At 37.3% G+C, this 108,162-nt stretch overlaps 3 protein-coding genes and 1 long non-coding RNA gene across 8 annotated transcripts; 2 read left to right on the top strand and 2 right to left on the bottom strand.

Annotated features, from left to right (window-relative positions):
* The first annotated feature begins 1,830 nt into the window (after window positions 1–1,830).
* LOC139142013 (transmembrane protein 50A-like) lies at window positions 1,831–10,503 on the top strand. Its single transcript, XM_070711794.1, has 6 exons — window positions 1,831–2,243; window positions 4,571–4,683; window positions 5,657–5,724; window positions 7,047–7,139; window positions 7,514–7,580; window positions 8,444–10,503. Exons 1-6 carry the CDS (start codon window positions 2,142–2,144, stop codon window positions 8,487–8,489), a joined length of 489 nt encoding a protein of 162 aa, XP_070567895.1. The 5' UTR covers window positions 1,831–2,141; the 3' UTR covers window positions 8,490–10,503.
* A 2,553-nt stretch (window positions 10,504–13,056) lies between these two features.
* Window positions 13,057–28,780, bottom strand: LOC139142011 (uncharacterized). Its single transcript, XM_070711793.1, has 12 exons — window positions 25,491–28,780; window positions 23,193–23,363; window positions 22,677–22,931; window positions 22,117–22,267; window positions 21,252–21,552; window positions 19,810–19,924; window positions 19,302–19,441; window positions 18,764–18,925; window positions 17,799–17,951; window positions 15,085–15,255; window positions 14,039–14,216; window positions 13,057–13,551 (listed from the first exon to the last, which is right to left on the bottom strand). Exons 1-12 carry the CDS (start codon window positions 25,585–25,587, stop codon window positions 13,406–13,408), a joined length of 2,040 nt encoding a protein of 679 aa, XP_070567894.1. The 5' UTR covers window positions 25,588–28,780; the 3' UTR covers window positions 13,057–13,405.
* A 10,238-nt stretch (window positions 28,781–39,018) lies between these two features.
* LOC139142009 (KH domain-containing RNA-binding protein QKI-like) lies at window positions 39,019–102,819 on the top strand. 4 transcript variants are annotated; one of them, XM_070711791.1, is made up of 8 exons: window positions 39,019–39,332; window positions 58,646–58,770; window positions 74,049–74,165; window positions 77,696–77,839; window positions 91,634–91,733; window positions 92,515–92,775; window positions 94,918–94,983; window positions 97,882–102,819. In XM_070711791.1, the coding sequence occupies exons 1-8, from the start codon at window positions 39,185–39,187 to the stop codon at window positions 97,896–97,898; spliced, it is 978 nt and encodes a 325-aa protein (XP_070567892.1). In that variant the 5' UTR covers window positions 39,019–39,184; the 3' UTR covers window positions 97,899–102,819. The 4 variants fall into 4 exon arrangements, with proteins under 4 accessions (XP_070567892.1, XP_070567893.1, XP_070567891.1 ...); XM_070711792.1 differs by having other exon boundaries at window positions 39,035–39,332; window positions 91,634–91,718; XM_070711790.1 differs by having other exon boundaries at window positions 39,045–39,332; window positions 91,634–91,718; window positions 92,455–92,775.
* Window positions 47,900–54,845, bottom strand: LOC139142010 (uncharacterized). 2 transcript variants are annotated; one of them, XR_011554279.1, is made up of 3 exons: window positions 54,342–54,845; window positions 49,640–49,728; window positions 47,900–48,390 (listed from the first exon to the last, which is right to left on the bottom strand). It is a non-coding gene; the product is annotated as an uncharacterized lncRNA (long non-coding RNA). The 2 variants fall into 2 exon arrangements; XR_011554280.1 differs by lacking the exon at window positions 54,342–54,845 and adding an exon at window positions 51,096–51,395.
* Window positions 102,820–108,162: the final 5,343 nt, after the last annotated feature.

Raw genomic sequence — 108,162 nt, 5'->3', positions numbered from 1 at the left:
AAAAACATAAAGAATACAGCTGGGTCAGCATTTTCTTATAAACAATAAATAATTTTTTTAATTTGTAGTTTAAATTCTAGCATCATGGCACTACATTTAAGCACCTTTTTATCGATATGGCTTTTTATACCGAGCGAATCTAATGTGAAGGTTTCAAGAAAATGGCAAATTAACAATAACATTTTCCTGCATTTAGTTTCTACATGCAAGTCACTCAACTGTTCACTGTAGTCATATACCAAACGTCATGAAATGTGTGCTCGTACTTCCGGGAGTGGGAGCACACATTTCGTGACGTAAACATGATGCCGTTACCACACACTATTTCTTGGCTGTACCACGTGACACTTTTCACCATCGAAAAAAACCCAGCCCTGTCTTGATCATGTTTGTCTTAACATAAACCCCATTTAAGATATGAGAACACATAAATATTAATATTAAGGGAGCAAAGAAATTTCAACACTAAACTTCAAATTCACGAATTGGGCTTGATAGCACAGGGTTCATAAACGGGAATGGGGATGGAGACAGACACAGACACAGAGAGACACGGAATGTTTATTGTCAACTATTACGTTCAAGTATATTCTAAAAAGTGGTTGACAATTCTACTAGGTCAACTGAAATTCTTTATCTCTATAACTCCGTAAACTTATAGCGAGAAATCTTTAGACATTAATACTGTTCTGCATTGCGGATTGAAGCAGAAATATAACACAATTTGAACATCGGCATGATTTTCTTATCAAATCTGTCGACTTTCTGTGCCACCAGCGACCTTTTTTCTCGCGTATCACTTTTGGTGGCGCTCTAACTGCAGGTTTTATATGATTTGAGAACTCGACCAGCACAACTTTGTTGAAGTATACGTAGGACTTCACCAAATTGCTATCACCTTCAGCTGCGTGGACGAAGACCTAAGTTTCGGGATTGCACGTGAAATGAGACGCGTATAGCTATACCTATTAGGCCTATACATCTTGAGAAAGTCAAAATTGAAAAATATTCTCTACAGCAAAGTGTGAAAACAGTGCGCCGGGACACAGCAGCTTTCGCACAAATGTAATATTCGCATTATGAACACTGAAATATTGTGAAATTCGGGGGAGGAGTTGGTGATCGGAATTTCTATGGTGTGAAATCTATGGGCTGGAGGAAATGCCAAATCTTGAAAATATGAATATTTTTTACCACATGTCACCTCAGGTTTACCATGAAAATTTAGCCTAGCAACAAGGGGGCTACAAATCAAAAGAATAAATATGATAAAGTGCCGACATTTCCAATTTTCCTATTCGTTATGTGCTATCATGCGCGAGCAAATTGGAGAGGGACCTTAATTTTGAAAATTATTGAAGTTGAGAGGGACTGCACTTCCCGGGGCTGCACTCGTATCACTTTTTGAAAGGAAAGTTAAATATATCAACGATTACATGTAATACTTCGACAGTATATTTGTCTCCCATGATCAACATGAAGCGTTATGCTGATGTTATCGTCCTGTACCACTCGTACTTTGTTTTTTGGGTTTTTTGGTGATGTTGTATTCCCCGCCGCGCCGAGGAATTTTTTTTTAAAAATATAAATTTATGGGCAACAAAGTGGAAAATAAAGCAAATTTACATAACCGAGAATGTGTCAAGCGATTGAACAAAATTACAAAGCAACTTGTCTGAAAAAGAAATCAGTCATTCAACTAAAAGGAAGAGAAAGACAATTAAAAAAATACACCAGATCATCATATGCGTTCAGAACGCGTACTCGTACTCACCAACCATATGAACAGTGCCATCACACGACAAGTAATGGCAAAGTCAAAATGACCTCGAGTAACCTATGACCTCGATGCAGGAAGCAAGAAGCCATTTTCCGAAGAGATTTCGCCGTAACAGTCTGTGTATTGATTCCAAACAGGCATTTTGCTGTGTTATCAGTGATTATATTAGTATTTTTGCAAACTTCGTCAACTCAACACTATCTATGACTTGTGACAAAACATATTAATAGGAAGGCAACAATTGTTGTAAGACGGCAATTATTTTTTTCGTCCGCGAGTACATGGTGCTTCGCGTCATCAATCGAAAAAGGTAAACTGTATACAATTTCGGGCCACACCTCATACCGAGCCAGAAGTCAAAATGTCGGGTTGGCTTGATAATATTGAGTGTCCGAGGTGTGAGTGCCTAGAGACAGTGGGAGAGAAGAGAAATGTCATTGCGTCCGTGGCAGCAGGTATATTGGTAAGTGATGTCTGTGTGATTATTGATCAACAGTGACACAAGGCAGTGAGTCATATAAGGTGAAAAGCAATACAGTAGGATCCCGCACATAATAGAGCCATGGGGCTACCAAAAGTGGTCTCATCGCAATCGGCTCCCTACTTTTAGCAGTCCTTGTCCAAGAGAACAGCTAAAACCTAATCCTATGAAAAAAGTGGAAAACCACAAGCCTGTTTATGTCTGCCAGGCTTGCAAATCTAAACCAGACATGTAGCCTTTTATTATATTGTTCTGTGCGCTGTCTGCTTCGTGTGATTGGGTTAGACCATGGAGATACCATTGGTAGCTACCATTGGTAGCTCCATGGTTAGACAGGGATGCGGCAGAGCGGTCTACACAGACCTTCAGTTTGTTCAAGTAACAAGACAAGTAAAAACAAAAAAGATTTTTGTTCGGTGTCATTCCCGATATTCATTCCCAGATACGGTGTCATAGTGATAATGATAATGACTGTGTAATAATTCATACTCGTTTTTGAGGGAATCCGACTGTACAATTATTATTATTATCATTAATTAATTTCGATTAGATATTCAAACTCCCAAACTTTTACAATGTTGTTTTGTCTACAACTTTTGAGGGTTCATTTTAAACCTCATGGAGTATAAATAAAGTTTTCAAGTGCTCATATGAGTGGAAATCTAAAATTTTATTTTCCTGTTTCGTTATGGAAAGTTTAAGCACAAGTTAAGACTTTCAATTTGCAGGCGTACTACCTTAAATATACCGTACTAAACTAAAACATGATAGACTATTTGGCCAATGTTATATCTAAGAGATGTGAGAATATTCTGTCAAGTTATTGTCTTCCCATATGTATATAAGTCAAGAGTGCATGTCAATTCTTGTCTTCTTTTTCTTATGCAAAAACTGTTCACTGAATCATATAACAATACATTTTAGATAGCAGAAGAAAGGTTGCAGTTTACGAGTTTACAATTTGGGATTTTAATGGAGTTGACAGCTTTTATTTCAAACAGGAATGTGTGGTTATTAGTATTTTCAATTTCACCCTTTTGAATAGCCAGCCATTTAATGCTGGGGTTTTGAGCAGTTATATCTGGTTTCCTGGGGAGGCAGGGAAGCACATCACCTGGAAGCCTGTTAAAGTCTGTAAAAAGTGGCATTTCCCCAAATTAAACCTATTTTCATACACTTTGCATGTATTGTATTATCCTCACTGTTTGAGCCACTAAAATCTTGGCCTAAAATTCACCTCATTCTTGGTGTATATATCAATGAACGTGGCTAGCTGTTACAGATATTACTGAATGTCACTGACTCAGCAGGATAATGACATCAGAATGGTTGTAGCTTCTTTTCACACTGAAATTAAATACAATTTCAACTTACTTTCCAGGATTCAGGTTATCACAGACTTACAAAAAGATTCTTAACCATTTGAGTGCCAAAGTCAATATTTGTCACCTTTGCAAAATATACCCCTGTCAATTTTTTCAGATTTTTGCCAAAATTTTGATAAAAAACTGTAGCCAATGATATATGATGTCCATTTTGTCCAAAATTATAAAAAAAAATTACTGGAAAATGCATAAAAAAACTGTAAAATGTTGCACTAAAATTTTGGTGGGAAAAAATACAGCACTCAAAGGGTAAAAATATTTCCATTAACAATGCAACAGTGTCCCTTAGCTGTAGCAAAAAATGCTGATTGATGAACCAGTACAGGAGCTGGAATTAAACAATTTTATCAGAGCCGAGAAACTGTTGGTAAACATACAAATGTCAAGTGTTTGATTTTGCCAGTTAAATAAACATACCTGAATTCAAAATATATGGACATTTTGGGAGATTAATCCAGTTCTTGTGTGTCCCACTGCAAATGTCCATCTTGTAAACCACAGTGAAATGTCCTTTAGAAATGCAGTAGGAAAACCATAAGACAATTTAATATGATCATGGTCATTATCTTTGTGCCAGAGTAACTTCAATAGATATATCAAATGACACATAGATTCAAATAGCTATTTAAACAAAGATGTGGGTTTTTTACCCAGGCTATGTTATAAGCTACTATTAGACTCAGGTTTTTGCTTCACACATTCCTAGTTTACTTCAGATACACGGTTGACAACCTCATCAAGGTCTCAATCATCCTTTTCATCACATATAAATCATTTAACTCACTGTTGATAAAAGGGAAAACTTTGGTGACAAGGTGTGCCTGTTTTACAGGTATACTCACCATAATTCACACCCTGCCTTTTTGATTTCTGTTTAATCTCATCACAAATATGCCTCATCAATTAATTATGCTTGTATTCCAGTTTTTTACAGGTTGGTGGTTAATCATAGATGCAGCAGCCACAGTGCCTGACAATGAGGACTTCAACCATGCCTATCATACCTGTGGTGTGGTCTCAACAGTAGCGTTTGTTATGTAAGTACACAGTTACAAATTATCATGAGTGTAAATTTTAGCTCCACTGTCAGAAATGCTGACCTTGTAATATGGGTTGGTTGTCTACCGACATATGTTTTCCGTCATCATTGTCTCCCGTCAACCCCGCCGTCAACTTTGCACTTCTTCATCAAAATCACAGCCTAAAATATGTTTGCATTTTGGTGTACAATTCACTCAGGATGACCGAACTTGGGCTTACTCAAATGGTGTTGAAATTTGCATGCAATTTTTTTTTTAGTTTTCTCAATTTTTGGCAAAGCGTTGTTTACTCTGATACCACTGGGCTTACACCTCTGAAACTCAATATGTAACTTTTAGAGATACCCTTGTTAACCCTTTGAGCACTGTAATTTTTCCCTAAAAAATATCAGGGCAACATTTCACCAATTATTATGAATTTTTCTGTAAGTTTTTCAAGATTTTGGACCAAATGGACATAAATTCTCATGGGCTACACTTTTTGACCAAAATTTTGGTAAAAATTAGATAAAGTTGTCTAGATCTGAAAGAAATTGTTGGCTTTTTATTGTATAAAGGTAATAAAAATCATAGTGGGTGTTAGATTTACATGCTACAGAATGAACAGAACCTTCCGCAGGGCAGAGGCAATGTAATATACATTCCCATTGGATAAGGTAACTCCTAGTACAGCATAAGACACAGGATAATGTAAGAGATACTGTCATTGGTTTATGGAACTCATAGGACTAGAACAGGATTTCCTGCTGTAGTTTGTCAGGGATAGAGAGGTGAGGGCAGTAGATGCAGAATGATACAGGATGGTGAAGAGTGACACAGGGTGGCCAGAACAATGGTCTAGGAATAAAAGCTTTAGACCCTAATAGTAATACCAATTCATCAAAATCTGTGTTACAGATCTTTGGTCGGCCACGACAGCCATGGAAAGAAAGATTGAATACAATATTTAGAGATGTTTTTGTCATTGCAGGATAAACGCCATATCCAATGCACAGGTGCGCGGAGATACAATCGGCAACGGGTGTATGGGTCAAACAGGTAAGAGTTATTTCCATCAACGTTCATTCATTTGTGATATTATCAATGTTTCTGGTATTTCTCAATTTTCAGTAATGTAAATTACTTTGCAAATGGTATCCTGACTCACCAACAATTCAACATTTGTCTGGCCAAGTTCATCTGTCACTTGAAGGTCAAGTATAATCCAGTGAAGTAAAACGAGTCCCATTTGACATATTTTCACAAAATTGACCATTTGAAGACCTTTTAAGGTAGAACGCACCACGGGGACAGATATTCGGACTCTCAAACTTTCACAATTCTTTTCTGATATACCACTTGTGGGGGTTCATTTTAAAGCTCTTGGTGTAGAAAACTTCACTGGCTTAGTTTTTCAAAATTCAATTTTCCTCCATAGAGTTAACACAGGGATGGTGGCCATGTTGAATTTTAAATATCGGTAAATCTTGGGTTATTTGTTTCCCTAGTCCCAAAATTTGCACAGTGACCCCAATTTTTATTCTTGATTTTGAAAGAGAATGGTTGAAGGATTCCTTCAGGAAAGTTTGAGCAAAAGTTTAAGTCTTTCACTTTCGAGGTGCATACCACCTTAAAACATACATATACTCAATTTTGATTGATTTTTGTTGCAAATATATAAACTTTGTGATTTTTATTAAGTTGGCATCATAGTGATAGTATACATCACACTGGTTCTCTAGCACTTTGGTGTTGTTGACACACTGACTTTAATTCCAATTTTGAATTTTGGTTACAGATTACTAAAAAAATTTCAACTTGCAACTTGTTCTGCACTCCCATGAAAAACAGACGGGCAGCAAATTTAAATAATGACATGTAATGTGCATATTGTTTGTTGTGAAAAATTTATCCATTTGTACAGTTGTCAATGTATAAATAGATTACTCAAAAAACAGAGATGGCTCACCCCTGAAAATCCCCTGCAGAACCCTGATTTGATTCCATTAACGTATTTCAGTGTGTGCCTTTGCAACAAAAGGTATCTTTCTAATCATGTATGCTTTTGAAAAGATTGGATGGTATATGTCACTTTTTGTAATTTTCACACACAGCTAGCAGCAGTGTCTACATACACAAAACATTTGTCAAATGTTCTTAAATGCCTGTGTTGGTACCAGATTGTCTGATCAGAAAATTTAACCACCAGAGTACAATTTCAATGGAAAACAAAAGGCTATCACTCCTCCATAATCCTCTTACAGACTAGAACAAAAGTGATCCCAGGGATCATGAACAGTGCCTTTAAGATGTATTGCCCTGACAGGTTCCTGCCCTGTACTCATGTATTTGTTTTTAACTTCCATTCAATCTTTTGACAGGTGCCCGTGTGTGGCTGTTCATTGGTTTCTTCCTGGCGTTTGGAGCACTGATTGCGTCTTGCTGGATTCTCTTTGGACCCTATGTAGTTGACAGTGAGTCCTGTTTTCATGTCTTAATATCAGAAGGGCAACGTCGTCCTAACTGATACATCAACCACAGAGTAGGCACAGGTGTAACAAACAAATGCATTCAAACCAATGACATGAATTTCATGGTAACTTGAACCTAGCAATTGAAGGTTTAAACTTTAGCATAAACTTTCATAACTCAAATTAGAGTCCAAATATCTGTCCCTGAGGTGCATTCTACCTTAACTTTACCAATATGTGAAATTCAAAATGGTTCTGTGTTAATCATAAGAGAAGTCAACACATGCTGTTATCAGCAAGATCTGTTTGCTTGAAAAGATTCTCCAACACTTTGTTAATTGTTTCTTCTATCACGTCTCTGTGTTTGTTAATTACAGATTGCTGTCCTGATAATTTATGGCCGGGTATCGCTGTCTTCTTACAGAATGCCTTCATATTCTTTGCGTAAGTTACTCTTATGAAATTATTTCACAAAAGATAATAGTATGGTAATATTGATACCTCCATTGTTGTTAAAGACATGTGTGATCAAGGAAATACATTTCAAAGGTGCATTTTGACCGTATGTCATTGGTGTGTGACCTTGAGAGTTGACCTAGGGTCATGAGGTTACTTGGAAGTTCCTTTGTCTTTAGGTCAATAGGTGACCTTCTAATCACAAATTGAGAATATGAGTGAGTGATACATCTGAGGAACCTGTAACATTTACACATTAAAGGTAAACTATCACCTGTTCCAATTTTGACACAGTTACCATGGAGAGAGAAAATCTAACCAATCACAGATTTTAACCTGGTGGCCGCTTTTTAAAAACAGCGCCTTCACATGGGCATTTTGAACACCAAGGAACGCCCCTTTGACTATATTTGGGCATATTTAGATTACAGGTGACTGTATACCTTTTAAAAAGTCAAGTGTGGTCCATATCACCTGAATAGTGCTGTTCATAGTTACAGGTCTGTTACTAAATATAGCTGCACGCATGCGACATCTGACACGGCTTCTTGAAATGCGGACAAATTTTGTCAGTGTTCATGGCTGTTGTTGCAGCTTGTAGTCTCAGAAGTTCATGTGCCTTTTAGTATTCATTGAAACATTAGCAGTCGCCTACTAAGTATTTTGTAATTCCTAAATGGGTAAAGTGTAGACAAAAATGCAGACAAATATTTATTTTTTGCATATTAATGAGAGAACAATGACTTCATTTGTGAACAATCCTTCATACCGTCAATCTGAAGTTTGATCTGTATTTCAATAAGTTATATTTTTTTACATTTTTACTGATTTGTGATTTTTGTTTTTTACAGAGGAATCGTTTTCAAGTTTGGAAGAACAGAGGAGTTATGGGAGTAAAGCAAGATCAAGAAAAAGACATCACCCAAAATTTGTAAAGTTTATATGATATAATCGATGGTCTGTGTTTATTCCAATTCACAGTATTATTTATTTTGGCCAGTTCTGTCTCTCTCAGATCCCTGGCTAGAATCGAATGTCTTTGATTTCCAGTTGTCAGGTTGACAAACACTTCAAGAAAATTGACTGACTAGATAAACACTTGAAGCAAATCACAGAGGTTTTCATTTATTTACACGTTTAGACAAGAATTGGGACACATAGTTATAATGTGTGCTACTCACTGTTTATCAACAAAGCAGCCGTTTTCAGTCAGAGAAAAACTTCAGTGATATTATCTGTATTTCAAACGTCAAAATATAAGGACAAAAAGTAAAACCTTTGATTGATTTCAATTTCAAGATCACGTTTGCTCAATCATCATTTAGACCTCTCAGTAGTATTTTCAACATTAGAAAGTGTGAACGATATTGAAAGTAATGCCTACACTGTTACGGCCATATTTTTTTCTGTATATGTGAATTGTAAGCCAGCATTAATGTTGAGAAATTTGTCCTTCTCTCAAGAAGTGGAATTCATGTCAAAAACTCTCAAAATCATTTTGTGATATTTTGTTTCTGAACTTAATTTAATGGTGGGAAACTAAGTCCATAGAAGACTAAAACTTGGCGATTTTTTTGCATAAGTTGGAATTTTGTTTTTGTTGTTGGTCCAGTATGCACTAGAATCAGATTCATGGCAATTTGAATTCAGAGAAATGATATTATTTTGACAAACAAGCAAGAATAAGAATCAGAATCTGTTTACAATTCACAATCTCTGTATTACTAGCCAGTGATCTCCATATATGTTTTATTTTCTTTGACACAAAAGTCCTTTATTTACTAAACATGTGTATGAAATGCTCAAAGCTTAATACACTATACAGTTTCTTGTTTATTTGAGAAAACATTCATCGGCAATTGTCCATACGTTTTGAAATCCAATCGTAGTTTTTTGCATAGACCGAGCAAATTACATCAAGAATGAATTTCCTTTAGTTTGTAATTCAGCAAAATGTCATCCCAGCTGATCTAGTGTAAGGGCAATGACTGTCAACATAAAAGTTAGTTTTGTGTAGTACCCTGTTCATCCACATTCCTGTTATGTCTTTTCACCCAACCCATACAAAGTTGGATGATCGAAACAATCCTATCAAAAACCATCAGTAGAAACACAGTTCTTCCATCCATGTGGATAGAGGGACTGTAGGACTGTGGTAGAAACCAAAGCTTGACAGTGAAAGAAGTTTAAGATTATATCGTCATAACAACATACAGACTTTGCTCAGATCGAAAAAACATACTTTTAATATCAAAAAACTTGTGCACATTAGTTGAAATAAGGCATAAAAAGACTTGAGAAGACATTGATTGCCTGAGAATTAAGTTTTCATTTATTTGTGAAGACAAAATCTCACAGGATATTGAATCAATTTGCAAAAACGAACTTTGTAACTTAAACCTTAAAAATTTAATTTTAATTTTCCTGTCCGTATTAGTCTGTATTTTTACAAATGTTGAAAATGTTAGATTTGTTTCTTCTGTACATACTCATTCATTCCTGGTAATCGTGTTCAGTGTATGAACAAAACTGTAACACACAGTTTAAAGTATGAGCCACACAAAGTGGTTTTGCCTGTAAGTTTTAAACCAGTGACCAGTGTAAACATTGTGTCTTTAACTGTGATTAAACTCCATGTACTTTGGTGATCATACTTTTTTTGTGCAATTGAACTCTAGAGGGTACTCCTGTGCATTCAGAATCATTACAAAATCATAACCCTTTCACCATCACAGTGTGGTCAAATCCTATTGTTTTACATGGTAGATTTGGACTTCTACACAGGGACATGGGGGTGAAGGGGTTAGACATATAAAAATTACTTGTATTGGATTTTATCATTGCAATGTGCATCCTCAACTCTCTGTCTACTGTTTTTTATTATGTCAATAAAAATATCACAGTATACTCATTCAAGGGGCATGTTGTGTCTTGGTTTTGAAAGAACTGCAAGCCAGTAAAATTATTTCCCAGTCAGTTCCCTGCTACACCAAAGTTTCTGTAAGGAGCCAACAGAAATGAACAGTGCAGTTTCCCATTGACTATCAAGGTTACCCAACCTCGGCACTGATATTAATCTTCAACAAGCCACTGATATGTAAACAGATTTCCCTTTAGGCAGTGGTTCCAAAAGGAAAGTTTTGCAGGTACAATAGAAATTTCAGAGGCACTCTTTTACATGCTATATGGTCTGCCATAGTCCCATGATGTTATTTCTGCTTTTTGTCTGTACTGGCTGCACTGAGCTTTTCTGAGCAAAGTGCAGCAAACATTGGAGCCAGTGATAACATCCTTGTAGTGGTACAGGTATTAACCCTTTGTACCCTGACCCCCTGGTGACCTATGACATCATGCGGACATTTTTGTCTGAGCCGGGTTCAAAGGGTTAACGATTTTGACTGCCATTGGAGTTCAATGTCGTAGGTCATCTTGGGCTTGGGGTCAGGGTTCAAAGGGTTAAATGGCAACCACATTGTTACTCCTTAAACTTCTCTTGTGAATTTCATATTTGTTGGAAGAATAAATGATCTGTTGCGTAAATTCTACCCGCATTAGTAGAATGGTTGTAACTCTGTCAATATGCCAAACTGTGTTTTTGATTGAAAGAAATTTGATTAAAATCAGATGAACAGATGCAACGTTTTCACTTTCATTGTATGCATCTGCTAGTAAGCCGACTATCAGCTAATGAGAACAACCAAGAATAAGCAGAGATTGAAACGTCACCATCTGTATATACGATTTCAATGAGATTGGTTTGAAATGAAGTTCAAAGACCTTCCGTTGGTATTTGATATCTAGTCTATCCCATACCTAAAAGCACAGTCTGCATGTTTTCATGACATGAAGGAAAATACCTGTGTTCATAACCTGGCTGTAATGATCATCAAAGTGCAAAACACATTGCTGCAAGCATGCAACATCATGCAACACATGTAACTATAGATGAAACCCAGACTGTAATATTGTTACATTTAATTTAAAGACTTTGCGGTAATATAGTCGAGCATATGTGACAGCTGGCGAACTGTTCTGTAAAAATCTGGTTCCGATAAAAATATGTCTGTGCTACAATTTCAACTACCGGGTATTATAAACAGCAAGAGGTTTTTCAAGCTGACAGGTATTGCATTGATAGCACAGGATGTAGTTGGATGGGAAAATGACCTTACTAAACTTTTACAGTGTTGGTTGAACAGATTCAGACAGTGTGACTTTGTTCTCCCAGAGAGCACTGCAGGTGTTTCTGAGCTGCCCTCAGGGTATCTATTGCATCAACTGACAAATGGTAGAATCACAAAGCAGGTGATTACACATATAAAACACACCCTCACAAAGAAGACACTGATTTGCTGCCAACTTTTGTTTTATTGGTGTAGCATCTGTATCTAATTCATGCAGGGAAGCATTTGGACCCACAGTGCTTGTTGGATTCTTCCATTCTTTATCTTCTTGTACTTGGTTGATCATATTCAAAAAGTGTTCTACAGTGATGTCTGACACATCAATTTCAATATGCATAAGAACTGCAGGCATCACTGGTTTCCATTGCCAAATTGTTACACAAGACCATTATTCTGTATCTCTGGCCATTCTGTGTCACTGTAGGTATGCATGTAAACCTGAAGTTGTCTTACAGGGAGACAGACATTCATTGCACACACTATAGAGATATGTTCCTTGCATGTAGGCCATGAATTAATCCATACCACAGGAAGGGGCTGGACTGATTTGATTTCACACCTTACAAAGAGCATTTCAGCAAAAGCCTCCCAATCATATTAATTTGAATTTTGATTCTATAACTCCTTCATTTAATCCCTGACATGAGCACTCTGTCCATTTGTAAACTTATTCTTCTATGATTCTGTGGTTTTAAATATTTGGTCATACTCAGATATCATATAAAACTGAGCTTGGTTGAAGAGTTCATAAAATACTTCCATCCCATCTACTCATTGATACATAGTCATGTTGTTGTGCACCCAACCAGTCCACTGTACCAACAGAAAACAGTGGGGACATACCAACGCGTGATGGTAGTTGGTTGAATCATGGCAAGCTTATAGGTCTTTAAACTCATTCACGACCATGGTTTGGCCCAAGCCCATGGTTATCAATGATGACTGTGAACCTGTTTACATGGAACTGGGTTAAAATACAATGAGGTTGTATGTTAATTTAGCTACATATTTCGCTACAAACCATATGCAACCAGGGTTCTCAAGCTATCTTACCAATGTTGCCAAATCTTACCAAAACACCAAGCACCAATACATGCATACATGCATTACGATTTCAGCAAGTCTGTGTGTGACAAATTCCTGTAAGCATCTGATGACACCTTTACTTCCTACGACTGTTGTCCAAGCTAAAACCATAAAACAGAATAAGTATTCTACCAACATATATGATGAGAAGAGAGCTGTACAGGTGAGGCAGTAAAACACCACGATAACGACAATTCATTTTATTCAAAGCTGTTTATTATCACCTTAGAATACAAGGAGATTGATCATATGGACAAACAGAGATTGTGGTCAAAATTTTCTTGGTCTTTGGCAGTTTTCCAGTCTACATTTTACCTAGTGTGTCTTGACCATGGGAGTTAAAGAACTCTGTGATATTTATTCCACATATGAAGAATTCAACAATTATCAACAGTTCTAATTTGATGTTTCATATTGGATGTAGAGATGGATGACTTTCACAAAATTGTTCTGTCTTCATTTAAAATATGACTGTACATCAGTCACTTTCTAAAAGTCACTTGTCTTTAAACTGACACAGTCTCTCTGATATCACTGCCATTGTTATCTCGTGAACTTCCTTTTCCCTTGCTTCTCAACTGGTCTGTAAATTTTTGTCTTAAAAGCTGCTTTCTTCTGTGATGGTGTCCCCGGTGGTGGTGCTCCCCGCCTTTGTGCTCCTTTGTGTTGTCTTTTACTGGAATGAACACCTGTAAGAACACCTGGGTTAAGGTCAATCAACTAAGGCAACTTCATTTAGTTAACTAAATTGTCTGCTAAGCAAATTCCAGCTTGTGACAGGTCTCTCTGATAGAACTAAAAATTTGTGTTGGATTTCAAATCAGTCAATGATCACAGCAAAGTTGAAAGTTTAGTTCAGGCAGAATCAGAAACTGTGGCTGAACTTGCCATTCTTTCTTTCAACAACAAAAAACAAAGCATACTTTATTAGCCATTCTCTGATGCACTCATACACGTATTCATAGTCGTATATCACTTCATAGAGAAATGTAAATATATGTACATATTTGAATATGCAGACTCTCGTGTGCACAGACATAACACATTCATTAACTAGACAAATTCTTTTCTAAAATCTATGCTCACACACTACTAGAAACATATCTTTCATTATACAATTCAACTGACATGAGAAAATTCCCGAAAACAAACAAACCAGTCAAGGTCAAAGGATACTGAGGTCAACACTAGGCGGCACTTGAAATCCAAACGACAACGCAACTTTCTGTAGATCTAACGTATTGACATCAAATATATGCTTCAGGCTGTGAGAATCGTATGCCCTGACGTATGACTTGTAAGCTTCCTGCGATGATTTGTGAAGGAAGTAATTCTTGGAGATCAACTTTTCAAGCTGCAAAAAGAGAAACATAAACTTATACTACCTGTGAACCACATATAGATTAAAATGGGTATGCCAATGGCTGCAAGTTCCTCAGGAACTGGCTATTTAAAAGAGTATTCCCAGAGTGCAATTCTGCTAAACATCGGAGACTGCAAAGGGTTTGCACAATTACTTTTTTCATTTCCAAAGGTACTGTAGGTCCACTCATTCTTCCTATATGCAATGTATAATGCTTGAAGTGTGATATAATAGTATTCACTTATGCAAAGCGTATTTATGAGTACTGATTAAGTAAGCAAGAAATAAATTATAAATAAATTATAATAATAATAATAATAATAATAATAATAATGATAATAATAATAAATCCATTTATAAGTACTGATTATGTATGCAAATTCATTCATAGTACTGATTATGTATGCAAAGCAATTCATGAGTGCTGATAATGTATGCAAATTCATTCATGGTACTAATAATGTAAGCAAATCCATTTATGGTACTGATTATGTATGCAAATCCATTTATGGTACCGATTATGTATGCAAATCCATTTATGATGACACATTAAAGGTATACAGTCACCTATAATCTAAATATGCCCATATATGGTCAAAGGGGCGTTCCTTGTATTCAAAATGCCAGTGTGAGGGCGCTGTTTTTAAAAAGCGGCCACCCGCTTAAAATCTGTGATTGGTTAGATTTTCTCTTTCCATGGTAACTGTGGCAAAATTGGAACAGGTGACAGTATACCTTTAATAATGGTAAATATCCTTAAATTCTGCATCATGTAGTCTATCATCTAAACACCGGTATCATTTCATAAGTACACTATCCTGGACAGTTTCCAGGATGCAAAGAATGACTTTTCACTCACCTGTGATTGGATATTTGCAATTTTGCTCCATGAGAATTCAAACTCATTAAGGGGAACCTTGGCATGTTTCAGATACCTCAAGAATCCCAACTCTTCAGGTCTGAGGATCAGTAGAGCGTGACCTTTGCCATCTAACCCTCTCGCTGTACGACCAACTCTGTGAATGTATTCCTGTCACAGAAGAAAACAAGCTTAACGCACTGATGTTGCTACACACATGAATATTGATACATGATCACAAAATGTAAAGTTGAATGCAAAAAGTATATACAGTGCTATGAAGATGGCCATAGTAATTTAAACTGTGAATACAGGACTCATTTTGTTCTTGTTTGAGGCAATACAAGGATGACAGTATTAGAGTTGTTGTGGTAAGGTACATAGTCTCAGAGTCTATAATGAGCATGGTTTTTCACTCACGGTGGAAGTATGCGTGGTGCATGATCTCAATCATCACTGACCATGACCTTGACAATGACACAAAGTACAGTGTACGGGCTTTCCTGGACTTTTTTAAATGAGTTCTTTTAGCCTTTCACCACGGTTTGGCCAAAACCCATTGTTATCAATGATGAGTGTGGGTCTGTTTGCATGGAATTGCAGGTAAATAGGTTATATGATATATATATATATACTGTTAAAGGCACATGAGCTGCAACTTTTGACATTATTTTCATGATTTTATATTTAGATTATAATTAGTTCATAGAAATGTTCTTACTCAGAGATGCTAAGTCAAGTATAACTATCCACTGAGTGGGACTGCATGGGGAGGTTTCAGAGTAAGACAAATAATAAACGGGTGCCGCACCCAAATATGGCTGCCACCATACAACTAACATGATAAACAGCGTAAATGGTACATGTACACATTTGAATCTTTACAAATACAACATGGTGCAACCCACTGAAGGATGGGAAAGGAATTCACTCCACTTTGACAAAAAAATTCTCAATTTTTTTACACTATAACTTGGCAAGATTTTGAAAATGACGGGAAATTTAAAATGAACACAACTCTGTTCAATTTCTTGCCTATTCTGCCATAAGCAAACGTTGAGGCATAGTTAATGATTTTATTGTTCAATTTGCAGATTACTATAGGTAAGCAGATGAGTAGGAGGCGGTTTACAGAATTTAACGGTACAGTTTGCCTGTAAAACTCCGAGGCCCGCAGGGCCGAGGAGTTTTATGGCAAACTGTACCGTTAAATTCTGTAAACCGCCGACTACGAGTTCGCTGACCGTGTTATACCACGAATTTGCTGAGTTTTAGAGCCTTGTTTGCACGCTGAAAGTTTTTATTTGTAATTTTAGTGCAGTGCAAGTTGAAACTTTGGCAGGAAAACATTAACGTGTTTTGACACCTTGTTGAACGAAAGTATAAAAAAATAACCCATGATTGGATAAAACAAAGTTGACATGTGTTGCTATTGTAGTGCGATGACGTGGTTGAGCACCTGGTTTGATTTGAATTGTATGAACTGTGTTTGGATTGATTGGTTGGTTGAATGAAGTGAAAAGGTGTATGCAGATCGACGTAAGAGTCACGCTTTGCTCATTTGGGTCGAAAACTTTGAGCAGCATACACGCAATTGCCAAGTCGCTCTACGTATATCGATATGGCGGATGAAGTACAAATGAAAGCTGTATCCGGTGCACTTCAACTACCAAAGCCAAAGATGGAAAAGAAAAGTCCCCCTGTCACGCCAGTGCTAACGGCCACAATCGGAAGACCAAGCTACACTGCAACGTCAGAGAAAGGCGCAACAGAAACTGCAAGTACAAAAAAAATACGTGTAGATCCACAATGACTGTGGTACTGCGTGTGTGTTTGCCTGTAGCTAGATTTAACTTTACCATGGGCGACTGAAACCTCTACATTCAGTGTTGATAACTGACTTTGAGGTCTTAAATTTCAGCTTCGAATGATCGTGATAACAATAACCTTAACACAGAAGTGATATTTGCAATCAATACCATTATTTCACGGTGACCTGCCTGTAATTGATTTTGAGATGTACAGTCGTGCAAAATTAATTCAGTCCGGTGATTCTTTTAGTGTATTTACTCTGTACTTAATGGTGTAATAAATTTCTTCTGGTATATTATGTCTCGCAATTGTTTTTTTTGCTCGTCGCCACGTGACTTTATTTTGTTTAAAATGTGTCCAAGTTCTTTTGTTTAAAAGTGACCGATTTACTAGTAAACCGGACAGTTTTTAACAAAAGAACTGTCCGATTTACTAGTAAATCCGACACTTTTAAACAAAAGAACTTGTAAATCGGACACTTTTTAAACAAAAGAAAGCCAGGTGGTATATAATAAAATATTCGGTTATGGAAATTAGAGAGCATGGTTAGAACAATGGGCACGAGGCGGAGAGTGGTATAACTATGAATATCTGAGGAAATTGGAGATACCTTGAGGGTGGAGAAATTTCCCAGAGTTGCAGCTCATGAGCCTTTAAGAATCTGATTGTTATCACTGGTAGTGCCAGGGTAATTCGATTTACTGACACAGCAATTAGACATTTGCAATAGGCTGAAGGTATAAAAATATTAATACGAACTCTAAGCTACATTGTTCTTGGGTAAAGCTGCACTTGTTCCAAAACGATCTTTGAATTTATAAAGTTGATGAAATTATCTTTCTAAAGTGACACATAAGGATTTTACAGATGCAATATCCAATGAAATGGATTCATTATATTACCTTGGGATCATCTGGAGGGTCATACTGTACGATCCAATCAACTTCAGGGATATCTAAACCCCTAGCAGCAACATCTGTACATAGCAGGATGCCTTTCTTTGCATTGCAGAACTGAAAGAATGTCTGTGTTCTCTTAGTCTGCTTCTGTCTGCCCTTTAACAAACAGCACATCAATGGTGAAGAGTGAGTGGAATGAAATGTGGCAGAAAATCTTGAGGCTTTCACTCCAACCTCCCTGTACAAAAGTCTAACTTTGTCACAGAAAGTTATGGGGGATGTATCAAATCTATGCAACTATAGCTATGAACCTAAAACTGTGAATACAGGACTTATTTTGTTCTTGTTTGAGGCAATACAAGGATGGCAGTATTAGAGTTGTTGTGGTAAGGTACATGGTCTCAGAGTCTATAATGAGCATGGTTTTTCACTCACGGTGGAAGTATGCGTGGTGCATGATCTCAATCATCACTGACCATGACCTTGACAATGATACAAGCACAGAGTGCGGGCTTTCCTAGACTTTTTTTAAGGATGTTCTTCTAGCCTTTCACTACGGTGTGGCCCAAACCCATTGTTATCAATGATGAGTGTGGGCCTGTTTGCATGGAATAACTGACTTTGGCGCCCAGAGGGTTAAGGAGAGTCAACCCCTGACATTCACACCCAGGATATATTCACCAACCTTAGCCCTAACCCTAAGCCTGAACTGGTGGTGGAGAAAGTCCCGACGGTAAATGTCCAGAGGGTGACAATCCTGATACTATGCTGTCATTCTCCAAATCCACTCCAGTATAAGTAGACAGCTATACAGAAGAAGAGCAGGCTCTCCTGAATTTGTTCTAGAGTTTCTTGTTGCCATGCTACTACGCTTTGAAAAGAATGGTAGTCCACTCAGGGATCCAAATGAAAAATAGAATTGTAAAACATTGTACACTCCACATGACACAGATATTAGTAATACTTACATGGATGGCCATGACTGGAAGGTCAATATAATTTAGAAGTTCACAGTGATATTTCACTGACATACAGGAGGAGAAAAACACCATGACTTTCTTGTCCCGATTCTTCTTTAGAAACGTAAACAATAGAAGGAACCGCCTATCTGAAGAACAGACAACATAGCCCTGGCAAAGAGAGACAACAAAAGTTGATTAATAGGAACATTGTACTGAAATAATCATATCTTCAATTCCTGGATCTCACCAAGTTCAAAGTTCAAGCATACATTATCTGTACAATATTCTAACATACAACAGATTTTGATGAGAATTGATTGAATTCAGCTCACAATTTCATTTTCACATCACTTGTTAACATGACTGAACTCAATAGGGGATACACAAACTTAGTAACTCCAAAAACTACACACGTACAGTATACTTTTTTCCTCAAAATCATTATGATGCTCATTCCTTCCCCAGTTCTGGAAGCTAGTGTTGAAAACAACAAACTTTTGCAAACTATCATGCAGTTCAATTAATTTTTTTAAGAACCACTTACTTGTTCTAAGCCTTCTACAGTAGCCATGTCTTTGTCGTCATCAACTCCGACATAGATAGGTTGTTTTTTCAGTGAAATTCTGGCTAAGTCTTCTGTCTTCCTGGTTTGAGTTGCAGAAAATAACATTGTCTGCCGCCTTTCTGTGATATGAAACATTCAATACGACATTACAACATCATGCAAATTTTGTAGATGATATTTGCATGGATGGATTCCTCTAGCTACATTGAAATATGAATAGATTCTACACATTGGCGATTCAAAGATATCCCCTGCAATGGACGCAACCAAGAATACGAATGGACCACGGTACAAACAAAACTGCGAGCACAAATGCACATAGAAATATGTGTATTTCCATACTTGTTTATACGCATGGGTTTGTTTGTACCTCATGTGACCTCTTGGACGTACAAGTCTGTAAAACAACCCACGTGATTTTCATACCCGAGTAGAACCATTTGATTTTCATGCACAAACAAGTAGATATAATAATCAAGTGACTTACTTGGCAATAACTTAATAATCTGTTTCATTTCCTCTTCAAATCCTACTTCTAAAATTCTGTCAGCTTCATCAATAATCAGACATTGGAGATTTTTGTACATGAACTGAGGTGTGTTCTGTGGCAGTAAACAAGGAAAAAGCCCACAGTAAATTTAACTGGCACACAATCAGCACACCACTGATTGTATAAATTGACAAAAATCTTCACATTTACACTTGACCTCAGTAGGAATACTTTTTCACCTGGTGTCTTTTTCATAATTTTGATCTCATTGTTGATGTCACGTCATTTTGTCGATGAATGACATGTCCAATGCCTACTATAGTATGGATATCAATAAAAGATGATACTTAGAATTACTATTATGACAAAATAGAAATATGTTCACTGAGGTATTTTGATTCACTGGGGCTTTCTATCCTGGGAGGGTGCTGATGTCACTTCTTTGCAAAACTCCAAAATCAGAAATTTATCCAAATCACAAGAAGCATGTACTATCGAGAGGTTCATCTTTAGTTGCCACAATTTTCATAGAATATTTCATAGATTGTCACATGAAACACAAGAAATACCCTGCCCTGATTGTTTTTCAAGAATGGCCTCACATAACTGCTGCAAATAATAACATTATGGACATAGATCATTGATTGGTCATTGAATTACTACTGACCAAAAATTGTGCAGTGTGTATGGAAGCAATACAATATTAAAGTTCAAGCTGTCAAGGGGTGGTATATGGTCTCAGAGTTTATAATGAGCATGGTTTCTCACTCACGATGGAAGTATGCGTGGTGCATGATCTCAATCATCACTGACCATGACCTTGACAATGATAAATAGTGTCACAGCTTTCGTAGCGTTTGCAATTCAATAATTTTGCTGAGCTTTGCATGGTCCCAAATATACTAAGATTGCTATAGGTGACTTTCATGGCAGTCACAATGTCACATCGCATATGGAAGTTCCAACAAATTTATCCGAGTAGTTTGATGTGTTGTAATAGTCCTCAAAACTTATTATCAGCTGTTTTCCCATATATACTGTAACTTAGGAGTACAATCTGCTATCATGTTGGTTGCAAATACAATGGAAAATAATTTGTTCCAGCTCAAGGAAATTACTTTATTTCAGACTGTCATGGCTGTGATAACTCTTACATATTCAAACTTTATCAATGTAGAATACAGTTCACACTTTTTAATATCACAAGAACACTCGGCTATGATAATTCTATAAAACAATGTAAATATAAGCCAACCATTGCTGAACAGGTGATTCTCACTTGTATAGTTTAACGAGCAAGTGCATCTAGTTCAAAAATGACAAAACATTATAACTTTTCTGATACGAGATAGCAGTAGTTCACCATTTTATGTTCATCTGAAAAGTAGATTTGTATTTCTTCATTAGCCAGCTGTAAATCAATACCATCTGATTCATACCTGCATGTGATCTAACAGTCTTCCAGGTGTGGCAACCAGGATATTAACGCCCTTTCCAAGCTTCTTAGCTTCCTCCTGTCTGTTAGCACCACCCATCACCAAACCAAATGTGTGGTGATGATGCTGTAAGACTTCCCGCAGCACACCGTACGTCTGCATGGACAGTTCTCTAGTTGGTGACAGGATGATCACCCCAGTGCCGTTCCTGGGCATGAACTTCAGTTTGTACATGAGCTCAATCGCTGGAATGAGAAAAGCTAGAGTCTTTCCACTTCCTGTCTTAGCAGCTGCCAGGAGATCTCTGAAAAGAGTCAGACAGAAAAATACAGCACATAAAAGATGGAACTCTGACATAGTCGATATAACTTCTAATTTTTCTACGTCAAACATTATTATTCTACAGTATATATCACTGAATGCGGTTCAAATTTTTCTTTCTTAAAGTTCACACTACTCTGAGGAAGGATTCTTATATCTCCTGAATGAAGATATGGAGGTGAATTGGGGAATTGTAGGAAGTAGGGATTGCGGTGTAAGAAGTACTAGAGCTGCAGATTTTCACAGTCACTGGCTTACAAATGATAGGATAGCTACGTAGAAAAGACTTGCTAAAGGTAGTGACACTGAAACTGAGGTGGATGTCTGACAAAAAAATCTTGTCTTTGACAAAAGTAAGGCAAATGAAAATATCACTTTATAACTTTATGGGATGAACAGATACAGTGGTAATACCTGATCACAGAAACCTAGAGTAATTCTTTAGGTTTATGCTACAAATACATATGGCTTGTGTTTGACACAGATTTGATAATATATAACTGACAGTTATGTGCAGCTTGGTACATACAGTGTCCCAGTTACATACCTTCCTTCAAGTAGAGGTGGTATGGACTTTGCTTGAATCTCTGTCATGTGTGTAAATCCCATTTCTTCAACGCCTTTCAGAGTCATTTCACAAACTCTGTCTTCCAGTGAGCTGAACTTTGTGTCAGTCAATATAGATGACACGCCATTTGCTGCAATCAAGAACATGACGAATATTAACCCTTTCATCCCTAGTTCCCTGTATACAGGTCCAACTTTACCATAGAAAACAATGGATTTGGGACAAACCATGGTGGTGAAAGGGTGAAAATGAACTGCTGTCCAGATGGCAGAACTGGAGAACACTGGACCCATGCTAAGATGCAGTTCACTTCAACACTATTCATTCATCTCAAAAGGCACCCTTCATGGGACACCGACCTATATGAAAATAATGATTGACCGAGCGTTCTTCAAGTGTATCACACAAAGGATTACAATGAGCACACAAATGATCAACTAATATCAGGTCCAAATTCAAATTATAAAGGCTTGTGAGCAGTGACATTGAACTTGAAAGGTGTAAACTGTAATGTTGTAACAGAATGAGGCTTAACTCACCTCTTCTACTGGGCAGTTCAGATTCACTTTGACTTGGAGTGTTCTGTGATGTATTATCTGCTGTCTCAATCTCCTCTTCCTCATCCTCATCATCTTCTTGGTCTTCATCCCTGTCCTCAACTTCATCTTGCAAATCTGTTTCAGTCACATAGTCAGTAAAACTTCCCTCATCACCAGTAGACTTTGTTCTTCCTTCTTCTTCTTCAGTGCTGTGAACATCTCCGTCATCTGAGGTTTTTGTCACTTTGGGGGAACCTGACAAGTAGGAAAAAGCACAACGTGGTCTCTAGGTTGAAACTTTCAGTCTCACTCTGAGACATAAGATTCAGCCAACTCATGTCTGTCCCTTTTTCAAAATATTACACCAGCCTTTTATCTAACACTATCATAGACTATTTACTTGTATGTCAAAAATGGTCAAGACTGTGTTTTTCAAAAAACTTTAAATAAAACACTTGAATCAGGGTCTCAAATACTGGACTAAGGCTGATAGATACAAGCAACATCCCTTCCTACCTGCACCATCAACTGTCTCTTCACTTTTTCGTTTCAGTTTCTTCTTCCGCTTCCTCAGCTTCTCTTCATCCAGCTTGGCTTCTTTCAGTTTCTGTAGTTTCATCTTCTTCTTCTTCATTTTGCGCAGTTTCTCCAGGCCCTCCGCAGAGCTAACCTCAGATAAAGTACTAACTGGTCAATGAAAGGAAATAAGTGGGATCAGTACCAGATCTATGGCGTTTTTACATTATTACATGTCAAATAGAGAGCACTAACTGTTCTCAAGTTGCTGCAATACTACATGACAGTGACCTGCTAACATCTCACTCTCAACTAAGCTCAATTCTCAGTTGTGTAGTTGATCCTACATATTTCTCATTTTTTTTAAAGATACTTTCTAGATTACTAGTATCATATTTGTTCAATACATGATTGTAATTGAAGTATGTAGTATTGTACAGTAAGAGATCAACTTTACACAGCGTATTAAAATCTGACAGGGCAATCGGGTATATGCAAGTCCGAGTAAGCAGTGAAACGCTGAGAGGGGTCCTTCTAAAAACTGCCCGGCACTGCCCGGCGACACACAGGGCACTGCCCGGCATGAAATAAGCCCGTCAGTTATCACAAGAAGTTGATACCTACATACCACAGACCACTAACTCTTATTAAGAACCTAAAAAACGATAGTTCAAGCCCCCAAAACGTCGATTTACTGGTCTATAGTTACGGCGTTCGTAACCTTACGCTGGGCCGCTGGGTCTGATCTCAAACTAATTTGCCGCCCGAGCCTCGGGCACACAGGCTGCTACCCCTTCTCTCAGTAAATAGTATGGTCCTGTGTAAACAAGATGGCGGAGGGCTGGCCCAGCGTAAGGTTACGAACGCCGTAACTATAGACGAGTAAATCAACGTTTTGGGGACTTGAACTATTGTTTCTTAGGTTTTTAATGAGAGTTAGCGGTCTGTGGTATGTAGATATTGACTTCTTGTGATAACTGACGCGCTTATTTCGTGCCAGGCAGTGCCCTGTGTGTCGCCGGCCAGTGCCGGGCATTGCTGCAGTTTAGTAACCCTACCAATCCCTTTGCTGGTTGTGTTGGGGGAGTGGGGAGGCTACGGAACCGCAGCAATGCCGGGCAGTGCTTAGTAGGACCGTCTGGGAGTGGGAGTACACACTTGGACATACTCTAGCTGCAAAATTGTAGCTCTACGGTGAGGCGGTCGGTGAGTTTTGGTTTTTGCGACCTCGCTCACCAATAGAGCTACAATGCCGAAGGCCCTGTAGCATACAAAATAAGCGCGCCACACATGGTGCGGCATTTTCATGTAAAATCCCACATATTTACTGCATTTGGTCGTACCGATTTATCACTACTGAAGACTAAACACTATACTACACTAACCTTGTCGTTTATGGGGTTTGGTATTAGCACAGACACGTCGATCGCGTTCCATAAACATTGAGCGTGTTTCTGGGAGCCGCCATTACCGGAAGTTGGTAGTGGTGGCTCCAAGAAATGTTTTTGGAAGGCGATCGACGTATTTGAACAAATACCAAACCCCATACACGACAAGGTTAGTGTAGTACAGTGTTTATTTTTCAGAAGTGATAAATCAGTATGACCAAATGCAGTAAATATATGGGATTTTACATCAAAATGCCATGCCATGTGCAGCGTGCTTATTTGGTATGCTTCAGGACCTTCGGCATTGTAGCTCTACTGGTGAGCGAGGTCGCAAAACCAAAACTCACCGACCGCCTCACCGTAGAGCTACATTTTGCAGCTAGGACCTACTCTTACAATAATACATATTCAAATGCTGATTTTGAGGCCAAAACGTCATTTTCTTTTATCCTACGCGTACCCTTACTATTACCAAACGTTCTTTGCATAAATACACTGAGTATGGAACTTTCCTCAGGTATGTCTGTGTACGGTATGGTACCAAGCTATATTGTCTGTGCGTATTATCTCCGTACCGTTCGAGTCCATGTGCGTTACACGTCATGATGAGCGTTACACAGACTCCAGTCTCCATTCCACCCGGCGTCTAGTATGAAATCTTTACCTATAATGCAGAGACTACACGAAGAATACCACTCTACCCCTGCATGGATAAGGTAAACACCAATGCGCTGGTGCTAAAAACTTCATTATAATCACGTTTGCTGTTACCCGTATACGATACACACGTGGTTTCAGCTGGTAATGTTTTACCCGGCAGTTGAAATAGTACATCGATTCTTGACTTTTCCCGCGGCATCTTGCGGGTTTGCTCAGTATTATATTTGCCCCTTTCACAAAAGTTACTAACCGTCGTTGTTTTTATCCTTCTTCGTCTTCTTTGAACGTTTCTTTTCCGACTTTTTGGTTAAGTCCACCGCTTCGATCACCTCCACGACTGTCGCCATTTTTACCAATGCATTATGGGTGATATCAGTATGCGCCTGGTGACCGTAGGTGGCGTTGTACTAACGCTTGAAGCAGTACAGTGATTGCAGAGGTGAGCGATTCAATAGCGACTATGAACCTGACAAGATGCATTACGGCACGGTCCCTCCACAAAATTTTGTGGAGGGACCGTGATTACGGAACTAAATTGTGTTTCCTCTAGCGGCAGAGATGGTCTTCGAAATAGGATAGATATTAGTTCAGCGACGAAGAGACAACGCAACTAGTCAAATGTCAAAAAGTACAGGACAAAAAATGTCATCGGAAGTAATGAAAAGTTCAGTGAAACACTTCGAATTAGTTGCATGCTTTTTGGCGTTATTTGATTTTCATTGCAATCAACGGATTTTAATCTAGCTGAAAAGACATCCTGACCATGGTAAATATAGGGAAAAGTGAAATTAGCGGCACCTTAATTTAGCGAACTGTCAGACTTAGCTAAATTCGCTAAAAAGGATGCTAGCTAAAGGACATGTTTTGCAGTAGATGTAGATATTGCTGTTGTTGTTTTTGTGTGTATTATGATTATGGTTGTCGTTGTAGTTGATTTACGTTGTGTTGATACTGCCGCCGCCGTTGTTGCTGTGATTGTTGCAGTTGTGGTAGATGATGATGACGATGATGATAATGATGATGATGATGGTGGTGGTGGTGACGATGACGATGATGATGATGATGATGATGATGATGATGATGATGATGATGATGATGATGATGATGATGATGATGATGATGATGATGGAGGTGGTGATGATGATGATGATGATGATGATGATGATGATGACGACGACGACGACGACGACGACGGTGGTGGTTGTGGTGGTTGTTCAGGTGGTGGTTATGATGATAATGCTGATGGCCGTAATTCCTTAAAATTTGAGAGTCGTATTATGTCCCCTTAGCGCATTCTACCTTAAAACACCGCGAGTTCATCGTGATTTCACATTTGCTCGGATTTGCTTTTACTGGTTGAAATCGATCGTAACACGTGAGAGAAGGCAAACTGAAGTATGTATTATTTTATTTTGCTGGTGGCAAAATGGTCCTGACGTAATGACTTTGGTGGACAGTAAGGTTTAGACTTGTAAGTGAATGAAACGGATAGAATCGCTTGCAGCTTTTCGTGTATCTGTTTCACTCAGTCAGAATATATTAAGTTCAATGAACGAACACGTATCGCCTTTGCTCACTCCATATTTTAGAGTCTGGGCATTAGACATCCATACATTTATGAGTCTTGGTGATAGGCTGAACGCTTTTACCAGAATTCACCGACGTGTTGACATGGCAATTAGCACAAAGTGCAATATTTTTCAAAAATGAGGGGAGATGTTTATATCTTTTGGCGAGGTACCACTCACCAATATGAATGGAACTATTTTATGGTCAAGAATTTTGAGCTCTTTCCACCAACCTACTGTGCAAAGCGTTTTAGGCCTATTTTGCAGTCAAAATCTATGCAACCTCCCGGAACATTCTCAATTATTATTGGCGTTGGTCTCATCACAGCGCCCTCACGGGTGGAACGCTCAAATTTTAGCTTTCATGCAACAGCAAAATGAGAAGAGGCCATGTAAATTCCTTACTATGGTAACAAGACGACGTTGACGATGTTACTTAGGGAAGCAAATAGGAAAAAATTAGATACAGGGAAAGGGGGAAGATGTTTAAAATTTGCTGATTTTGAAAAAAAAAACATTGCACGTAAAATCACTATAAATTAAGTCTATGGCTACACAAGGGTTTTGTCATCGTCGTAGTGACCCAAGGGCTATAAATGTGTTTATTTTCCCCGAGGGAAATTTCATTTAAGGCCAAAGTTAGAAATTAGTATTTGTTGTACTATCTCCATTTAATCTAGTCCTGTCACCTATAAAAGTGAATTTACACCTTTGCGCTTTCCGCGTAAGGGCAAAGTACAAATGGAAGACTACTTTATGTGGCAGCAGCTGGGGAGTAAAAGAAAGCAAGACGCATGCATTTCTTCAATATGAATTTAATAATTACACATTAAATGTGGCAACCATGACAACTCGTGTCATTCAAAACTACTAGTATATGTATGGGGAAAATGAAAAGTAACGTTTAGTGCGGCAATAGCTGTAACTTTTGGTAATATTTCATTTTCTAAAACATTTATGTTTCTTGTTTTTCTATCTATAAAATTATATTGAAATACTGGGTATTGGCCTGGCTAACACAATGCGTCGTGTACAATGTGACGTGATTGTTGATGTATGAATTCAACAACAAGATTGTACATAACACACAGGCAGGCTGTGCTGACACCGTGAAGACACATTGGAGTACATCAAGAAACTGTATTAATAAAATGATAGAAGACATGAGAGTGTATAGAAATGTTAAGCTATGCTGAATCTTGAAGTGCCCGAAATCATGTTCGACAATCGACGTCACAACTATTGAGGGGATACATCATACATTCATTTCACTAACCAGTGGACCATATCCAGCATGTTTTTCCCCCTTCGAAGTGGTGTCCTGGATGACCGAGTTGATAAATCCACTCCTAAAGTGATGAAACGGGCGCACAGCCAACATCAACACTTTGACACGTACACGTACAGATGGTCAACACATTGACTCGGCTATTATGAAGCACAGGCTCAAACCGCCCCATGTCACGAATGATCGCCTATACAACTTTGAATATTCAACTGGTTGAAGAGTTCGGGAATTCTGTTATAAGCCTTGTAGCCACCCATGTATTCATTTCCACTAGTCTTTGCTCTTTTATTCGCTTCTTGCTTTAATCTTTTTCATCCAGACAAACTTCCAAGCATCTATCTCACGCGTTTTATCTATCATCCCTGACCGTGCATACATACACCATAATCTGTGAATATCTAAGATTCCGCTTAACTCGTCAATCTTATCAGCTATCTAATCATCCAAACCTAATTGATTACACATCTCTTAATTATTTAACCATCCCCCTTGTCCTTCTGTTCGTCCCTCCCCTTCGAATCCACTCCATGTCCCTTGCAGACAGTCAGCTCATCTCGTACATCAGACATGTATGTACTTTTTTGTAGGGCATCGCGGTACAGCTTCACAAACCCGGCAGCCATTCCCGCCGTCACAAATCCTCGTCCAACCGAATCGCACGGGGTCAGAATCGAAGTACCCTATACTCCAATCGATCATTTGTTCAAAGAGAGACAACTTTATTCATATGGAAAAAACCGCATCACTCCTTCTCAGGAGAGTTTTAAATGTTTACCTTGCAAGCCAACTGGGTCACAATTAAACTGTATTGAATACACGGTTTCTTGTTTTTTTTCAACATTTCGTTTCGGCGAGTCGAAAAATGTTTTCAGTCCATTGAGCGGTGGAAGTAGGGCGGACCCAGGGATAGTTTGTTTTAAATTTATGACAAGGCCCTATGGCCTACTCTGTCACTGGGGATAATTTTTTTCCGCGGCTCTTCATTCCAAATTTAGTCATGTGTAACCTAAGCATTGTGGTGTTAGCATTTGCTTTGAAAAGAATGTTGGCTGCATTCTACAAAAAAAAGAGCCACCATGGCCACTTGCCGCGATAAATTAAAAATCCAAATATACAATTTGTCATTTGGGGACAACAGTCGTTTGAAACTGAGTTAATTTTGGCACAGTGACACAAAGTGTGATGTATTGTTCCTGCGGAACGTTTATTGCGAAGTAAATGAACAACTTCAGCATGACAAACTGAAGTGAAAAGACTTTCGTCGTGTACATTATCGTGCATTTTGACAGGTTCGAGGGCTGACAATTCAAAACCCTCTATGTCTTCCTGTTTTTAACATCTTCGCATGACTAGGAATGATTTGCCTTGTTTTTGACATCAATATTCTCTAATATGATCTGTTTTATAATTGTTGCCATGGAAACAACCAGGCCTGTACCTGAAATACGTTTTATCGGTGTGACAAGCGTGGCATACTGACTGCATCTTCTTCACTATCCTTGATACAACTGTTTCTGACTGACTTATGTGAACTGAACGAATGAACGAATATGAATTCATACGAAATTGTTCACATATACTAGAAGATGGAAGGGTGAATGGATGGATGGATGGATGGATGGATGGAATGCATGCAATGGCTCACATTTATTTATTATTAGCTACTATTACTATAATGTAATACTTTATCTTTATTGAAGAAAATTTGAACTTATTTTTGTATCACACTTTTATTGCCACAAATGTGATGTAAGTCTTATATTTACAAGCAAGCAATAAAAATATTATTATTATTACATACATATATACATACATACATACATACATACATACATACATACATATAAACACACACATAATGAATAATTTGCTGATCTGTATGGAAAATGTGTCAGACGATTCATATCTAGCGACTCAATCAAGAGTGGGAGGACTGTGCTCAAACACGTGCAATGGACATTGTGCAGGCTGGTTGCTCCCCCAATTTTCCGTCCATTTTTCGGTTCCATATACTACGCGCCATTGGGCTACTGATATGGGCACTGGTTTCAGAAAAGAAATGTCACATTAACTTTTTCCCCCTCGGGGGAAACCGAACCCTGCACGCCGACCGACCTGTGTCACAAAACTAGAATGACCCGACCGGAAAAGGGGAGCGGTCAACTTTTACATCTCTTTGATGGGGAGCGGTAACTCAGGGGAATGGACCCTGAAAAATTACAATATATATATATATATATATATATATATATATATATATATATATATATATATATATATATATATATATATATTTTTTTTTTTTTTTTTTTTTTTTTTTTTTTATTTATTTTTTTTAATACTGAGTGACTATGAGGGTGACTGGTACGATGGAGTGCGAGTGACACGCATATATAGCGTATGGAAAATTGAAAGAACTTTATTCAAGTACAGTTACTATAGTAATTTGCCGGGTAGGAAAAAGAACGTTCACAGGAAGTTCGCGGTGACCAAAATTCAAAACGTCGATTTACATTTACAAAAGAAGAAAGATTAGTCATTCGGTTAATTGGAAGATCAGCGACTCACATTCCTGTTAGTTAAGACCTTCATCCTGAAGTAAGGATGCAACATATCACCATACGTAATTACTGACAGGTCGTGCTTAATTACAATTTTACCAATATTTTTGGGTGATAGCATGTAGCAAATAGTTTTATTTCGGTTGTCTAAACTCTTTATACCACAGGAAAGCCAATAAATAATATAATATAATACAATGTAATATAATATAATATAATATGATATGATATTATATGATACGATACGATACGATATGATATGATATGGTATGATAGATATAATATGATATAATACGATACGATATGATATGATATGAGAGATATGATATGATAGGATATGATACGATACGGTATGATGTGATATGATATGATAGATATGATATAATATGATACGATACGATATCATATCATATCATATCATATCATATCATATCAAATAATATAATGTGATGTGATATGATATGATATGATATGATATGATATGATAGATATGATGTGATATGATATGATAATTAACACAAATTACTTCAAGTACACTGTAATCATATCTATTACTTAAGTGTCATGCATCCTACACTGTGCAATTATCTCAAAGTAGTTTCAATTATTTACCGTGCAGTCATCACAGAATGTGGTTGAATTACTGTATTGGTTAAAATGTAATAATGAACTTGTTCTGATATTTCCTTTCTTCATGTGCTTTGTCTGTTTATACGTGTTAATTATTAGTTTGTTTCATGAGTTACCTTTCAAGAGATACAGTCGTCGGAACTGCGCTCAAAGGTCGCTTTGGACCCATACAACGGATGTAAACACTGTATCCAAGGTACGATGGTGATTGATGAAAGTTAAAACATGTCTGTCATCATCTACATCATATAATTTAAACGTTGCAGCTATGATGATGAGGTTCCCCTGTAATATGCATGTGTCCTGTGACATGCAGACCCTGGTAAAATGAAGAAAATAGGTCACAACACAAAACAAAGAAAAAATCACAGAGCGCGAGAATTGATCATTCAAATTGACAGGAATGGACGAGGAAAGAAGACTGTAATAATAAAAACATTTTCGACACAAATTATTTGAAAAGCGTTTGTAGCATTAATTTTCGGATGCTTTGAAATTCGTAGTAGCAACAGCTTTGATTTTCAACCAAATCGACAAGGTTTTTTCACATTTTGGTGTGACATGGGAAAATAGCTGATGATATCATATACGACTGAGAGACATACGGAAAGGCAGGGAGCCAGAGAGAGAGGGAGCCAGAGAGAGAGAGAGAGAGAGAGAGAGAGAGAGAGAGAGAGAGAGAGACAGACAGACAGACAGACAGAGAGAGAGAGAGACAGACAGACAGACAGACAGACAGACAGAGACGGGAAATAGACGGGAGAGGAATGAAGAGAGGGGAGACATACAGATAGCCAATCACGGTGGATTTATCATATACAAATTATGATGCACATACAGCTGCTGTACATGTGTTGTAACAGTGAGTTTTTTATAAAAGCTCACGGGACAGCTTCTTTAACTTTTGATGTATTTTCGAGTAGCTCTATTCTGTTGGCAAAGTTCTGTTTCTTTTTAGCTTCTTCAACATGTGTCAACACAATCTGTATGTGTATAAATCTAATGTTATTATTATTTATTATTGACAACTAAATCATAGTCCGGACTAGAATTCATTTGTCAACAACTACATGACATACCGTCGCAATGGATTGTGTTCACTGTGTACTTCAGGTTTTAAGAGGGTTTCTCCCTTTACCCCTAGAAACAAAACAATGCAAGAATTGTCAAAAGTTAGAGCAAAAAGTTACTGATGTATACTCCTCTGGAGACAGCAAACTGAGAGACAAAACAGTGTCAGAAACAGTAAGGCGTGGATTGACATGAAGGATAAATGAGATTGAGAGACTGAGGAGAATGGACGTCACACAAAGGAGAGATTTTTTATATGAAACGTGAGGTCTATTTGACATCGAGTACTTTTGGAAATAAACTTAAAAACCTATTTTTTATACAAGTGTCTGCTAAAAATCTTCAGTTCACACTTCGGATTTTCCCCAATTCCACTTGGCCCTTCTTTGTATCTTAAGCGTCTCAGGGCTCTGTTTCCCGCCTTGCGAATTATAGTTTGGGTTTGTCCATAAGAATTAAGTGTTAATTTCTCCCGCCAAAGTTTCTTCCAATTGTCCGAGACATCAAGGGGTTCATCCCTATAGGTGAACCTGAAGAGAAAGCGGGTTTCTTATAACTTTGGTTTCTTTCTGTAAATAGGCTATTAAGTTCGTAAATTACTATTCAAAACGTTGTAAAGTGCACATTTTATCAAGTGAAGCATTGTTCAATAGTTGCTGCCTTTCGGCCTTATAATAAATCACTGACAAAAATTGCCTGATTTATCGGTATTCCAGACACTTTGAAATCTTGCTTGAGGCATGTCTAATGAAGGATGACAATCGTTGGATCTTCTTGTCTTAACACTGAAAACAAAATCTGCACAAGTTAACAGCTAAAAAGTCTCAAGCATTTTAAGAACCCGTATGTATGTATGTATGTATGTATGTATGTATGTATGTATGTATGTATGTATGTATGTATACGTATGTATGTATGTATGTATGTATGTATACGTATGTATACGTATGTATACGTATGTATGTATGTATGTATGTATGTATGTATGTATGTATGTATGTATGTTTGAGCCTCTGGTGGGGTCTGGTTTCAGTAACACTGTCAATCGTCACTTTATCCGGTTATGGTTTTGTCTGTGTTTCAGGTGAAATGGTAAAACCTATAGTATTGTCCTAGGGGAAATTTAGGGCGTGTCGGTGTTTGTCGTAGGGATGGGCAAAAAGATATCGCCCCTCCTGAACTAAATATAAGCCTCTCTCTCTCTCTCTCTCTCTCTCTCTCTCTCTCTCTCTGTACTCAACAGTCCTTTCTATCAGCTAAAATTAGTCGCCTCGATGTCGTGTCCGATTCAAACAACCTTAGGCAGCAAATAGAGAGAGGCAATTCAATAATTTTTTATTCATGAGTTTATTTGCAGCAAACACCAACCTTCAGTATTAACGTCACATTTTTACTTCGTGACCAAATTACATTTTATTAAAATTGGCGCTAAATGAATGTAAATGTGTACGCTTACCGCAAAACGATTACAAAAGAAAAAATCGAAGATCTGTGCAACTGAAAAAAAAATGCGCGTAGACTTTTCAACTGTGATGTTTTTCCTAAAAATATGTAAACTGATAGTTTTGGTATCGCATAACATAAAATAGGAAGGTATGATAACGCTGTCGTTTCAGACAGTAGTGAGCGGGGAATATCATAGACATCCACAATGCCTTTGACTGGTATTTTGATCAAAGGTGACTGCAGTGAACTTTGTGTATAATTACCGGCATGCATTGCAGTTACTATTGTAAACACGCCACGTTTTATGGTGCAATAAATAAAACGCCGACATTGTCGAAGTTTCGATATCATACATCAACCCTGAGTACACTTAATGTCTCTTTCAAAATGTGTTTCTCGTAACCATGGAAACTACTTTACCTTAGCAGATAATAGTTGAATGGTTGTCGAAACAAAATAAATCCATTGAGAATAACAAAGGAAGACAAGAAAATCGAGGACAAAGGTCGTGACCTTAGCCCAAGACACCTGCAGCAGTGCTTGGGGAGTTTGTGTTCGCTTGGTCTTGGCACAATGTATATGTATGGACATTAAAACTGTCAGCCACGGTCGATTTTGTACAAAATACCGCACTTTTAGTTGGTAACAGGTGCAGTGAAGACAGTGTCTCGCGTCCTATTTCAGTTATTTTGAAAATGCACGCAGTACAGCAAATGTAGCTACAGCCACGCCATGAAGTCATTTTTTCTGCTTGAAAGCTGCCACAAGTGCTGTGAAATTGAATCCCTCGGCGAGATGTGCCTCATTTGTTTAAACGGAGATGAACATGCGCGCCTTGCAACTCGTCACCCCAACAGTCACGTGACTGACCGGCCCAGTAAAACAAAGTCAATGATCAACGAAATACATATGTCTCGCTATAAATCATAGCAACTGACAGACAAAAGCCGACAAAGTAATTGGTTGACTTCTTCTGACCTGACCCGAGGTCACAAAGGTCGACTCAACCATAAAACAGTACACGCAAACCCGAAGTGGTGGACATGGACGAAGCCAGCTAAATTCCTTGAAACTTTTGAAGTATGAACACACTATGTCAAAACTGTGTCAAACTTTCATAACTTTCCAACAGATGCATGCAGGCCTACTAAACAAACTGTGAAGACACTCATATTTATTGACATCCAACATCCCAAATCAAAAAGTTAAAGAAAGGTGACAATTATTTTGATATTGGCATCGTTAAACGGGACAGTGAGGATTGACTGTCGAAGATCCTGCTGTTTGTTTGACTTATTTTCTTGACTTTCATGGCATCATCAAATCATTATTTTGTAATTTATCCTGTGTGTCATACTTTTTAATCATTAATTGCAGTCCGACAACAGGTGCGGTATATCTACCGTACCTATCTATCACATGTGTGGTAAATCTATCTATCTATCTATCTATCTATCTATCTATCTATCTATCTACTATCTATCTATCTATCTATCTATTAACAGTCTATCTCTCTGAAGATATCAGTTACTTCAGAGCATATATTTTACACACACACACACACACACACACACACACACACACACACACACACATATATATATATATATATATATATATATATATATATATATATATCAAATTACTTCCAAGTACAAAGTAATTGTTCATCTCACAATCATCAGACAGTCAGACAGAACACATGAAACTTTAAGATACTATTAATTTGTACTTGAAGTAGTTTGTGTTATTATTTGCTCTGTTTTTAGCATCGGGCATTAAAGTTTTGTATATATATATATATATATATATATATATATATATATATATATATATATATATATATATATATATATATAATATATATATATATTATGGTGTGTGTGTGTGTGTGAGAGAGGAGAAGAGGAGAGAGAGAGAGAGAGAGAGAGAGAGAGAGAGAGAGAGAGAAGATCGTCCGAAGAAAATGGAACCATTTCAAAATTTAATACATTGCTTAGAGTATGGTGTTGGCGTCAACAAATAGTTACGCATGCAGTAGGTCTATATATTTAATATACGTTTTATAATTATACAGAATTCCTCGTGGGAAATTACAGTGCTCGATCGATGCTAAAACTTTACAAGTACTTAAGTCCTGTTTTTAATTAATGTTCCAAAAAGTGTTGATAAATGTATCTATACTATCACCTGGCAATCAATCATGATTCAGAAGTTAGAACTGCCATCAGCACAGTTAGTCATAAGAATTATTGGGAAATAGCATGAGCTCTTCCGCTAACCTTGTTCCTGTAATTTAATAGTGAGGACATTACCAACTTTGTTGTTAGAGCCAGGCGACATCATATTTTCAATGTTTTTTTTATCTGTATGGCCTTCGCTGATACGTGCCACCGTGAACTTTTCTGTGTAAGTCATCAAATGGATAATCGTTTCAGACACTGGCCATCTTTTATCCTTTCCAAAATGCCAGAGAAATTTATTAAATTCCTTGGATGTGGGTCTTCTGGATTGATGATTGACTTAGAATATGAGAGAGAGAGAGAGAGAGAGAGAGAGAGAGAGAGAGAGAGAGAGAGAGAGAGAGAGAGAGGGGGGGAGGTTCATATATTCAGTGAACTTTTTTGGAATATAAGCAATATTTAATGGTTCATTGATATTACAGTTCACAGTACAGTCCCATGAAAAAATGCAATACTGTACGATAAACGAGAGGCACTCGATGGATGAAATTGTTATCAAGATGGAAGTTAAACGCGTTCCCTGCACCATTGCATTTTGATCGGGACACAAAATTAAAAAAAAATGATGAAGTTATCAATTGTTTATGATAACCACGAATTCATACTGTGGCAATTTTGCTACAGGCGCGATTCTGACTGTCTTCAGGAGAATTACTGTAGGCACAATTGATTACCGGGACCCCTAAAAGTGGGTCATTTTCATTATATAATACACATTATAAACACAATATAGATTGCTTCATATCACGTTTATTTCGGGGTATGATCAATGGGTACTGGAGAGTGGAAAGACACGACTACGCGTTTACGATAATGACTTACGATGTATCCAGCAAATAGATATTGTCGAGACACGATTGAAAGTCTATGAACCGCATTTTAGTTTTGAAATCATGTAGGCTAGTAAAATGATTGAGCTCTAAACACGGCGAAATACCTTAATCGTCCATTTAAAGAAGTATGAGCCTTCAAAGTAAAAGACTTAACCTTCGCTCAAATTTTCCTTAAGGAATCTTTCAACCATTCACTTTCAAAATCAAGAATAAAAATCGGGGGTCACAGTGCAAATTTTTGTACTGGAGAACCAAATTGCCCAAGATTACTGTCCCGATATTTGAAATTCAAAATGGCCGCCATCCCTGTGTTAACTCCATGGAAACAAAATATTTTTTTTTATTTTCAAAAAGCTAAGACGGTGAAAGTTTTTCTTACTTAAAGGGCTTCAAAATGAACTCCCACATGTGGTATATCAGAAAAGAATTTAAAAAGTTTGAGAGTCCAAATATCTGTCCCGAAACGCGTTCTGCCTTAAAGGAAACTTTTTTAGCACTAGTAGTAAAGTGTTTCCGATAACTTACAAAAACAAAATAGCGAACAACAGTCAAACAAAGTAGCAAACACGAGTCAAAACACGGTATTTTTTTTTGGGGGGGGGGTGGCTTGCGAGATCCGCGAAGGCACTACAAACCAATGGAATGGAAGGCATAGCAACGAGACAATTGTTGTCAGGAAGGTTTCCCGGGCTGTTATTAATAGTCGATTAATCAGCTTGGTCGTTGACCTATGGGCCCGTGTCAAAAAAAGTTAACGATGGCAGTTTTTGCACTTTTTGTTAAAAATGACACAAATGAAGAGCGATCGGTTGGTAGGGATTCAGAGAAAGCATTTTCATCGCCTTCTGTCACACACCGACACGTTTCTTCTTTGTTCAACTCCAGCCGCGGGCCAGAAATAAAGTTCGCCAATTCCGGCTAGCAGTGTGGGGTTTTAAAGTAGCTTAATTGTGTACCCTATTGTAGCAAATCGGATAATCGTCGGTTGCCAACGAGCCCCAACTAGCGACTTGACTCAGCGTGGTAGTAGTGAAAGCAGAGATACTAATTACGACAACTTTTACCCTGTATTGTTCAGTTTTGGTCGGAAATGTAAAAGAGTGAGAAAACAATAGCGTTTGTTATGTTTTGCTTTGTTTTGTGAGGTTTTCCTTTCCGTTTGGGGTTTTCAATGGTTGTCGATTACTGTCGCTTATCACCTCACAGTAGTTTTTACCCTCTATGAATGAAAATGGTAATCAGTAAAATCGAGCTACTGTGTGGTAACTTGGCCAGTAACAAAATGCAAATGTGTGGGTGCCACGCCCTACTCCTCTCCAGCGGATGGCAGCGCATCGCTCACTTAGATCACAACTTTTTGAGGGCAAGTCGACGCGATAGATGCACGGGGGAAATCAAATTGTATATTGCAGAGATGCGCCGACTGGAAAATTTGTCGAAATGACAAGTGTTATTCTTTCAAGTAAACATCCCTCATACAGAGATTCATTGTCCGCTGGCGAATTACCATAGTATTGAGCTGATGTCTTGTTTATGCCCACCCATTACGACAAAGTTAATGAGAAAAATTTTGGAAAATTCGCGTCAATAGCAATTGTATTTTTCAATCCAATTTGAAGCAAGCAAACATATCATTATATGAAACTGCTGGAGTGCTGATCAAAATGTGCTTTCAGAGTTTTAGATTATTCGAAACGCCCAGTTCGCACAGTCGCCACTTATTACGCCACCGTCTACTGTTTTAAGATTTGCGTTTAAATAGGCACATTTGACCGTCCCTTCTTTCGGTGAAGAAAAATCTCATTTACACCATTGTCAAGTGAAATTCCAGACCTCGATTCTATTGAAACCCTGTTTCAATGAGAAAGAATCTGAATTGGGCGAGGCCACTTTTGTTACAGGTAGGGTTTTTCTAACTTGCTCTGTGTGTGACAACTGTATACGCCGTTTTACAACCGAACTATGATTTATTAGTGTAATAAATTTACATACAATATCAATAAATATGGCGTTTTGTGCAAATAATAGGGCGGAGTGAATCGTGTCAACATTTCATACAACGTTATAGAAACATTCTTGACCCCTCTACCTCCAGACTACCCTAATTCCTGAAATTCTTATATTTGCGCATGCGTTCTTATCGCACGTGTCAATAAACAAATTTCACTGTCTTCGAGTGTAGTGTTCAGTAGAGGAAAGCGTTGGAGTGATCAGTAGTTCGTCACTAACTTTACCAGTTCTAATGCTCAGCTAGACCTTACACGTTTAACTCAGGGTGATTTACTTAAGCCTTACACAGCAAACATGAGTACTATCGGGTTAGAGAAAGAGAAGGAGTCGCCAATGTCGGCTGGCAGCACACCAGAATACTTAGCTCAACTTTTGAAAGACAAGAAAGCCCTTGCAACTTTGCCGAATCTGTTTGCTCATGTAGAGAGGCTTCTCGAAGAAGGTGAGTAACAATACGAGTAGTTTTGGGTGTGGGTATACCACTGGCGTGCGATCGGTCAATATGTTTGATAACTAGGCCAAATCGGGCATTGTCTCGCAATATAGGAAGTGAATCTGGGCGCAGTAGGGTGAAGAAATCAAAAGGGAGCCCCGCAGAACGTGCCTGCAATGTTTGGAACACGTTCGGCAATGTTTGAAAGTTCACCATAACTTGCGATCGATGTCGTCTGTCACTGTAAACATACATATTGTACCGATAAGTTCGTGAGTTTCTGGAGTAGCACGACTGGCGTGACTTATTTGGTGCTGGTTTTAGGGGATTTTGATGACTGGCGGCCAAGAAATTGTAACATTCCATCACATCTGATAGTGCCGAGTCGGGCAAATAGGTTTCACTGTAAACTCAAGGCCGCCCAGCGGTACTTCCTACTTCGATGTTTTATATCACGCGTTGTTTGACAGCCGAAACTACGCCACACAGACGTTTTAATCTGCCGATTCTACGCATTATATGAAATATCAAGAAGGTTACGTTTTCATATAGAACATTATCTGCTATGGGGACCAAAGTTTAGGGGTCGAAAGCGACCGGAGTCTGACTAAGTTCCCACACTCGTAGACGTCATGTCCTTCGTTTCATGGCGGCCAGTCGTAAAACTGTGTTGTTTGAAGTTCGATTTTTTATCACACGCTTTGTTAGCCGTGTGTCGTTTTTATTGCGCCAGGGCAAGCTCAGACACTTGATATTCCTGCAAAACCCCTCGATATTCGTCGTTGCTTTCAAGAGCCAAAAAACGTCGCTTGGTAAACTGACCCGATGCGAGCGGCGGTCTCGAGCTCGCGTCTGACAGTTCATAGTACAGTCGATGAATAACAGCTGTATCTCCATTCGCGTATACACGCAGATATGAGCTGTCGAAAGACTTCCTGCACAAAAATAGCGCCCTACAACAGGCCTCTCTCCTTCCTTGGCAAGCCCCTTGCAGTGCCAAATTTGGACTTGCGCCACGAAGCAGATCGTTGCGATGCCATGATGAAACCAGATAATTAATGCCAATCTGGCTGTGAACCGTCAGCGGACTTTCTAGGGCTTCGTTCACGAGCATAATTTGGTACATGCGCGGGTGTGTATCTTGCTGGCTCTTTACAAATTTGTATACCGTATTAAGACCATTTAAATGGGGCTTATAAATTAATCTATTTCATATATATATCCACCATCAAGAAATTGCAGTGTGATGAACAACACTAGCCGAGAATCTGAATTGTGCAGAATGTACAGTGTGAGTTGCCATTTATACCCGTACGAAAATACTTCTTGCCAACAACTTTTAATTTGAAGAAAATCATCGACCATGGTTTGTTAAAAAGAGAGATGCATTCTGTATCTCTTCGTGAAGAGATTGGAATTCATCAAATCAACTCCCCTCCTCCTGAAGATTGATCGGTTGAATGTTGGCTACTGAGCCAAGTCTGTGGCCGATGTTGTTTTTGATACAGCCCGTTTCTAAAGGGGCTATCATCAACCGGGTAACAATTCTATTATTTTGCTCAACTTCAATAACTTTTAAGTATTCAGTTGCATGGTTATGCATGGCTGCCCATCCAAGTCCCCATTGTTTTCAACTAGTTACTTTGCATGCTATGAAAACCCTGAATACATTTACAGCCTAGGGCAAGTGTCATCGTATTCAGAACCAGCCCAGGCCTCCACAATACATATTCTCTTCCTTGCATCAGAATTCCTGAACTGATAATGTGATCGCTGGTCTGGCCAACTGACCAAATCACAGAGTGGTCAAGCTTGCCTCCAGCCTGTGTTACACAAAGTAAAGGGGGGTGGGGGACTCAAAGAGTACTGTTTGTTAAGATACTTGTTCTGTGTTTTTTCCACTGGCAGTGTAAACTCCATTTTGCTTATGGTCAGTTTGTTTGACACTTTTCATTGTGTATGATCACGCCTGGCACAATACCTACACAGTTTCATTCAAGAAGAGTAGCCTTCCGCACTGCCAACAATGACATGAATGATATTATTATTGGCAGGAATGAAATTCCCAAACAGGGATGGACAGAAATTCATAAATCAAATTTTTGTTTAAAGACGACTGATGGATAATGTGTTTCTAACCATCGTGCAAGTGTGGGGCCAACTCGCTTCAAAAAAAAATCTTTACAGTGGTCAGGGTTCTCATTTGTAAGTGAAATTTACATCTTGCCAATGCAGCGAAGTCCAAACAACCAAGTTGTCAGATTTAAATGGGCATTAGGCCTCTTTGTGGCCGTCAACATTATCTGTAACATCTAATCAGTCACTCCTTTAGATATGATTATATAAGATAAAATTCTGAGAATTTATATCCTGATCTATGTCCTGCCTAATGTTACAATGATTTTGCTCTGTGTATATTTTTCAAATTGTTTTGATTCAGCAAATGTCATTTAATTCAGAAATACAGTAAAAAAATGGGTCACTAATTATGCCAAATTGTATATGTGCTATTGGAGTGGGTGGTAGGGGCATTATTATCCCTTTTCCTGCCAAGTCCATATTTCACCACCAGGTCAAGATGGTTAAAATTAATGAAACACAACGTATTCCACATGATGTATTTTAACATAATACCGTACATTTGAAGGCTGTTGAAAACATAATACTGTAAAGTTGATTTTTTTGGGACAAAAGATGCTCTAACATACCAAGCCAAGTGGGTGAAAATACGTTATGGTTTGGCTCAATACCGCTTTTTACTGACTTGGCTAATGGGGAAGTGATGCAGTTATTACTGTCTGGCAGGAAAAGGGTTATATGATTAAAAGTTGATGGTAGGTCTTTTATGTGAGAAATTTGTTTTATATATGTGTTTTCCATTATAAGAATGCTGCTAGGGGCACGGTTGTTACCGTTGCTGAAACAATAAGATATTAGATCACTGTCTTTGAAAAAAGGGTAAGTGTAATTACAGGGAATTTTTTCTGCTGTGACCTTTGAACTATTTCACTTCCTGAGGTGAGTTCATGAGATGAAAGTGGAAACGAGAATATCTGAGCAGCAGTTCAGTGAACTGACATGAAATATAACTTCAGTTATCCAAATTCCACGTCCTACAATTGAATTTTGTGCCTCCAGGAGTTGAGCTGCAAAATCATTGTGTGTATTTTCCTGTCGCTGTACGGAGTCTCGGCGCCGCACATGTCACTTTGGATGATGGCACTGCTAAGCCGGGGCTTTGGTTCGGTCACACAACAGAAAATTACAGTGTTTTATCGAAATCCCAAGGATTTATCTGGGTTTCATATGCAAGCCAGAAGACATCATTACGCGTGGCACCAGCATTATTGATCCGCTGTACATTTCATTGTAAATTGGAAATGCCACTGGAGACAGTGAGAGTTCCCTGTGTGCCTGAGTTGGGTATTCAACTAGCATTGGCAATCGACTGGTAGTTTTGCCCCGGTATTAATTATTTCCTGTCCCCTTGCTATGTTATTTTAGGTGAATCAACATATAGGGGTAGGGTCAGCTGGTTTCCTTTTACAATGTAGTACAATAATATTTTGACTTCATTTGTTTTTCAGATTTGTACAGTTGTGTTTATTGACTGACTTATCAAACAGCTTTCTGTGTAACAGAAGGTTACAATATGAAATACCAAAAAGTGACAAAAAGATTTTAAAGTAAGCCGCTATAACCAAATTATAACCAGATGGCCAAGGGCAGTGAAAGTGTATTCCTTAGTCATTACTAACCCGCTCAAAGCATTCAAATCTGATTGGCTAGCCTCTTTTGATTGACAGGACTTTTGCTTGTGATGTCATGAAGTTTACCCTTTTGACATGTGGCAAGGCAACTTGGATGATTCCACACAAGGGTTAGTTTGATTGGTTTAGATGTCAGGGATACATTTTCTACAAATGTTCTTAAAACAGATCACATTTGTTAATCTGCCATGATTTCATCTAAGATGAGATGGTGTAGGTATCTTAACATTTCTTGAGTCACAGTGTGTCTTCCAAATGTTCATAAATTTAAGACATTATTTATTATTTTTATGTTTGCATGGTACACCTATTACAACTAATGAGATACTGAAAGTTTTATTGACAATCTGTCAAATAGCATCATTTATTTTTCAACGTATTGCTGAAAATTCATCCATGATAATATTAATAAAAGCAATTTACCTCAAGCCATATATAAACCCATCGCTGAGCAGAGCTGCCTGCTGAGTGTGACTGCTTAACTCGTAATTACGCAGTCATGTCTCGTTTCGCTTAGAGCTGCAGAATCAAAGAAAAATTAATTAATTGATTAATTAGATTTGAAGTCTGCATTATTGTGTTTGCAGTGAGTGGTCTTGATGGATTGCGATAAAAGAAACAATGATGATGTAAATTGATTTTATCAATATATTTCATTTTTTTTTATGAGTATATGTTTTCCAGTATTGGATATTTCCACTTTCTCTGGTTGAGAGAAATAGATTGAAATATGAATGGCTTGAAAGATTCCCTGGCATAGATAACACTGTGCAGTGTACATTGCATGAAATAATAGTATTCTAAGTTGTATGCATATTATTGTGTAGCACTAGCCATATTATCAAATTAAGAATGGGGGCCCCCAAAAGGCTGGGGACTGGAAATTTAAATTTAAGGCATCTAGGAAATTGGAAAATACCATTGGGCAGTGTAGGCTGTCATGCATAAGTTGCATTTTGCATGCTAAGGATCTTTTAAATATGTCTCCTCAATCTCTTCACTGTTAAAATCATATTATTATCCTTTGGAAATTATTATAATGTAAGTTTGCATGCCATTGTAGACATTTAAAGTATTTTTATATACACAAATTAATATATATATATATATATATATATATATATATATATATATATATATATATATATATATATATATATATATATATGTTATATATATATATATATATATATAACTCCTTGGTTTTCCTTCCCTTTTACAATATTTGAGTAAATACATGATTGGAGCCAACACATTTGAAATGAGGGGTTGGGGGAGGTAGATGATGGGATAAAAAAATCCGAAGTAAGTGGTGAATTGATATCTGAAAATCAACTAAGTTCCAGGGGGCATGATAGACACATCACAGGGCAAGATAGAGTTATTTTTGGAAATTACACTTTGGAGTAAATTGATGTGCACACTTTCTTTGAGTGGCAGACCATGTAATTGTGGATAATATCTTAAAGATTTCCGTATTCTGTAGCTGTCTTGGGAGTAGTGAAAATGGTAATGCCGGATTACACAAACAAGGTGGAACTGGGAACAGCAGTGCCATGCTACGTAACCAGTGGTTTCAGGCTGGGCGGAAATTCATTCTTCAATTATAATAAAAAAGTATCTCATAAATTCAAGTGAAAAATGTGTGAATTGTTTGATAATTAGATTAACATTAAAATTACTTTCGATAATAACAGTTGGTGGACTAAAAAGTATTCCATATTTTCAGATAAAGAGATTAAAAATTGAGACAGATTTCTGGAGAAATACTGGGATTTGATTGAAGTTGGAATGATGTGCTGTGTAGTGGCCGACAGGGTTCATGTTCAACCATTTTAAAAAATTAAAAAGAGAAAAATGGGATATTTACTTTCTGCTTATAAAAAATACAGTTTATTCTCTTCTCGTAAACTGAGTAATGTAGAATGTTTCAAATATTAATTATGTTTTTAATTGTTGGGTAGTTTAATTTATGATTTCAAAATGTTGCAGGATGATATCGTCTATTCTATGTTTTTAAATCTATTTTTCTTTTTTTTAGCCTGTAATTTACAAAATGAGAAAAAAATGAAGTGATTTACTTTTGCCGAAGTGACATCCTTCCTGAACCAAGTTGATTAAAATATTATCGAGGAAGACAGTGGACTTGTTTTCATGCTTGAGTGACTTGAACTAGTATGCAGTGATGGATAAAAATTTGTAAAAGCTAATCGCAACAGTGCCAGCAGGAAAAGTAAAATGCCAATAAATCAGAACTCAATGCAAGCATGTGTCTTTTAAACAACTATAGCATGATAAACTCATTGAATATTCGTTTCACTGTGCACATCAAAACATGCAGTGTTATTTTTGAAAGCAGAGCTATGCCATTGTATGGTTTTTTATGGTGATGCAATGTTATATCACTGTGTTCAGAAGAACAAAACAAGAATAGCAAGTGTTAGATAAAGCTACGGAACACATTAGGGCCATCCAGATAAATTAAGCATTCCTGCTTTTATACAAGCCTTTCTGACAGTGTCAGAAATTTCTTGACCTCTCTATCCCTAATCTTCTTTTAGTTTACACAGTTCCAGTCAAGTCAGTGCAATCCAAATCAATTTGATAAAACCACTGTGTGGATACAGAAAGGTTGATACTTCCTCATTGGGGTTATCTCAATTTGAACTCCTGATGTCCTGGAAAAGCCATGGACCAAAAAATTCCAGAGTCTGTGATGACGCAAAGGAATGTTCTTCTGATAGTAGATATATGAAATCTCATCCAACAGTTAACACAAGCTAATTATATCCTGCTGTATGGACCCCAATATTTTTATAAAATCACCTCGGGATGTCAAGATACTTGCGTATGCCAAATGGTGAAGGAAGGGCAACTGAGGGATATTTGTTACAGGACCACATCTAAACCTATTTAAGAAATATTTTCATATTAATCATTTAAAATGCTTGCAAGAATTGCTGAAAAAAAATCCTGATTGCACAAATTTATTTAGATGAGAACAATTTTGACAACCACATTATCAACATTTTTCAGTTAGTGTCAAGATTGCATTGTAATGTTCTGGAATTTAGCTGCTTCATGTGCAAGCTCAGATGTGTATATCTATATGTCTGTGTATATGTGGCAGCCATTTTGGAATCCCATGATTCAATGTGGCATGTCAAACTGAGGCACTCAAGATTATTTCAGGGTTTAGTCACGAGTCAAGTATCTCAGCATGGACAGTCTCAGTGAGCTGTGAAATTATGTATTTCCTTTGTTACTCCAAACCAGTTCAAACTTCCCGTATTCCAGATCATTTTGGTCCCCCACCCACCTCCCCATCTCCCCCAGTAAATACTAGAGATTCTTGGGTTGCAGCTAGGCAAATTGAGCAAATAAAAATCAGCGATGTGTATAGGTGACTGTTTTCTTTCCTACTTTCTATTCTCTGGCAAAAGACGTAAGATAACAAGGCAACACAATGCTCTCCCTTGTAATTGATACAGCTATGTTTGCTGTTGTGACTTCGGTAAACTTGCAGGAAAGTTGTTGCTTGTCCCAGCTTATTGTCTGACTCACTTGCCGTAGAAAACAGGTTGGTATGGCTGCAGTCAATCCTCCGCCCAAAACACACATACGCTGACCCACATCACCCACAGAAGATTCTGCCTTAATTATTACCCCCCTTCCCCCCTCAACTTGTGTGGAGAAATCGGAGCTGCCACTAAGTGCTTTGGTCAGGATTTAAAATATCAGCAGCTTTTGCCATGGTGTGGTGATATCACATATGCCAGGCAGCTGTGATATACGAGGCCTTGGATGGTTGCTGTGTTGGGAGGAAATTAGCCACTCGATTGGACCTGGAATATCAATAGTTGATAGTGCAGATTAAATGACGTCTTAAACTTTTATCGACTTTGTTTCATGCCAGATGAGAGATTGCTGGTACATATTTTGGAATGTCTTCGGGACTTAGTGCTGGTGTTATCTATCTCAATTACTGATTTAAAACTGTGCTGTAAGTCTTGCTGTCTCTTACTTTCCTCCTTACTTGTTATTATCTGTTATTATTGGACAGTAAAGATTTTTGAACTGCCTCCCCATGGAGTCATCTTTTGTGCAGAAGGTATTGATTTTTTGTGTGTTCTTTTAATCAATATGATATTGATTTTACTGTAACCCTCTGTGTAGCCTGTATTGTGTGAGAATTCTTTACTGTGGTGTGTACAATGGATGTTTCGGTTTCCCCATGGGACTCTCCTCCAATAAGACCAATCTGGCACATCCAGGCTTGCTCTCTCTCACTGCTATTCAGTCCATTGCTTCAGTTTGTTCAGGCACCACCTCACCATATGTGAGAAAATTCAAGTGGCCTTCCCATGGGGTCAGGCCCCAAATGTTGGTCTTGTTGGGTTGGGACCCTTCATCAAATTTTAATGCCTGTCCTCCCCCTGTGTCCCTGCCATTGAACAGGTCAAGCAGCACGACAAAGGACAGGAAGATGGCATGATTTTCCACATCTTTGGTTTTAAGTTGACATACTTACACTGTTAGGGATGATTCTTGGGAAATGTGTCTTGCAACTCTGGAGATAAGTCTCTTCTACAGTGAAGATTATTTAGTGATTCTTTGTTGCAGCTTAAATGGAATCAGGTGATGATAAACGTGAATATATATATATATATATATATATATATATATATATATATATATATATATATATATATATATATATATATATATATATATATATATATATATATATATATATATATATATATATATATATATATATATATATATATATGTATATATGTGCAGTGTTATTGAAAGCAGATGAATTATAGTGTGGAATACAGTTTAGTTTTACAAGAACTTTGAAAGTTAAACACATACAGGCTGTGTTTACAAGTCAAAAACTAAGTATTTGGACATGACTTTTGAAGTACGGCAAAAAATTGCATAAACAGAGTCAAAATAAATATACTGGTAAAGTGTATCAAAAGTTACAACTCCTAGATCTTTCAGTGTATACTTAAACATCACGTCTGAACTGACTTATCAGCTCTGTATTCAGAAGAACTCATGAAGGCAGGTCACAGAGTTAATTTCTTGGAAAAAAGTGTTCATTTTGACAATAACAGCTTAAAATGAAGCCACTCATATTTTTGAAATCTTGAATTTCATTAGCTTCACTCTCAAATTAATTAACTGAAGCCATAGTATTTTAATCAAAGGCTATAACTCAGTCACAAGTCGGTGTTCTGAAATTGTTCAAGACAGGACTCTGTGGTTGAACGGATCGTGAATTTCTATTGAATAAAAAAAACAATGCATATTGATTAATAAGTCTGCATTTACAATATGCTTTGTATTGTAAGTGTGTAGTGTCGTTTTGCTAGTAAACAGTGCATTGATAAGCAGATGAAGAACACAAGTAAACATATAAATTAAATTTTGTCAACACTTTTGTGTTACAATATCTCCTGCAATCATCTATTTGCTGTGTTAATCCATCTGTGCTGATAATTTGATTTGTTTCCCCGGACAACCCAAGCGGAAGCTAATTGAAGCAAGGCGTGCAGGGTTTTTGTTTGTGCATTCCCCTGCTGTTTATAGCTGTTCTCTACTCTTTTCTTTTTTTGATCTGGTTAGCGAGTTTGGAATTGGTTACTCTATCAAGCCCTCCTTAATCTGGAGTGTGGTTTACATTTCCAATTTGAAGTCTAATAGTTAATGTGTACTGAGCAAATATGGTTAAGGTAATCTGTAGATTATTGGGTTGGGAATATTGTGATAGACAGCGGCTGCCAGCTACTGTGTGAGGTGTTTCAAGTGTGACAAGTACGTACATGTACAAATTTAAAGCCTGTATAATCCTCACAAATATTTCTGTACCCCAGTGCTATTAAGAAGTTTATCTGTACCACTATAGCCAGTGCTGTTATGAACATCATATATTGTACTGATCACCTAGGTGGTGGGTGGAGTACTCATATATGAAAACTCTGTTCACTGATTCGAACCATCCTTTAGTTTATGGTTGCATCTCGCCCTTGCTGAACCTTCTGATAAATTCAATCTTATTAGATTCAGGGAATGATGTCTGCAGAGCGGCTTCATGCAAGGCCAAGATTCACACTGTGATCATTAATAACATCACCTTTCCTGAAACCAAGATTGTCTTTTTTCCCTCGCAGACATGAAAAATAAATTTGTTCAGGACTGTGATATTTGAATTTATATTTTTGTGAAAGGGGTTCCTCAATGGATAATAACTCGTTATCAATTAATTTGCATACTGAAACAATTCTCATTAATACACTGGTTAAATGGAAATGTTTGTTTTTAGCAAAGTCAGATAGCACTGAAAGAAGAAATTTGTAGCATGTCCGGTGAATGTAGTTATTTTTTGAACACAATTGTAGTGCATGGAATGAAAAGTTCATGAGATAGCAATTATTTCCCCCCAGCTTGTACTAGCTCAATCAGAACATCGCATCTCAGTATTTTCCCAGCGGGGGTTTTTTGCCGTCTTTCAAGGCTGCCAATTCAGCTTACCTTGTGGCGCAGTTCTCCAGGTCTCCCAATGAAATTCTCACCTCACCAAATCTAATTTCAGGCGCAGTTTCTTCCTCCAACAAGGAAATCTAATTGTGGTTTTGAAAAAAAAGAGGCAGTAGTCGTGTGCACTTTTTGTCAATTGACAAGGGTGTTGTGTGGATTGTTTCAAGAGGAAGAACCAGAAGTGACCTGCTACGGAAATTAATGTACTTACAATAAAGGACTGTCCAGTAAATATGTTTGTCAATTTTAAAGTAGTTTCCAGGAAAGCAGTTTATAGAGCAATCCGAATTTTATGTACACTGATATCTAAACATTTGATCACTGTCCCTCCATGGGTGACTGTGATTTTATAAAAGAAAACTACTTCACCAATGAAGGGTGTATGAAAAGTTTAAAAATATCAGATGACAGGGAGTGGGAAGTGTCGTCTGACAACTTGGAGTGTCTCATGTGCCCATAGTAATTACATGTATAATTGAACTCTTGCAAGCTTGCCGTGGTGAATTTTGAGAAGGGATGGCGTCCCAGGAGTTTGTAAGGCTATCCCAGATGTGATGAAAATTTTTGTCTGGTTTGCATATATATTCAAAGAAGTCGTATCTGTAGAGACTGTGTGCTGAGTGGGTGGATCGTCTGACTTTGTGTAAGCTGATTCTGTCTTGTTTGTTAGAACACCACATCCATGAAGATTTTCAACACACTCCCGCGTTTTCCTGTGTGTGTTTGCCCTAAAATCTCGGAAATTCTCCACAGACACAATTGTGTTGCATATATCTTCCCATTGGTTGTCACACAAAAGTGATTGTTAAAGTACATCAAAATTACAAACATGCCCCCATTACCTCAGTTTGTTTTATCTACTTATATTTACATATTTTTTGTGGAAGAAAGTCTGTGCATTTGGGGATGACAATAGCTACTTCAATAGACAATTATCTTTTTCAATCAACTGTTAATCACTCTTCAGTACTTCAACTCAAGATCCTGCTGCATGTTGTAGCATGTTGGTTTTCTCTTTGGACTTTTGTTTTAACAGAGATGCATTGGTCTAGCTATCTGGTGCCTTCCCCCCTTGTTACCCCCCATCCACACCTTCCAGAACAAAAGGACTGTCACAAAGCTTGTTATTGAAAGGTTGGGTTTTTTATGACTGTGGTATGTTATTCAGCATTTATGCAAAATTTATATTTTTAGCCTGTTACATTGAAACTTGGGACCCTGATGAACCCTGCATATTTATATATGAAGGCTTTTTAGCTTTATGTACTTTCACTCCCACCCACATTTTAAATCAGCTTTTATAGCGTACTGCATACTGTAAGAGATACCACAAACAATTTTAGGAGTCGTACTCAAATCACTCCGATGGAATCTGAAGATGCTGGCCTTGCAAATAAGAAACACTTGATAATGAAAACGGAATGAAATAGAATGGTTGTGTAACACCTACCCAAAGCATGCATATTTCTCTCTATTGAATCGGTTCTCAACAAATGTTTCAGACTGCACATCTCTTTATGCACTGGCTCCAGGGCTTGTCAAGCAGAGTCCTGTCTATTCACCCAGCAAAGAGATAATGGATTCGGCTGTGATTTGAAATAGAAAAGGCCAATAGTTGACAGTTTGATCTTAGGGAAAGATAACCCACGTTGGGTACCTCATAAATCCATGTCTGAAATCATGCTTATTCATTTTCGCTTGAAATGATAAGTGAGTGTCGATTCTCCAGAGATGTGAATCTTATTTTGTGCATGACGTTAGAAATTCGCTCCCCTAGGGAAATGGAAATATGTTCTTGGTATGTCAGTGGTGTGTACATGTATAGAGTGTGTTTTTTTGCATCTACATGTACATACAGGAGGAGCATATCACTGAATTGAACGGAAGACATGAAGTGTGATCATTGTTCTGACACTGTGACATTTTTGAAAAGAACATCATCGATAAGCATGAAATCATGCTGTTTCTTCAAAATTGTCAGGTTTGACTATGCCCTTAAAAACTCAGACAGATTTTTAGAGATCGATATCATATTCAATAATGCCTGGGAAATGTATGCATGTGCTTGCATTGCTAAATTAATGAAATAAAAAATTGAAGCTTAGTACTTATTGTTAAATTCCTTGAGACTCCTAGCCGTAAGATATATTTTTCAGTGGGTGGCCTTAATTAATTCTCATTTCATTCTCATGATAATTAGTTATCAGACAGCATTTTAAAGGAGATCAGTTTATTTCTTAACTAATAGGAAATAACCTCAAATTAGAAATGAAAAATTGCTTCTTCTGAGTGTTTGCCATGAGAGCTAGTCGTAAGGTCCTTTGAGCCATGATTTATGGCCAAGCTGTGTCCAAATTATTGATATCCACAATTTTGTGCTCTAATTTCCTGATTTGTCACATTGTAGGCTAGCATTCCTATCGTGTGCCTCATTCGTGACTTAATTACATTGGCAGGTGAAATTGCCGGCACGAACGTCAGCGACGAGAAGAAAAATACCGACGCAGGTAAAGATAATGAATCAATGGCCGGTGCTCTATTCTGTTCAATTGAACGAATGAATGGAAAAGTATGTCATGAAATTACTTGTCTATTTAGACGTGTAGCATTTGATTGAATAACTGTCACCAGGTATTCAGTTGAAGTCGATGTATTTTTTCAAAAGATAGCCAAGGAATAAAAGAATGGGAAAAACCAAAGGTTTCAAATTTGTCACGAATTGTGCATTCATGGTTGACAAGACTTTGCTTGCTGGTGAAGTCAGTCTTGACAGAAAGATTTACACACTTCATTTGTTGAGTTAACTTGTACTTTTCATCTTTAGTCTACAGACAGGTCTTTTGTGAAAAAGTAAAGAAACTCAACTGGCAATTGTTTACCAGTGTAGACACTTTACTGTTGCCATGGCAATTTCGCAGTTCGCACGTCGAGTTGAAAATTGTACACATGATCTTCTGGTGCTGTGTAAAAGTGGAAATGAGGGTTTAGTGTATTGAGCTCTGCTTATAGTGTTATTTGAGGCTGGTTTCACCTGTCGTCAGCACACTCTATGGTGTTAAACCAGGATAGCTTTAAAGATCCGTTACTTGTGAATGCAGATCACGCATTCAAATTGCTAGTAAAATTTGCAACACACCCCTGGACAAACGTGCCGACCTGCTTGTATTGGTCATCGTCGCACAGGTTGTGAAGTGGATGGCCATGTTAAACAATGCTACCCATATTTAGCAGGGGAGGTTTTGATGGACATGCAAACACTTGTATACCTATTGAGACTGCATACCATGCTGTGCATACTCAAGTGCAAACGGACAATCGGGCCAAGAATAAATACGCTGCAATTGTGTTGATCTGCCGCTTGTGAATAAAAATAAGTCAAGTCATCTCAGTGGGCAGGTTTTTGAGAAGCTTGATATGCAGTGAAAGGCGTTTGTTGTTTGCTGTTGTGTTATTGATGGGGTAATTGGGATGTTTACAGGTTTTCACTGATTCACACAAACGGAAAAACCGTGCGTACCATTTCAAAGGCTGCAAATGTCCTCATTAAATGTTCCCGCGGTAATATTTTTACTTTCTGTACTTCAGTTCTGCAGACTTGCTAGGAATGGCAACTTTGCTCAGGGCTTGTAATCTTTGTCGAGTAACAACATCGCAAGCCTCTGTGACATTCCTACAACATTGTTATGTAACATTAGTTTTTCGAACTATCAGGAATTTTTTTACAAACCCCTAGGAGCACAAAGGAAAGGACACATCAGCTGAAGTTATAACAATTCACCATAGCGAACAACACCACATAGCTGTGTTTTTGACCATGAAACTATCTTCTGTGATTGCTCTCCCCTCTAGTCAAATCTCATCACAGGTCCTTTGGCCCCTGTGGTGAATTCATGGCGTCATATGTCATTCTTGGTTTCTTAAATCCCTTTCACCTTCTACATCAAGTGATACAGCAATGTTTATGATTGGCTGGCAGGATCTACGTAAAGGCAAAATGTGGGTAAAATGTTTGAGCAAGATGGTCGCCATGTGTTAGACAATTGCTGCCACCAAATCTAAGTACCTTGAAAAAGTTTCAAAACTGTAATTAGATCATTACCTTAATTTGACCTCTGTGAACAAAGCATTTTAATATGTTTAATACGGTAATACTTGTAGTTTAACTGTTAGTCAGTAAATACAGTTTTTGCAAAAATGATCAGGAGGTTGGAGCTAATCATTTCAGGTAGAAGCTTGTGGAGGAATATTTTACAGAAAGTAGGGACAACTAGCAATGAAAAGATTGGCTTTGTTTTGCGCGCATAGGTCGTCACTCTTTGGTGCACTGGAAACTGTTGTAGCATGAAAATCTGGGCGCCTCAGTTGCTTTGTTAAGCTCAGAAAGTGAAATATGGATTTGTTGTCCTCCACATTTTGTGTAGTCATGCAAGGGGAAAAACGTCAGCCATTCAAAGATGGACGCTGCCAGTTGAAGATTATAGTTATAATTTTGGCGTACAAGCCTACAAATACAGCATGAAACAAGCAAGGACACTCATTGTTGTTGCAACAGAACAGGTTTGTAGCAGTTTCTGCCGGGCATTACTTTGAAATCACAGATGGGCTGTTGTCGTCTCTCTGATATACCCTAGTTTGCAGGGCCATCTAACAAGGCTGTAATTGTCATTCTGTCTGTAACAGCTCATTTTACACTCACTGTGAATATAAATAATGGTCCCCTGGTGGCTCTCTGCATGATAGTTTTCATTGTGTTTGTACACTGCTAAGTTCACCCTGTACTTGTCCCTGCATGTGTCTTCGCCATGGTGAAATACACCGCCAGTGTTTAGAAATGGCCGTCAGACTGGTACTTAGCCTTCCACGAGAGAGTTGTCCATTGTAAACACTGCGATATATCAGTTTCTTGAAGGATTGATATTTTCCAGCCTTCTTTGAAAATCTCGTTTGACATTAATGTGGACACATTGGAGTCCAAGTTGTGAACTACTCCTTCGCTGTACTTTCTATTGTCGGGAGATTGCCCCAGTCATGACAGCTGAAAAAAAAATTAAAGAATGGTCATGAAATGGGTTAGAAAGTCAACATGTTACTGGTAGGGAATTATTTTCCCCCTCTCAGTGGTCACTTTGAAGAGGTATTTTGCTAGAAGACTATGGTGATGTGTTTTAAATAAGCACCTCCCCAGCCCCTCTTTCCACTCACAACATTCATCAAGATAGGGAACCTCATTTATGTTGAGGCTATAAAGACACCCTAGGGTACTGTAAGTTTGAGGCTCCTTTCATGCAGTTGGTGTAAATGGTGTACATTCCCAAGGCATGATTGTTATTCCCAGTGCCTATTCCTTGTCATCTATCTGACACATAAAACAGGATAGAGGAGCCACTGGCTGTCTCATCTTTCCTAGTTTGTATTCAAAGACGCGAGCATCGCATAACAAACAAAATGTCCCAGGGTAGAGCACTGCTGTGGATCAGCTGTAAGTGCAGTCACCGCTCTAATCACAGTACATCAACATAAATGTACCACTATTCTTATGAGAATTTTATTTAAAATTTCAACATTTTCGAAACTCATTTCTTTAAATTCTGTGAGTCAGTATATAAGCTGTATACATGAAGGTGAAACTAGATCAAAATTATCGTAAAAAAAAAATGAGTTGAAAATTATCAGTGTACAGTGAAACTTTAACAGAGTGATTTTTTTTGATTTTCCACAATGCATGCTAAGTATTCCAGCTATCGGTTTCTGTAGATATAGGAAATGTAATGTGAGACTGTCTGACTCTGTGTGTTACTTGTGACCTCTTTATAAGAATGGCTTCAGCAAAACCATTTAACCAGGCATGGTTTCAACTTACTATATTTTATTATAAATTATAAAAATTTAAAAGAGCAACTAGCCGGAAGTAGTAATAGTCAACTCTAGTATCTCAGGTCTCTGTCTCAGAAAACATGAAATTTTGCCATTTTGTAAAGTGTCATAGCTTTGTTTTCATGTTTTTATCCATACAAATTATTGAAATTTATTAAAAGATTTGAGTCAAAACCCTGAAATACAGAAAAATTTGCATTGTAAGGTTTGCAAAATTGAAGGCATCCATTTTGAAAGTGAGAATAAAATGATCTGTGAAAATGAACTGTCCTTTCATCGAAACTGAGGACACTTTACAAAAGTTAACGTGTAAACTTTATTTTTATAATCAGTGTACGTAGCACAAAATTTTCTAGACAGTGCTCTAAATACAGGGATGCCCACAGAAGAAATGTTCAAAGAAATTGTTCAAAGTCAAGATCATGGGTCAATTGAAAGTGATAAGCAGTGGTGTGGTTTTTGGTCACGTAGCCAGTGTATGCATGTACAGGACACCAACTGGCCTTGACAGTAGAAGTGGTGGGTCGTTAAAATTTTTTCAAAGGTCAATGAGAAAAGCAGTATCAAAAGACACCCTTGCGGTCTAATGAAAATCATGTTCTCTGCTATTGTACTGATAAACAGCATTGTCATTCAGCATCAAGCCTGATCAGTCAGGCTGTCTTCATTTTAACCCCTTGAAATTTTGTGTGTCCGAAGATCCATTCATACAAATACCAGTGTTTGACTTTCACGATAAATCCATGAGCTGTGCGGAAGTTACAAATGTCTAATCCATGTCATGAAAAGTGTGTAGATAAGGAAGCAATTACAGAAAAAAGAAAATTAGTATTTTAAATACGACATACTATAGAAAAAATCAAAGAGTTGTCTTCTTGTGAAAAGGAATATTAGAAAGTCGTGGGTGTGTTTTATGACATTCAGGCAAGAAATTGTGATGTTTTTTGAGTTGAATGCAGTCACTGTTTGGCATTAAAATAACATGATTAATGTTTCATGGATGATGTGTTGCAGATTATGCCAAGAATTTAGCCAGACTGAGATTTACGTCTTGAAGTCCAGAGCTCATCTTTGTAGCAGCAGAATCCATTATTATGACTCTGTCCCTAGCTGCTGATATTTCACAAGTTTCAGAATTTGTGATTTTGGTGAGAGATACTCCAGATGGACAGTCGGTTTCCGGTTTCTCCTTTGCCAATTCTTGTTAGAAATTCAAAACATAATATCTAATTTTGAGTGGGAAAGCTGTTTCAAAACACGGTTCACATTTCAAGTGACGGTATCGACTTTCTCTCCGTAGTTTGAAATGCCGGCATCATGGCGTTTCTGTTACAACAGACCGGGAGATTACTCCCAGAGCTCATTACAAAATGCCTTCAAACTCAGGGCTCTTTTTTGTCTGAGACTCCTGTGTAAGTTTAGCCATGAAGTGGTATGGTATGTCCATGACAGACAAAATAGCCGTTGCCTCTGGCAATGCAATGGAACGCTATTCTCTGATTCTTACAGGTGTATTCATGCTTCCCCAGGTACTAGGTGAGCTTGTACATGCTTATAGTCTCATAAAAAAAATGTCTTCAAAAGAAATACTCCAGCCTGGAGACTCCATAGTACAAGATTCAGCTTAGTGCTGTGACTGAGATGAGATTTAGCAGACTAACAAGATATTTTCATTCTACTCTCTTGTTCAAAAGTGAGAAAGGAAAAGTGGCGTTTGAATTTTCTTTTTTTGTCATTCAGGGGTTTTGAAATAATCTCGAGAATGGAGGCTTTTGACCTCTCTATTGTGCGTCTCAGATTGAACATAGGGAGTGGGGAGATCTTTGTATTCAGATCTGATTAACACCATACCACAACACAGTATAGAGGTCACAGACTTCCACAACCCTTGCACCAATGTTATCTGTGAACCGCATTCCTCCAATAGAGAATATTTCTGATTGGATAGGGAAAGTAATGAGTGTACTGCGAAGGCATGGATCAATACTCATTTATGCAAATACATCTGCAAAATGCTTGCCAGTCTTTTAAATTGAATCTTTATTTCACCTCTAATCAATGTTCATTACCCCGTCCAATGTATAAAGTTTAATGCGTTCATTCATGCTCTGCAGCGGGTGCCTAATAGGTTGTTTTGAGAGAGAGAGAGCAAGAGAGAGGCCCCATTGTATGCCAAATTCACGGGCTGACATAATCAGCCAGCTTTTCACTGTGATTTGCGCTATTGTGGCCCGTGAATTAGATATCATAGAGGGATACTGAACACGCGTATGGACACTCAGCGACTGTGTAATGAAGTATCGTTTCTAGCGGTACTTTGTATCAGTGACTTCCTGTTCATGTAGCAACTTCAAAGGAAGTAAAACAGAGTCTGATGAAAAAAAATTTACCCGCGAGTGTCACGCACGCTTCATGTATTATACAGCATATACAAATAATAGGAAACTGCAATCAAGTGAAATCTTTCTTTGAGACTCCGGGCAGTTTCCAGATAATCCTTACAACTCAAGAGTGGTTTTATCTGTGTTGGCTATTTTCTTTTGTGTGGTTTATCAGCAGCATTTTACACCGGTACTTGTTTATAAGATGCAGAACGTGTCTGCTTTCAGCATGTGTTGTAAAAAGCGGATCAGAATTTGTCAGTGAAAATAGCCGTTTGTCTAATCCCTCCAGCCAGCAATTAGGATCTGCTGAACACTGACTTTGATATTTAAGGTGCCTCATTGTTAACATCGGACAAATTGGTTGCTGCGGTGAAATGAATAAAATGCTACAAAATAAAAAAGATAATGACTCCTTGGAGAAATTTTAAGTAATGGTTTTGTAAAACTGACTTGTGTAAAGTTCCCATGGGGTCTGTATCGCCGCCAGTCAAACTGTACTGTTACTAAATAGCGATTAGAATACATGGAATTCATCTTTTTTTCCCTCAACTGTAATTTTATTAGGAATGCAAATATTACGTTCTGTCGTCTAAAGACTGATTTTTCTGCCAGCAGATGATTAATACCGCGATTTCAAAAGCTGCTCTATTTTTCAAATACTCTGTTATAATCCAACATTTAATTTTCTATTCTTTTGCCTCCAATGTAACGTGCAATATTTTTCTTTCCTTTCCTGTTACAGAAATCAGCAGAGTTAGAGCAACGTTATTTCCAGTATTAGGTGTGCAAGACAAGCTACCAGATCCAGCAGGCCCGGTAGTTCAACTATCAGAAAAGTTATATGTTCCAGTCAAAGAGTACCCAGACGTAAGTAATGCAACAATAAAATCTCAATTTTGGGAAATTGGTTTAACCTGTTCACCCCCAATTCCTGGTAAACAGGTCCACATTCACCATGGATAAGAATGAGTTTGGGCTAATCCATTGTGGTAAAAGGGTTAAATAACAGTAAACCTTTTACCCCTTTTTTCCTGAATATTAATCAACCATCCATTTACAATTGAGATATTCTAAAGGGGAGAGTTAGTGTTGAGCATTGCTTCAGTATCTCCAAAATTCAATTTTCATGACATTGATGTGTATTGGTGTTCTGACATCTTGTATTTGGTTTTGTGGTCAATACACAGTGATATTCACCAACAAAATTGCAATCTGTGAATATACACTGGGGTGAAGTACTGGGGCTACTGAAATTCTTCCATATTTGTGACCCTGTTGTTAATGGGTCATCTGTCAGGCAGTGTTTGGAGTGACCTCAATGTCAAAGGGCAAAGTTGAATGTATGAAGCCGATCAAAATCAAGTCATTCCAATGGAAACTTTAACACCTTGTAATCCAAGAGGGAATTTCTTTTAGTAGAAATTCATCAAGGACTCTGCTGCAATCCATAGTTTAGCCAATAGAATAAACAAGACTTTGACATCCCTTTTTAATGGCGCAACAATAAAATCAGAACAGCAGCTCTTAGTGTGTGTAAGTGTGTGTGTGTGTGTGTGTGTGTATGTATATGGTATATATGTATATAAAATATATATATATATATATATATATATATATATATATATATATATATATATATATATATATATATATATATATATATATATATATATATATATATCTATCACACACACATACACACTGTAATTCCAGTGTCTCAGAAAAATGTCTTCACCCAGTCGACAAAATTACAGATTCTGTGGCACATTTGATTATCAAGATGGATTGACATGATTTATTAGAATCAGAAATGCCTCGGCAATCGTCCATTGTGATTGATGAGTGGCAAGGAAATGGACAAAGGTGTGAAATGTGATTGTGTGAATTGCGATTCGAGCGCAGTAAAACATTTCTATCTTCAATGACAAATGGGATTGTGCTGCCTCGACGAGGAAGAGGCGACTGTTGATTAATTAAGAAATCTTTCAAGAGGTTTGATTCTTGTCATGTGTTTGATGTGAATCGTAAATAAGGAATCTAGTGTAATTGTGCCGAACAGCGAAATGTTCAATTTGCGGACTAGCGTCAGAAATCGAAGAAACCGTACATGGATGGCAAATGACTTTTGTAACAATCCATCTCCATAATCTAGCAATAGACTGAATGTCAGGAGAGGAAATGGTTGGATTAATGCTCTTCTCCATATAGAACTGGAAACCTGTTTTATAATTATACAGAAAGTGCCTGTCAAGGGTCATATACCCGGTATTGGACTTGGTTGGTACCCATACTGGGATATAGTTTAAATATTTATCTGAATTTTACTACTGTAATTTGCTCATTATTGTGGCAAGTTGTCTTCTTCTATTTTAATTGTAAATTTTATTGAAACGTTATTCTCTTGATCAAACCAATCTAGAGTGACTTAATTAAATGAATCTAGGAAATTCCTTTTGAGATAGAAGAATGTCTCTCTTGAAAAACAATTTCCAGAATTTCAAAAATCATTTAATATTCAGGTTTTAGTTCTCGGCACAACAAATCATCAAATGTTGAGAACATTTACTGAAGTGAATTTTTGTGAACATTAGCTACCATAAAATTTTTTTTTTGTTGATGAGTAATTTCAGAGGGAAATCGCTAAATTCAGAGTCGCACTGTACGTGGCATTAAAATTGGATGTGTTCCTTATTATTCCATAGGCAGGATTTACTGTGTTGAGACAGGAAGCCTTAAAGGCTAATGTTAAACTCGATACAAGACTCTCCTAATCGTGCCCCCTATTCCACATAACATGGAATGTGTCCCTCAGAGTCAACAAAAAATGGATTATTCCGTGATGATGGATATGGGTAAAAAACGATAGTGTGCGGTTGTTATTATTATTGGAAGATGACTGACAGGCTTTCAAGCAATCAAAATTTATGTCCTGTTCTCAATTTGATTTTGAAATTATGATCTAGTTAAGGTATGGATGTGCAATTACCACGAGCGAGGAAAGTAATGAGTTGCTGTAAGAATTGCTTTCATATACCTTGTTTACCGGTTAAACACATAGACAGGCAGAGTTTATATATGTACTGGGGGCCCTGCAAAAACAACGTCACTGCCTGTCTCTCTCTCTGCTGTTTGCTGTGTGACTGGAGAGAAAATAGTTGCAGGTAAAGGCTTTCCACTGGTGATTTACAATGGCAATTGAAGTGGTGGTGAAGTTTGTTTTAATTGCTGTCTGCCTGTGTTGTGACCTCGACAAGGCCTGGCAAACAAGTCCTGTCCCTAGCTTAGCCCACCCAGTGTTTTCACCAACTCCCATTGGACACCATGAACTAATTAAAAACTCTGTGGATTTTTAGCAGAAATGTGATTTGTGTGGTAAGTGCAGGAAGGTTGATTTAGGGTCTGGATGTGTTTTTGTTCGACTTTTGTGTATTAGATTGTAATGGTGTGTGTATACACAGTTGTCTGGGCCATTCCTGAGCTGTAATAAAAAGTGGAACTGTTTACACAATCATGTCAAGTTGTCATCTGTGACACACATTTTTTTTTGAGAGGTGAAAAGGCCCTTAGTTTTTACAGTTCCCCCTTGTTTATTCTGTGTTCAATAATGATGTTATGCCACATGTCAGTGGAGTGTAGGATGTACTGATTCTTGACTCTCCCGTGAGTTGTACAGAACTGAATGTCCTTTGTATGCCAACCAGGAAGAGTTGATTTATAGTGAGCTCACTTGAACCCCTACCAGTTGTATCCTTGTTTACATTTCCATGGATGTCCATTGTCAGCTAGGTCATTCCCCATTCCCATTGATAGCCTGACCCAGTATTTTTGTCACAGGAGTGTAGATGTGAAAGTTGTTTCGTTGACCCCTGAAAAATAGTTTCATTGAGAACATAAAACGGGAGCAGGGTAGTGTAAAATGGCATCACTGATCATATTGTGAAGAAGATGTAGGGAATGATGTCTGTGAGTTGATAATTCTTTTTTCATAATGAAGTGGAAATAGCATTTCAAATCAAGATGACACACATGTAGTCGCATAGATACAGGAATATGAAAATGACACCCAGAAAATGTATATGATTCGTGAAGTTTGACCTTGGTCACTCAAATTCCATAAATTCAGGTTAGGCTGCTCCGATGCATTGCATGCATATTTTCTTTCATACTGAACTTCGCAGGCTTGCGCCATATCCATCGACACTAAAAACTAAAAGGGATGTTTTATTATTCGGGCTCTTAGTAACATGCTGAACCATAACACTTTAATGTTCTGTTTACTGGCAACGGGAACACTAAAAGTTGTTACGGCTAACTTTTAGGAGGATCAGTGTTTATGCACCCCAGAGCGTTTTACAAATGCCAAAGTAAACTAAGGAGTTGTTTTCATTCACATTTTGGCGTCGTGAATTTTTAGAAAAGTGCCTCCGTTTTCAAGATTGAAATTAAAGAGAATATTACACATTTTTTTTGACAAGAATATTGTGATATAGAAAGCAAGACTAAATATCAGCAAATCAAAGCCATAAATTTGTCAGTCTGACTGCTGCATATCAAAAGTACTCCGTCTATTCTTACAGGAAGTTGCGCTTTGTATGTGCTGTGTCATAAAAATATTGATAATGTAGACCATAAATCAATGTTATTTTAATATTCTACGTAACCCCCCAAATGTGGAATCTTGCACATGTGTGCAATGTTGACATTCAATTGATAGATCACAGATGTTCTTATTTCAAAAGGCATTCCAAATGTACAGTCATATTGATAATAGGTCTTCTTCTTGAGGTAAGATTCAAAGAAACTGGGAAAAGGCATTACACTCTCCAAATTGCCTCACCTCATGAACTGTCCCCAGCTCTTCGGAGAAAGTAGTATTATGCAAAAAGTAACATGTCAATCAGATGTCATTCTTGTTGTCCCTGAAGCAAAATATACATGCCCACTCGTACCTCATATCAATAATGATAGATTGACGAATGGATTACTTATACAGTCCATAAGATTTGCCATGATTTGTAATTAAGCTGTTTATTTACACATGCTGTTATTGTAAACACATTACACTGTTGTGTATTTTTATTTTGAATTAGGTTGCTTTGTTTATGTATTTTTAAGTGCTTTTGTATGATTTTTTGACAGAACTAAGATACAGTATGTTTGTTGGAACATGACCATGGCAAACATCGTTTATACATTATTTATATTTTATAATCACACAGTTTATAATATAACTCATCATGTTATGTACAGTTGAGTAAATTTACCAACTGTTGTCAGGGGTTAAGCCAGCAGATTGTGGAGATTTAACAATTCCTTGTTATGGCAGGCTCTAAATTTCTCTGTTGGTCTTGCTGAGTGCAAAGAAATGATCAAGTATTGTGTGACAGTTTTTACCAGTACAATGATTCTTCACTCAGAGTGGATATGCAATTAATCCTTTTTCTACCAGGCTCTGTAGACAAACCATAGAAATAAATACCACTTGGGAGAAAGAGGAAGGCAGGAAAGCACTATATACTCATGTTATTGTCAAAATCCCAATGCTGATTGGCTGAATTAAAACTTTCTGTTTAATAGGGTGTTTTATCTGATTTTGAAGTGTCAGTGTAATGAATGATAAGCGATTTCCTCTTTGTTATATATTAGAGTGAAAATAATGAAAAACAAACATTGCGCCCGTAAATGTTTGTATAACTTAAGTTTTAATTAGTATTTTAATAGTTAGCATAGACCATTAGAGTTAAAGTTATTTTTTATATTAATTCCAGTCAATGAATTGCATTACAGTGAACTCTGAACTTGCATGTTGATCGTGTGTCATTTGATTCCTAATGTATGGAAGGCATGACAAAAATGTTTGTTCAGAGTAGAAAAAAAGTGTGTTAGACAGTTGCTTTTTCTAAATTCTTTGTTGACAGGATTTTTTGCAAATAGTTGACAAGGGCATGTTTCAACGTGATTTTTAGGGCTAAAAAAGTCAGCTGCAAGTCTGAAGCAAAGTTTTAATACGAATTACAACCATATGCAAACAGGTTTTAGAATTTGAGACAGGCATTAACAATGTCGCTGTGGGGGATGTATGCATCATCTTATTGTCCATTGCAAGGGGCCTCTCAGTCTTCAAAGTGAACCATCAACATGCAGTGGCATTTTTCTCTCTTTTCTGGCGTGTTTTTGTTTTGCCGGTGTGGCAAGTGTTTGCAAAGCCCCGCAGTGAAAAGCTTACGTAAGATGGTAAGCTCTGTGTTGAATGAGCCCTGAGGTAGAATTTTTAACATCCTGATGTTGGATATTTGGCTGCCAAACATCCACTTTGTTCTAGGTTTCCTCCTAAAACAGATTAGACCTCGTCAGTTTTCGCTGTATGCAAGTGTGTAATTTTCTCAACAACTTCTCACCTATAGTTTACATTTATAACACCTCAAGCGACAGTAAATATACATTGATGATCTTGCATATGTGTGTATTCATGTAATGTGCATCTAGTCAGGTTTTGAAAATGTAGGAAAAGATTTAAGAAGTACTGGTCCTATAGTGAAAAATTTTACAAATCAACACCATAGGGGATCCAGTCCATGCACAAAGCTATGGGAGGACCCCTTAAGTCGATTGGACCCACTGTTCTTCAGCTGCAGAGCCATGAATTGACCCAGGAACATGAATTGACCCAGGAACATGAATTGACCCAGGAACTTATATATGTACAGTTGTGTTGAATTCCTCTCCACTTAACAAACAATGTGTAACCCAAATTTTATCGTTATGTGGGAATGTTATATGAACTTCCCTTTTTAAGTCTATTAATACTGGAAGTCTGCGTATATATTCACTTCAAACAGGACACACAGAAGTAAGTGAACTTGAGCCACATAAATTAAATTAATTTTTTTTTTTTTGGTGCCAGGTGAATGCCCTTAATACGTGATGGCATGATTAAGTAGCATATCAGAAAAAACGGAAATAGATCATAATCTTTTGCTAACTGTGGTAACATTATTTGTACTAGATAAAAAAAAACTTGTCTAATTTTAGAGCTGCTGCATTTCCGTTTTTTTTTGTTTGCCTATTGTATGTGTATCAGGTATCAACAATATATTAATCCAGAATCAATATATAGGAATCCACTTTCAGTTGTTAAGGTAGTATGTGCCTCAAAATTGAAATACTTTCACCTTTGCCCCAACTTTCCTGTTTGAAACTTTCAACCATTCTCTCAGGACATCTAAAATAAAAATAAGGGGTCACTTTTCAAATTTTGGTACTATAGAGTAACAAAACAGCCAGCATTGACTGATATTTGAAATTCAAAATGGCTTCCATGCCAGTATTATACCTCATAGAAAAATTAAATGTTCGATTTCAAAAACCTAAGACATTAAAAACTTTATTTTTTCAAGCGCTTCAAAACGCAATAGACTAGAAAAGTATTTGAATTAAAAAAATTTTTGTATCTGTGCCCAGGCACATTCTGCTTTAATATGAATATTCCTGAGCTATATAATAAAATCTTAGGTACATCTTTTGAAGCTTTATAATATATAGTGCTTTTTGGTTTTCCATTATGACATCCTATGAACATCAAGCTTGGGAGAAGACAGTTGGGGTCATGCTAGTTTGTGAAATATATAAGGCTGTGAGTAAAATAGAATAATGATAGAAATGCTGAGTCAGCATTTTTAACAATCATTATCGTGGGGGCAAAATGAATATCAATGAAAATTGTGTCAATTGATATCAAATACAGTGACATTGGAGAGTCTTAGCTGATAGTTAAATGTGTGACTTCTATTGTCTGAGCTAAGTGCCAAGTTTCATGAAATGACTCGGAATGACTTTGCCAGTGTAATATTGTATAAAATGAAGCTGAGTTGGTCTTGCAGCTTGTTCACAGATATTGTTGTTTGCAAGTGGTTGTCACAATTTTATAAAATCCTATCAGCAAGATTTAAAATGCATGCAAATTACATTTGTGTAGGGAGTTGTAAGACAGGAAGGAAAAGCACATGTAGATATCACATGCTGTTCGTATTGCACTTGAATCCATGGAGATTGGTACAAGAGATTATGCAAGAATGAAATAACTACCCTGATAGGGTGCAGAGCGTGTGGGAATTGTTGCTGGAAATTTGGTTTGACATGTGAATGGCTCAACACCCTGGTGGAATTTGGCGAGAGATAATTAAATGAGATTGCGTTTAAACCTCTTCAAGAGGGTCCGGCAGTGGAAGAAAGTGGAGATGATTTTATCGGGCAGGTACATGTGGTCACACTGCTGTGAGCTATGGCCTGGGGGATTTCTCTAGCTTAACTCAGTATGCTGTTACAGTTTCTGATGGTGCATGCAGTAAGAAATGTCTCCTGTTGAGATGGAAATGAATAGTCGTCAGGATGAACCCTGAACAGACTTTTAATTTGAATATCTTTTCAACCATCTATGTACATTTTATGTCAGCCCGAGGGCCTATGGCTGAAATTGCAGACCCGTCAATTGTAGTGTTCAACAAAGGGAAGTTAAAGAATTCATCCCATCCAAGAATGACTAAAGGGATATTTTTATTACTACCGGTAATACTAATTCATCATGAATGATTTAGTAATTGCATTTGAATTCATTTCCTCATAACAAGTGGATTTGATCATGATGTGCCCACACTGAAGTTCCTCAGTGGGGCTCTTCATGGTTATAGGTTTGTTACAGGTGACATCTGACACTACTGCAAGAAATTCAGACCAATTTTGCCAGTGTGTAGTATGTATGGATGTTGTTAGAGCTTGCAGTCTGAGCCGTTGATGTCTTTTAGTGTTCATCATAACATTTGCAGTAGCATTTGTAGTTACTTTTGTCTTTACTGTAAGCGTTATTGCCAAAAATTTAATCCAAATTTGGGGACATATTTATATCTGCATGTTAATAAAAAAACAATGAGGTCAACACGAACTCTTCAATTGAAAGCTAAAGTTGTCATTGTCATCAACAGACTAATGCCCATTTACTGTTGAGTTAAAAAAATTATTTTCCCCACATTTAAGTCACTCAACAATATTTTGTTCAAGTTATGTCTTCTGCTCATCACTATTTTTCATGTCCATTTTTTGCTTATCATGATTATTAGTTGACATTGTAATATCACGATATCAAGTGTAGATAATGTGATCTATATTTACCGAAGTTCCTTATAGAAGTAAACATTTTTACAGGACACATATACCGCTGATTTTTTTTTAACTTAAATGAATTTTAATGAATTAATATGAAGGACAGAGCAGGTTGTAAATGTAATGATAGTGTGCCAAAGTGATGATACTTGTTTCCAGTGGATACATTGAATGATGGGAAATGACAACGCTTTGCTGTCTGATTGTCAGTACCATTCATTGCAAAGTCAAAGGGCAGGGGGAAATTTGGTAGGTTTGGTTAAGTTTGAATGGGAAACCCTGCTGAGCAAAGCAATTGAGCATGCACAGTCTCGCCCAATTACAATCAAAGCGTATGAAGTTGAAGGGCTCCCGTACAATAGGTACAGAGCTGTGGAAAGGTCAAGGGTCACTGAGTACGCTCAAATCATATCAAGTGACTTGATTCTTGCTGTTCACCCAAGACTGCATCTTGCCTTTCATGTCAAACATCTGTGCAGCATTGCAATTTATCTGGTTTGCTGAAATACAGGACAAGTTGTGATTTTGATTCATTTACTTTCCTGAATTGAAGCCATCAGCGTTATTCTTTCCATGAGAGGGGTAAATTTTCTAAGGGGAATCTGCTGCTGGAGTCCAAGGCATTCCAAGTCAAGCAGACCGAAACAAATCACATTGACAAGTCTGTTCAAAGCATGAAAGACTAGACTTCTCAATATTGAGAGTGGACCATGTCGTGTTACATCACCATTGCACTCTTTACTTGGCGTTTTCTAAGGTGTGCTGTGGTCACTTGAAAAGAATCCTACAAAATCAAGTTCACGCTCCAGTAGACATGTTTGGACCAGTTTTTTGGTAGTCCCCCCACTCCTTTGATAACAAACAATTATCTAGTCTGTACAGATAAATCGACAACTTGTGAGGTTCCTCATTTCTTGTCTAATTGGTTTCAGCAACTGCAAGAAGTGAACCTCATAGACGTATTGTTTCCGCTGTGCCAGTTTCACACATCCTGATCATGCTATTTGTGAATGATTTAGCAAAGCAGGCCAAGCACTGGTTTTCATATTGAGTCAAAACCAGTGGCTGCAACGATACAAAACTTCTTGTGGTAGCATTTGTGTCCATTCACCGAGGGTTTTTTTTTTGAGAATTGCAATTGAAAATACAACAATGGCTTTGTAAACACTGTCAGTCTGTTTTGTGACAATGGACGGTGGCCGAGCCAGCATTGCATATGGATTGCTTGCATTGTTTCTGGGTACAATTACTCCGGAATCGTGCATAGATTGCGGATTAGCGTTACAATTGCCCTTTCAGATGATAAGGGTTTGTCTATGCCAGTTGGATTAACATGCCTTTACATGCCAGGAAAAATTTTTGAGGAAGGAATACAGATTAGATGACGATGTTGAAGATTTTCTTGAAATGAAGGTAATATATCTGGTTGGTGTACAGAAGAAAGGGAGTGTTATTATGGCAAAGAAATTGGCAGCGGTGTAAAGTTCATTTGTATCATTTTAAGGTTGCATGGTTGGTGTTACTGAATCAGGGTATGGTTGAAAGTTTAGGATAGATTTTACCAAAAACATGCTGGTTTGCATGTTGTAGATAGCCGGTTCTGGTCTATCACCACGTCAGTTTATTCACCCAGCCGAATCCAAAAAAACACATGCATTGAAACCTACCAGACAATATGAAATATTCATGTCCGACAAGTGCTCGCCTGAGACACCCGAATCGAAGTTGTTGCAATTTGATACCCTTCCTGTTTGTCTGCATACATTGAGAAATTTACCTAAAACAACAGAGAAAAAAGTGAGTCTGAAACATTTGACGAATGTGATTAGGAATGAACTGAGAAAAACTGAGAAAATAAACTTTGACTCTTGATTTAAAATGGTAATGAAGTCGGCAGTGAAAGTTGAAGTCAATGAAAAGCGTTGCGCCTAATATTCAGTTGCACAGATGAATGAATTGTTGTGGAAGGTCACATTTTGAAATTAGCATATACATGGGTGTACAGGAAATGCGGGCCTTTGGTTTTACATTGGATTTGATTCCATCATTTGATCCTCTGCTCTGTAGTATGCGTTACTGATTCACTTGTTTACACTTGCTTGGTACAGCTCAGCTTACCAACGGAAAGAAATCAGATTCACAATTGTCGTATTGGGGGATATTGCCCTCTGAATAATGTACACACAGTGGTTGTGTGTGAAATTTTACATCCGAGTCCCAATCAAGAGCTTCCTTTCACATATCTCAACCGTGCCACCATCAAAGTTTTATAGAAGCCACTGTATGTTCTATTGCATAGAAATGGCAAAGTTGAATGTGTATCTGTGTATGGAAGGAAATGCAGGACTGTTTAAAAGGTTACAATCATTGACATGGAACTGCAAGCGTTGGTTCAAGCCAATACAACAAAACGACAAGATAAATGACATCGTTCCTCAGTGGTTTACAGTAAATGTCAGATGTTTACTGACTGCAGTTCTCATGTTTAATTTCTAAATCTAAATTTTAAGCATATTTGTCTTCCAGTCTTGCAGACAAGCTGTGAACAAATCTTTTTGCTCAAATGTGCTCATGGCATCTTGATGCATTAATTTAGTATTTCATTCAATTAGCTTAAGGAGTATGTACATGTGATGAAAATCTGTGTCTACCTGTTCAGGCTATCAAGTCGTGGATTTCTCACTGTTCTTAATCCAACTTGACCTTGGATACACGTTTCTATATGTTTCCATAGCAACATGCACTTGTAATGCTACTGGAATCTTTATCTCACCTTGTAAATCAACTCTTCAAGAAGTTATGATTATTCCACAGCTGTCAAGTTTTTTCTCCACATAAACCACTTTGCTAAAGAAAAATCACTTCAGCTGCTTTTTTTAGTAAGTGCCAAATTAAACATAGAATTGATGTAAATATTTATCTTATGTAAAATCAGAACAAACCATCTACCTGGAGTATTGAAATATGCTGAGAAATTTCATATGATGTTGTTTATCTGACATTTTCTTCGTATCCTCCAAGAAGACTTAATGGAACGATCAACTAAAAAATTAATATCATCAATAAATAATGGTACCGTTTCTACTTTACTTGAACATAAATTTTTTCTGTTTTTGCAAGAGGAGATGCTTCAGCCATTGCGTACATGAAAAGAGCCGAAAACCCATAGATATGACGTCGTCCGGCAAGGTCTTGTGTTTGTCAGTACCACAGAGATGGCAAATACATCTTGCAGAATGTTGACTGTCTTTGAAAATTTATTTGCCCAAGGTTGACCACCCACTTGGCCTATAATGCATCATTTGTGCTAAGAGTGACATGTAATTTATATCCGCTATTATATGAGGTCAGGGGTCACCTGTAGTGCAATTGAGCAGGGATGTTGTCGGATGAAGATACTGAACAGATTGATGCAAAAAAGATGTACGGATTATGTTTTTAAACAGCTCAGAATCAACTTTGATCTGATTCCGAATAGCAGTTTGTGGTTGTTGTTAAAATGCAAAATGTTAAATTAAAATGAATAAATAATGATAAATATTGATTAAAATCAAAATTAATGTTGCAGTGTACTTGATCTGTAGGTTACTTGTTTTATTTGTGATGAGCTGTTTATAATATAATAAGATTTACTTCATGGAAACCTGAACCAACTCACTTGGTTTTCTAATCCAACACTGTGAAGAAATGTTGCTCTGAAATGTGAAAACAGGCCATTATTTTCAAACAGATTGGTTTTAGGAATAATTATAATGACACTAAAAGTCATCATACCAGTCCTGCCTGTCTTGACCTCTGATAGATGCAACCCCCCTTATTTGTTATTTTTGTTGATGTTGTATGAAAACCGATAACAAATGTAGCGCCTTCTCACAAATAATAGGCTGCAGGTTTCATTTAAAGGGAATATGCACCTCGAAAGTGAAAGACTTAAACTTTTGCTCTAACTTTCCTCAAGGAATCTTTCATTCATTCTCTTTCAAAATCAAGAATGAAAATAGGGGGTCACCGTGCAAATTTTGGTTGTAGAGAAACAAATAACCCAAGATTTACTGATATTAGAAATTCAAAATGGCCGCCATCCCTGTGTTAACTCTATGGCAAAATGTAAAAATTTTCGAATTTCAAAAAACTAAGCCGGTGAAAAGTTTTCTTTCACCAAGAGCTTTAAAATGAACCCCACATGTGGTATATCAGAAGAGAACTGTAAAAGTTTGAGAGTCCGAATGTCTGTCCCCGAGGTGCGTTCTACCTTAAGGAAGATAGACAAGTCAAAACTTAAAAGTAATATGAAATCTTAGTGTCAATTCACATAAACTTTCTTGATACTGTGTGTCGCTGATTAATAATCATATACACTTTCCATCCATTGTTCAGTCCATAGTGATGTCATGAGGTTGCAAAATTTGTAAATTCTATGCAACATTTGGTGACAATTTTATATCAGTCCCTTATTGGATAAATGTGCATGAATGAAATCTGCATTGTCATATTTTTTGTGAACAGTTCGAGGGAGAGAAAAATCGATAGAAAGTAATAAAAAAGAAGAAACACAGTCCAAAATAATCCAGTTGCAAGCCGCCATGGTATTACTTGCATATTTTGCCTGCAGCAAAAATCTGACAATTGCAGGATGTTAGGTTTACCATACAAAACTATCTACAAAACTAGGTGTGCCCTGGAGTCATTGTAGCAAACACAGCTAAATACATTGTATATTATATTCATGAAGGCTGCATTTTCATTTTCGTGTCAGCAGAGATATTTTCCTACCATAGCCTGTTTCAGATTTTCAAATTCAAATTGTTAAGCCGTGTCATACACGTGGAATGGGGCTTGTTGTAGGTTTATTCACAACATTTAATGAATCCTAGCTTTTCATGTGTGACAGTGGATGGGGTATTTGTTCCGTAGCTTTGAGTACTGGCTGATTGTATATGTTGGTGGAATTCTGTGCCCTGACAAAAGCATGATGCATGTGGATGTGTCACTGAATAGTCATTTGTGTGATTCAGGGAGATAGAGATTGTGAGGGGGTCCTGCTATAGAGGGACAAGAAACGGATTAAAATGTGGATCTAAATGCAAATGGTACAATGTAGTGTGACATGTATGGTCCTTACAGGATGTCTGGGTGTGTAATCTTTTCAGGACGATGTCGTGGGCCATTCATCTATTGAGACACTGGGAGTCTTTCAGAGACATTGAGATATGTGGCTCTTCAGGGGGGTCAATAAGGAATTAATCTGATGATACCAGTCCTGTGTTTGAAATCAATGAAAAACTTTTAATGGAATTTTTGTGGATTCTGCGCTAGGAGAAATTTGTATGCTTTTGTAGCTTATGGGTTGTCTAGATGTGCACTGATTTGGACAGGCATCAAAACCATCAAGTGTCAAGTTAAAAAAGAATGTCAAAAAGACGGTAATGCTTGTATGGAATTTCTTTGAAATTTACAAATTCTGGAACCCCTAATGACATTACATATTAAATCCTTCAGCTCTTTCCTCTGCACCTGACCCCCTTGAGATATGTCCGCCAACTTTTGAAAAAACTGCGAATACACAAAAATTTGGTGGTGAAAGAACCTATTCACCCCAGTCTCTCTCTCTGTAAACAGTCTCACAATCATGATAAACATTGGTTTGGGCCAAACTACAGTGGTTATAAGAGGGTTAAAACAATAATACCTGATAAGATCATGGTGACACAGTGTACGATATCTGCTTTTCAATATCCACCCTCCAAAATACTTGTATATGCACAGATGAATATAGTTCGCACAGATGAATATAGTTCATTTGCTTTCCTTATATTCATCTGCCTTGTATTGTGTTACATCCGCGTTCACATTAGCCTTAGCTTTGCACAGTATCGTGCATGCATGACAGGGATTGGGGAATTGTTAACATTATATGATAAGTATATTTTCCGGAGAAATGCTGTTATATGAAATGGAAAACAACACAGCCTCTTGATAGGATAATCCTAAGGCAGTCTTTCCTGCAGATTCCAAGAATGATACAAAACAAAAACACTTAATTAAGATGCTGGTTTTTCCTTGCCTTTGGCATACAGGTAAAAGGAAGGGATGGGCTGATTAAGTGATCAGTATCGGTGTTGTGAAAGCTGGTGCATTCTTTACATCTCAGGTCTTTTCACTGGGTGACAGACATTACCCATTGAATTCAAAAGGCATTGCACATAAGGCGAGATTTTGACACATAAGGGAGAGTGACTTTTCTTCTTTCCTGCAAGAGTAGTCCATTAAAGTATCATTTTTTGAGTTGCCAGAATAAAAACAGCCTGCATAATAGACCCCTTTCCCCAGTCTGACGTTTCTTTCAGCTGTTGTTTTCTTATCAGGGAGTTATGCTCCTGTCCAAAGGTTGGCATCTGGTATGGATTTTCTCTATCTTAGACTGCGAAATGAAATATTGTAGCTTGCAGTCACAGTTGTTATTTAATCTTTCAGTTCACTCAAGAACTTTTACCAGCATTCCACCTCTACCTTCCTTATACTTCCTAATAATACAGTCTGTATTAGGTAGTTCATGCCTTGAAAGTTAAAATTTCAAATCTTCCTCTGTCAACAGCAAATTCCAACTGTTCTGTTTCAAGATCAAGAATAAATATCGGGGTCACTGTCCAAATAATATCGGGGTCACTGTCCAAACTTTGGTACTGGAGAAACAAATTACTAATATTTACTGATATTTGAAATTAGAATGTCCATCTTCTCTCTGTTATCTCTATGAAGGAAAATAAAATTCCTGATTTTTACAAACCTAAGCGATTTAAAACTTTTCTTCAAAATAAGCCCCAACAAGTGGTGGACCAAAGCAGAATTATGAAAGTTTGAGAGTCCGAATATCTGTCCCCAAGGCGTATTCTACCTCAAGTTTCTTCTGACTTTAAAATTAAGTTGGCTGATGTGCATTCTGATGTGTGCAGATATAGTCTAACTTGTTTGTGTTTTTCTCTTTGCAGTATAATTTTGTGGGAAGGATACTCGGCCCACGAGGTAAAACAGCACAAGAACTTGAAAGACTCACAGGATGCAAGATTATGGTCAGAGGAAAAGGTTCAATGAGAGATAAAAAGAAGGTAAGACTGTTTCCATGGTGACTACATCCCCACTTGTCGGCATGGTGATGTATTGCCATGGCAACCAAGTGATAAAATCAGAAAGTCTTAAGCAAGTCCATTTGTTGCAGTCGTAATGGGGACCACGCAAAGATATCTCACTGCCATGGTTACATCTATCTTGCCATCATCAAAAGTCAATGCTGATGATCCTCATCTTTGCTGTTGATGCAGAGGCTTTCAGATTATCATGTCAATGTACTGCTCTCCAAATCTTCACCGTTACAAGTGCAGAGCTTTGGCATGTGTATCAATGATGCAGAGGATCAACATCTATCCAGCAGCCACCGTGTACACTGCTTGTCTCAGTGATACGCAGGCCTTATTTATCCCATCTTGCTATGATTGTCGCCATTAATGGAATACTTGTTCATAGGAAATCAATTAATAAATTGAAAGCAAGGCTGTGAGTTCTTTTTCATCAAAAATCAATTTATCTCTTGTCCGCCGGGATTTTAACTGATTATCCTAAAGAATAGGGGCCTTTCTGGCCAGTAATCAGCTCAGGCTGCAGTCTCTTGTAATGGAGAGAACAAATTTCACAATGATGTAGTGTTAACAGTTCAAAGGCATATGTAGAAAAGGAAAGAGGAAATAGACCTTGGGGGAATTATTGCTCTACATTTGAATAATTGACTGGAAAAAAATGCAAAATGATTCCGTTTTAAGAAAAAAAGAAATTCTGTGGATGTTGACTGACTGCCTTGTCTCGACGGTTGGGAGGTCAAAATGCAGCTGGATCAGCGGAATCATTAGGAGGAACATTTCCATCTGAAATCCGCTGCATTCATGATTCTTGCATTGTCGGTGCTGCATAGATGGATGTATTCAAAGTAGCCTCCACCTCGGGCAATTTCATGATGTGTGTATCCCCAGTGATCCTGTCTGAATGACACGCTTCTCAAACAAGTGGCCCATCTTCTTGTAGATCTCTGCTCTAGTATTTCCGACAGTCCTAGATATTGTCTTCCCCACAGGAGCTGGCTAGTTTCATGTTTTTCTCAAGCACAGGATTTTTTGTCAGATCCTGGCCCTATGGAATACTGCCATTCTGCTTGCCAGCAAGATGATATCGCAGTCAATATATTTGTTCCTTTTATGCGTATTCCCTTTACCCTAGTGTTGAGTAAACTGATCATAGGAAAACATTTTTGTGCACTGACAATTACTGTCCCCAGGTGTTCCAGTCACTGAGTACAAAATGTGTGTGCCAGAGAGATGAGTCAGCCAATACTCAGTTCAAAATTGTAAATTTTTTATTATTCATTTGTTTGAGAAAACTGTATAATTTAGTCATTGAATTAGGCAATTGAATTGGAAAGTTAATGATTTTGAGATGTTCTGATCGCTGACAGTATTCAGATGTATTCCAGCTTCATGGTGATGTATTGTAATGAGGTGTTGTCACGCCACTTTGTAGAGTATTTCATTGATTTGTATGTGAAGTCATGCAAATTACACATGCAGATTTTATGCAGACTTCTTTCGCTTATTTCAAACTAATCCTTTAGAGACCATGCCACTTCCTGTCACGTACATTTCATATTTGCAGCCGCCATGATGATGGCTTGCTGTCTGATAAGCCCTGTATCTTGTAACTTGGACGTCAGTTTGCAAATTTCTTGAAATTTCGTTGTCAGCCGTCGACCAATTTGTGTAATATGAAAACTATTCTTCCATCAAGAAGTCTTTTAAGTGTCAGCGAGGCGCCATATTGGCTGAGTGGTCACATCCTAGAGTATTTAAGTAGGGCAGATCCAGTCATAACCTTGGTTTTGCAAATTGTTCATGACATTGAGTGTTTCAATGTCATTTTGCCAGTCCTCATTGAACCCCATTGGACAATTCACAGACCAAGTATGGTTATAAAAAGGAGCTTTAATACACGCAATTTTTTTCTCAAGTAGTTCTGATACTACTTTTTAAGAGACTGGAGATTTTTCTGTGAGGCACTATGAGTTGCATTTTACTGCTTCTCTTTTCGGAGCCACATGTACATAACTGTCTGTGTTCGTGTACCTTGTAATATTGTGTTTCTGTCTATTTCATTATTCAATGTTGTGAATATTGCTTTACTTGATGTATTAAAAATTATCAGTCATGTTTCACGTTAACCTCTCCATAAACTTGAAAGGATATTTGTCATTATAGTGTTGGTTCAAGTACAAAATATACTTATTTTGGTGCATTGATGTGGAACCAGTCACCGGTCCCATGTCATTGCTGTTGTTGATATCTGAAGTATAAGTTGCTCTTTGTAAGTTCACTTTCTCATGCCCAATGGTAAACTCATGTCCAGGCAGTCATAAATCTTGAAAGCAAATTTTTGCCTGCATTTAGACATCACTTGGAAACAACTTGAAATGGACAAAATCCTGTGACCATTTACATTTACAGTGATGATGTGCTTTGGATACATGACAGCAAAACGCTGCAAACCCCTTATAGAATGGAATAATGCCATCTTGTAACTCAAATTATCCTCTTCACAACAGGACAAACTTGCCATTTATACAAGAATATTCACACTAAGTTGATGTTCTCGCACTGTCCTGCCCAAAAGTGATGCATCTTACTATGCCACAGAAACACAATGTAGTTGCCCTAAAATTTGATTGATTACGGGTTAACTAGGGTACACCAGAAACTAGACACAAGTCAATTTAAATTTCAAATAGAATCACCTACTGTGATACTCTCATTATTCTTATTGGTCTGAGACCCTTACACCATAATGATAGCATTTCCTTTTATGTCATAGTAGTATCTTGCAAATGATACAAGTCAATAGAAATCCATACACTCACACACCATCCTGGAACTACTGTACATGCTACTGTACTGGTACATAAAAAAATTCAAAAAGCAAAATTTCGGTACATTTTACTTGCATTACATCGAAATGTTTAAATTGATATTACTGTTTGAAATAAAATTTTAGTAGTATTAGGAGTGTCAAAGTCCTCACCACACCAGCACTTACTGCTTTCTTCTGATAGTTTATTTGAAATGAATTGTGTCTTACTTTAATATTCATAGCCTTCCTACCACTTTTATTATAGTCTGATTTCTCTGATAACAATATGTCAAAGATGACAATTTTAGGTAGCACACACCTTGAAACTGAAATACTTGAACTTTTTTCTCAAAAGTTTGCCAACTCGTACCAAATCAAGAATAAAATAAAAACCAGGGGTCCATATGCAAACGAACTACATACTAAATATTTATTGATACCTCAAATTCAAAATGGCCGCCATTCCTGTATAAACTGTATGGGGGAAAATAAGATTTTTGATTTTCATGAAACTTACAGTGTAGACAATGAAAACTTTCCATAGACCAGACAAGAATAGTAAAACTCTTAGTCCGAATATCTTTTGCCGAGATGCATTCTACCGTAAACTCATGTTTGAGCCAAGCAAATTTTTCACAATTCACTTGAGTGCAGGAAATGTGATGTTATTATCTCTTCTGATTTGTTTTTGCAGGAAGAGCAAAATAGGGGAAAACCAAACTGGGAACATTTGAATGAAGAATTACACGTCCTAATCACAGTAGAAGACAGCAAAGAACGTGCTGAGATCAAGCTTGCAAGGGCAGTTAATGAAATCAAGCGTCTACTAGTGCCAGCAGTAAGTTTGTCTCAATATATTTTATATGTTCTCTGAGCCTTTTTTGCTATACTGTGTATAGTCACACTAGTTATCTTGTTGACTTAGTGGCCAAGATTACACAAAACAGATATTGATATCAGATAAGTTATGTTAACAAGTTGATATATGTCAGTGTTTCTGTGTATAATCTGTTCCCTTTCGCACCTTTGTATATCGGCAACCATTTTCTGTCACTCTGCTGCATTTGATAGTGAAGAGCCCAAAATTACCATCAAATTGTTAACAACCAACCAATCAGGATGCAACATTTTGTCACATGCTGCAGAGTGACCAATCATTGCGCTCTCCTACCAACAGTCCACGTGACCCTTGACTTCCAACCAGAGGATGGTAACTCTGTCCCCTGGCCTAAATGTGCTCTGAACTCCTACATGTATGTCACTGCAATCTTGCAGTCCCACATGTCTACACCTGTCAAACTAATTGAAGCTTGCACACAAACTGTACAGACTGAACTATCACATATCCCAGATGCCATCATTAGCACTACATTTATGAAATGTTTTACAGAGAATCCATCATCGTTTTTAATGTAAAATCACGCTGCATTGAAAGATGAGTAGTATGTATTCTATTGTCATCAATGCTATAAGTTCTTGCTTGCAATGTAGGCACATCGGAAATACATCCAACCAATGGAATGATTGTTATCCATGTATATATTTTTATAGTTTATCTGTTGATCAATTTAGAATATTGGTTGGAACTTAACTGGATTAAGTTAAAGGTCATAGGTATTGGTTTACAGAAAATGATCGATATCATTATCAAAATTTTGCCAGGAATATTTATTCAGTACTCAGTCAGTATACCCCAGCAGCTTAATATTGTGTTACTTCCAATTCCTGTCTGTTTCTTTCAAAAGGGGGATTGATGGCTCCACAGAAAGAGATGGAAATGCCGAGTTGAATGTGAATTGTGGGCTGTAAAATTTGACCCCAGGTTTTAGTCCCCCAACAAGTGAATTTACAATTATGTGAAGGTGTTATGTAAGCCAGCATACAACCTAACCCTCCATATCCCCAAGCAGAATTCTGAGTAAACACATTAAAGCTTGCCAAGTACAGATTTGTTTAAACTTTCAATTTGAATGATGTTCTGATGTTTGATTCAATGTCAAACTGTGTGTCAGGAATGCATTTCATGTTGTCCACAGTGATACAAGTACCTGTAGTTGCCCTACTAATAAACATTTATGAAGCATACATACAGCTATGAAGATTTCTTGCGAATGAAAGTATATTATTCTGAAGATGCCAAGTATTTGTGGTATATGTTTGGATAAGTCACCCTTTTCTCTCCTTGGTCCCCCCTCCAGTGCAAAGCATTCTGTGTATCAAGTCCATTTCGAAGGCATGCCTAAACAGCTGCCATTATCAAAATCTCTCCATTCTCTAAGTCTAGATTGTCCCGCCCCAAAAACTCTTTAATTTTTTAATGCATTTTAGATTATAATCATTATGAAAATATTGATAGGTAACTCAATAAACGTAGTCTTGCCCTTTAGTTTAAGCTTGTCCATGGAAATTTCCATGCAATACAGGAGCTATGAGATTTATAATGAGTCCTGAGTGGGTGTAATGAGCTCTTTAAGTAGATTGAACATGCAAACTTTGCAATTAGATCCTGAAGAGACATTGACAGTGTTTGTACAACTGTTATGCTGCCGATATTTAAGTGCGGCCATTCTTATAGAATTCTAAGCAGCGCCACTCAGATGGAGAGCCTGCTGTTGAAAATATATAAGTGATCAGGAGAGCTCTTTAAAAAGCTGGAAGTATAAATGAAATTTCTGGTTTACCGGTGGGAAGGGCCTCGTAAGCAACAGAAGGGAAGTCAAGATGAGTAGGTTCAGGTGATGATCGGCAAGAGATTGTCTAGATATTGTAATTGAAGGAAAATCTTCAGCTGCAGTTTTAATAAAAGCAAAAGCCATGCATAGATATATCAGCATAGCTTTCAACTGTTTCCAATAACATCTTCAGCTGATATATATGTCTGAGAGTTTTGGTAATTTATGACAGCTAAATCTAACCTTTCCTTGCCATGCTCACTCCCTTATTCCGATGATAGTGACAAATTTGCTGGTTTTTACTGCCCATCTGAGAATAAATGATCTGCCAGCTTTCTTGGGTCATTTGTCAACACAAGACAGACATGTTTACTGGTGTATCGGGCAAATACTTCAATTGAGGATGGCAAGGGCAAGACTTGGCCACACAGCTGTCTGCAGTGCACAGATCCAGGGGAGAGCCAAGACACTGCATAGCGAACATGGTGGACATAGCCAGTGACATTCCGTGCATTCCCGCACATACAGCCTTGAACAACTATCAGTTGTGGAGAGATAAAATTACCCTGTGATGGGGCATCACTGACTAGTTAATAGACTTATAAAACCCTAGCTATTTACAGCTGCGGAATATAAAATATAAATACAGACAGCGAAATCTCTCGATCCTGTCCAGACTCTCAGTGTATGAAATGATGGAAGAGAATATTTTTCGCAAACAGCTGCAACATGCCTCACATAAGAATGCTTGACCAAAAGGTCAGCCATCTCTTCAATTAAAATATAGTTTTTCATCTACTCTTTATTATGCTATAATTTAATTTGGATATAATGTGAAGTGGAATATTAGATTGAAATCCATTGCGATAAGCCATCTGAAACATTAGCACTCGGCCATATGTGAATTTTTCACCTTTTTTATATTTGTACATCATAGTCTTCAAATTTAGCAAGTATCAGCAAGGAAAAGTCTGTTAATGTACATAGTTTGATATTCAGGCTGTTTCAGGCTTTCCACAGCAGATAAGTTGAGGTGTAGGCTGCAAACCTGTTACGGTAGAGTGTGCCTTGGGGGCAGATATTTGGGCTCAACTTTTTCCAATACATTTCTGGTCTACCATTTGTTGGGGCTAATTTTAAAGCTCTTGTGGTCAGAAAAATTTTACCATCTCAGTTTTTTTGAAAGTCAAAAATTGTGTTTTTTGACATTGAGTTAACACAAAGCTGGCGGCCATTTTTAATTTCAAATATCAGTAAATTTAAAGTAATTTGTTTCTGTCGTACCTAACTTTGCATGATGACCCCTGATTCATTCTTGATTTGATAAGAGAATGGTTGAAAGTTTTGTTGAGGAAGTTTTGAGCAAAAGTTCAGGTCTTTCGCTTTTCAAGGCACATACAACCTCATTTAAGGTGGTTGGAAAGGCTATTTTTGCACCAATTCTTTTCTCAGAGTTAATGTCAAGTTTCAAGTGTTAGAATCAAGATATTTAGTTCAAATTTTCAGGATAACTCCCTCAGTTATATTTTCTCCAAAGAATATAAAAATTGTATATTTGCAGCCATGATTTTGAAATATGACACCAGTAAATATTAAAATTTAATTTTTCATATTTTTTTACATATTTGAATTTCATAATAATTGGATAGTATTAATATTACCAAATTAGTTATAAATATATTGACACTATTTATTGTAAGATTTGTACGGCAGGATTTGTAAATAAAATTTGTTTTTATGATTTTACATGGGTTTATATATCAAAAAATTATTAAAATTCTTTCAAATTTCAAAATGTTATTTTTCAAAAAGTACTTCAAATAGAGGAAATTGTGCCGTACAAATCTTATCTGTAACCTTGTTAATAGGCTGTAAAAATTCCTGTCCATATCTCATTTCAAAGTTGGATTAAATTGGTATACAATTATGTAGGAAAACTGTTATTCTGTCAAAATGTTGAAAACAAGCCATATTTGCACCCCTCTTTTGAAGTCATAGAGCAGTTTTTTTGGTTAATCTCACTTTTGACACCTCTTTGACACTCAAAGAATCTAAAAATGCATTTACAATAGCAGTCACTCACTCTGAATGCCATCACCACCTTGTCAAACTTTCCTGAAAAACAGCAAATAATGACTTTCCTTTTCAAACATTTTATTAAAAGCTAGGGGACCTCTACCATAGTTAATACACTAAAGACTCCCCAACTTCTTCTTATTTGGTCTGTTTTTCGGAAGTTTTAACAGGCTATAACTCTGCAATGCCTTTGTGCCCAAATGTCTAGTTTTTTTTATTCCACATAGAATGTAAACTACTTTTATATTTTAATAGTTTTGTTGAAATTTATAACTGACGCTCTAGCCTTTCCAACCACCTTAACCAACATTTCGCAAGCCTCTTGTATCACAACACAGCATGTTAACCCCATTCCTTCTTCACTGTATTCTTAAATTACAACCAGAGCAGTTGAAAAGGTTATGCCAATGTAAATAGCTGATTTCAAACCCACTTCAAAAATAGATATATTTACCTAGTTGATGTCAGCCAAACTGTATCACCGACCCAATCTGCCAAGTACACAGCTGACTGGTAACACAAATGTTTTGATCAGACATGGTAAACCACTTGCATCAGATTAGTAAAACACTTGATCCTCAGAATTAGGATTAATAATGAAGGCACTTAATCTACTGAGCATACCGGTATATGTTTCATTTTGGTAATGTGGTTGGAAGGTTGGGAGAGAGTAAAACAGTACATTGACAGATATATGTGTATGAAATAGAAAGATCTACATGAATAGGCCTTTATGTATGCAAACAGTACAGTCTTGTCTATTTCTCTCACTTTCGTGAAGTGGCAACTGTGACAATTAAAACCAGGTGACACATTGGAGATCAAATCACTGATCTATAGTGATGAGGAAAGCCAGCCAGTGAACCAGAGCTGCATTCTTATCATTGCTTGGATACCATTCACAGGCATCGGCTGTGTTCTCAAGTTTTAGATAATAAATTAAACATCCGCTACACCCCCACAACCTACAAATCTTTTATCAGTCCACAAAAAGCGAAAGCAGCATAATGTAAAGGGCACGCAGTTACAGAATTCGTAAGGTCTCAGGGCCCCTTACAAGTTTGAATTGAAGCAGTACCGGTAGACTATTCCTTGTTTTGTTTAATTATGGCTTGGTAATTATACTTTCAGAAGAGAAATAATCATTGACAAGATTGTATATTGATGGAAATTTGTTCTGATTAATGTATTTAGCAAACAATCTGTAGACCAGATCATATTTCTGGAACAACGGAACTGAGTAAGCCCTGCTAAGAAGTAAAATATTCTCAGGATGTTTCCTCCCATCATGCATCAGGATTGCAAATTTTCACTAGTTGCATGCGTTGCAATTTTGCAGACTATCAGCAATAGGTTTTCAGACAATTTTTGACCAGAATCTGATATTTAGATTGTCTGGGATCTCGACTCCTGTCTTTTCTTTTGGCCTTCATCCATAACCGAAGTATGCCCGAAGGCCAAAAGACTGAGTGAGATACTAGACAAATGTATTGAAAACTGAACAATTTTGAGTGGCATTAAACATCACTTTCCAAAGATTTATAGTGGAGCTTCAAGCCTTGCAGCCATAGTTACTGTTAAACCTGTTCAACCCTGGATCCCTATGAACAGGTCCACACTCACCATTGGTAACAATAGGTTTGGACCAAACCATGGTAGTGAAAGGGGTTAGTGCCATATTCTAATCATTTCATCGCCAGATTTTGGTATGTCCCTATCACTTTTGATAGGAAGGTTGGACCAAACGCATACATGGAAATGGTGATTAAACAGTGGAGGGGTTGGAGGTTAAACTTGTGCGTAGGAAAATGGATGAAAGATCTCAGTGATATTAAATGCTGAAATAGGAAAATGAATACTGCACAGCATGAAAAGCTTTTAGTAAAATTGATGGAGCAGCAGCATAATAGTGATCGCTCTGGCAGTTAGAGACATTTCAATGACTTTTTTAGGGTTGGTCAAAAATTGTTTGAGGGGGATGGGTGGTACGGTAACAGTGGAACAAAAATACTTAGTGAAAACTCATGAACAGAGTTTCACAGATGTACTGATTTGAAAACCGTGGAATGATATTTATCAAACTCTCAGCTGAAATGTGCATAACAGCAAAATCAGAACATTAAATGGTCAAAAAAAAGTATACACCCTGTATTGGGACAAACGCCTCCAAAGATTAAATTGTTCATCCCTTGCAAATAGGACACTGTTTAACCGCAGGAGCAGTAATCCATAACAAAGTACAATGGCTGAAAAGAACGAAGTTGCAAACCAGACCAGTAATCGCATGGATTTGGAGATCCGATTGATTGCCAATGCGACAACTATTGAGGATTAGCGTTATGAGTATGTATTATTGATGCTATTGAATGGGGGAAGGGAGGTTAACCACCAGCCTTTGCCGTCCCTGGGAGGACACTGTCCGCTGTGGAAATTAGGGACATTCAAATTTAATGTGTGAGCAAAGTGAAGACACGCGTTTTGTCTTTACAAGTGGGAAAGACTGTGATTCCATTCATGAATAAGTAAAAGTTTGCATTATGTGATTATCGCGTGCAGAAAAGAAGACTAGAGGAGTGAACTTAGTTTCTTTGCCCTTGCTGTGTACTGTAGTCATCAAGCTATGTTAGCAAGGTACTGAATCCCGTCTTAACAGGCAGGAGGAATTTCCTTTCTGTGATCATTATGTCCAATTCATCTCATAGCTTCGTTTTAATTAGGGTTGTTATTCTCTGCAGCCTGGTGGGCATGCTCCTCTTACAGATAGAATGCAGCAATTTGTATCGTTAGTGCAGTGTGTAGAAAAAACGCACTGTTTAGGGGTCTCCCTCATCCACTGCCCAGATGATGTTTTGCTTCAGTCTACAAAATCTCAAGGGTTAATTGATTCAAAGATGATGCATCACTGCAAGTCAAAACTGTCATTGTAGGTAATTCCTTTTGACCATAAATAGATGCCATAAATTTTGAATATACAGTGTTGCAATTTCTCTTCCAAAATTTCATCAAAGTCAAATTATAGAAGAAGAAAGACAATGTACATGTAATGGAAAATGAATGCAGGCTCCATGTTTGTTTTGTGATAGTAAAGCTCCTTTGAAATGAAACAGTCAATACTCTGAATTCAAACCTCTCAACGGCTGGTGGTCAACCAATATCCGTTTCCCCTTCATGTCCAGTGAAGCAAACTAAAGAGCCAATACCTCCAGTTACGCAACAGCCAGAAATGAAACCAGGGGAGTGTACCAGGGAGAGGTGACGTGGATAAGGGAAAGGTGACGTAGATATCCTGATAGGCTTGGCATTTCAATAGACCTGCCTTTTCATCTCCTTTCACTGAACAATAACCCTAATCACCTAAAGGCCAATTAAGCTATTTTATACGCAGCCATATATATGGATATTGAGAGATAGCTGGCAGTAGTGACACCATTTAGTTCTTTGTGGAATATTTTACAGTATGCATCAATGCAATAATTCAGTTGAACTTGTATACGAGGATTAGGTAGATGGCATTGATTTTCGTTAAAAGATACGGTATGCCATTAGTGGGTATAAGCGTTTACAGATACATACCTGGCGAAAATGAATGTCAAGCTGAAGTATAGTGGGACCATCTTTCCTAGGAGGGTAATTTCATTGCCTTAGGGAGCTTACCTAAGTGTAGAAAATGGAAACATATACCCTCTAAGATAATGTTGAATTGTAGTATGAACCACGTTGGTTCTCTTGTCTTTGGAACAATGCTCTTAGCTCGGGCTTTCTGTTCATTTGCCAACAATAACAATAAAGACCAATGTGCATGCATTGGCAAACTAAATTTTGAACATTTTTAACATACTTTGTGGAGCAGCATAGAACGAGAATCTTTGTTATATCTTCACAAACAATAAGAAATAGTATATATCTGGAATCAGAGTAAATAGTCCTGATAAAGAGAATTTAAACATCATAGTGCAGTGACAATATTTTTCCTCATCGATATCAAGTAACAAGTCCGACCAAATTTCATTCATAGCATATGAAGATAATGGGTTCTGTGCAGTCATCTCTAAATATTTAGTGCAGTATCAGCACCAGATTGTAGAAGGCAGCAGACCAGAGTTTAAATTTACCTGTGGAAACGTCAGAACACCTTGCACAAAAGAATCCCAGATTGTGTATAATAAAGCCATTATGGTGTGTTTTCAACTGAGCAGAATGTTTTGTACCATTAAGTATCTTTGATTCCAATTATCTGCATCATCAAAGTCATATGGGGCTGTTATGATCTACAGGGCATGTGTAGGGTCCATTTTATATCCACATGCAAATTTCAACAAAGTAAGTTTCAAATGTTGTAGACATGATGGTTCTGTTTAAATTAATATCAGTGATGTAAATACGTGTAATTGGTCTTTTGGACCATTGTAGGATTTTGTCAATAACCCCAGGCTGAACAGTCTGTGTGTCAGTTTCAAAGCTTTACATCATTGAGAGTTGGGGGGGGGGAGTGCAAAAGACCACGAGATGAAAAAGAGAAGCTAAGAGTAATCATTAAATTGGCGTTTCTAATTAAATAAATCGCCATGGTGATTCGACAAGATTGGCACGCTATTAAGATGTATTTGTAGCAAGCACCCCAATTGTGAAAGATGGCTGCTGGCTGTAGGCCAAGTGGCAGCAACAATATAAGCACTGTGTACATTATAGCAATTTGATAAATGAGCTGGTGGAAGGGTATGAACCAATTGGGCTTGATATGATTCTAATAGTATTAAGCAGTTCATTGTGTTGTGATCTATAACAGAGCAGCAAGGACTGTAAACATTCTACATTGTTTGTGTGTTTTTTTGCCTTTTCCTTTCCTATTTGCAGTTACTTGTATGCAGGGGGTGCATTTGTGAAGCGTGTTTTTGAGTAACATCAAATTGTGGGTGCCAAGAACTTGCCCTGTGGCGAGACTATGTTTCAGTTTGCCTCGTACAATATAGGGATGACAAAGTCAACATTAAGTCTTCTTAGGATTGTTGCCAACCCAGCATAGTTTTAGAACATTCCAGTTTTGTTGTCTTCCCCCCTCCCCTCCCCAAAGCAAAGATAACATAGAAAATTGCTGCATATTGGTGTGTTTTGTGTGTATCGGTACAAGTAAGAATAAACTGGGTGTATCTTTTGAAGGGCCCATTATCTGATTTCTTTAGGCAGTGCTGCGTATCAAAGAAGTATTGACAAGAAGGCCAGGTCTTTTGTGAGGGGGGTTCCTGGTCAACAATAGAATGAATGGAAAGACAGGTAAAGATGTCCAGAACAATAGCCCCTGGGTATTGTAACTAGTGTAATTCATTCCTTGTTGCCTAGGTTAGATTCAGTGGCTCCGTTTATGGACGCTGAAGAGGTGGGTTTATTACTGCCAGTGTTTTATGTGCTCACTGTTGATAAATGGCTTCATGTTTTCAAAAGAAAAGAAAAAAGCAAGATGCGTGACGATTTGTGCCTGGGCTGTCCTCTCTATGTGTGCTGTGTGTTCATTTGGAATAAAAATGTTTATAAATATGTTATATTCAGTTATCTCAATGATGTACAGAAGTTTACTCATTCCGTACCAGGAAGTAAACTTTTGAAAGATTGTGTCCCAGTTTTCAAATTTTGTTGATTCAGTTTTATAATCACAAAATTGTGGTACCAACCTTGGAGGAGTGAAAGATTTTCCAAACACTTTGTATAAAAATTCACAAAATATTTCACTCTGAATATTAGAAAAAAAAATGGCTGCTATTGATTGACTCGCAATAAATTTTCAATTTGTAACTCAGTAACCAGTGCAACAAAACATCTCAGTACATAAGATTTTAAGGGGAAAGGTTGTTCAGTAAACCTATGTGTCCAATTGAAACAAATGTCATAAAACTTAATTTTCACTGCTTTGAAAGAATTCAGGAGGATTAGCTCCAGAAATAAACGGGTGCTGTAAATTCTTATGGGTGTGCTTGATGAAAAGTTTGTATTATGCTCTTGAAGAGGTACAAAGTTTAGGCTAATCTTGGAGATGGTGATGTGTGCGTTTATTCTCACAAAGTCCTGTAATAGCAAGATTGAGACGAGGTGATAAACCATTGAAGGAGTTGGAGCCTGATGGGTCAAAGGTGCCGTTCAGTGAAAGTGTCATGTTTATTCCTGTTTTCTTTCTCTAACAACCCTTCTCCTTGGAGCTTTCCGTTATCGTAACCATTTCCAAATTGAAAAGTCAGTGTTCCTCATCCCCAAAAAGATTTAGAACAGGCCGAAGTTTCAACTTTTGGTTTCAGTTTGGTTTCAGTTGCTATCAGTTTTGTTTTTCGGGGGATCAGATATTTCTCTGTGTGTTCAATGAAGTTGGCTGAATTATCAGCAACTCAGTATAATGCAACTGTAGGTTGGCTTGTGAAATTCACGAGTTCAAACTTGAATCTATTTTATAACCTATTATATTGTTACATATAGTTGTATGTGCATGTGAGCTGTATACAGTGTGCAAACAAACAGCAGTTCATCTTGGTGCTTGAGAAGACAAAACTTTATACCGGACAAAATCATCAAACAGTGCACCTTTTGAAAAAGAAACCCATCAATATGGCAGCATCTTTGAATTCAAAATCAGGAACAGTGAAACAGCAAAGTTGGGAAGGATAATTAAAATTGTGTTGTATGGGTATAGTATATCATGCTGGTTATTATCAGTTGAATTGGATGAGTTTTGTGTTCTGACTCACCAGAAAGTGAGCCTTGGGCTAAAATGCCGAGTATAATGAGTTTTGGCATAACGCACACTTTGATAAACAACATCGGAGAGATAGGAACAATACCAGTGCATGTTAACAATAGGGCCTAGAAACAATCGAAACTCAAACAAAGCATTTAGTGGTCAGGAAGCGGTTTAATTTTTACTCTCAAAGTTAATCACTTTGCCGTCCTATGAAAGATATGTTAGTAAGACAAACAATAGCCAAATGCCTTTGAACATGGTATTGATTTTTGTTTGCCCCATTGAAATTAGCCGGTATGGTATGTAAAACCTGAAAGCACCAACTTTGTTAAGTGGTGCCGCATTGTTCTTGGTTGGTATGTTGGAGTCTGAAAATATCAGCTTTGCAAAGTTGTGTTTGCTAGCAAAGTGTTGTTAACTTGACAGTGTTTAAAACAACTCTGCAGTTTCATGGTATGGTACCCCAAATTTTATTTTGGTGTACTGTATACCAAACTATGCAGAGGTTGTACTGGGGTGACTAGTTGTGATCTTGAGGAGGAATTTTGCTGCATGTACAACTAACCGTTCAATCCCAACAGCAATCAACTTGATGTGGCCCCATTCTTTCTCATTGATATGGTTAGTTCAATTTATAGGCACATATGAATTGAAGGGAGGCTTCTGACCCTGTTCAGATACACTAGCGTCGAGGTGGCCCAGGCGGACAGTAATCTCCATAAATAAGTTTGATAATTCATAAATCATGAGGAACTTTAATTGGTATGATCTGATGTGACATGTAGTCAGTGGTGACCATTCTTTCCCTGTAGATTTATTCATTTCAGGAAAACAGTCAGTTTGTATGTACATCTGCGCATATAAGAAGAGAGGGACAAAGTGTAATGTATTTGATATCATGTACAATGTTTAACTATTTATTGAAAACTTGCTGAGTCCACGGAGCCATCGATGTTTAATTGCAGTTTCAAATTGAAATTGCAGTCGACTTGTAGAGCAGTGCTACTCCAGTGGAAGATGTACTGGGTAAATCATCCAGGGCTTGGTTCAAATTGGAGAAGAGAAATAACCTACTCACAGACATGCCCTATCTTTTCATTGCAGGCAGCAGCAACTCAAATAAAATTATATGATCTTCAGTGACTCGTTAACTTGTTGCAGTTTTAACACTGACTGAGATATGATTGTTGATTTGTGTATGCAGGATTAGATAAGTCATGTAATCAGATCTACGTAAATGTGAAATTAAATCAAGTCCACAGATATCTTATACCTCTTGCGACAAATTTTATCCATCTAGCCTGTAAGGGACATGTAATCTGTAATGAAACAGGATTCTTGGCTCTAATGGTGCTAGCTTGGCCGCATGTTGTGGGCCGAGGTGTCAAACCCAAGAAAGCAGCTGAAATTACTCAAAAAAACAAGTTTTGTAAACTGCAGAGTCTCATGCAGGTTTCAAAAACCAGGTGCATGTAGGGATAGCGAAGGAGATTTATTATGAGTTGCTGAGAGCTATAGGTTGAAGGTTCTCGAGTTAGTTAGCTTAGACCGGGCTTCTATGGCTGAATTGTCAAAGTATCATGTAGGACAGTTGTAATGGTTGTTGCAGATGCCTCTTTGACCCCTCTTTTCCAGACCACAAGTGTAATAGAGCATTTCAGAACAAATAACACTGACAACTAGGGCCAGCATTTGAAAGAGAGTTGAAGGTAATTTTGACAAGGTGTGTTTTGCATCAGTGTAGCCTTCCAGGTTCGTGTTTCAATAGGGCAGGTCAACTGAAGTCTCCCGTACACTGTGTGGCCTTCGTTGCTCAGTTTGTGTGTTTTAAATTGAAATGGAGCAAATAATTACAAGCAAGGGGTGGTTAGACATTTTTCGGATCATGAAACAAACAAACATAAGTTGTTGTTAAGTTTTACTTTTATCATTGTTGACGGTTGAAATAACTGAAAATAGAACCAGGTCTGGTTCTGCTTTTACTGTATTGGTAGCAGTCTGTTTAAATGCAGACAAGATAACGCCAGTCAGGATAACTTGGCCGTAGGAGAAGTGCTTCCCTGATGCACAAGATGACAATTTCACATGGAGATGTCTCAGTTTTTCCTGAAGATGGGAGTGATTCTACAGACTAAGGTGGTGGTGTCGCAATGGCAGATCGAGGTACATCATTTGCAAAAAAAGGTCAAAAAGGACAGGCCATGCATGACAGTGCAGTGAAATTTGTGACTTCTGTTCAGGGTTGACCAAGTGAGACCAAGCTTTGCCTTTTCATCTGGTGACAGTGATTTATGTGGGGGCAGGGTTTAACCAGTTGTTTTCTGTGAATGCATTCCTGCTTTTCTGGTATGATAATAATCGCGGAGGGGGCCCACAAAGTGGTGAGTGGTTCTCCCTCTTGAGGGGACAGCCCACCCCAACCATGGGGGTTCAGTTTTGCTGAAGGAGAGCGGTGGCAAATAGACAGACAATGGCTGTCAGCCAGTTATGCAATAAATCACTCCAGGAGAGGCCCTTGGGGTGTAGCCAGGCTGGCCACAATCAGTGATGACATTCAGGTTGGCTGGGTTTTTTTTTTTCTGAAGATGAATGAGTTGGCAGTGTCTTGAAAACGTAAACAACCTGTCAATAAAACTCTTCCAGTAAATATACAGTGGTGAAATGTAGAATTAATATCCTTGAAATTGTAAATACAATCTAAAACAGTCCCATGCTCTAACATTTCTTCCATCATCGCTAGCTATTTAAATCTTGTACGGTCCTTGAAGGTTGCTGTTCCTCGGTCGAATGAATGAAATGAGACATGGATATTTTAAGATGAGTTGTTTTCAAATGACACACAGGCACACCAAGGTCTACAAAGAAACAGTAGAGGGTTTTTTACTTTCATAAAAACCCATAAACTTTAAGCAATGTGATGATTCACATGCTTCATGATATCTCAGATATGCCAGGCATGCCACACCCTAACATCATGGTAAAGATTTGCCGCCCTCTGTGTCAGCTTTCTCAGATCCTTTCCTTTTACTCTTGAATTGTGAAATTGCTACATGAAAAGCTAATGTTTTCTCACCTGACACTATTAATGATAATCTCTCCACAGAAGCAATGTTCGCGGACAGTATGTAATGGTTGTCTTTTTCTTTTCATTTCTGTATTTTAGGCCGAGGGTGAAGATAACTTGAAGAAAGGACAGCTAATGGAATTGGCGATACTCAGGGGAACATTCAGAGAAAATACTCCCAACAGTGAGTATTCATCTTGTAAGTTGAAACTAACACTACTGCTCTCCTTTTCATTTCCTGCGTTCCATTCTTGTTACAAAACGATCCAAATCTACTGCAGCTGTATGATCCAATCATTTTTGGCCTTTTTTGTGTCAAGTGGAACTTGAGAAAATCTGAGTTATAATTTAAACGGTGTATTTCATGTTTTTTTTTAGTTTAAGGGGAAGTTTAAGGTATAAATGAAATCCATAGGAAAAGAATATTCTATATAAGATTAAAATGGCAAGTTGAGACAATTGCTTCTGTGACACTTGTGCATGTGGAGGTGTGGAAGGTTTTTAAATGTGGGTAGATAAATAAAACAGGAGAACACTAATTTGCATGCTTTTGTCATCAGCAAGTGTTAGGTATGAAGAATAACTTATAACACCGTGGGTAAGTTTGTCTCACTGTGCATAATTTCTGTTGGCTATGGCAGTTGAGCAGGAAGAATAGCATGCTCCTGTTCAATTATTTGATATATCCCTGTGGTAAGGTAACTCTCTTTCGATCAAACTTTTTAATTTTTCTAGCATCCTAAATTAACCTGTCAATGGTAGGGTAATTGGTATAACATTTCTGTTGGTCAATGGAGATGGAAAATGGGAATAACTAGATGTAAAAATCATATCAAAAGCATGTAACTATAGTAAAGTGGAGGCAAAGCATTGAATCCGCTGAATCTCTGGAAAATAAGCGTGTTTGTGTTTTTATTTAGATACCAACTTGAAGGCAATGCATCCTGAGCTCTTTTACATGGAAAATTGTTTCCTTCCAGATGTTCCTACATCCATGGTGCCTCCCACAACTACAGTCTTACCACAAGCCCTGCGCTCACCTACGCCAGCAGTTCACCCACATCTTATCAGCTCACAGCTTATGCCTCGAATGGCCAACGGCCAAGCCCTTCTTGCCAATGGTCTGCCTCACGGGACGTTGTTGCCCCACGAGGCGGCGCTAGCCTACCCTCACTACGAGACATATCCCTATGCAATGCCAGCTCTTCTGGAATATCCAGTTGAAGCCACCGCCACAGTTGGTAAGTACTGGGCCACCAGCTGATCTCAGGCGTTGTTCACTGCATGCATGGCACCAGTGTGGAGATACAAGCCAGCAAACAATCAGTATTTTTGGAAGAGCAAGTCCTTTCAAAGCGCCCCCCTAGTGGTCACAATCTTCCATTAAGAAAAGATAAACTTGTCACATTTTTTCATCAGCTTTTTAAAATCACTTTTAATCATCAACCAGGGGAGTTTGAACAATCATAGAGAAGAGGCATTTGGTTTCATTTACAACTTAGTCATGTCCAGGGGATCTCTGCTCATTGTAAGTTGGTGACTGCGTTGGTATTACATTGTGACCACTATGGGACGCCAATATTTTTCCTTTTTACAACATTTATGAACAGATATATGAAGAATATTTTTTATATATGTGCAAATGAAAAAAAAATTGAAGATCAATAATATAATTACAACTGGAAGACGTCTTCTATGCTTCTGCATGTTTTACCATGGTGACTTGTACTTAAGTTATTGGTTTCATGCCATTTTTTGCTGCTTTTATATCATCTGTGGTTAAACGGTTGTTTTCAAAGCATGTCCTTTGACTAACAAATCAATATGTCCCACTTGTCTAGTTAACATCTTTTATACTCCTGAGTATTTTTACAGTAAATATACTTCAACAACCAGTCAAGCCTAACACAACACAGTTTACAGTTCACACCTGTTTAAGTATTTGTTCGTCTCACCTTTAAGTTCTGCGATGGTCACATAGTGTCATTCCATATATTATTTACGAATGGTATTTTTTTTTCAATTATTTTTGCTGCATTTCATGTTCGTATATACTCATGCAACCTGCAACTCTATTTTTTTCTTCAAGTAAACCATGAAAGAAAGTGAACAAATTTCATGTATGCATGTAAAAACGGGTTCTCTTTTACTTTTTATTCTCAAAGTCAAGCCTCTCGGGGAATCTGGTGAATGACAGGTAAATCACCAATCAGTGGCATTCTAGCTCATCATGTGATTACAATCAACCAATCACCAGAAAGCTAGTTTATCATTCGATAAGAAAAGATTTTGTGACAATCTAGTAGCATATATGATGAAACTTACCAAATTGATGGTATTTTTTAGTGTCATGTTACTAAAAATCTGATTATCATAAGACGTCAATAAACCTTTTGCTGTTTTGTTAATTCTTGTCACCTTACTAAATTTTAGCTTATTTCACAAATTGTGCCTTACCATATGATCAAAAAGTTCAAGAAATTTAGAGTGTTGCATGGTTCGCTACCCAACGTTGGAGTTACTCTTCTCCGTAACTGAAGTCTAGCTTTTTTCCCGTGACTAATACAAGGCTATAAGCTTTACTTGTGACTAAAAGCAGCCTTTTAAAAGAGGTATGAAAAATTTCTAAGAAAATTCAATCGTCTTGTGTATGACAAACTTTGTCAGTTTCTTCAGTTTTTTATGTCAATTTATAATACCTAAAAGTCTCATCTGTGACAGCGTCAGACTTTAAATTTACAAGGTGCCAAAATTGTAAAGACTAAGACAAATATCAAAACCTCCAATTTGTGTGTAAATATACTAATGTAAACTGATTTACATTGCTGTACAACTCTGTAGTGTGAAGCCCAGCTGATGGCATGCAAAACATGAATAGAAATGATATATGATGAATTACATCACCTCCATTAGCCATTTTGTTCATCAGTGGAAAGCTGAACTGTGTCAGCATATTCAGAAAGTAGCGTTGCGCCGGAATACTTCATTCTCTTACCCAGGGCTCACCGCGATTGTTTTTGGTCATTTTAGCATCACATTGTTGTGCTTCGTGAAGATGTTTCTTACTAATAAAACTGTTAAGTGTAGTGTGACGACACACACATAAAAGCGATGTCAATCAAAAAAATTACTCAGTTGTGCAATAGTGTTGATGAATTCATTTTTTTCATGGGAAAGTACCTTATAAAGTAAATGAAAAGTTTTATGTGTCTGACATTGTTGCAATCTGTTTAAAAACGAAAATCAAAGACTTTAATTTATAGATTGCAAAGTCTCATTTGATCTTCTTGTGACTGTAAACTGTGTTGGTGTAGTTAGGCTGTTTTGGACACAGTGGAGTTATGGCTTTAATCATTAACTGTTGGCATGGCAATATTCTCTAGGTGCTGTTCCCAAAGCAAGGCGCTTTGTCAGGGACCACCCCTATCAAAGGGCTGTCCTTGAACGAGGTTAGTCCACTTATGAAATCTCACTGATACCCACCATCTTTGGTTCTTCGTATTTTTTCTGTCTCTCTCTCTCCCCGTTATCTCTTTTCTCGATATAAAAACCCCTAGCTTGCAGTTTCTAGCGTTCATTAAATCTCATGGTCTAATTTCACTCAGGCTGAAAACAAAAGATGCAGAACTTACCTCTGTTCAATGATTCTCCTGAACTGAACAAAACCATAACATTGAGAAATTTGCATAGATAAAAAATCTTCTGTCAATGTATGAAATTATCAATTTGAGGCTTGTTGGCGACATGTCCCCAAGGAATGTATAATACAGCAAACACCTGGTGAATGTTTCGATGTGTATGCCTTTTCACCTGACCTTTAACCTTGTCACCTGACCATTAGCATTGTCACCTGACCTTTGGACACATACTGATCCAACAACCTAGTTCGTGTGGAACTGGATTCAGATTTACTGATCTCCTATGAATTGGATACTGCAAGCTTGGGCCTCCTTTTGTAATCCACGCTGGCATTGCATTATTAACAATATCTGATGAGACGGTTTCGGTCCCAAGTAGTGCATTCATAAAGTAAGCCAAGTGTCTAAAGAGAAAATTACAAGTGTTTATTTACACTTACTCATCACGTCTTAGCAGTCTGTGTTGACATCTACTGCTCTCATTTATGCTTAATAAACATGAGATATCTGCACTACTTGGGACCACATATTCTGATTTTTGTTTCTCTGTTTATGTTTTTGTTTTTCAAAGTTTTGGTCTTTCTTTATATGCGTGATAAAAATAAGTATGTTGTCCGAATAAAGTCCAGATGTAGTATTGTCTGTTTAGTGTAGTATTGTCAAAAACAGTTTGAATGACATTTTTATACTATAGAGGTAATTATATATATCTTCTGAATATTTTATATTCATGTGAATTTCTATTCTATGGAGGAGTATTACTTTCACACAAATATTTAAAAAAAAGAAATATTATATGAGAAATGGTATATTTAAAGCATCGAAAGTTATTTGGTTAGAGGTTTAATGTCAGTAATTATTGCATGTAGAGTGAACTGGGCTTCTTCGGACACATGCTGTTTTCATTCAGTGTAATCAAAGGGTATCGATTATTGATCGTTGATCAGTCAATTCAGAATCATATATTTCTATGTATTGTTTATTATTATGAGAGAGTTTTTTTCTGGTATAGTGATTTTTGATTGTAGCAACCTTACGCAAGGTAATCACCGAATATTCAATTGTATATTTTTTTCCAAAGAAAGAGGGAATTTTTTTAGGGTTACTTTGTATGAGTCAGACAAGACGTTTTGTTTTGTTCCCAATCTTCATATTTAAGAGTAATGTGTTGACAATATACATAAATAGAGCAAGGGTAATAGTGAATTTTTTTTTTATGACAGAGCCAGTTCTTTCTTCAGCATATGACTATCTAGAAAAGTTTTGATCTTGTAGTATAGCATGCCAGATTTGAATGAAAGCAAAGTGAAAAAAATAAAATCGGCTTTGTAAAATTGGTTGCTTATGAAAGGCTGTAGTGAAATAGGTGGACTGGTAGTGTACAAGAAAACTGGCAGAACCTTCTAGAAGAATATTATGAATGCTAGAAGTTTTTATATAAATAAGGTCTGCTTGCATAGATTAGGTTGAAGTACAATCATTGCTGATACACAAAAATCATGACGTACTTTGCTTTGACAATGCATATGCTTCTGCGTAATTCCATTAGACAAAGGCCTTAGTATATTACAAGAAATTAGTGAATCTGTTAATGTAAGTAGTAGGAAAAAATTATGCAAAAAAAAATATCAAGGAAAAAACAAAAAAATCTGAGAGAGAATGTCTGTATATTTTTGCTGATTCTGTGTATTTTTGTGGTCTAATTATGGCAAATAAAGCATCAGAATAAATTTCCATTAAACTCAGAGTAGGATCGTTTTTGTTTCTTATTCTTATCACTCAATTCGAAAGAGTTTCAGCCAAACACATAAAGCTAACAGAAAGAGTTAATACAAATGTGTTTTAATATTTTAACGATGAGGATGATATCATTAATAGTTAATGTATTAATGAGAACAATGTTTAGTGGACTAACATTTTATATGTAATTTGTATAAGACTAATAACCGTGGCAGATACTGGGATCCGACTTTCTTCTCTTTAATGTTTATATTTAACTGATGTCTTCAGTTTCCAGAACATTATTTGTTGCTGGTAATACTACTCAATTGAGAAAACATCTGGTCTGTCCAACTTCTCTTACTGCATACTTAATATTTGTTAATTTGTCATTTAAGGTTGTAAAGGTGGCTATAATCCCTCATGCTGTTACTATTCAATGTATTTTATGATATTCATCTAAATCTTATGTCATGCTGTGTTTTCAAACTGGCTATACGTGTCATCTAGCCAAGCAGACAGAATACTGTATGTCGTACTTTCTCAATCATAATGCTGGCAAATGATCCTTCACACAACAGTATTGCAACTGATAACAGTCCTTGTTGTCCGTGGCAACACTGATGCAATGTTGTCCATGGCAACACCGTTATGGTGTTCCCATTGGCAATCAATGGCTTGCCCAGGTCCTTTGCCAGTGTCATACTCTTGTGCAACCAGAGTCGTCAAAACCGACCTAGTTGCATCTTTTCATTGTCCTCTTTACCTGCCATGGTTGTTAAGTCATCCCTGTTTATCTCCATTGTTCATCATTCATCTTTGCATGCTAAAAATAAATGTATATCCAGAAAAAAACAAACAAACAAACAAAACATTAAAGACATATTTTACCAGCTGACTTTTTCATGAATCTCCATTATGCCATTATGTCAGTACTAACCAAAGTTTTTTTCTTTCTTTTTTTCTCTGATTTTTGTTAATTAACCCCAGCTGCCACTGGCAACTAGTAAAGCCACTAACCCAAGCATCACTGCACAAGTATACTCCACGTATTGTCACGGTCCGTGTATTTGTAATCCAGCAAAGTGCGCAGAAAGGTATGCATCACTGTTACTGTGACTCCAGTCCATATCTTCATAGCTAGTCTCTACCTCTCCATCCACTCTTACTAGCGGGCTTGTCGATGTTTACCACTGAAGTTACTCTACTAATCGATGGATGACAAAAATGCTTGTATAATAAGGTGATGGGTGCCTCCTTAAGGATGAAGATATTAAAACAAACATACACACGATATATATTTTATCCACTACCTCATGAATGTTGTAGAGAAATAAAAAAAGAAAATCATCATGTGAGGTGTCAATGTCATGGCATATACTAACAGCTAGGGGATGATACAATCAATAAGCCGAGCCTGTGGCTAAGTAATATACTGACCTTTGCCCTCTGCCCTGATTAGTGCTCCCTGATTGGCTAATGAATATATGCATTCATCATTTTAATCAACTGATGTGTGATTGTTATATTGGAAGTGGTCTATCTCTATCTGTGACATCAGACAACATTCACCGAGTGGTGTTTTTATGCATTTCTGCACCAGAAGTGTATGTCACTGTTTGGTCATTGCACATTGACAAATTACAAAAAGAAAAGCGTGGTTCAGAATATTTTTCGGATGCTGTCCTGTCTGGCTAGAGATTGACCACCACTATACCCATTGTTAAGCACATGTAATATTCTTTGCTGTTTTATCAGAAGATTTCCCAGCCGTTGTCAACTTTTGTGTGGTGTTCATTGCATACCTGTTTATATCATTGTCACTTAAATTGGAGAATATCTTGAAGTCTTTGATTGAATCATCTCGGTGTCTCCTCAGCTGACGGAAATGGACAAAAACATTGTAAAAGGTCAGTTGTAGGTACAGGAGCAAAATAAATTCGTACACACTCAATTGTTCGAGTGGCTGAAAAATTTTCTGATCAAGTAAAAGTTTAAAAGTTTCATATTTCTATTCTGCCATGCCCCTGTGTTTTTGATTTCGAAAGTTGTATTCAAAATTCAAAAGCGCTAGTGCCAAAATTTGGATCTCAGATGATTCCTTGTCACGATGACTCTGATAAGGAGGGGGACTTGTATAAAATTGCCAAATTGCAAATTCTTTGAAAGCCCTGGCCGGTACCAACCCCCCAACCCCTCCCCTCTCCCCTAATCCCACAAAGTTTAATGGACTTTACAGCAGTCAGTTGGTTGCATATAATTAAAAGATACACAGACAGACTTGTGCAGTTGCTTTGCCATCTCTCAGGGATACCATGTCTCAACCAGCAATAACATATGCAAGGTTAGTGGATGCAGTTTCCATGACAACCAACATGTAATGAAGCAAACCAATGTTGTTTTTTTTTAATTTTGGATGTAGTAATGTACATTTTTTTGACAGTGAATAGAGAACAATTTAAATAGAAATTGCAGGGAAAAAGAAAATGGCAAAATATTTTTTTGTTGCCAGAGGAGATGCCAACTTTTCCCCTTTTAAAAAATTTCTTGATAATTTTGATCAAATGTGTGATCATGGTAGACAAAGGAGTGTTTTTATTTCCTACAAAAAAATATACTGAAAAAATAAAAATTATTGATGTGATGGTATTTTCACTTTTGAAGCTCACTGTCTGCGAGCCGTTAAACCCCCATGTTTCCGAGAGGATGGAATGATCCACTCTTTGGAAACCTGAGGAATGTTCCAAAAGAATGTGGAACAGGTGGCAAGAGATATTTTTTTATTTTAGCTGAAGTTTTTATTCATCGTACATAACATGTTCTTGCCACTTTCCTATTTAAACCAAAACTTTTTTTCTTAGAAGTCTCAAATGGACAAAAGATGCTTCCAAGTGAAAGAGGTAGAATCAGAGGCTGATTTCTACTGCTTGTTCTGAAATTGTATCCTCCCCACCCCTGTACGGCAGAAATGGTTTAGTCTCAGAAAATGTTACCCCAGTCTCTTAAATATGCAGTGGGGAAAAATTCTCTGATTTGTACCTATGCAAATGAAATGATAGCTTTGAGAAAAGTAGCATAAATCACCATTTCATATCATATGTTTGTTTTTTGATGTGTAACCTGTTACATATGTTTGTTTTGTTATGGCCCTGCATCAGTCAAAACAAAATGAAATTTCAATAAATGAAAGCTACCCGTTTGATGTCTGGAATATTGCATGAAAATTCTTTGTCCATGTAATTTTATGCAGAGGCTGATATATGTTGCAAATTCAGCAAATCCTGAATTTATGCTACAAATTTACAGGTTTTGTTCAGACAATTATTTACACAATTTCCATGACAAACTCTTTGTTTTCATGACTTTTTAATCGCTCAAAAGGAGGCTGAAAACTGCATCTGCTCTTGCTGAAATGTCTTCTTTCAAGACGGTTTAAAAAGTAATTTTGAAAAGTGCTGTGAAATGGTGAGGAAGAGTATTCAGAAATGAAAGGCTATGCAAAAATTGAAGACAAAACCATTTCTACCTGGGAGGGATTTTGTTGGGAAAAAATGTACATATGTTACATACTTAGGGAATTTTTAGTTCAACTGCCCATATCTTTGTACATAGATTGTTTACACAAGTCACGTAAAGTTGGATGCAGCTCTTTGTGTGCAAAATAGAAAATGTAAATAGCGCGTGACCTCAAAAAATCCTGTCCGTGTCTGCAGTATTTTAATCATGTGGTTCCATGAAAGGGAAGTTGAGCCATTGCATGGAGCGGTGTGAGAGCAATATGTGAAACTGTAAATTTGAAGCATCCAGCTTTTATCGTGACTTGTAACTTAGACTTGTAGTAATATTCATATAAACTGTTATCATTCATTGTCCACTAAAATGTGTGGACTGTTCATTATTTTTTTTAAATATGTAAAAAATAAAAAAAAATTTACAAAAAAAAAATTCTTGAAATTTGCCAAGTGTAGATTTGATTCAGGCAGTGTAAGCATTAACATTTGACTGCCGAACATTTGCCAGATGATATGTGCCTTTCAAAATATAAGTAAGTGATACTGAACTGTGTACCTGGTTTGAATGACACGTCCTTGTATTTCTACTTATTTATATATTTTCATACATTCAAGTATTCATTAGCCATTTTGTTTACATTGAATTTTTTTTTGGTCTGTGGAACCTTTCCAACTGGGTACAGTATTTATTCATTTCCATATGATATAAAACCATGTGATAGAATTCTTTCAATTTGTTGACTCCAATGCGGTCTGACGTACTTAATGACCTCTATGCAGACAAGTTATTTTTTTCGGTATGTTAGACCAGAATATCAATTTTTGTGTTCTTTCATTCCCTGCGGCTTGATTTACTTAATTACTTTTTTCACTGTATTTCTTTATATAGTGAGTTTAAAAAGAAACAGTATTATTTCAAGAAAGTATGTCATGGAAACGTGATGTACAATTTAACGCACGTATACAAGAAAAACCTGCAGGTTGTTCCTTTCTGCTACGCAATCACATGTAATTATATATTCATGAATAAATTTTTTCTTCCAAGATATTAACAATTTCTTTTACGCAACGATGTCAAAAACGCAAACAAAAAGAGGTATTGTTCCATCCTGTAGTGTTTGTAAAAACATTCATCTTGTATTGACACATATGATTATTATCATGTGATAATATTCACCGTTATTTCATGATAATTTTTCACTCAAAGGATCTATTGTAGCAGGTAGAGTCTCGGTCTTTTTTATGCTCCATCCCATGATTTCCAGTGATACCGTTTTTTTAATAATCCCTTTTTGTTCATTTTTGTAGCTTTTTTTAAAAGCCTTTTATAGGGTAGTATCTTGCTGTGCTTTTAGGACGAGAAGCAATTTCTGATTACAGATGCTTTCATACAATAATAATTAAAAAGTTAAAATTACCAAAAGTCTTCAATTACAAAAAAAAAAATTATTCAGCAATAATTATATATGCAAGTAGAGGTAAATTGATTTGTGAGTGAAAGTTTTAGGGATTAAGTGCTTTATAAAGGTAGAAAACTTCAATACTGTTTTGTGAAATTGACTTCATATTAATGGTATATTTCTTGCAATAAGAGGCAACTGCTTCCTGTTAGCCTGGGTAGAGGTAATGAGATATATTTTGAGGGATAGGAATTTGTTGCAAGAACACATGACAGAGGGGTAGCATTAACTTAAAAAAAGGAGGTGTTTTGATTTCTGGTGCTAACTTGAGGTGAAAGACAACTAGATTTTTGTTTGTCTAAGCCAATGGGCCGAAGTTGCCCACAACAGACGAGTGCATCCATGACCAGTGGTTGTTGTCAACTTCTTGTGAAAAAATACAAACAAAAAAATAAAGGACAATGTCAATTGGGTTTACAGTGTGATGGCTAATTCCCCATACAGCTAGGGCGTGAGAAAAATTCGCTGGCTAGAAATTGTTCTGTAGCAATGTCAAAGAATGTTTCAGTTTATAAAGGTTCATAGGTCAAAGGTCAAGACATGCATGACTGCATTATGGGAAATGTTACTGACATGTTTTGCTACTATTACCTTACCCCTCTAGTCCTTGTAACTTTGGTCAGTAGCAAGATGTTAAAGCAATAAAAACGATAATAATAATACTAAAAAACCTCCAAGCACTCTCATTACGTCTGGTTCTGTAACATTATACTGTTGTTCCAACTTATAGTAACAGAATTTCAGCCAGTGTACTTCATTTTCTCAACCTAGTTTAAATTGCATTTTTCGACCCATTCCTTTTGAGTGAACATACCTAGTTTGTCAACCACAAGGAGAACAGACATTGCTAGATCTTCCATTACTCTATCAATAATTCTACAAGTATTATTTTCCTATGTAGCATTTTCATGTAATTTTTATACATCAATAAATTCAATTTGTTTGATACAAGACAAGTGTGGAGTTTTTTCTGTCTGTCTGAAACTTTCTGTACACTAACTTTCTTTCTTCTCAAGAAAAAATAATTTTTTTAGAAATTATTTCTACATTCAATTATTACTTTCCATGTTCTGATCTGCTATCAGTTTGATGAAAATCAGTAACAGAGGTCTGCTCGTCTTGAACTTTGTTTGTTGTATTGTTATCAACGTCTGCTATTTTAAAAGTGAGGACAGTACATGCTGGATTATATATGAAAAAAAACAACTGAGCCTAGCATATCACCAAATTTAATTTTTACCAGATTAGATAATTTTGCTTACTGTCATATAACTTCGTCCAGTTCACGGTAGTTTATCATCAGAATTAACTTGGACAAGAAAATTTTCACTGTTAAATAGTTGACTTACTGAATTTTGGAACATTTCCCCTGAAAATTCACATTTCACAGTGAAAACCTGTGATTTTTGCAAAGAAAAGTTACTAAGCAAAATTGTGCGTGAATGATGCAGTATTGTTGGGTGTGGTATGTTCGTGTGTGTGTGAATGCAGGAAATTTGTATTATTTCAAAGACGTGTGGACATGCCTCAAACTTTATTCAGAACTCAGAAAACGTTTGGATTAATACGGCGTAATGTTATCAGTGTCTCAAACACTTTAAAAAGTGATATTTATTTCACCATCAACATGGAATGTCACATCTACATGACTGTAAATATTAAAGTTAGGCAAACAAACACTCTACACAGGAATGATTTGTAAAAGCAGCCATTGTCCTAAATAGCTGAAAGAAAAGCGCCCTCGGTTGTCCAACAAGCATTCTTGCTGATCCATGAGTAAACTGTCAAAGCGTTTATTCATTAAATAATTTATTGATAACAGAAAAATATAATATCAGTACAAAAGTGTTTAATTGTCAATTTATTTACAAATGAATACCGTATATATATGCAAATTTTAAGTGAGTATTTTCGAGAGACATCCTGAAAAAAGGTTAGCATGAAGTTTAAAACTTAACTCTAAATTTGTTGCAGTCTTGTCATTATGTTCATAAAATATTCATCTGAGAAGGTAAGTTACCATGGTGTCATTTCGGTGGTCTGATTTTTTTCTAAAATTGAGTCCAGATATTTCCTCAAAAGAGAGGCAAATTGGAGATTGGGAAGCAGCAAACAGCACGAGTATGAAAGCAAAAGCAATGTTTTTTAAAGTGACCCAACAGAGAGATCTGAACGCCACAGAACAACCAGGTAAAATTATAATGGCATTGTTCTTGTGTTGTGCTCACTTAGAGTAGGTAGCTTGAACAGACTTCTCAAAGTAGGTCATTTCTTTGTTAAAATTTCAACCACATCTTTGGTTCTCCGGTTCATCCACAAAGAAGTAGCAATACAATACAACAACATTGGCGGGCTATGCCTCTATACATTTATTATGAAAGAAGCCATGAGACAAGATCTTGAGCCCCAAATTTCTTTCACAAAGTGGCTCATTATTCATTTTTAACACATACAAACTCCTTGGTAAATAAACCAAATAAATTTGAAATTTGAGTACCAAAGATTTCTTAGACTGCATTTTTGACTAGTCAAATTCAACATGAGATGTTTAATTAATTAATCTGTTTGTGTTCCTCAACGCTGCTGGAGTAATAATTGTTTCATATGGTATTTTTAACAAAGCGAGTTGTCATTTTGAAAATAACCATAACAAAAACCATGTTTGGGATATTATATATATACAACTTATGTTGCATGAAGGAAGTAATCTTCATGAAGTTAGAGTAAAACATGTATTTAATTTTGATAATATTTCCATTTACCATATCCGACATTAATGTTTTATGTTCTCCCTCATTCCCATGCAAAGTTCATGAAAAGCAATCGTGAAAGTTTAATGTTGATGAGAGAGGGCGCTGTAACGACTGATAGGCCATAATGGCACCTCCTGGCAATTAACATTTTTGACGCAGGGATTGAACCTTTAGATGATGGTCAAAAATGAGAAAATAATCTGCAAAACAAAAAAAAATGCTTAAAGCGCTTTCAGCAATGATAATTTGTGCAATAAAAATTGGCCTAGAAACAGTGTGCACGTTCAGGAAAAATAGTACGCATGCTGCACAAAATTTGAAAAAATCATTTGACGATTTTGGAACGCGAATATATCCAAATTCTGACCACCACTTCCAAAGATCTAACAGTGCTTGCCTAAATGAACTCAAAACAAATACAACGACAACGTCCGCCTTGAGGTACGAGTAAAATAAGGTGCAACGAATAATGGTGCCACAACACAACGTAAAATTGAGAGAGAGAGAGAGAGAGAGAGAGAGAGAGAGAGAGAGAGAGAGAGAGAGAGAGAGAGAGAGAGAGAGAGAGAGAGAGAGAGGTAGGGGGAGCATGCGTTCTTTACACAGTTGTTTGTGGTTAGGTACACGGAGAAGGCCCCTGTATACCAATGATGCTGTTGTCATGTGCAAGGACGATAAGTGAAGTGCACTGATGTCGCACGGGTGCTCCTAACATCTACCACCAACCGCCCGTCCGCGCGCATCCCCCTCCGAAAAGAGTTGTTTTTGGTCAGCGCGCGAATCACTTGAAAGCCTTTGCGTAATTATTTGTGTCCGTTCAACAAAGACAGATCAATTGATCATTTATAGATTAGTATTAATCAAGTAATTATTGAGTATATATTTGAACAGTAGACTAACCGACCAAAAGTAAAAAAAAAGACATTAAAAAGGTGCGCGTCGTCTCCCCATTTTTGTGGAAAGAAAAAGCCATGACCAGAATGGCAGAAACATTTCTTTTTTTCGCCCGAGCATGAGTCGTTTGTCCACAGGCGTTATGAGGACCGGGTAGTTTGTAAGGTGTAGTTTATGCTGTGAGTTTATGCTACGTTCCGACGTTCTGATACGTATAGCCTTACAATCAGAACGTCGGAACATAGCATAAACTCACAGCATAAACGACACTTTTACAAACTACCCGGTCCACATAACGCCTGTGCGTTTCAATAAGCTTTTACTATCAATTGCGAAGATTTCCACTTTACACTAATTCACTCGAGTACCGTCGGTGTAAGGTCTTATTAAGATGGAGTTGTATGTTGCCAACACAGTTTTTTTTCAAAGCAATATTCCTCATCAAAGATGACAGGGAAACCCCCTCATACTATATATTTCCAAAAGGCAGAGACTCTAAAGTTTATTATGGTAGCAATGGTTTACTCGAAGGATGAAGTACGTGTATATTTAGGGTAAAAAACCTTCCATAACCTGATTCTAGTCAATAACCAAATAAGAGATCAGATCGATATAGCTGTCGAACATTTCATTTCGATCAAAATATATTTTAAAAACAATAGTTTCCAAGTCGATAACAAGCGGCTAGACAAATATGTATAAAATATTTCGGGAGTTGCTTACATTTTTCACGTAGATGAAATGTACGGGAACAAACGATGAAAATCTTTGTTCGCCTTTTGTAGTATTATCCCTCGTTTTTGGCCTGTGCGTGTTTTCTCTTAACTCTGTTAGCCACATTCACATGTTCTTCAAAAGATATCAAAAGGGCTATACTACAGCACATGAACTTAAAATGCAGTGAAGAAGAAAACCAAGCCAACCACAAAGAAGCACCGGTAATGTCGTATTGTTACACTGCGGCGCAAAGTGCTCTCTCAGGTTTTCATGTCTATCGTTGTTCGCTGATCCTTTCCCCGAGGTCACAAATTGCTCGCGACTGTAAACGAAAATGCACATTTTATGCATATGACCGAAGTTAATGCAACTGTTAAAACAATTCGCACACATTTAAAAAATATTAAATATTTGACATGTGTGAGGTCACAATAAAACTTACCTTACTTTGAATGAAAGAATGAAACCGTCTAAGCTGCTTCTCGTTTTTACCCCAACAGTCGTCGCTGCTTTTATCTCTTGCCGATGGTTCAGGCCCAGTGTTCAGCAACAAAAAGTCGAGTTTTTTGCTTATCTATTCAAACCTTCTCGCCTTCCCGAAAAGGTATGTGTGTTACCACAGTCCTTCCGCCGTGGTGCATGGTATGACCGTAGTGTGACAGTGCTGTAAATTCTTCAGTTTTCTACAAAGCGGAGGGAACGGCAGACGACAATTTTTGCTGCGCAAACTCTATGCGCATTTATCGGCGAATGCGCACCTGAAATATATTTAACGAACCTTCCAATCGCATGGCGTTGACGCACGATTGCAAACATAACTTTAAATTTGAAGCCGTAAAGCTCTATTAAAATCTTAAAAGAAACTGATAACAAAAGTACCGTAGTTGCTACTCTGCATAATCATGTAGGCCGCGGGTCTAAAACAGATTTTACGGCAACATTCCTTTGGGATATTCATATTTAATTCTCTATGACTCACAAAAAACTTCGAGTCATGTTTGAAAATACGAAAAGTGGTTTATAGGGTATAAGTGAGATAATCGGGAAACTTATCTTGTTATTTATCCGTTTGGGAAGCAATACTCTGATATCGATATCTGGATACTGCATGAACAAGTGCACGACAATGGGAACTGCATTGACAACTTATTCCAGCTTTGTTTGAGCTTTAAAACACAGACGAGGAGAAAAACTGGCTTTTGTTAAAGGCAATATATTGTCTCAATCTGATATGATTTACCTGACACAGACGCGCAGTCCTGGACGCATCACAATTATGACGGCAATACTCAAAACTTTTTTGTTTCGCCTATTTCGACTAGAATAATCGGTGAAGCTTTATGACACGTTCTCGCAAAGTTTTACCTCTAAGGAATTTTCTTTTCGTTGATTATCAAAGTTGTCACGATTATGAAAATGTTGGTTAAAGATACTCATTTGCATCTTAGTTTTTTTCCGCACAAAGTCCTGATCAGCATACTGTTTTGTCGCACGAGAACGAACTAGTTTTTTCTGCACTGCACATACTCCTCATTTGCATATCGTATTTTTCCGCACCAGAACTGACTCCTCATTTGCATATTACTTTTTTTCCGCACAACGATCGCCATTCTCGCGAGCCAGAGCAATAATTTCCACTCCGCTGACATGACCTACGCAAAAATCAAATGAGCTGATGCCGTAAAGAGGCACGTAGTTTACGACGATGAACGATCGCTAGCAAGCTTACTGTTTTGTCGCCGGAACGAACTAGTTTGTCGCACCGCAGGTACTCCGCAATTGCATATTGTTTTTCCACGCCATAACAATTTGACAAGGGTACAGTTTTGTCGCACCAAACATGCTCATTGCATATGGTATTCCTTATTTCGGAAATACAATGAAAATATTGAGATGAGAAAAATAATTACTGATCATTCAGCAGCTGCAGCTTCT

This window comes from Ptychodera flava, chromosome 10, assembly GCF_041260155.1.
Source record: "Ptychodera flava strain L36383 chromosome 10, AS_Pfla_20210202, whole genome shotgun sequence".
Taxonomy (NCBI): Eukaryota; Metazoa; Hemichordata; class Enteropneusta; family Ptychoderidae; genus Ptychodera; species Ptychodera flava.
Note: the sequence above shows the minus strand (reverse complement) of the source record. Positions and strands in the feature narration are given on the sequence as shown.

Excerpts from the sequence above, each read along its gene's own strand:
- LOC139142013 (XM_070711794.1), top strand. The coding sequence starts at position 2,142 with ATGTCGGGTTGGCTTGATAATATTGAGTGTCCGAGGTGTGAGTGCCTA. Across the intron at positions 2,244-4,570 it reads CCGTGGCAGCAGGTATATTG|TTTTTTACAGGTTGGTGGTT; the intron begins GTAAGTGATGTC and ends CTTGTATTCCAG. Across the intron at positions 5,725-7,046 it reads CGGGTGTATGGGTCAAACAG|GTGCCCGTGTGTGGCTGTTC; the intron begins GTAAGAGTTATT and ends ATCTTTTGACAG.
- LOC139142011 (XM_070711793.1), bottom strand. The coding sequence starts at position 25,587 with ATGGCGACAGTCGTGGAGGTGATCGAAGCGGTGGACTTAACCAAAAAG. Across the intron at positions 23,364-25,490 it reads GAAGGATAAAAACAACGACG|TTAGTACTTTATCTGAGGTT; the intron begins GTTAGTAACTTT and ends TTCATTGACCAG. Across the intron at positions 21,553-22,116 it reads CCACCTCTACTTGAAGGAAG|AGATCTCCTGGCAGCTGCTA; the intron begins GTATGTAACTGG and ends GACTCTTTTCAG.
- LOC139142009 (XM_070711789.1), top strand. The coding sequence starts at position 39,185 with ATGAGTACTATCGGGTTAGAGAAAGAGAAGGAGTCGCCAATGTCGGCT. Across the intron at positions 58,771-74,048 it reads CAGTCAAAGAGTACCCAGAC|TATAATTTTGTGGGAAGGAT; the intron begins GTAAGTAATGCA and ends TTCTCTTTGCAG. Across the intron at positions 92,776-94,917 it reads TGAAGCCACCGCCACAGTTG|GTGCTGTTCCCAAAGCAAGG; the intron begins GTAAGTACTGGG and ends AATATTCTCTAG.